The sequence below is a fragment of the Hypomesus nipponensis genome, chromosome 15 (genome assembly GCF_054491055.1).
Source record: "Hypomesus nipponensis isolate SF chromosome 15, ASM5449105v1, whole genome shotgun sequence".
Classification (NCBI taxonomy): domain Eukaryota; kingdom Metazoa; phylum Chordata; class Actinopteri; order Osmeriformes; family Osmeridae; genus Hypomesus; species Hypomesus nipponensis.
The window spans coordinates 6,753,695-6,870,214 of record NC_140375.1 but is presented as its reverse complement, the minus strand read 5'-3'; the positions used below and the strand labels follow the sequence as shown (position 1 = coordinate 6,870,214).

The following is a 116,520-nucleotide window of genomic DNA, read 5'->3' as shown; positions in this document are numbered from 1 at the left end:
GCGGAGACCAGAGCTGCTGCTGAAGCTGCCAGGTGGGCAGGGGGAGGGGGAGGGAGAGCCAGAGGGACAGTAGCTGCCTGCTGGACACAAGCCCCCACTCACTCCATCTACTGGAGTCTGGGAGAGGGGGCCAGCACACACACACACACACACACACACACACATGGGCATATACATACAGACATAGTCACACACACATACATAAACAAACACACACACATATACACACATAAACACAGAGACAGCTACACACATAGCACATAACATTCCGACTAATGTTGCTATTCTTTTAGAGGGAGCCAGCACAAACTTGCTTTTGAATACTTCCAAATGATGACAAATGGCCTATAAACACTCATATAAAAATGTGCTTCCTTGTGTCTGGATTCTCATTTATCAAAAGTTTTCTCACTATGTAGAATAGTTCACTGGTACATTCAGTGAGAAGCAACCCCACTAATACAGGGTACATAGTTAAGACATTAAGATGGGTAGCCTAATTATCAGATTAAGATTAATATAACGATGAGGATGATCTCCAAATTGAGCATTTATCATAGTAGCAACAGCGAACCACCCTCTTACAGCTGATGTGGCACTCTCTCTGCAGTAGAAGCCCTCTGCACAGTCCCCAGTGGGTGCAGTCAGGCCTACCCCACTGCAGTACCGACCTCCCCCACAGGGGGTACACTCTGACACATCTCTGAGGGCAGGGCGGGGGCTGTAGGTGCCCTCCACACACGGCTCTGGAGCAGAACTGCCCTCGGGGCAGTAGAAGCCCTGACATGGAGAAGGGGCACAAGAGAGAAAAGAGAGAGAGAGAGAGAGAGACAGAGAGAATGAATACAAGAAAAATGGGAGCCATAAAGTAAGAGACAGCGAAATAGAGAGAGAGAGAGAGAGAGAGAGAGAGAGAGAGAGAGAGAGAGAGAGAGAGAGAGAGAGAGAGAGAGAGAGAGAGAGAGAGAGAGAGAGAGAGAGAGAGAGAGAGAGAGAGAGAGAGAGAGAGAGAGAGAGAGAGAGAGAGAGAGAGAGAGAGAGAGAATAATGAGTAATGAGGGTGTATAGTGAAAGGGATTTTACCCCCCAAAACATATTAACAGTTATGTTTAAATAAAAGAAATACAAAGACCTGAGCCTACCTCTGGGCAGACGGTGGCTGTGTGTGTTCCAGGCCTGTCACAGTAGTGTCCAGCAGGGCAGGGCTCACACACCTCTCCACTGTGGCCATGGGAGGTGCTCCTGTAGAGACCAGACTGGCATGGGAACATGACAGGGTGCCCAGTGCCGAGGGGGCAGTAGTGGCCATCAGGGCAGTCACCTGTCTGGAGAAACACACACATAGACACATGGGAACATCTACAGCGTAGGGCGGAAGTATATAAATTATATATACATACAATGTACGTTAATGTGGTATACGAATAAGTATTTCTTCCCAGGTAAACTATGGGCAGCAGAGAGCTTACAGGCTGTGTGATTGGTTCCTCCAGGGGCTGCTGGGAGTAGCAGTACTTCCCCTCAGGGCAGGGGGCGCACTCTGACACATCACGCAGACCAGGCTGCCTGCCATAGGTCCCGTTTGGACAAGGGACAGGGTTGGGGTCCTGGAACAACACTGGTGAGATCAACACCGCGCTAATCTAACCACACCAAAACGACAACTTTAACCAATGCATCGTGTTTTGTGATACGGCCTTTCATTTGTTGACCCAGGCGTGCCACTTACGACGCCCCCCCCAGGACAGTAGAACCCTCTGGGACAGAGAGTGGCGGAGCGTTGTGGGTCCCTGGCCAGGCCCTGGGAGCAGAGCAGGCCCGGGGGGCACACCATGACCCTCAGCATGGCCTCCTCGCTGGTGGTCTCGTTACTGCAGTAGTGGCCCTGGCGACACGCGGAACACTCCACCGAGCGCTCGTCCTGGAGAAGGGAAGAACACAGGAGAACTTACAGTGGTAGGAAGAGAACGTAGGAGGTTAGGGGGATTGGTAACGGGCAGCGATCTACTAAAGCGTTGTTTTTGAAGATTGCATTTGGTGTACGAATAGTGGTGGTGTAGGCGAGCCTAGCACTTCCGCTGTTGATTTGGCCAAATAAGACATGACTGACAGTTACCCCGCCTTCTCAAAGTCTCTGGGTCTGCAGAGATACACTCCAGCTATCCCATACTGGTCTGTCACATGACCACCGTTGAAAATGTATGGGGCAACATTTCGGCAGGTGAATTTCTCTTAGAAACGCTGTCCGTGGATCACGGCCTTGAGATGGTAATTTATAAATGCAGGGTGGAGATTATATGTTGGTATGAGGAGAATGAACATCGGCAAGAGGGGAACTTACAAGGTTAGGAGGAGAATGTATAGTAATGGCAACAAAACATATATGGGAAGAAGAAAAACCTTCAGTGATGTTGACCTCGATTGGAAAATAGGCCAATCAGAGGGCCACATGAGAGGAGGTTGATAACACATCCAGTCTTCCATTAGTCTGTCCGTCTACCAGTCACATAGTCACTTACTGAGTAGCTGCCAGCTCCACACACACGGGGGTTGATGGTGGCTGGGAGGGGACAAAAATAACCAGCAGGGCAGGCAGAGCAGTCCTCCAGCCTCTGGCCTCCTTTCTGCTCGCGGAATGTGGATCTGAGGAGACAGGAAGGGGGAGACGGAGGACACAAGGAGAAAGCCAGCAGAGAAGAGGGTAGATAGGGGACACAGAATAGATTAGATTACGTCCTTGTTGCTCCTCCTACAGCTCCACATCACCCACCACTAACCCACCTCCCCCTCCAACACCTCTCACCCCCCCTCTCCCCTCTTACGGTGGGCAGGGTGTGGGCTTCGAGGTACCCTCCCTGCAGTAGGACCCCTGAGGACAGGGCTGGCAGTCCTCTCTCCGCCCGTTGCCCATCCTGGTGCTGTAGGAGCCTGCCTGGCAGGGGAACTGGGATCCATATATGGTCCCTAGTGGGAATAGATTCGGGAGGCAAAACCAATTAAAATAAAGCTTGTGCAAAAACACCTTCATGTTTTCATGCATTAGTAATGAACACAAATCTAAGGTCTTATTTGATATTCTATAATGTATTCATTTATTAAACAGTATTCACACAAATACTTATATGATATGTACATATATATGTGAACAATTTTATATACGTATATCAAGTAAATGTGCTTCTATACCTTGGGGGCAGTAGTGCCCAGAGCTGCACTTCCCTGTGGGGGCTCCTGCCCCAGCCAGGCAGTACCATCCTGGGGGGCACGGCTGGCACTCTGCCTCCTCCTCCAGGCCACTGCGCCCGCTCCAGCTGCCTGCCGGGCACTTGTGCTGAGTGGGGAACATGGTGCCGGGGGGGCAGTAGTGCCCAGGGAAGCAGGAGAGTGGTGGTCTCTGGAGCCCCCCAGTGCCTGGGGACGACCAACACTACGTCAGGTTCTCTCTGGGTTATGAAAGTCATCACCATTATCACTGTCGTTGTTATCATCATCATAATCGTCATTACTTACTCCTCGCCATTCATTAGCTTGAGACAAGAATGTGTTATGAAAATGAAAATGATCTGGCCATTGTCCAGAAGACTGACATTTTGTCCAGTTATAGTGTCAAATGAATGGCCAGTGTCCAGAAGGCTGACATTTTGTCTGGACATTATTATATCATGTGGGCCTACCCCGTAGGCAAGCGTATCGCGGCGGGCAGCGTTGGCACTGCGAGCGATCAGTCAGGTCAGTGCGGTCGCTCAGCGTCCCTGGAGGACAGGCGTTGGCCGGAGCGTTGGGTGTGGAGGAGCCAGGAGGACACACAAATCTAACCAGATGGAAACAGGAAGTGAACCTTAGGTGCTAAATATGGTTTCCCTGTGAGTCCAGTGTTTGGTGTCGGGTGTAGCGGACGTACCCTTGCATGCAGTCCTGGTCCGGGGCTCGGAGCCCCACCTGTGTGCAGGCTCTGCCAGGGTGGCACTCTCTGCAGTCGCCCAGCTCGTCCTGCCCCTCCAGGGGGTTAAAGGTGCCCGGAGGGCAGGGCACGGGGTCACTGGTGCCCTTGGGGCAGTAGAACCCCCCTGGACACTTCAGACAGTCTTTCACACCTGTGGGGGGGCAGGGGAGGGGGCAGGAGAGGGGATTGTTGGTGGGGCTCTACACTTTAATATTAAGATGAATCATCATGGTGGTCACTACAATACTTCTATATTATAATCGTGTACTGTACTGTGATCATGAGCAGAGGCGTTTTTAGACATCAAACTCTACTGGGGCACAGGCCCCCAATTCATATCCCTTTTGTTCTTTCAAGCTTGCTGCGCACAATGCATTACTGGGCTATAAAAACTCCCCTTGCTTAACCATACATACAACAGATCAGGGACGAAATTTGATATCAGCTTTGGCAGGGACTTCAATAGTTAATGCGAGCATGCACATTTTTTTCACTTTCATTTGAGCGCAAATATTTTTTGGAGCTTCATGTAATATTGTTTTTTATGTTTTAGTCAAAATAATATTATCGGTAGGCCTATCATTTAAACTATCTTTAGTTTTATAATGTTTTTCTTAGCCTACCTAAATTCTGACTGCCGAGTCCGACACCTAGGGGGTATTCCAGAAAGCAGGTTAAGTTAACTCCCCAGATGACACATTTCCAGTAGGTTGCTGCAACATTGTGAATCAGCTGGTGGGTTAACATACCCGGTTATGTTGCATAACCTGCTTTCTGGAATTACCCCCCTGGACTTCTATGTCTGTGCTGCAGTGGCTATTTGGCAAGCTCAGAAGAGCGCGCTGACATGGAATTCTGCATGCATAGAGGTTTGTGTTTTCGGCTAAACAGTTTTACAAGCGTTTATTGGGATACTGTGTAACTTTTTCCGGGATTATCAATCTAAATTAATGCACTGACTATTAAAGTAAATTGTTAAAACTCAAACTTTAGATTTTACTGGGGCACAGCAGATTTATACTGGGGCACGTGCCCCAGTAAAAAAGGGTCTAACGACGGCCCTAATCATGAGTGCATTGAATCAACAGAAAACTTGATTTCATTGTTGAGAATCAGCACACTAACTAGCCTGTTCTAAATCTTAAACCCCCTAACCATGAACAGTACTCTGGAGAGGTCCCTTACTGATAGCCCCCTGGTGAGGGGTGAAGGTTCCTTGAGGACATGTGACTTCCTCCAGAATGCCAGCTGGACAGAACCTCCCTCTGGCACAGGCCAGGCCTGGACCTGCCGAGCCTGATATACACTCACATACATGAGCACACACACACATACACACATACATACACACACATACACACATACATACACACACAAGCACACATACACACACACAAGCACACATGCATATGTGAGAAACCCACACGTACAGGACATACATGCACACACAGGCGACGTGTCATTGAAAAGAAGATCTTTCAAAAAACAAGTGAACGAATCTCTTTCTCCTATCATCTCTCAGTCGCTCCCACTTGACTTGCTCCATATGCAGTGAGCACACATCTGAAGTGATGCCACGTCCAGGTATCACGGCCTCAGCACTCCTCCTCCGTCCTCACCTTCAGGACAGAAGCGTCCCTCTGCACACCTCCTGCAGGCTGTCCTACTTGTCTGGCCCAGTTGTTCCCCCGCTGTGCCGGGAGGGCAAGGTGACCCGTGGGGGGTGGCAGTGCCCTCCTCACAGTAGTACCCCAGGGGGCACAGGAAGTGAGAGCCAGGCCTGCTCTCACTGCCTTCCAGACAGTAGAACCCTGGGGAAGGGGAATATATGCTTACATTTGATTTCAGTTTGCTGTTTAGTGTTACTCGTTTCTATTTGACTGTAATAGGCAGTTAAGTGTTTTTTTCGTACACAAATCAAAATGAAAAGTACAAGAAAACAAACATATATATTTTTTTGTGTATCGATCTGAATACTTAGAAGACAAATGCGAGTTCAAATGCAAATCGATTTTTCCCCCACCCTGAGTATTCATAGAACACTTTTTAAATGATGTTTAAAATAGCTATTTGCAACAAATAAATAACAAAAGAAAGTTCCACGCAGCATCTTAAAAAGTTGAAAATGCTTTGACAAAACTTTACAAAAAATATATATAATCAATACCATTGGAAAACTTGAGATCTCTATGAGACCTTATTATGAGTTTAGGTGTCACAATTAATCTCCAGTACAGCATGCTGTTTTGTGTTCTGGTATAGCTCCAGTGAGGCTAGGAGGTTACGGTGTGGAGGTCTTGACTTACCAGCAGGACATGGGGGGCAGTCTCCCAGCCTCTGAAGCCCCTCTTTGGGACCATAGGAGCCTGCTGGACACCAAACTGCTGACCCTCCAACACAGTAGTGTCCTGGTGAGGACATGATGGAGTCAGTCCAGACACACACACACACACACAGTCCACACACACACAGGCACAAATGTACACACACACACAGACCTAAGGGGCAGACCAGGCAGGCAGGCCCCTCCTCAGTGTTCTTGTAGGTTCCAGGAGGGCAGGTGATTGGCTTATCCGACAGCTCAGGCTGCTGTTGTCCTGTAGGATTCCATTGACGCGCCACACTGCCTCCGCATGGCAAGGAGGTGTTTTTACAGGAGTAGCAGTGTGTCTGGCCTGGCAGAGAGGAATGTCGAGGAGGACAGGACAGAGGCTGAGACATTCCTCTGTTCGGGCAGTAACGTCCTATGGACACAGGAAGTACACTGGTGAGTCTCAAAGGAAAGGAAACAAGGTAATGTCACTCAGACAAATACAGCCCTGTGTTATTCTGCATTGTGATAATACTTTAACATCTCTCCCGTTCAAGAGAGAGAGAGAGTCAGTATCTTGCCTGCTGGACATGGGAGACATTGGGCACTGCACACCGTGGAGTAGAGGCCCGGTGGACAGGAAATACACTCTGTCTGGTTCCTGTTGGGTTCCTGGCCTGGCCCACACTGCCAAGGAACACACACAGCTGGATCAGGGGTGACAGAGCTGGGCCAGAACAACGGTGAGCAGAAAAGGGAGCAATGACTTTGACACCATCCCCTCAAACCAGACCTGCTTGTGTAGCGCAAAGCATCATTTTTCTTAGTCTTGGCAGGAGGGGGATTCCTCCTCTTTGGTAGATGTTACAATGCGAAGGGTCTGCGATTTAAATCGCTTCTGTTTCACCTACCTTCTGAGGGTATCCGGTGGAGCAGATGGACCCCAGGGGGCAGGGCAGGCAGTGGAGCACCCCCTGAGGAGAGTGTTGTCCTGTGGGACAGACGGACAGGAGGACCCCCTGGTCTGGATCACAGGAGAACCCAGCTGGACACAGCCTGCAGTCCACCCTGTCCTCAGCACTGACCAAGCCTGGTGGACAGGCCTGAGCACCGGACACAGTATCAGACACATTAATACAGCGAGGCATTCATACAGTAACTACTGCATAGGAGCTGTACGTACTTCAAATTCAATGGAACTTTGTATTTGAAGTGAACTCTCATTGTATGTGTTTCTATATGCAGTACAGTCCCATGTCAAAGACACACATCTCAAGGATTCAATTCAGGCATTGATGGAAAGCAGGTTCATCCAACTAAACCCACTCTAGAATGAACCTCCAGACCTCCAGGCTCTCTTCGTCCCTCACCTTGCAGTCATCCTCGCTCCCTCGGCCAGGGTAGAGGTTGTAGGTTCCTGCAGGGCATCTTCTTGGAGCCCACACACCACCCAGACAGCTGAGAGCAGGGAGAGGCAAACATAGTCTTCATCTCTAGAGCCCTCCATGTATAATGTCTCAGTGTGGCTGAAATTATGTTCAGGAAATTATTTGTTGTTGTAATTCAAATGTTTGTATGTGGCTTACAAGTGTCCTGAGGGACATTCCATGCAGAGTTGATAGGAGAAGAAGGTTCCTGCAGGACACAGGTCCTGGCCAGCCTCAGCCGCTTCCTCAGCCTCCCCTCCACTGGACTCTCCTCCAGCCTCTCCTCTAGCCTCTTCACTGGCCTCTCCTCCAGCCTCACCTCCTGACTCCCCCCGAGATTCTCCTCTAGGCTTTTCACTGGACTCTGCTCCAGACTCTTCTGCAGCCTCTCCCCTAGCCTCTCCTTTAGCCTTTTCACTGGACTCTGCTCCAGACTCTTCTGCAGCCTCTCCCCTAGCCTCTCCTTTAGCCTTTTCACTGGACTCTGCTCCAGACTCTTCTGCAGCCTCTCCCCTAGCCTCTCCTTTAGCCTTTTCACTGGACTCTGCTCCAGACTCTTCTGCAGCCTCTCCCCTAGCCTCTCCTTTAGCCTTTTCACTGGACTCTCCTCCAGACTCTTCTGCAGCCTCTCCCCTAGCCTCTCCTTTAGCCTTTTCACTGGACTCTCCTCCAGACTGTTCTGCAGCCTCTTCGCCAGTCTCTACTCCAGCCTTTTCCTCAGACTCACTTCCAGCCTCTTCCCCAGTCTCACCTCCAGCCTCTTCCCCTGCCTCTCCTCCTGCGTCTTCATTGGCCTCTCCTCTGTGCTCTTTTCCAACCTCTCCCCCAGCATTTCCCCCTGTCTCTCCCTCAGTTTCTCCTCCAGCTTTAGCAGCCTCCATGCCATCCTCTCTTCCAAGGACAAAGTCTGAAATCTGCCCCAGGACACCTACATAGGGTGAGCAAAAAAAAAAAACTATAAATAATAATATTTAGATACAGACAGAGGTATTGGTTATCAATGATTGCCTCGTCCCTCAAAAAATAAAATATAATCACATACAGATGTTTTAAGGGCTCAGTCTACGCCAGGTTTCCCTAGTAGACATGAATATGATAATGTCATGTACCACGTACTGCAGGCAGAGTACATACCAGAGAGCAGGGTTGGCTGTCCGAGCAGAGGACTGATCCGGCAGGCCAATAGACAGAGTACAAACACAACACACCTCACATGCATTCTTGGTGATGTTCACTCCAGTCCTGTCTCCGTCAGGGTCTGATACGTGTAAGCCCAGTGCAGCCCACCTCTAGAGATTGACTGTGTCTGCGTTCTTGTCCCTGGGATGAGAAAGTGGAGAGCAAGGCGAAAGTAAAGCGTCACCTGAGCTCAGTGTTGTCAGCTGAGAGAACATAATCGTATTCAACATGGTCTCCTGTTACCTGCTGTGGTTCTTTCATAATGGATGAATCTAGAGAGCTAGCCTGACACTGCACACTCTAGTCCCTTGTCTAGAACTTTCTTTACTTCTGTTCAATGTGGGTGTGTGTGTGTGTATATACGTGTGTATATGTGTGTATATGTGTGTATACTGTATGTGTGTATGTGTGTGTGTGTCCTATGACAACCATTGTGTCTTAATCCAGGGCAAAATAAATACATTTAACAAAGCAGACACCAGATGTGAATGAGCAGATATGGTGCTGCGTGAGACAGTTCTCTGTTAGACTCAGAAGGTTCTGACTGTTCTGAGCATTGGAGGAAGCATCCTGTTGTGTCTCACACATCCAGGTGTGGGTGAGCATTGTGGCTGTGTGCGTCCTTGGCTTTCTTGTAAATGGTGTACCTCAGTCAACCAAATGTGAAATGTCACAAACCATAAATGAAACATTTTACATTTTAAAAGTGGCAAAATGAAGGTGAAGCCATGATTTTTATATCATGTTCGTTTGGTAAACAATAGAATCTGAAAGTGATATTGAGTGTTCCGGAGTGACTATACTTGATCAGACACAAGGGGGAATATTTAGAAGGATGTTTTCACATAACAGGAATAGGTGGAGGTTGTTTTCCCTTCATCCCTTCATCAAACAGTATGTAGCCCGGTGGCCTTGTTTGCCTTGTCAAAGTTGTCGTTAGAACTGGTATTTTTTTCCAAAAGCAACACTCTGCTCGTGGAAAGTTGCACGTTCTTCACCAGCATGGCATCCTGTTGAAAGCCACTTCCTTTCTTCTAGCTCTGGGGTGCACACAGCACCACTCCCTACCCACCCCACTACACCTACGTCTGCCTGGTTCAGACCCAGACATCCATCACTGCTGCCACTGCTCAGTCAACTCATCTGAAAGGTCTGAAAAAGTTCCCCGAATATCTAGATATGATGCTGCTAGTCTCCTTCAGCTTGTCATTGCTTCTGATTCCAGGTAAATATTATATATATTATATGATATTACCAAAAAATTATAGTCTGTTCATATAGCAAACGCTTTTATCCAAAGCAGCATGTGGTGGATTTGATTCTGCAACCTTTGGATTTGTAGTCTAGTGCTGCAGCACTGAGCTGAACCTAATCCTTTCTGATCCACCTCACATGCGTCCTCCCGGGCTGGTATAATGGTGCTGATGCGTTCTTTATCACGAATGTTATGACTATACAGTTGCTGACTTCACTTGTACAATCATTCTCTTTTCACCCTTCATGCACTGAAGATTACGTGTCATGTTCTCATCACTCACTGCATCCTTATTTGTGGGTTTGAATAGTTCTGCATCAGTCCCTTTTTCTGTTCTCGTCAGTCTGCTCAGTGACTGCATCGTGTGCCTTTCTCAATTCAGATCCAGTGTCACGTGTGAGTGCACAGACATGGCCTGAGACGGTGCGCGTGGTCTTGGGTCAGGATCTGGTCCTGAACTGCACCTACAACTGCTCCTCCGGCTTCATCAAGGGCTGCTGGGTCCAGGGGGGCCTGACACAGGGCCCATTGGAGGGCCACCAAGACGCGCATTGTCTCTCCATCACCAAGGACAACATCCAGGGTGACCTCTGCACTCTGTCCCGGACGTTGTCTAGCATGACGGTTAACGACACGAGGTACAACTACACCTGTGTCACTGAGGACAAGGGGCAGGAGAGCCTGCCACGCAGGAAGGAGAGGGTGGTGCAGCTGCAACTACCTCAAGGTAGGGGTGAGGGGAGAAGCTGGGGGACATGCTGAATGAGAAGTGAAGGAAGAGGCTAGGGGAGATGCTGGATGCTGTCTAAGACAGACAGTAGTGCCCTATAAACAGTACAACAACCTTGTCTATTTGACTCAACATGATTCCCTTGCATGCAGAGGAGCTGCTTTCAGGGTTTACCACTCCTGTCTTTTAAAGAAAATCAATTTTATATATAAAATAGTTTAGAATACATACGTTATAAATAGTATATATCACATTTCTAATAGATTAGAGATATTATTACAAAATGTGTTTTGTTTTCAGATGGGTGTTTTGGGGAGCTGGAGGTCTCTTGTGTTTTAATTCTGTCAGGTTTCACATACCTGCTCTTTTATGCTGTTTTATCTCTGCTGTGCATAGCTGGCATCAGACATCCAAGTAAATCATTGTTCCCCCCAGATACTTCAAATCTCTCAGGCCAGATGGTCTCTTCACCAGCTGAGACCACAGCTGCCTCAGGTGAGGTTGTTATTAATACACCCTCAATTCAAATTATAATATTCATCCCTATCATTCACAAACATGATTAAATTGTAATTTGTTCAGCAGAAGTACTGTTAAGACCAGTGTTTCTTTCTTGAGGGAGCATGTATTAAAAGATCAACAGAGCACATTGGATTCATAGGGAGCAATGATGAATCAAAATGCTGAATATTATCGTGAATGTAACAGACGGTTGGTTGACCTACTTGCTACTACCCCCTGTGTTCCAGATGTTTCTAAGACCACCATGGTGAAAACGGAGCCGGATGAGGATCAGGGTAGGAAAACACACACACCACGACTATTACTATTTCATGTATTCTTTTCTATATTACATTTTCAAAAAATTATTTGCCGTGCACACAACACAAGGCCCTAAGCAGTCACACGTATATATGTTTGTACATAAAATAAACAACACCAGAAATCAAACTAAATTGATTCAATGCAAATGTATTTTGAAATCACTGTTGGCCTACAGAACCAACAACTCTTGTGCCTGTTGTTTGTTCCAACTGCCTACTCATGTTGATTGTAGAGTCTACAGGTGTCAAGGTGTTAGCAACAGTCTCCGTTGTGGTTGCCGTGGTGTTGACTGTACTAGCGGCACATCTGTGCTTGAGTCGTGGTCGAGGCCTGAAAGGTGAATATATCCCACAAAAGGTTTGATGTTATCCGTCAAACCAGTGTCAGAAGGATGGAAAAGTAATGCTGTCTTTCATATGCAGATAGTAATGCCTGTAAAATTCCTGTGTGCGTTTCAGGAAATCCTGCTTTTACATCTCTCAAGTAAGAAATCTGATTACATATTTTTATTAATAATGTAATCATTTAATATTATATTTTTTTTAAATTAATTTTCAAAACAACTTAACTAGTTTTGCTGTGTGATATATTCTGTATTTACTAAGCCATAAACCCTGATTCCAAGATAACGTGATGGCAGTGAGCAAGACTCATTTTCTCTTTTGCAGGACTTCTTCAGAAAATATTAGGGTTGTTCGACCCACAGCGACAGGTAAACATTTGAGGTATCCTGAGGTATATTTGAGAAAACCTCCAAGCAGCCATTCTCCTGATATGTTTTATAGATAACGTTTGATATCTTCCAGGCCCAAGCTCAGTAGTACCAGAGAGAGTGGCCCTGAAAATTACACCTCCCGGTAAGCTGTCAGATGTACATCCATTATCTATAGATCTATACACTACAGTGTAGCTCTCCTGCCCTATCTGTCAGTACTGAGCTGCCCCTGTCAAACTGAATGTGTGTTTGTGTATGTGGGAAGGGGAGGGGGGTGCGTGTGTGGGTGAGTGTGGGAATATGTGTGTGTGTGTGATGGCCTCCTCTTCCTTCCCCTAAGATGACCAGAGTGATCACGAGGTTCCTTACGCTGACATCATGATCTCTGTCCGAGGATCCAGCACACCAGAGCTCACCACGGCCTCCTACCTGACCTCAGGGGACCACAGAGACGTGGGTAACACTCTGGATCACCACGTCAAAACACATCACACCCACACGCTGCACCAGACTCACAAGTTGGCGTCACTGCCCACAACTGGTGCTGTACACCATAATCAGCATAAACACGTTTGAACAAAACACAGCTTTTCAGCTAGATTTGAAAAACGGCAACTTGTACTGTGTTTTGGAAAACAAATCTCAAGTTTCACACGTTCAAACGTCAACATTGAGTCATTGTTCATCTGGTGAGGCTGGTTGTGCTGTGTGTCTCCTGCAGCGCTGGAGAGAGGAGGCTGGGCCGGGCCTCCACCCCCGTGCTAATCTCCAGGCCTGCAGGTCTGCTGACAGGCTGCATCCCTACCCCAGGGAGGTGAACCGCAAGATGAGCACCAGCTCTGAGTACGCTGTCATCACTTACTCTTAAATGAGGTGAATGTGGAGGGAGGCCGGGTGGGGTGGTGGGGGGCTGCCTAGGAGGGATGGAGGCGGGGATAGTCATGGAGAGAAGGTGGGGATGGAAAAAAGCGGGGTTGAAGGAGGGAAAAACAATTTAGAGAAAACAAAAATAAGCATATAGCTATTTACGAACACCATTTCCCCTACCCCACGCACACTCACATAGTATATTATTATTTTCTTCCTGTAATTTTTTTTTTTTTATCTATATGTTCTTAGACTGATAAGATGGGTGTGATGTGACAAAATATAACTGTTTCATGAATGGATTAGACTCTTCGTGGTCTGTTTTTTGTGTTTGTTTTGTCAATTAAAGCTAAATAAAAACACGAGCCGAACGTTTTTACATTTGCCTCATTTACTTGAGCCTTTTCGGTGTCCGTACCTCCACGCGTTGCCTAGCAACAAGCATTAACAACAACATTCGTACTGGCAGTTGTTCATTCAGGACAGTTTAAGGCAGTTAAAATTTGTATGCAATACTGCTACTAACTGCATAAAAGGTAAGTTTGCACAGGCCTACAACGTGTATAGAGTGTAGTTAGTGTCTGTCTCGATAGCGACAGGTTTTTTGATGTTTTGATCCGAAATGAAATACACCAACTGAAGGTCCTGGTTTAATTACTACAGTACTGTACAGGGTGTAGAGTACTGACTGTAAGTCAAGTGATGATGGCCTAGCTTGACAACATGGGAGTACAGAACAACTTTTTAGCACATTAACTTTATTAAATAGTTAAAGTACTATTTGTACTGAATGCACATTTTGAAACTTGGTCGCCTTTATCTATTCAGTTTACTAGCGTGTGCTAGAGACAGTGGTGAGCCTCACGTACTAAAGTACAGTAGCCAGAAGTAGTGGAACGATGTCTGTTCCATTCTCAAACACCCACTTGCGGGTTCCCCGCGGGTTTGGAAGCATTCTGGAACTTCTGGCTAAAGAGGTTCTGCGAGACCAGCCACAAGACATCCCAACCTTCGCTGCCGTGTACTTCGAAGCTCTTCTCAAAAAAAGAGAAGGTAAGTCCCGCCTACTGGTTATTTATCAACGGTCTTGCTAATGATCATGTTTTATTCAGAAATTATGATATCACTCGAATTCTGTTGGGTTTTAATTGTTGATGCAGAGAGTGGCATGGACCCTGCAGAGTGGGCTGCCAAACTTGAAGACAGATTCTACAACAACCATTCATTCAAGGTATTTTTCATGTTGTTTTTCTTTGTCCCATTACCCTGCAGTAATGTACTGTATATCAGTATAAAAATTGTATTAATTATTAACTAATTATTCATATGCATTGCCAATAGATTTCAATGTGTCATGAAACTCAAATATAATACTGTAACATACTGAAGGCCTGCCATCAGTAATCCGTTTCTTGTCCTCCACAGTCTTCAAGGGGCCTCAGTCCAACCAAAGTCCCAGCCGCTGCCTCCCTGAACAGTGTCAGCTCAGAGTGAGTGTCCCGGCTGTGCTGAAGTGAGCCAGCCTTGTGAGTTCACTGTGCTGAAGCCACACTGGAGCTGAGAGGCAGCAGGCGACTGAGCGATAGAATAGGAATGAGCTTAGAGAACTGGATAAATATTTAATAAATGTTTTAATGTTTTAAATGTTTGTCCTGCCGATCAATGTTGCTACCTGAGAGAGCTAAGCCACCTTAGATATTGCATATTGGTAATCAGCCACAGATGATCAAGGACTGTACTGTTGGTTGAAAGAAAGTGAGATCAGACAAACAGAAGAATGTGACAGATTACCTGGACCTTAGGATGAGAGCCAGACACCAGGGGGGCAATTGTGGGATCCTGAGGAAGGCGATGAGGAAGACTATGGTCAGGACAAGGCAGGGAATTACCACAGGTAGACTATAATATGGAATTAAGCCATGTAGTGAATTACAGTGAATTGAATAAAACATTTGTTATATTAACATATTGTACTGTGTATTCACACCTTTGCAGGGAGAAGATAGAGTCATCTGAAGCCAAGAACAGTTGGGGTGTGGTTGGGGAGAGTTCCAAGCTGTCGGAGAGTGAAGGTTCAGACGAGAAGGAGGACGGCACAAACAATGACATCATCCCCGCCAGTCCGGCTCTCTCCCAAGATGGAGCAGGCCGAGGCCTGCCGGACGCAGGCGACTTCTCTGACGAGGGAAGAAGGTGGACGGAGGAAGGAGAGGAGGAATCAGCGGACACTGACCAAGGACGTGCCCCTGACGGAGATGGAGGCCAGTCTGAGCCTGAACCCTACGAGTCGGCCTCCTTCGGCAGGGCTGCAGACGAGGACGAGGGCTCTGGAGGACTGAGGACGATGGAAGAGGGAGGAGAAGAACCCGAGTTAGGATGGCAGGAGGCCATGTCTGAGGAGGAGGAGGAGGAAGAGTGGGCGGAGCTTCACGGGCAGGCCTCGCTCCCTGGGCTGGCTGGGGTGGACGTCTGTGCTGAGGAGCTTGGAGAGGAAGCAAGACAACCAGCAGGAGGCGCTGGTGAGAGTGGCTTCAGTCAAGACCTGAAGGATGAAGAAGAGATCTTTGCGGCCCAAGACAGCTCAGAACCTCTGACGGAGGAAGGCCACGGGCCGTTTTCACCTGGTCAACCTTCCTCCCCTGAAGCCAGCCTACAGGAAGTGATGCGCCTCTCAGAGAAAGTGCTGGAAGAGGAACTAGGAGAAACCAAAACAAACTCACAGGAAACACTTGAAACAGCACCCACTGCTGGTGATATTCATCAGCACCCACCTGAAGCTGCAGTCAAAGATGCAAAGAGATCGGCCCAGAACAGTCCAGAGGAGGGCTCTGAGGTCTGTGACGAGAACCAGACCCTGGAGGAAGGTCTGGGGGAGGTCCAGGTTCCAGAGGATGTCACTGAGGAGGACACCACTGGACCTCATCAGCCGGCAGCACCAAACCAGGGTGACGGGCACCTCCAGAGCCAGGATGAGGCGATGGAGCCCAGCGCTGAGACAGAGCCTGCAGAGGAGCACCCTGTCCAAGCTGGGGCTGTAGAGACGGCCAGTCCTCACGATGCTGCCCACACAGACACCGAGAAAGACATGGACGATGACACGGATCGCCGCGACGACGAGGGGGAGGGCGATGGGATGACGGCGGATGAGAGCGCGCATCGTCAGTATAGCAATGAGCCTGCAGGGGAGGAAGAGGGTGGGGCCGAGGAGCACGACGAAGGGAGATCAGAGAGTATCAGGGAGCCTGGTGGAAGCCCGGTGGAAGCCCACCACGCACCCACAGCAGCAGCAGGGACAGAGAGGAGACCGGAGGGAGACTGGGAAGACGCACCCACGGGCGGGGAGGATGTGGAGAGGAGGGGGACAGATGTGTCCTATCCTTTAGATGTCTCAGAGAAGGAGGAGGAAACTACCGACGATGCAGAAGGCGAGGTGGAGGAGGAGAAGGCGTGTGAGGATGGGGACGAGGAGGAAATGGCTGCACAGGAAACAACTGGATTGGACCTGAGCGGGACTGAGGATGAAGCAGGGGGTGAAAGGGAGGGGGAAGGGGCGGGGGAGGACAGGCTGCCAGGAGAGGAGGAGGGACGAGAGGAGGAGGGAAGAGAGGAAGAGGGGAATGAGGAGGAGACAAGCCTGGAGAAGAAGAGAGAGGAGGAGGAGAAAGAAGAGGACCCAATGGAACAGCAGGCCTCAGACACACCAGTTCAGGTGCCCACGGAGGATGGGAAAATGGAACCTGAAGAGCAGGACCATCTGCGCACGGTTGGTGATGAGGTCACAGTCCCATCCTCGCAGAGTACAGGCCCGGCTGAAGAGGAGCACCAAGAGCCAAGGCTTCTGGGAGACGCAGTCCTGAAGGAGTATGTGGAGGCAGAGGCTGGTGAGAAGGTAGAGCTCTCCACAACAGCATGGCTGTATGAGGTGTTTGTTTGTCCACACGACACTATGAGCCTGTTTTGCGGTGGTCAAATCTCTCACACACTAGAGAAAGAAAGCCTTTGTAAAGGCTTGACTCAAAAGGCCTTGGTTTCTTGACAGGAAGATCTCAAACTATACCCAACACTGCCTCACAGTTAAGACTGTTCACCTGTCTTAGACCCCAGTCCCGTTGGGTTTAGAACACAGTCCCACCTGATTAAATCACCTAGTTTAGACCTACCTGGTTTAGAACACAGCCACCTGGTGTAGACCCCACACCCACCTGGCGTAGACCCCACACCCACCTGGTTTAGACCCCACAGCCACCTGGCGTAGACCCCACAGCCACCTGGTGTAGACCCCACACCCACCTGCTGTAGACCCCACAGCCACCTGGTGTAGACCCCACAGCCACCTGCTGTAGACCCCACAGCCACCTGCTGTAGACCCCACAGCCACCTGGCGTAGACCCCACACCCACCTGCTGTAGACCCCACAGCCACTCTGGGGTGAGTGGTCCTCTGCCAGGCTGGCTGCAGACTGCTGTTCACTTTCCTGTGTCAGGGCTGCACCACACCCTAGCCTACATAGAGCCTTCAAGGACGCCTCTGATCATCACTGTGGTCCTCTGCAGCAGCTCCGGCTGGCTCTCCAGAGCCTGGGTGATTGAACACAGACCCAAAATAGGCTGGCGTTCAGATGACGTACTGAATGTGCCGGGTACACTCTGAATGTCACTCTGAAGAAGGCTTAAGCACATTACCAAACACATCTTCAACTAGGCACATTTCTCATAGCTGTTGGTATCAGTTGTGTGTGTGTGTGTGTGTGCGTGTGTTTTTGTGAGTGGTGGTTTTTGTAAGTGTGTACTTGCGTGTGTCTGTATGTGTCTGTCCTTTAATGGCTGTGATTGATGTCTTTGTTTTCTCATTGAGTTATAGTGAGTTTAGCTACTGTCACACCCTGCCCTTCTCACTAAGTCTCTCTAGGTTTCAACTGGGAGTTAGGGAGATGGGGTTACCATGGAAACCCTCTCCCATCCTAAATCCTTCTAACCCTGTGCGTTTTGTCAGGGACTAGATGAACGATGGAGATGTGGATAGTTAGCATGTACTTTGATATTGCGCAGTACCCGTAAACACCAGAACCTTCCTTCCTTCCTTTCTGCTCTTGTGCTGTGTCTCACTCTTCTGCCAAAATTACTCTTCTGATATTCTGAGTCATTTGAAGTACCCCACCACCCTTCTTTCTTTTGCTGCCTCCTTTTTCTCTTCCTCACAACCCCTACCTTCCTCTCTGCCCCCTTGCTTCCCTCCCTCCCTCTCCCTCACATGTAGGTCATCTGCTATGACCTGGATCAGGTGTCTTGTCCAGTGATGTTTTCCTGTTCTGGAACAGTACACCCCTGTATTCCCAGGGACATTCCCACATCTCCATCTGTTGGAAGCACCATGGATTCACCCTGCACTCCTCAGCACACCCATCTTTAACTTGAAGGAGGCTAATTGCCACTGTTGCACAGCACATCGATACATTACGTATGCCTTTTTCATATGGATATTAATGGCTGACATTACCTCGTCAACACAGTGCCCGTGAACGGACGATTAAATCATTTGATTTATGCCTCAAGTCAGGTCTTTGAAACCAAGCATGACCCATTTGTCGTAAGATAAACACCATCTTGTCCAAAGAGCTGGCACAGAAGTGACAGGCATGTCATAGATTAAGTTAGACCAATGTGTGAACATGTGCGCTTGAGTGTGTGTGTGCCTGTGTGTGTGTGTGTGTGTGCTGTTTTTCCTTCCATGCCTCGTTGAGGGCAGGAGAAGTGTGGGCGGCCATGCCAGCTGGGATGAGCTGAGGGATGCAGAAGGTTGTTAGTTAGAGCTCATTCTCTCTGTCGCTCGCTCACTCACTCTCTCTCTAATCAATTTATCACACCTCTTGGTAAACCATGAGATGTCTTCACAGTTTTCTCTGAAGAAAATTAGAATGACAGAATGAAAGTGCACAGTGTTGGGCCATCTGTCCTGTGATGTGTGTATGCTGTGAAGCAGGTGGATTTGGTGTGACAGCTGCCCTCTCCAGGCAGCAGAGACCCAGTTGAAAGTAGGGAGAGGGCAGCCATTGTTAACTTAACAATGACTAAGAGGAACCATAACTTGCTTTCTCTCTCTCTTTCTCTCTCTCTCTCTCTCTCTCTCTCTCTCTCTCTCTCTCTCTCTCTCTCTCTCTCTCTCTCTCTCTCTCTCTCTCTCTCTCTCTGCCTCTCAATTCAATTTCAATTAAAAATGAAAAAAAAATTATCTTTCTGTCTCTCTCTGAGCCAGTTTGAGTTCAACCCTCCATAACACATCCCTACCCAGCTCAAAGATAGGTTTCTTATTCACTGGTGAACTCCCGATTGGTCCGTCTCACCACGCTACGCTCTCCTTAGCTGGTGCTGATCACAGCTTGCTGCCAAACCTTAATGAGCGAAACACACCACCACGGTTGCTTTGTTTGTGGGAGGTCTCTCTTTCCCTCCCACCCTGTTCTTCTCCTTTCCCCCTCCATCTTATCTTTCTTTCTATTCCTCTCTCCCTCCCTTTTCTCTCTCCCTCCCTCTCTCTTTCTCAGTGGAGCAAGGCATCTGTAGTTTAGACTCAAGAGAGAGAGAGTGAGAGGAATAGAGAGAGCGGAAAAGAGAGAGAGAGAGAGGAATAGAGAAAGAGAGAGAGTTGGAGAGTTATCTCAGTGAGCCCAGAGTACAGTAGACAGAAAGCATATTGGGTCAGCTCAACTATAGACTGCTATCTCTGATCTGTCTGGTCACCATGGATTGCCATAATGTGAGTAGCATTCTATCATATCTTTTACACAGCAATACCAGGTACCCAAGAAAGGCATATTACTACATGCAGGTTTTCAGGCACGTGTTTTCATAGATAGGCAGTATTTCAGTTTTGCGTATAGCATTTTTGGGTTCCATTCACGGAGCTGTTGCATGGTTTTGCGGTTGTGTTGTGCTTGACGAAGGTGGAGGATGGTCAGAAGTTGCAGGTCTGTACGGGCTAGCGCTGTGTCAGCTTATGCTAGAAGTACAAGTTCACCTGGAAGCTCTGATCCAGGTGTTCAAACTCTGCTGACCTCCGCTGGAAGCTCACACGCGACAGTTACGGGGAACGCAGCTACCTTGTCAGATAAACAGCGTAACTTACCACTGTAGAAGTCTCGTCTGACCACGTCAGTAAACAGGAAGGAAAAGGAAACTTATATGAGCTATTTTTCTGTTTTCCAAATCAACGTGTTATAGATGCCAAGTTCACCCCCCCCCCCCCCCCCCCCCCCCCCATGCCTGCTGTGTGAGACAGCCAGGACAGAGAGCAGAGAGCTGGCATATGTCTGGGACTCTTTTAGAGGAGGGTGTGTGTGGGGGGTTGTACTTTAGAAATGCAGGGTACAGGTGGGTGGTCACACGCCTACACAGAGCTCTCCTCAGAGCAGCCTAACTGGGTGACAGACAGGCAGCTTTGTCTGCGAGAGAGAGGTGGTGATGGTGGTGGTGGTGCTGGTGGTGGTGGTGGTGATGGTGATGGTGATGGTGGTGGTGGTGGTGATGGTGATGGTGATGGTGATGGTGGTGGTGCTGGTGGTGGTGGTGGTGGTGGTGGTGGTGGTGGTGATGCTGCTGGTGGTGGTGGTGGTGGTGGTGGTGATGCTGCTGGTGGTGGTGGTGGTGTGGGGGGGGGGGGGGGGCTGAGGAGGAGGTGCAGCCCAGGGGAGCAGGCTTGTCAATCTGGCAAGCTGGGCTTCACTGTCGCGATGAGGTGGAGAAGAAGAGAACCTTCCATCTTCCCTCCTCCTACCTCCTTCTCCCTTTCCTACCTCCTACCCCTCACCACCACCCCCCCCCCCCCTCCCTACCCTCTTCCCTAAGGCCAACCTCAGAAATAAGATTGTGTTCTGGACTGTCATGCAGGGGGTAATACAAATCTATAAAATGGGATTTATTATAACATTTAGAGACGTGTATTTATTTTATAAACCTGTTACTTACATAATAACTGAATGCACATTTGAAGTGAGTTTGATTTGTGGCACTGTTGGCTTTTATGGAACTAATCCATTCAGCTCACTGCACCACGTAAGATTAATCAAATGCACTCAAGTATTTGACAGGTTTTTCAGCCAGGCTTGGACAGCAGAGTATGAGGTTATGGATGAGGCTACTTAGCTGAGGCTGAGTAGTTGATGCTGCAGGAGAGACTGGAGACGAGGCTAGGGAGGAGAGGTAGTTGGAATGAGAGACCAGAAGTGACGGACTCCTGAGCAGGGACTTCTGTCCACAGCAGGATTTAATGACTTGGTTAGTTTGGTTTGAGAAGGCTTACAGCCCCCTGGTGTCCAGAGCCATGGAGATCACTACAGTATCCATAGGCTGTGTGTGTGATGTACTGTGTGTTAGCCCTTATGTTTCTCCTGGGATGCACTTCAGATGAGGGTTGTGTTGACTTTGGTGTATGTGTGTGTACCTGTCTGTGTGTTTGCACGTGTGTGATTGTGTGTGTTTCGGCATGTGTGTGTGTGTGGGCCAGGAGCCATGCAGCGCACCCCAGGAGGAGGAGGATATCATGGACATCCCCCTGGACGACCCTGAGGCCAATAAAGCTGCCGCCAAGATCCAAGCCGGCTTCCGCGGTCACATGACCAGGAAGAAGATGAAGCCGGAGGATGAGAAGGCGGGCGAGGAGGTGAGCAGCTCTGGGGAGGCGCTCAACGGCAGCCAGGGGGACACAGGTCAGTGATCCAGTACTGACCCTAACAACTCAGCCAGGGGGACACAGGTCAGTGATTCAGTACTGACCACAACAACTCAGCTAGGGGGACACAGGTCAGTGATTCAGTACTGACCACAACAACTCAGCCAGGGGGACACAGGTCAGTGATTCAGTACTGACCCTAACAACTCAGCCAGGGGGACACAGGTCAGTGATTCAGTACTGACCACAACAACTCAGCCAGGGGGACACAGGTCAGTGATTCAGTACTGAATCTAGCAACTCAGCTAGGGGGACACAGGTCGGACTGTCATTAACTTGAGATTTGAGAATGAGAGGTGAAAAGGCACTGACTGCCACCATGTCCCATATCCAGGGGTCAGATGTCACACAGTGGATTAGAGAGACAATGACTGTTTAATCCAAAGAACACTAAGGATTTACTTTGTTGTCTGTTCTTCAGAAGAACGTTCTTGATGAGAATGGTCTTGCAAGATTGTGAGGATGGAGAAAGCAATGCAATGACTTCACATGGAAATCACATGCTTTCCCGCTGACTAAGTCACCAACCCATACATTTTCAATGAAAGCCCAGATCAAGAACATATCAGGGCATTTTTTTCCATTCTTGGTTGGTTGTGTTCTTTGGCTTGGAACAGTACTTGGTCATGAAAGATGACGTCAAACGGGTTCACGAGAACACAAGAATGGAAAAAAACACAGATGAATAAACAGCTCGTAAGTAATTTTTGGACGGGTTGCCAGGTTTGTCAAACATCCAGCAAATGTATACCCGGTGCCTGATCACCTTATTATCCTTGTTTAGCAGAGCTGAGTGATAATCTCCACCAGAGCCTGCCAATAACCTGCTGCCATGATGCAGACGCACACCTTTATCTCCCCCCAGACCCAGCATGGAGCCCATTTCAACGGCATCCATTATTAAATACTCCTATTAGCGCTCCCTAACGACCCAGTTCACTGTAAGCTCTGTGCTGCGCTCTGTTACATTCTCTAATTACTCCACAAAGGCCCCAGAGCCTGATGGAAACTTATCGTTAAACCTTTTATTCACTGGTTATTAATGAATACAACTGTGAAGTTTCAATAGGGAGTTGTCATGTTGATGGAGAGGAGGAGGGGAGGAAGAGATGGAGGGTAGGGACATATGGAGGGTTGGAAGAGATGCAGAGATAAAGTATAGGGAGAGATGGAGAGATTAATAGAGGGTGTAGATGTGTTTATCATACAGCAGTCTGGTTTCTGGCAACATTTATAAAGCAAATGACATCAACATTGCATAAAGGTCACATACAAATTAACAGTGATGTACAGTGCTTGTGTGCCTTTCCTTGTTGGCATTAAGCACCGTTGGCTGCTATATGGTTTGAATAGAAGCTACGGAGGCAGTTAAACCTGTGAGCTTCTGACATCTTTGACAAGCGTGGTGGGCGACTGGAGGAGGGAGGATGAATGTTTCTAGAAGGCTTCGAGGAAGGAGAATGGGTATGCGATACTGGAGCTGCACCAGCGGTACTGTCGTGATCTGCTCAGTACTGCAGATCCCAGGGTTCAGTCCTACTGTAGGTGGAACCACCGAGGTGTAACATCATGTTCTTGGTGGAGGGAAGAGTGTCCCTGAGTCCCTCCTTCTTGGATCCGGGTCAACTGGCCGACTAAGAGAAAGGCATGTATGCAGGCAGACAGACTGGCTGGTAGGTAAGCAGTTTCAACAGTTAAAGCAGTTTAAAGCCTAGGGAGCAGACAGACAAGCAGACAGACAGGCAAGAAGACAGACAGTCCTTGCAGACAGGCAGGCCGGCCAGGAGAAAGGCATCTTAGGTAGGGGTTTATTTTTAACTTCAGGTGCATTATCCCTGGGAGAGCAAGGAGAATTAATGGACCTGTCACAGCAGGATGGAGCATTAGCCCCTCCCACTGGAGGGTACCCCCTTTCTCTGGGGCAGGTTAATTCCATCATACACCTAAAGTAGGCTTACCATATCCAGTTTACAGTAAACTATTTTAGGTTTGACCACATGGTTAAACTGAAAGATTTTGTCTCCCTGTTGCAGCTTTCGGATTCGAAACCACAACGTTCCGTTCCTCTATCACATTTCGATTCTATACAAACCATTGTAATTCTAAACATCAGCATTTAGATTCCATACCACAACATTGTAATTCTATACCACAACATTCAGATTCTCTCTGAACATTCTGACGGTATATCAACATTCTGATCCTAAAACCTACTATTCTAAACCACAACATTCTTTCCAGTTCTTCTTTAAACTACAACATTCTGATCTAAACCTCCTAGTGTTAGTGTCTATCTTGCCTTCCCTATGTTTTTGTAACTTTTAGTAGATTTCTCCAGGTAATTGTTATTTAGATAGAACTGTGTTCATTTCAGAGGCTGTATAAGTGCACTGGCCATCTGCACCGCTAAAATGTTGCCTGCTCTACTTCCAGACCCCGGAGGATCAGGGGGCGTAGAGCTGGAAGACACATCTGTGCCAGAGCAGTGACGGCCCCGACCTGGATGAAGAGGAGGAGTGCGAAAGAGGAGAGGAAGAGGGGGAGGAGGTAGAGAAGCATGTTTGGATGGCTGGCTGGCTCCGGCATACCTTTATACCCGGGGAGCAACTTTCTATATACCACAAGAATCCAGTAGAGTGTGATCCGGTGTGTGGAGGGCCGCTGTGCGTCATCTGAGTGTGTGAACCCCAACACCCCGCCCGCTTCCAGAAGCCTCCTCAGTGTGGATGTGTCTGTCTTTGACCCAGATCTTGCAACTCACTGCATGTACTTGTGAAACTTCTGCTTGTGTGCTAGTTTAGATGAGGATGTGTGAATATGAAAATGAATGTCCTCCTTTAGCTAAACAGGGCATGTTTCACATGTCTGTGTTGGCTCACCAGACAGCTGGTATGCATCATTGTTAGACTTATCCTACAAACGGCTTGAATGATTGTTTTGTTTTCGTTATTGTTAGTGTTCGTGTGAAGCCTAATCCGTATTTATTTAGCAGTTACGCTGCACCTAACTGTATGATTCATAAATGATTATTACCATAATAAATACTGTATTATTATGTTTTTATTTAATTACCGGTTATAGGATCTAGATAATGATTTTGCAGTGATTTTGTCTTTCAAAGCACAAATATAATGTTGCCATTTCTTAGTTAACTTCAGAATTTTCTACAAATCTGATCTTCCAGCACAGTAAGCATGCAGTTGGTTTATTTCTCAGACTCTCGCATACAACCTATCCTTTGAGACGTGCCGTAGCCTTGGTTTCTGTTTTGATGGGTGTTCACGTGTGTTTTTGTATAAAATGTTGGACATTAATCAGGTGTATCAGATGTTTGGATTCCTGTGAGTGTACACTGTTGTCACGCTTTGTGTTGAATTAAATAAAGGCTCTGATTGTAATCGCTGTACTTGAATAAATATATTAAACATCTATCTATTTGGTTTCCCCTGTTGGTCATTGTAATGGAAAGTTCTTACAAGTATTAACTAGAACTGGCACTGAGCTTTCAATGTCAGATTTTCTTTGGAAATAGAATTCAGCTGAGGTCTAGCCTTTTGCTCTATGTTGCATCACTTCCTGCCTTGCTCAGCCAATGGTCATCCTCCTATAGTGCTATTAGCTGGATCTGTACACTCCCTGTTGCCTACAGTCACAACCTGGTTGTCAAGGCCACCACTCACCACTAAAGCTTCCTAAACAAACAAGAAGTAAACACAAGTGTCTAGGGTCACACAGTATTGTAAGACAATCTGAGAAAATGGGGGTTGTAATGTATCTATATGATTACATGTTTCATGACATGGTAAATGTTACATTGAGGCCAGCCCTAGGGCATGCTTACCCTGCAGTCTGCCCTTCTCTGTCTCCGTAAGTGGAAGCCAGGGACTGGGGGAAACCCACTGGGGGTTCTCACCAGCTAATGAGGACCATATAGAGACCATGAATAAAATATACACTGCTGTCTACCTGGAGCCATGGAGCCATAGTGTACGCATCATTAACCTCCTTAATCCTGGGAAACATTTCACTTTTTTAATCATCCCTAGAAGGTCAGGCTAGTTAGGTTGACTGGACAGCCCAGCACCGAGGTGCCCACGACTTTAGGACTCCTGGCATGTAATTGATAACCCAGTCGGTTGTCATTTATGAAATAACACCGGCAATGCTCAAAGATTTTAATGACTTTTGCTTGGTCGATGGAGTGGAACTCAAAAGTGCGTCACTGGATTGACTCGACCGGCTCAGACTAGAAGAATTGTGATCCTGAAGGGAGAGTGACTCTCCAGACAGCTGCACTTCTGTTCAGCCATGACGGCAGCTTCCTGTCCTCTGAACACGACTGCTAATTGGAGAGTGTAAACAACCAGGCTGCAGAGAAGCAGAGCCACATCGATGGATATGGCCTCCAGGGAAACTTCAGGAATAACTCGCATCCGATGACACACACACACACAAACACACATGCATACAAGTCAGCGTGGCTTGCTGTATTTTCTGTTTGCCTTGTTACTGTAAACCTTTGTGCTGTGTCACTGCGGAGGCTCAGGATCAAAGTGCTGCGATTAGTGTCAGGTGGTGTCTCCTCTGATGGCTAGGTTGTGTGTTTACAATGCTAACAGGTGCATGGTGGTCGACCCTCCCAGTACACCCGGGGAGAGGCTGGGGAAGAGGCCGGGAAAGAGGTTAAGAGAGAGGCTGGGAGGGAGACTGAGAGATGGGCTGAGTAGAGGGTGGGAGAGAGGCTGGAAGTGAGAAATGAGCAGGAGCATTATCAGACTCCCAGCTCTCCCACGCTCACACCCACACACATCTGAGCTCCAGCCCTGCACAACACAACACACACACACACACACACTCAGGCAGTCTGGTACAGACATACGCAGACCAACACAAACACACATAATGGACATGCTCAGGGTTCCATCACCAGCTGCAGCAGCAGGGAAGGCTTCATTTAACTAACAGACGTAAAACTGCTTTTCTCCATGGCAACACAAAGGCAAGACAGCTCTTCCTCATCCACATCTTCCCTCCTCCCACCCTTTCACCTCCCTTTTTTCTCACCCCTCCATCTACATACCTAACCCTTCTATTGCATCTCTCTGTCCCTCTTTTTTTGCAAAACTCCGTCTCTGATGGCTCCATATGAGCTTGTCAGCGCAGTTTAATTACTACTGGTAAAGAATCGATACGAAATACATCCACACACACACACACTAGACTCTCTCTCTCACACACACGCACACAGCCACAAATGCACACTGCCACACACAGCCACATGCACACACACACACACCTCTAAACATAGCATATCACCTCCAGGAAGCTGTAAATTAAAATTGAAAAATTGTTTGGAGGGTATTAGCAGGTGTCATGTTGAACACAATGAAACTTAGATTAGTTTTTGCTAGACAGACACCTGGTTTAGAAAACAACAAAACCACATTGGATTATTGACTATATCTCTATTGGAAAGAATCAAAACATCTTTGTGAACCATTGTTCCCTCCATTTCCTCCTCCTCCCTCCCTCCCTCCCACTTGTCCTTCTACCTGACTCCCTTGGCAAGAAGAAGTAGGATAATCATAAGAAACCAGTCTGAAGTTATATGGGATGAAAGTTTGACGGTGACATTTTCTGAGGGAATGTGAGGTAATGGCCATCATCACAACCCGGAAATGACAGCATGTCCCGTGTGTTGCTGTGGTGTTCAGGGTCCGTGTGTGATGACAGCCTGAGTCACACACAGTCACGCAGGCACACACAAGGTGTCATCACAGTGAACATACTGTACTCTCTTTCTTTCTCTCAATCTCTCACACAAATACATTATCTCTCTCTTTCTCTCTCACACACACACAGACACACAAGCACGCACATGTTCTCTCTCTCTATTCCCCTCTCTCACCCCATTGCCCTTTTCTCGTCCTCTCCATCGACGTGGAACGATTCTCTCTGATTTAGAGCCTTTAGAAGATGAGAGGCCAGAGGGTGGGCCACTGTTACCCAACATGCCCCTGGGCAGTGTGAGAGCATGGCCCCCCGCCTTTGATCTGAGGGAGTACAGAGGAAAGGGATGAGAGCAAAGCACTCTGGGAGATTTCCTCCAGCAGCTGCAGCCGACCTGAGTGACATTCGTCTAATTCTTGATCACAGCTCTCTTTGTAGCTCTCTCAGACTCCCTCCTCCCCCCCCCCTCTTCATTCTTCTACCCCTCCTCCTCTTCCACCTCCTTCCACCTCTTGTTTTATCTTCTCTTCTTCTTTCTGCTTCTCCTCTTCACCCTCCTGATGCTCCTCCTCCTCGTCTCCCTCCTCTTCCTCCTCCTCCATTTAGTGCAGATGATTGTGGGTGAGTTCCCTCTCATGTTCACGTGTGTCACCATCAATCCCACAGACGTGGCCTGCGGCCTCACTTTGCTACGACGAGACATAAAGTGACACTCGGGGTATTGCCTAAACTCTGACACATCCGAAACGAGCCGCGACACGAGCTACCCGCTCATCCTGCTGCAGTCAGACAGACAGATGGATATACTGCACGGGGCAGCACAGCCACATGAGCAGGAGAAGATCAGCCGTGACGAGATGTGGTGTGTCTGATCTCTGCCTTCCCAGAGCAGGTCCTCCTGGTCTGTTCAGAACTTGGATGTTTGCTGTTCTTACTGCGCCACCTAGAGGGCACTCTGGAAACAACACACGCCATATGTGAAGAAAACAGGAGTGTGCTTGTGTGGACTGTGTGTGTGAGGATACTTGTGTGTGCATTTGTGTGCGCACCCAAGTAAGTGTGTGTGTGTGTGTGCACGCACAAGGGCTGTTGCTTGGCAGTAGGAATTGAAAACAGGGCAATAAATCGAGGGCTTATTGTCAGTCTTTGGAGGGGGTCGGGGGGGTGGGGGTGGAGAGGGTGCTTAGAAGAGGCAAGGGAGGTGGTTGTTTTTTTCATTTCAGAGCTTCAAGTAGATTGTTTCCAGAGACGCTTTAGTTCAGTTGGAGTGCACCTCTGCAGGGATTCCAGGAAAGCAACTGAATCAATTTGTTTTGCCGTTTGCTATTGTTTGAATTCATTCCATGTATCTTCAATCAAACTATCTGAAGATTGATGCTTAGATAATTTGGGATATGGGTGATTTAGTCCAGAAACAGAGCAATGCATTTCAGCTGAAACAGGAAGTAAACATTAGTTAGACAGAAACAACTTGTGCTGCACTCTTAGGTCCGGAAGCTCGTGATGAGGTAGAACAGAAGTGCCCATCTACGTCTGTCACACACAGAGGCAACAAACACACACATAAAGGCAACACATACACACACACACACACAGGCAACACATACACACACAGGCAACACACACACACACACACACAGGGCTGTTGTTAGGAGGGTTGAGAGAGAGAACAGAGGAGAGCAGGGGAGGAGAGAGAGGGGCACTGAGCAGGCTGGCAGACCAGTAAAGCAGACAGTCCTCAGGCAGAACAGCCCGGAGGAGAGAGGAGGAGAGGAGCGGAGGAGAGAGAGAGAGAGAGAGAGAGACGTGTCTGGAGTAGCTAAACCATGTTTGGGCGGCGTGAGAGATACTCAGCAACCCCAAGATGAAGACTGAGGAGGAGAGCACCTCTGCAGACCCCCCCACACACAGCCCTTATCCATCTCATCTGTCTGGCCTTCGACTCCTCATTCTGATTCTGCTTCTCCCCTCAGGTAACTACTGCTCAAACTTTACAGCTCAGACACAACTTTGGACGAGAACAACACTTGAGGATTTGTTTGGTTTGTGTGTTTGCTCAGGAGACTACATTCACTTAGTGAAGTCTGTACAGTTGAGAGGTGTCTTATCATAGGCCTGCAGATGTACAGACACATTTGAAGGATGTTGTTTCATAGGATCAATAACAAAGCTGTTTCAATTCACAATGACCTTATTTGTTCTAAAGCTAAATAACTTGCAAATTAAAAATAATTTCTCCACAATACACACTTCTTGAGCACTGTGTCCGAGCTGATGTCATATTGTGAGTAAGTGATGTAGAATCCAGTACATCACAGTTGGTGTTGTTGGGCTTACTTTGTCCTGGCAGTGCCTCGCTGCTGGGTGGACGGGCTCCAAAAGGCAGCTCTATTCAGGCCTGCAGCTGGGCTGGACAGGGCCAGGCTGGGACGAGCTGTTGTCAGGCTGGGGGAAGGGAAAGGGGTTGGGCAGGGCCAGGGCCTAGGGCTGGGATTGGATTTGAGGCCAGGGCTGGGCTGGACGGTTGGGGCAGGGGCAGAAGAGGGGGATGTGTAGCTTAAGTATTATAGGTTGTCTGGAGATTTGTTGTTGTTATCTGAGGGGATAGGATGAGGCAGAGACCTTGAAGAACCTGGTTGGATCCAGCTTGTTCAAGCAGGCCTGGACGGCGGGTTGTGTTGCTGTGTGTTGGGTTGTGTCATGCTGCTGTTAACAGAATCACTAGACCCTGTGTCTTTGTCCCTGTCTGCTCAGTCACAAAGAGCATCTCTCTCTCTCTGTCTCTCTCTGTCTCTCTCCCTCTCTCTCTCCCTCTCTCTCTCTCTCTCTCTCTCTCTCTTCCTCTCTCACTCTCTTTAACACTCTCTCTCTTCCTCTCTCTCTCTGTCTCTCTCTCTCTCTCTCTCTGTCTCTCTCGCTTTCTCTCTCTCTCCTTTTCTTTTTCTGGGAGGAAACCAGTCCAACAATCCTCGTCTTTGTCCCATTGGCCCGGCAACCCCTGTCAGCCGGACAAATGGTTGCCAGGGGCAATGGGGCGATGCCGTGCAGACTCACAACAGGGAGCAGAGACAGCCCCCCATCGCGCCCCCCAAACACACACACATGCCCCCCCCAGTTACCCAACATGCCTTTCTCCAGCCATCACTTAGCCCTAAAGGCCGAGCAAAGTAACTCTCTTCCTTATATTACTCAGGGTCTCTCTCTCTCTCTCTTTCTCTCTCTGTGAAGGTAGTGGTGACATACGGCTGCTCCACTGTGAGCTGAATGACTTTGCTGGTTCCCAGGCTGGGTGGTAAAGCATGCTACGGGGGTACAGTCTAAACCTTCCCTCCATGTCTACCAGGGGGAAGACATTAGTGGAACACAAATCAACACAGTGTGACATCAGGGACACCATGACCTGAGAGGCTGTCAGAAAATGATGGATAAAACTTCCCCCATTGAAGCCATGTTGGATGTCAGTGTTTGGTGGGACTCCAAGGTGCATTATTCACTCAGAGCAGTCTATGGCTAGGGGACTGTTTGTCTGCCTGTTGGTCTGTCTGTCTGTCTGTCTGTCTGTCTGTCTGTTTGTCTGTCTGTCTGTCTGTTTTTCTGTACGTCTGTCTGTCTGTCTATACGTCTGTCTGTCCTTCTGTGCATCCATCTGACCCTGTGTCTGACTGTGTCCAACGCTGTGTCCCCCCCCCGCCAGGCAGCAGGGTGTTGGGGGTGAACGTGAGCTGCCCCAGCCCCCTGGTGCGGGGCACCCTGGGGGGGGAGGCCCTCCTGTCCGTCAGCTACACCAGCCGCAGCTCCGACTCCCCCGTCATCAAGTGGCAGCTGCGGCGGGAGCGGGAGAAGCCCGTCACCGTGGTCCAGTCCATCAGCACCAGCGTTATTGGCAACCTGCGCCCGGAGTACCGCGACCGGATCCTGATGTTCGACAACGGCTCCCTGCTGCTCCACAGCCTGCAGATGTCAGACGAGGGGGCGTATGAGGTGGAGATCTCCATCACCGACGATACCTTCACCGGGGAGAAGAACATCAATCTCACCGTCGATGGTGGGCATGCAATGATCATTTTGGCACCTGCAAGCATGGGTGTGGTGGTCGCTACGTCCAGATGGTCGTGGAGTAACACCCTCTTCTCTTCCCCCCCTCCCCAGTCCCAGTCACCAGACCCTACATCCAGATGTTGGCTTCGTCGGTCCTGGAGCTTAGCGAGCTCTTCCATCTTCATTGTTCCCATGAGAACGGCACCAAGCCCACGTACAGTTGGCAGAAGGGGGGCCAGGTTTTGGCCAATGACTCGCGGCTGCAGCTGTCACATGATCAGAAGGTGCTGACCATCTCGCGGGTGGTGATGTCGGACGATGACGTGTACAGCTGCGTCGTGGACAACCCCATCAGCAGCATGAGGAGCCTGCCTGTCAAACTCACCGTCTACAGTAGGTGGCACCAGAGTACAGACACACACACACCAGAGGGCTGGTTCATCTCACAGAGAACAGATTGGGGTTTAAATACATCACACTGCTTGATTACATTCTCTTTGTTTCCATGCTGGACTTCATCTGGGTTTGTTGGAGATACTGATCTCAGATCTTCAGATTAGACTTCCTGTCTTGGACGTAGGGAAGAGAGGGTTGTTGGGATTTAAAGAGAGGAGCCCAGTGTGTGGGAGCCTGCTGCCTGTAGCAGGGGACAGGAAGTCTTCAGAGAGGTACTGAAGGTCTTCCTGCGGGCATCACTAATCCTCCCTTCATTACTGCTCATCCATGACCATCCAGCTGCTGTTCTGACCAGCCAGTTCCAACCAACCAGCTCCCTCTCTCTCTCTCTTTCTCACTCTCTCGCCCTCTCTCTCTCTCTCTCTCTCTCTCTCTCTCTCTCTCTCTCTCTCTCTCTCTCTCTCTCTCTGTCTCTCTCTGTCTCTCTCTGTCTCTCTCTCTCTCCTCTCTCTGGCAGAGCGTAGCTCGCTGTACATCATCCTGTCCACCGGGGGCATATTCTTGCTGATCACCTTGGTGACTGTGTGTGCTTGCTGGAAGCCCTCCAAGTAAGAGCTCCATGGTCCTTGCTGCCGCACACAAACACACACACACTTTTACTCTTGGATATCTTCAGACCTCATTCCCTTCTCTGAGTGTAGGTAGACATAATGTTACTACAGTATGACTGATTTCTTTTGTAACATTTAGTAGCACGATAGCGCACGGTAACTGCTTGTTGTGTAAAATTGTGTAACACGGTGCCTCTGTTCCCCTCGTTGCAGAAAGAAGCGCCGGTCTGACGTCCAAAGATCCCCTGTCTATATGGAGCAGAGTGAGATCGGCCATGATGGTAAGATACCAGAGGAGAAGGACTCGAACACACAGCCTTCACCAACCAGCTGCGTCAGTCATAGGCTGCTGGGTCAGGCCGTATCAGAGTGTGCTTGTTCAGGAATCTAATCCTGGCTAACTGTTTTTGTGTTTTTTTGTGTTTTTTTCCTCCTAGTGGATGTGGTTCCTAAACCAATGGGTTATCCTGGGCGTAGGAGCCCTCTTGCTCTCTATGTGCTCAATGAAGACGTGAGTGACTCCTTTTAGCTACCAGGGTTGGTGTACCAGATGAAGATTAGACATTTAATCCCAGATTACTCACCGTTTTCAATGTTATATTAATACCTGGTAACGGAATCAAGGGGGACAATTGTATCAATGCCTAATCTATGTCTATTTAATATGCAAAGTAAGATAATTAATATTTTGTTTGCAGAGTTTCTCAAGTGTTTTAATTCACCTCTACTTCCTCTTTACATCTTCTTCCTGTTTTAATATACATACTTCCTGTTTCCCCTTCACAGGAACTTGATGAGAGCTGCTCGAGGAATCCTCACATCCAACCAGGGCTTAGTTACCCTACCAACTACGCCCACACACTTGAGGGCCATGCTCATTCCCTCCGCAGGTACCCTCGCAGTCCTGTCCCCTCCCCCCTGGCTCAACCCCATCGGCCCACCCCCCTGCGCCCCATCCTTCACCCATGTGCCCCACCCTCTGCACCATCACCACTCGCCACTGGCTCTGGGAGGAGACCCCGCCCACCTGTGAGCCTTCCAACCAACCGGCAGACACCAGAGCCGGTCATAACCACGGAGACCACAGAGGCCGAGTTCCCGCCCCTCTCCACTGCCGTTCCTTCATGACCCGAGGCTGGGACTGGAGGGCCTGAATGTCTGAGTAACCACCTAGCAGTGATCACTCCCAACACCCCTCACTATGCCGTCACTCTATATGTTTGATATTAGCTACCATGACAGGATAACATTCCTTTTTGTTTGTATGGATCTTTATGTGACAGACCGACCGACAGACAGACAGACAGACAGACAGACAGTCTAACCGACAGATAGACAGACAGACCTGACCACACAGTGTTACAATTCTGCTTATCAGAACGGATGTATTTAACTTTTTTCATTTTTGGTATTTCAAACATTATTTCAACCCTCTCTTCTTGTGTGTAAAGTACCAAGATCCAATGGTATGTAAATATGTTATTTGGGGATTTTTACACAGCAGACATTTTAACACCTCATATAAAACAGCTTCTTTATCGCACAAGATACATTTTTATAAATTTGAACTAAAATAAACAATGGATGAAGGTTCCTCATGTGTCCAGCAGATGTCGCTCTCCCTTTTCTCTGTTTACCTACGTCTGCAACCTGGTCATCAATCCATCCATATGTCCATCACATCCATACACGCATCCTTTCATCCATCCATCCAAAGGAGGTCTGGGAGTGTTGACTGTCCAGCCATGCGTGGGAGGTTAATGCATCTTCTTTCATCCTCTGACACAAAGCATGAAGGATACAGAGACACGAGGGGGACGGAGGAGAGAAAGAGAGGAAGAGAGAGAATGAGATAAAAGGAGTCTGAGGTGTCTTCAATGTCCCTGGGCTGTTCTTCAAAAAACAGAGAGAGAGAGAGAGAGAGAGAGAAAGAGAGAGAGAGAAAGCGAGAGAGAGAGAGAGAGAGAGAAAGCGAGAGAGAGAGAGAGAGAGAGAGAGAGAGAGAGAGAGAGAAAGTCACCCAGAAAAGGGACAAGAGAGATTGGCGGGGGGTAAGAAAATGACTGTGAAAGAGGGGAGAGAGTGAAAGACAAAAGCGAAAAGCGAGGCACTGTTGGAGCTCTCGTCAGTATTATCAGGCTAATGCCCAGTAAAAGAATAGCCTCCTCCAGCTGCTCATCTTTTATCATGAAAATAGATGTGATTTCATCCTGCCTGTTGCCTTACGGCTGCCTTTGTTGCCTTTGTCATGTCATCCAGCCAGAGATGACATGAGGTGGGATGATCTGCTCTGTCGAGGCAGCATGCATTACCTTCTCATTCACCTGAGGTCTATTGTCTCCTCTTAATGTTAAAGCTGGCAGAGCTCTTAAAACACACATCACTTGAGCACGCACAATCCAGGCCCACACCCACACCTAAACATGTATGCATATACACACATAGACTCACACACAAACACACACACACACCACAGACACAGACGCACAGAGATGCACCCACGTTCGCACAATACAAATGCACACAGTGTCAGCTTTATTTTGGAAACTGTCTTTGATCTTTGGTTCTATCTCTTGTGTGCTCTATTTCTCAAAGCCTGCCTCCTACGTGTAGATGGTGTCACAGAGGGAGAAATGTGTGTGTGTGGGTGTGTGTAAGTGTGTGTGCAAGTGTGTGTGTGCAAGTGTGTGTAGGTGCAAGGTAAGAAAAGATGAAGCTTTCCTCCCAGAGATTAATTAATTACCTCCGGCTGGTGTAACAGATTGAACAAAAGACAACTACAAACACAGAGAGAGAGATAGAGAGAGAGAGAGAGAGAGAGAGAGAGAGAGAGAGAGAGAGAGAGAGAGAGAGAGAGAGAGAGAGAGAGAGAGAGAGAGAGAGAGAGAGAGAGAGAGAGAGAGAGAGAGAGAGAGAGAGAAACCACACCAACAGAGCAGGGTCTCTGCTGTTTCTGTTCAAGCTGTTGATTGCCATCAGATTCACGCTGCACTGTCAGATCCAGGCTGTGGTTATAACAAACACCAGAGACAGCATCACCTTTAATAAGGCCGTATTATCTGTGCCCTGCTGACTTCACCTGGCACAGGAGGTGTTGTCCACATTACATCCATCAACCGTTTGACTCTTTGATCCACAATTCAAAAAGTTCACAATAAATCAGAGTGGTTTGTTGAGCAGTCACAGGGCTTTCTATTGAAGTCATGACTTTTGTGTTGTGATCTTCATTAGTGGCCCTGTTGTGTTTTGAAGGGTCTGAAGGTGGACTGACCTCCCTGCAGACTCCTCCTCAGCCCTCCTGACCAGGCCATCTGGCACAGACACTCTCAAGGACACACACACACTTACAGTATATAAAGGGTACACACACACACGCACGTATGCATACAGTAAACATGCAGTACACACACACAAATACACACGCATATACACACACAGACGCACTTGTGCATTTTTCCACACAAGCTCTTACACATACAGCACATGCACACACACACACTCACTCTTGACTTCAGTCATCCACCAGGCCCAGGCCTTCACCAGAGTGTAATAGACCGAGACAGTGAAACACATTACTGTAACATACAGATGTGCAGTGTCACACAGAGCTGGTACAGTACACAATGAATAACACACACTTTGATGAATCTCTCATTTAACCAGGCAGGTCAAAGACCAAAAGTGTCATTTCTGATGATGACCTGGCATAAACAGGAGGTAGTGTGAGCCGTGTATTCTTCCTGTGTGAGAGGACCTGGTCATCTGGGACATTGTGGGTCTGCTTAATCAGATGCTGACGATAAAACTAAATCCGATACTGGAGACAACTTGTACGATTGAACTCCTCTCTGTTGAAGCTCTCATGGACCTGAAAGATAGAAGCTCTCACAGGCTCTTCAAACGGTTTGAACAAGATACCTCGGCCTGTATTTACTCCCTCTAGTTACCCCTGGCAACCAATCAGAGTACCAATTATGTACAAGAGGACTGCAAAAACCCCCGGTGCCCCTACCTCTCTCTATCTCCCTCTCTCTTTTGCATTCTCTTTTTCTCTCCCTCTCTGTCTCTCTCTCGTTCTCTTGCCCCTTCTAATTTTCTCTAGTACTCTCTCTCTCAATTCCCTATCCTTCCCCACCTCTTGTTTCTCTCGATTCCCCCGCTCTCCCCACCCCTTGTCTCCTCCTCCCAGGCTCCTCCTCCGCCCAGCTTCGTGGAGCAGCATAAGCAGCAGTGTCTGGGAGAGCATCATCGCCCAGTCTGAGGAGAAGCTGTCTGTTCTGCTGTTTACAACACGCTCACTCTCAGGACCACATTGACCACATTGTGAGTACAGGGGGCCAACACGGACGGCTTTGTTTGTGTTTATTTGTTTGTTTGTTTGTTTGTTTGTTTGTTTGTTTGTTGTGTGTGTTTGTGTTGTTTTTTTTCTGTTTGTGTTTGTGTTGCTGGTTTGTTGATCTGTTGTGTTTTTGAATGACTATTTGCTTGATTTTTGTTTTGTTTGCTTATTTGAATTGTTGACGGATTGATTTCAGAGTGTCGATAGTGGACATTGATCTGATTTTTATTCAGTGTTGAGAGGATGCATGCTTTGTTGTTCACTTGCGTAGTGTGTTATGGTGAGTGATTGGTTGAGTGTGTGATAATGTGGTTTAGCTTTGCTAGTTTAACATGCATTATGGAGTGTGTGGGTCAGTGCTGTTTGTATATGTGTTTTGAAGTATCTTGATTTCTAGAACAATAATGAATTAGAGGGTTAGGATCATTCTGTCAGCTACGGATGGCTTAAGATGTGGATATCCACATGAACTTCTCTGTTCAGATGTGATTGCTTCCTCCTGTCATGTGCTGGACCCTGTTAGAACAGCACTGCTGCACTTCTGTGTCTGCAGCTTCTGATCCAGGGAGGCTTCGCTGGAGGATCAGGTCCCTGTAGGATGACTGTGTGACAGTGTGTCTGTGTGTCTGTCAGGAGGTCTTCAGGAGGGAGAGAGACACAGAGAGAGGGAGAGAGAGAGAGAGAGGGAGAGAGAGAGAGAGAGAGAGAGAGAGAGAGGGAGAGAGAGAGAGGGAGAGAGAGAGAGAGAAGAGTGAAAGAGAAAGAGCAGAGAAGACAGAGGCACAGAAAGAGAGGCAGGGAAAGAGAGAGTGCGTGTGGAAGAAAGGCAGAGAAGGAAACAGAGAGAGTGGTTGTGGAAGAGTCACCATGGGGTCCAGCTCGTCCTCCTACGCACCCAAGACCATCTACCTGGATGTGGAAGGGAAGGTGCAGAAGGTGGGTCCTCTCCCCGGCCCTGTTGTTCTGTCTGTCTGTCTGTCTGTCTGTCTGTCTGTCTGTCTGTCTGTCTGTCTGTCTGGGGCTTGTGCTCTGTGTGCCCTTTCAATTAGATCATTTATTTGGACTTTTGCATCTGCTCTTTTACCTAGCGAGCCACACAGGTGGTGTGTACATACATGCATGAGTGTGTGTGTATGTGAAAATGTGTGTCTCTGTCTTGGTAGAGAGCTTCTGGATATATGACATGTGTCTTGTAAAGCAGGTTAGAGGTCAGATGAAAGGGAGGAGGAGGTGGGAGGAGAAGGGGGTCGGGGGAGGAGAAGGAGGTCAGTGGAGGAGAAGGAGGAGGGAGGAGACGGAGGGAGGTGTGGAGGAGAGGGGGGATCAGAGAAGAAATGAGGAGGTCTCCGCCAAATTATGAGCCTGCTTCTCCCACAATGGAGTGGACACCATAAAGTAATATTGTTAAGTAACAATAAAGTAACCTCCATACTTTTTGCAGAAACCTTTGAACTTTTCCAGTAAGCTCTCATCCTTCTACAACAACCAGTCAACCTTGGTGAACCATCTCCTCCTAGGTTTCTGATCAGTGCGTCTGTGTGTCAGAAACATGACTTCTGGGAGTCAGTGAGAGTTCACCCCCCCTTCCTCAAGCTAAGAGCCTTATTAAGACTTGTGCTGGATGCCCTGGGGGCTGGGGGGCTATGGGGGCAAGAGGGAGTGGGGGGGGGGGGGGGCGGGAGAGCTGCAGCAGGTGACAAAGACCCAGGATGGCCTCTTGTGTGAGGAGGGGATTATATATAGACCCTGGGGGGGAGGGGGGAGGTGGCAGGGCACAGGTGCTGCTGGCAGTACTCAGACAGCACAGCCACCTGTTGCCAGCACACTCCATACAACCCTTTGTGATTGGCCCTGTGTTTCTCACAACTCCTTGTGACTGGTCCCACAGTCTACACAAATCCTTGTGATTGGTCCCCGCTCTACACAACTTATACAACTCCTTGGGATTCGGTCACAGGCTTAAACACTTCCACACTTGGGGCTGGGGCTGGGGTCAGGCTAGGGCTGAGGGCTGGGGCTGGGGGTGAGGATGGGGCTGAGGGCTGGGGGTGAAGCTAGGGCTGAGGGCTGGAGCTGGGGGTGAGGCTGTGGCTGAGGGCTGGGGCTGGGGGTGAGGCTGGGGCTGAGGGCTGGGGCTGGGGGTGAGGCTAGGGCTGAGGTCTGGGGCTGGGGGTGAGGCTAGGGCTGAGGTCTGGGGCTGGGGGTGAGGCTACGGCTGAGGGATGAGGCTGGGGCTGAGTGTTTGTCTGAAGCACATGTTATTCAGAATACCTTCAGGTGGGATGACAGCAGGTAGCAACAGTTCATCAGGGTCTTGGAAGTTAAGGAAGTTACAAATACGCTCAAAATAACCATAGTCAAGGTGTCAGGTGTCCTTCTGAGGGTGTTATACTGTCAGAACATCACGTTTCTACCTCGCTGCCTCAGTCCTGCCTGGCTCTCTGTTTCTCTGTTTCACTGTCTACCTAACACTTACTCAGCCTGCCTGCCTGCCTGCCTGCCTGCCTGCCTGCCTGTCTGCCTGCCTGTCTGTTTCTCTGGCTGCCTGACTGTCTACTCTCTGTCTCTCTCAGGTGGTGTTCAGTCGTTACTGCAGCCCATGTGACATCAAGGAGCTGTTGTGTTCTTCCTCTAACATCCCCAGGTCAGCAATTTGTTCTTCTACACCCTCCTCTCACCTCCTCTCTCTTCTTCTACACCTCCTCTCACCTCCTCTTTCCTGTTCTCTCCTTCTCCTTTTCATTTACTCTTTCCTTCTCCTCTCAACCCCCTCACCGCACTTCCTTTTCTTCGGAACTCCTCCTCTCTCCCTCTCCATCCTTTTCTTCCAAGCTGTGATTCCAAGCTAATCTCAGCCGTCCTCCTCCTGCAGGAACACTTCCATCATGATGGTGGACCCGGAAGGGGCTCTGGTCTCCATCGACCCCACGATGCCCACCAACTCCCCCAGGTAACACCATCCCTCACTCTGGTGTCACCATCTCTTTAGAATGACACACGGTCTCTGTCCCTCTCGTCAACTTGTTTCTATCTGTCCCCCAGCTCCCTGTACAAGGTGGTTGCCATGTCCACGGGTCAGCTAGGAGGTGATGTACACACACACATGCACACAAACACACAGAGAAAGAGAGAGGGAAGGCAGGAGAAAGAGAGAGAGACTGATGTGGGTTGTTTGCCTCCACAGACAAAGAGGACATGTTCCAGAATGTGTTGTCTCAGGTGGCAGAACAGTTTAGCAGGTAAGTAACAATGGGATGTTTGTGTGTGGTGTGTGTGTGTGTTGATTCACATGCCCCGGTCACTCTGCTTGGCATCTATCCTTCCAAACTAACCTCTCTCCTCACCTTTCTTCATCTCTCTTCTCTTCTCCACCTCTCCTCTCATATTATTTCCTCTCCTTACTCCACCACTACCCTACCCTACCCTCCTCTCTCCTCCTCTCCCCTCCTCTCCTCTGTTCTCCTCTGTTCTCTCCTCCTCTCGTCTGTCCTCCTCTCCTCCTCCTACCTCCCATCAGGGCGTTCCGTATCAACGAGCTGAAGACAGAGGTGACCAACAGACTGGCCATGCTGGAGAAGAGAGTTGAGCGTAGGTGTCATGTCCTGTGCTTACACTCCTCCCAGTACACTCAGACACGCTTCTCATCTCACAGGAGTGGAGCACTTGACTCCTAACCCACCCTTGTGTGTCGCTTTGGCTAACTGATATACGCGAATGTGAATAAACGTGTTCGTATTATGACGGAGTTCCCCCCACATCACACAGTATCTCCCTTCACAATGACTGGGCAGTGAGGGACAGTGGAGAACACACAAACACCAGGACAGGATTGAGCTGTTGTTGTTGATGGCTCGCTGTTGTGTTGCTGTTCCAGTGGAGGGCCTGAAGGTGGTGGAGATCGAGAAGTGCAAGAACGACCTGAGGAAGCTGAGAGATGAGATGACGTCCAGAGGAGGGGGCAGGTGAGACTCTGGGGGTTCCAAACCTGCTCAGACCGTGCTGCCACCCTGCCTCGCCACCGGGGGTGCTAGAGCAACGCACATCTTGTTTAGGGACTAGACAGATGTATACTATGTAGCAATTGCTGTAGAATTCGTGTAAGAGAGAAGGGTGGGTGTCAGGTTGAGTTTTTAGATGAGTGTGTTGTGTTGACTGCCCCCTACAGGGTGAACTGTCCCTGTAAATACAACTTCTGTGATGACGGGAAGAAGCTGACACCCAGGAGGGATGTGCCCAGCTATCCCAAGGTGTGTGGGTGTGTGTGTACGTGTGCAGATGCGCACTTGTATATGCATGTGTGTGTCCCGCTGATGATAGTGAGATCCTGTCTCTCTGCTCCTCCCTCTCCCTAACACACACACACACACAGTATACCCTGTCCCAGGAGACCATTGAGGCCCTCAAGAAGCCCACCTTTGACGTCTGGCATTGGGAGCACAACGAGGTGGGTGGACCTCACACTAGTATGAGTCACTGAGATCTGTTTTTTCACTCTATACCCATACAGTACATGTAATTGTGTGTGTGTGTGTGTGTCCAGATGCTGAGCTGTCTGGAATACATGTACCATGATTTGGGCTTGGTGAAGGAATTCAACATGAACCCCATCACTCTCAAACGCTGGCTGGTAAAAGTATAACATTAGCGGACTCAACGCACATATGTGTGTGCGTGAGCGTGTGTGTCTGTGTTCAAGTACAGTGCACTTCTGTTTGGGTGACATGTGGGACACACTTTATTTACACAGAGCCCAGTAGGTGGTCTCCAGATGTGCAGCCTTGCCAGAACACTGTCCAGGCTCAGTTTAAGATGATTTGTTGAGGACACACAGGCTGAACCGGTTAGACTAGTCCTATGACACAGGCTGACGCCCCAGCGCACACTGCTTATCTCTCTGTCTCCCCCAGCTGGGCATCCAGGAGAACTACCGCAGCAATCCGTTCCACAACTTCCGCCACTGCTTCTGTGTCAGCCAGATGATGTACGGCATGATCAACCTGTGCAACCTGCAGGTGAGGAGGAGAGGGGGGAGGGGAGGGAGGGGGAGGGGGGAGGGGGGAGCGGAGGAGGGGAGGAGGAGGGGAGGAGAGGAGGGGAGGAGGAGAGTGGAAATGAGGAGAGGAAAGGAGAGGAGCGGAGGATGTGAAGAGAGGAAGGGGGAAGATGATGAAGGGAGATTTGACCAGGGGAGGACAGACAGCTCCAGTAGATCTGATTATGGACAGGACATGGTGTCTCTGTTTGGCACACACAGTGTTACATTGCACTGTATTACATTGTGGTGTGTGTGTGTGTGTGTGCTCCTCAGGAGAAGCTAACCCTGACAGACATAGGTATTCTCATGACAGCTGCTGTGTGTCACGACCTGGACCACCCTGGATACAACAACACGTAAGACTCACACCCTCCCCCCTCCCTCCAGGGTGGGACTCAATCCTGTCAAGCAGACTCCTCTCTTCCTCACCTCGCCTGCTCTCCGCACTACACCAGCATCGGGACGAGAGCACGCTAGCATTCTAGCACCGACCTGTTCAGTTCAGTTTAACGTCTCAGCCACTAGCTCAGGACCAAGCAAAGGAGGAGTGGAGGAAGCCACCTTAGAGATTTGAGACGCAGCCGAAGAAGTGTCTCCCTTGCAGCCTTAGCTGGCTCGGTGAGGAACTGCTGACAGACACAGGAGCGCAGATGGCCGTTGGCTCACTCTGGCATGTTCTGGAACATCCACAACACTTGGCCCCTCCGCTCTGTGGAATCAGGCCAGCGAGGCCACATCTCTCAAGGTGTTTGGGGGAAGAAACAGAGGGGGGTTTGGAACGGCACAGACAGACAGACAGACAGACAGACAGACAGACAGACAGACAGTAAGATAAATACTATTGCAAGAAAACTAGAAGATTGTGCCGAGTTACTGTCAGTGCCAAGTCAGATGTGGGTGTTTCTTTCACAAATTCTTTGAAAAGAGGAAGACACACACTGAAATGCTGCCATATTCAGGTAGTGAAAGTGCTGAATGAGGTGTGTGTTTTATTGTGTGTGTCTGTGGGCACACATCTGTGCACATGTATGTATGTGTGTTTGTGTGTCACTCTACCAGGTACCAGATCAATGCGCGTACTGAGTTGGCGGTACGTTACAACGACATCTCTCCCTTGGAGAACCACCACTGTGCCGTGGCCTTCCAGATCCTCTGCCTTCCAGAATGCAACATCTTCGCCAATGTGGAAATTGAGGCCTACAAGCAAATCAGACAGGTGGGACACAGTGAGAAGCTGGCCTGTTCTAAGGTCTTGCTTTTAGAACCAGGAGTTGTTCACAAAGCCTAAACACGCTCTGTAGCATGTCCACTTCATCCCTAACATTAACCATAACCAACCCCTCTACTCTCTCCATCTTGTCCTCCTCTCCATTACTCTCCTCCTCCTCCATTCTCTCCTTCACCTCATCCACCGTGCTCCACCTTCTTTTTCTCAACCTCCTATTCCCATCCTTCCCTTCTCCTCCTTCCTGTCCTCCTCCTCCTTCAGGCTATTATTACTCTGATCCTGGCCACAGACATGGCCAGGCATGGGGAGATATTGGACTCCTTCAAGCAGAAGGTTGACAACTTTGACTTCACCAACGAGGAGCATGTCACATGCGTGAGTAACACACGTGAACACACACGTGTACACACACACACACACCTGGCTCAATATACATCTGTGCTTGACACATTGGGAAGGTGTTTAATTTAATTGACCATATTTGATGTGTGTATGTGCGTGTGTGTGTGTTCAGCTGAAAATGGTCCTGATCAAGTGCTGTGACATCTCCAACGAGGTGCGCCCCACCGAGGTAGCTGAGCCATGGGTGGACTGTCTGCTGGAGGAATACTTCATGCAGGTCAGGACTACATCACCCACAATGCAACACCAGTCTCTGTCTTCTGATTGTACTGTCTACTGTCATCCTCCATCTGTACTCATCGAATGATTGGTTGATTTATTGGTTGAAAGATTGATTGATTTATTGGTTGATTGGTTGACTGATTTGATTGATTGATTGGTTTCTTTATTGATTGATTGGTTGATTGATTGGTCCTGGTCCCTAGAGTGACAGGGAGAAGTCGGAGGGGCTGCCTGTGGCCCCGTTCATGGACAGAGACAAGGTCACCAAGCCCACTGCCCAGATCGGCTTCATCAAGTTCGTCCTTATCCCCATGTTTGAGAATGTCATGAAGGTAGAGGTCTCCATTACTTTTCTGTGTGTGTATTGACCTCCTGCTCTGCGATGTGTGTGTACTGACCTCCTGCTCCTGATGTGTGTGCGTGATGTGTGTGTGTGTCTCAGCTCTTTCCTCAGATAGAGGAGATCATGGTGCAGCCTCTCAGAGACTCTCGTGACCACTATGAGGAGCTGAAGCAGATTGATGATGCCATGACTGAGGTAGATCCTCTTATCTGTCTGTCTGTCTGTCTGTCTATCTATCTGTTTGTCTGTCTGTCTGTCTGTCTGTCTGTCTGTCTACTTCTCTGCCTGTACAGTCAGATGTACCAAGCCCTTTCCGGGCAGTGAGCCACCCTGAGGTGATTGGCTAGGGTAGTTCCCAGTGTCTCCGTGGGTCCAATCACGTGTTTGGTCTTCTGGTTCCACCAGTTCTCCCTCTCAGCTCCCCCACTGAGTCTGGGCGGGGCTGCGGTTCCGCACCTGTACAACCGCTTGCTAACATAAAGGTGTGTCTTTTGTTCAACGAGGACCAGAAGAAAAAAACTGAAAAGATGTCATTAGGAGGGAAGAAGAAGTGAGCGCAGCGACTGACTCTGCGTGTGAGTAACCAGGACTGGCTGGCCTTGGTAGTGTGCTAGTTCTGAGTGCCCTCTCTCTCGCCTGCCTCCCCGCCAAGCTGTAGGGCAGTAGAGAGCTGTGTGTGAGAGCTCCAGGCTTAATGATGGCACAGTACTTTCACCACACCGGGTTAAACTATCCCCAAAGAAACCAGAAGTACCAATTTGACAATGATTAATTCGAATCTGATGACTTAAAAATATGAGTGAAATTAAATGGATTTGGGAAAAAAACATTCTTGCTAAAATGAAGAAAGAAAAAAAAGGCTCTGAGTTTTGGAGCTGTCTCTCACAGATTGTGTCAGAGACTTGATACTCTCGCCTACCTCTCTTTTGATTGGCCCCTGGGAGCGGGGGCACTCACACAATCACAGAACACTACTTAGGCACCACCTGACTCAGCCCAGGGCAGTCATCCAATCAATGTGGTGAAAATACTGTGCTGTCAAACCTCCATCGGTGCGGGCCGCAGTGGTTCTTCCTCCTCTCCATTGTATCTGCTGTGCTGTTGATGAATCATCTCTCTCCTTGGTTGGCATTTGGATGTTGAGGTTATGGGTGTTCGTAAATATTGGTGAAGGTCCCAGCTTGAGCGGGGATCATTTTTTCTAGATTTTCTAGGGGACCCAGACACATCTGACCTAGGTTCTGCTTGTGTTCTAGGGGACCCGGACATGTGTGATCCGATTTCATGGAGCCAACAACAAACCGTCTATTTGAGGATTGGTCGACAACCGTTGTCCCGACCCAGTCCCTGATTGGTGAGCTGGAGGGTGGAGGCTGGACGGAGAGGTGACTGACCGACTCATCCGACCAAACCAAACTCCTCAGACTTCCTTGAGGCGCATTGCCACGGAAACATCGGCTCGGACTTTCTACGTTCGCTGTCGTTGTTTGTTTTTCGATGCTTCAGAGACATGACGTGTTCTGGGTGGTAGAGTTTTTGGTTGAAACGTAGAAAAAGTGATGATATACAACAAGTATCTATTTCTATATTGGGGTAGTGGCACATGTAGGACCACCTTTATACAATTTTCACAAGTTTGAGACTGTTGGGTTCAGTCAAGTTATTTTGTCAACTTACAAATGAAAGCACAAAAACCAGCCCTATATCGAATTACCTCCAGCCAGCATAAACGTAGTTTACTTTGATCGTTGATCATTACATAATACAGAAACTCCAAAGATAATTTGAGTGGGCTTCGATTAAAGGGAAACATATCATGTTAGAACACTAAAGCTGTACACTAGAAAGGCCACATGTCCTGTGATGATGTAAACACAACAATACCTAGACTCCACTCCTCTGTCTTCACTAGTATCTGTAAAAAACGGAATACACATGTATGTGTGTGTGTCTGTGTGTGTGCTTCTGTGTGTGTGGTTCTGTGTGTGTGCTTCTGTGTGTGTGCTTCTGTGTGGGTGTGTGTGCGTGCAGCAGGGATTTCCTGTTTATTGTCACCAGGCGGAGGTGTTTCAGGAGCCCTGCTATAGCTGTAGGCTGGGACATACGCAGTATATGTTGAAACATGATTTGTTTGCCTGAAGTGTACCACCCAAGGTACCACTCCACTCTCTCTTTCCCCCCCTCTCTGTTTCTCCCCCTCTTCTCTCTCTCTCTCTCTCTCTCTCTCTCTCTCTCTCTCTCTCTCTCTCTCTCTCTCTCTCTCTCTATCTCTCTCTCTCTCTCTCACCCCCTCTTTCTTTCTCTGTCTCTCTCCATTCCTTTCTTTCTTTCTCAAGTATACCTTCACAGTATGGGTGGTGGTTTTTCACAGATTGATTTATGACCTCTGTGTTTATTAAGCACATTTATTGCTATCGGTTTCTCTTCTCTCTCTCTCTCTCTCTCTCTCTCTCCTTCTCTCTCATGGCTGATAGACTCAGTCAGGTACACACACACAGACCCTCACACACACACACTGCAACTCATATAGACGCCTACCCTCATAATAGGTGACACTGCGCTACAAAAAGAAAAACATGTCATCCCGGTACCTTTAATGTGATGTCTCAAGCACTGCAGCCTAATGTTCATAGTATATTATCCTAATTCATTAGAGAGGACACTTAGCCAGCAGGGGTGTCGGTCTCTGCTGATTAGCTTCATTCTAACAGATCTTAGTGTTCCACAGCTGTGTGTGTGTGTGTGTCTGTGTCTGTGTCTGTGTCTGTGTGTGAGGGAGTGGGGGGTAGACAGATGATGAGAAATGGTGTTGGATGTGTCCATTTTAGTTGACTACTTAGCAACAGGATGCATCTCAATTGGGATCCATCTCAGCTTTACATTCATGAAACACTTTCATGTTGTGGGCCTTCACAGTGTCTTTAATCCACCATGAATGCACAGTATCAACTGTGTCTGCCTCTGAACAGGATCCTCTGCTTTCGTTTGTGTTTTCCACAAGAGGATGAAAGATCTGAGGAAGCACCAAGGTTTTTTTTCACAATGTTCACTGTAAGGAAGGCCCTTTAGTTCAACTCCTCGGTTCTCTGAATGAGAGATAATTACTCAGAAACCCCTCCTGCTATTGCGTGCCAGCCTCTGTATTTACTCTCACTGGAAGGAATGCTTCAATTAGACACCACATTCACACACACACACACATACACATACACACAGTTAACACATGCAAAGGCAATGCACAGAAAACACCACTCCCCACACAAAAAAGGTTAAAAAACACACACAGGCGACGCTTGCTTGCATGCAGACAAGAACACATGAACACACACAAAAGAGTCAATGTGCTACACGTTAATACTAAAAGAAGATAGATATCACTGTCTATGACTAGTTTGTTTACTTACCTGTAGGAGTGCAACCAGAGAACGTCTTTCTGTTATGTTATTGTTTGTAATGGTTCACGGGTTTTAATTGTTTAATTATAACTATTTAAAGTATTTCACTGTGTATGTCCATTATTATAAAGACAACCCTATTTCCAAGTAAAACTATCAAATGGTTTGAAATGTTTCACTTGCATCTATTAAATTGATGCCTCATTTGGGGTCGTCCACTGCTGTACATTAACATTTCGCAGACACTCTTACCCAGAGCGATTTACAGTAAGTACAGGGACATTCACCCGAGGCAAGTAGGGTGACGTGCCTTGCCCAAGGACACAGCGTCATTTGACACGGCCGGGAATTGAACTGGCAACATGTATATTACTAGCCCGACTCCCTAACCGCTCAGCCACCTGACTCCCAGGCTGTAATTTGTAACAGAACATCAGGCAGTCAGAGTTTCCACTGTGGCCGCGTGCTAGGCCTCGTGCCCCTGAACAACAACTCAAATTCAAGTAATTGATAACTAAGCAGAAGTCTGTCATCCCAGTCATTAGCTCAGCCCTGAGCACCAGACCTGTCCTGTCTCCCTGCCAGAGCGCTTCAAAGCCCTGTGTGTTGACACAGAGATGCTGCTGTATCTCTCACAAAGACACCTTGACAGACGCGGTTAAACAATTTTCTCTGAGGTCTCACATACTGACTTTCAAAGGGATTCCAGCACACTGGATTGTACACTTGCATAGGAAGGGAGGGGGAGAGAGATGGAGGAGAGGGAGAGAGAGCAGAAAAGGGGGGAAAGAGGGGGAGATGAAGAGAGTGGGGGACATGAAGAGAGAGTAGAGAGAGCGAGGGACGGAGAGACACCAGAGAGAGAACAGATAGGGAAACAAGCCAGGAGTTTAATCCGACTAATGTCTCTCAAGTCTCTTATCATGGCTGATCTGGTAAACGCTGGTCTTTCAGCTGCGTTTGTCAGGGAAAGTGTGCAGGAGATAAAGTTGACTTGGAATGTTGATTCCGGCAGATTACATCAGCAGTCTGAGAAGAGACTTCAGGACCTGTTATGGGACTTAAGGGGCTCTTGATTTGGTTCACCTACTGCCAGGATACAGAGGGAGCTGTACCGCATATATATTTGCAAGGTGTCATATCAAACATACCCTTTTAATCCTAAAGTGTTTCACTGCTTCTGGGGATGGTTCAGTGGTAGAGCATTTGACGGCAGGTTCCAGCCCCCCCCCCCCCCTCTCTCTCTTTCTCTCTGCATCACTTTATTTTTAATAAATAACAAATTATTTATTATTATGTTCCCAGAAATAAAAAAATCTGGGAAATGAAGAATGAATCAGAGTTATCAGTGGAGCTGAAAACTGAAAATGTTGACCCTCTCATCACCCTCTCCTCTCTTCCTATCCTTCATCATCCTCCTCCCCTCCTTCTTGTCTCTTCAGCTTCTCCTCCCTGTCTCTCCAGGCCTGAATGTACCTTGGAATCTTTTTCTCAAGGTCAAGGAAAAAGCGCTGTGTTTTATATGTGTGTGTTTGTGTGTGGGGGGACTGGATTGAGCATTCTATCAGCATATCAGCAGGTCTCCCTAGGCGAACTCTGAAGCTGGAGGCCTGGGTAAAACCTAGCACACACACCTACACGCACACACATTTAAATGCACAAGCACATAAATAATACTGTGCAGTCCAGCGTCAGTCTGTTTGCTGGGATTCAGACAAAGGGATGTTTATGAGACGGCAGCAACAGTTAAATCACTGATGCTCTCGCCCTGACTCCCACAGACACAAGAATGTCCAGTTTCTCTCAGTCTCTCTTTCAATCTCATTCTCTCTCGTTCTTTCTCCCTCTCTCTATTTCACTCTCACTCTCTCTCCCTCTCTCTTTTCTGTCAACCTTCTCTCTCCTACACTCTCATTCTCTCTCTTTTAGTCCCTTCTACTCTCCCTCCCTCTCTATTTTCTACATGTCCTTTCTGACTATCTCTCTCTGAATCCATCCTGACCTTGACGTAGAAGCTCATTCCACCCTGCCAGATGATAATAGGGAGTGTGTTTTGAGAGGGTGTAGCAGACTAGACACTGTCATCAAGCATTCTGGAAAATATTTGTGGTGTTTAGGATTTACCACAGAGAGAGAGCGAGAGCGAGAGCGAGAGCGAGAGCGAGAGCGAGAGCGAGAGCGAGAGCGAGAGAGAGAGAGAGAGAGAGAGAGAGAGAGAGAGAGAGAGAGAGAGAGAGAGAGAGAGAGAGAGAGAAAGAAAGAAAGAAAGAAAGAAAGAAAGAAAGAAAGAAAGAAAGAAAGAAAGAATAAAGCAAGATGGAGAGAGAAACAAAGAAATAGAGAGAGAGTTTTCTCTTGTGTTCCATGGTTTTATTGTACTAACTACAATGCGGTGACAAGGTGTGGTTTCAAGTTTTGTTCTTCCCCTCTAGGGGTTAAAGGTCACAGACGTGGGTGACTAAGTAGATTCTGGATCCGTTCTAGAGGCCTCTGGGCCATCATGGTTTTATGGCCAAAGCACACATAAACTTACTGAACAATTATAGATTTTACTTCACAGAACGAGCAAGAGGACCTCACACACACACACACACACACAAACATAAAAGCACACACACAAACACCTGTACCACATCCTGTAGATACAAAAGCTCATAAACATGAATGTCATGTAAGGACATGACTGAGGATCCACTAAGACTTGCTGGATGTCTACATCAAATCTAGACCTATCTAATCTGGAGACATTATAATAATACATTCATGTTGAAAACACTATCATACATAGACAGAAAGTACAGAGAGGGGGATTTGAAACTGTTAAAGCATGATCTGCAGTCAAATGCTCTCACCACTGAGATATACATTTCCCTGCGTCTCTCAACCTCGCATGAATTAGTTTTGTAACCAAATGTCATACCGGTTAAGTTTGTATGAGGGGCCAGTTTGTGCCTAAGCATCATAATCTCCCTTCTGTTCTAGGATCTCCAATCTCTGTTTGAGATAACCACAGACCGCTCTTATCTCAGACATATACAGTACATTGTTTTAATGACAACATTGATAGGAGAGTTGCTCTTCCTGGGAGCTTGTCTGGGGGAGCACTCATGAAGTAGCTCTTCTGTGCATACCAGCATAGACAGGACTGTGATTTGATTGGTGAGTATTGAGTTGGGGGTCACAGACAGACTCTGCTATTGGCTGGAGCATGGTGACTAGCAGGGTTAAGACTCTGGAGGGAGATTTTGTATCTGTTGCTTTCATGTAGTCTTCTCTGAAGTTTTTCCTGTCTTTTTCGCTTCGCTTTTCTTTTTTTCTCTTCATTTCCATTTTCTTCAAATGTTCTATTCTCTCTCTTCTCCACATGCTCAATACCCACAAAACAGTCTAAAAATAGCATCACCAACAACATCACTTTTAATAATCTTTTAACAAGGTCTTAACTCAGCCAGCAACATCAACAACAACAACAGCGACAGCCTCTACTGTCATTGCTCATCTAGTTCCCTACACCAGTCCCACCCTTGTTTAATTACTTCAGGCTAAAAACAGACCCCTTTACTAGCCACCCTGCACCACAGAACAGAGGAGTCAGTGACTTGTGGTATAATCCAGATTTGTGATTAATCTAGTTGAGTTTAGAGTGCTGCCACCGTCTAGTCCCAAACTGAGAAGACGAGGGGCGGGAACCACAGAGCAGGAGAGATCAGATCTAGGAGAGAGAGGAGAACAAGGAGGAGAACAAGGAGGCTAAGAAGGAGGAGGAGGATGAGGAAAAGAAGAAGAGGAAAAGAAAGAGAAAAAGGAGCAGGAGAAGGGAGAGAAGGAGAAAGAGCGGGAGCCTCCTGGCATGTCAGGTTTGTTTACCACAGCCTATCTTGGGCGGCCATCTTGATTGTGTGTTGGCAGGCCTTCAGCTGCCGAGATGTGGCCGAGCGACCGCACGCGGGGCCACACGGCAATTACCCAGACTGCCACGCTCTTATCTGGATGAATAGCAGGCCTGTTTGAGCGACAACATGCAGATTTGTCCGTCGCTCTCTCTCACAGAGGCCCTGACACGGGAGCCCTCTCTCTTTCTACCCTTCTCTTCCTTTCTCTCACTTTCTTTCTGTCTTCCTTTATCACTTACAATCTCTCCTTCCCCCTCTCTCTCATTCCTCACTCTTCTCATCCCCCCTTACTTTTACCCTAACTCCTTCTCTTTATCTGTCTCCCGCTCTCTTTCCCTCTCTGCTGCTCTTTTCCTTTCTCCTTCTGCCCCTCCCCCCCACATCTCTCTCCCTCTCTCCTTGTTATTTTATTCTGTCTTCCCCAACATTTCTTTGTCGTTAATTAGCAAAGGAAAAGTTGTTGTTGTGGGGTAAGGGTTAGGGTTAGGTCACATACTTGGTTGTTAAGTGGGCTGGCCTTCTTCTCTCCCAATCCCACCCTCTTGCACGTGACTGGCTCATGTGACTCCTCAGGCCTCAGACCTAATCATCAGCACCTGAGATGAGTCAGCTGCAGGGGGACATGTCTGCTTCTGTCACCTGGAAGACATATGGGCATTCCATTTTCTTTATACCGTATTCAGTAGAGATCAGATATTAAGAAAACATTACCTCCTCCACAACCTCCTGACACCTCCTCCTTCATCACCTCCTCTTTAGTCACCTCCTCCTCCATCACCTCATTTCCTGTCACCTTTGCCATCATCGTGGACCTTCTTTTTTGTTCACCTTCTGCTCCTCTTCCACCTTCTCTTCCCTCTCTCATTTCTCTCCACTTCCCCCTCCTTCTCTCCCCCTAATGTCTCACCCTGCTCTCCTCCTCCTCCTCCTTTTCTTCTGCCTTCCTCCTTCTCTCCCACCAAGGTTTGAGGTGCTAGCAGCCAGGCCTGGCTGTATTAGGGAAAGATTAATGACAGGGTCCCCAGGACAATGTTGTTTAAAGTGGAGCTGTCTTTCATCGGGCCCAGGGGCGTGCCAGAAATGTCTCTCTCTTCTCAGTCTCTCTCTGTCTTCCCTTAGCCCTCTCTCCCTCCCCCTCTTTGTCTTTCTCTCTCTTTCTCTCTCTTTCTCACCCTTTTACTATTTCTCTTCCTCTCCCTCCCGCTCCCTCTCTCTCTCTCTCTCTCTCTCTCTCTCTCTCTCTCTCTCTCTCTTGGTCCTCCTCTCTCATTCCCTCCCCCTCCCTCCCTCTTTCTCCTTCCCCCTCTCTCTCTCTGTGTGGTTTAATACTCATTCCAGTTAGCGGTGAGTCCACCCCCCTGCCTCTCACCTCCCTGTGAGGGAATTTCCATGGGCTTGTGTGAGGCAGGTCTGCAGGGCTGCACAATCGCTCCCCTTCTTTTTGTTTATTCATTCTCTTTGTTCTGTTCTGTTCACTCCTCTCCTCCCCCTCCTCTCCTTATCTCTCTTTTACTCTCCTCCATGTGAGCCTGGAGTCCAGTAGGTGAGCTGTTAACCCAGAGCCACATGTGTGTAAGAAGATCCCCCCCCCCCCAGTCTGACAGGGGGACTGTCAGGGGGCTCTCCCTTGTACACACACACACACACACACACACACACTCACACACACACACACACACAGGCGCAGTGAGAGAGAAGCACTCACAGAAGACTGGAAGGCAACTTCATCTCAGCTCTAAAATGCATATTGAGAACCCGCTTCGGACAGACAGGCACACACTGACACACACACACGTCCTGTACCCACACTTTCTCTCTCTCTTCCTCTTTCATTCTCTCCCCATCAGACACACACGCTGCCCCTCTTCACATCTGTCTGGAGGAGAGATTAGCCAAAGCTCTGGTCTCCCCCACTGTTTCTCCTGTGACAGAGAGACACCACAGACACAGAGAACTACTGCACTGCAGACTGGACATCTGGATATGTAGACTACAGTTAGGTAACCTGAAAGCCTTTAGTTATACATTCTTGGTGAGACACGTGTGGGCTGAGGGTGCTGGGAGCACACTTTACAGTAAGTCACGTGACTGCTTCCAAGGAAAAACCTTTGTCGGTGACATGGAAATTTTTGTGTTGGATACAATTGGATGAACCTTCACACACTCTCATACGCATTCTCTAGCTCTGTATTGCAGTCTCTCCCTCTCTTTTTCTCTTCCTCCTCCAGTCTCTTTTTGTCATTCTCCTCCAGCCTCTCTCTCTTCCCCCCTGTCTCTCAGCTTACTTTGTCCCTCCCTATCTCTGGAGAGCCTTACTGTAAGACGAGACACCTATTCATCCATCACTGGACAGTTTGGTCAATGATTAGCTGATATCCTGACTGAATGGTCAGCAGTTAATAGTTAACCCTGAGCACCTGTGGGCCACGTGGGAGGAAGGAGGCCGTGTTCCAGTCAGGCAAACAGACTCCCTGCTGCCCTGACCTTTGGACTGTGTGGGGGGATACACGGAGAGCAAGAAAGAGGGACATGCCAAGGCTGGATGACCAGAAGGGTGTGTGTGTGTGTGTGTGTGTGTGTGTGTGTGGGGGGGGGGGGGGGGGTTAGGGTTAGGGGTAGTGAGTGTGTGTCTGTGTGTGTGTGAGAGAGAGAGAGAGAGAGATAGAGAGAGACTTCTTATTAGACAATGTGAAGTCATTGTGAAACCTATTTTGATACACATATGCACTGTACACCACATACAGTCCCAGTCCATTCCCTAGAGACCACATTGCTACTGCCATGACAGTTCATCACAGCAAAACCTCCAATGAAATGAGTGAACTCAAGGGGTTTCATCTGATGTTACACCAAATCAGTGTCTTCTGCAAGACTTTGAGTGAAATGTCAACACACACACAGCAAACACACAGGCACACACAAATACACCCACATGTTTGAAGAGGTTTGGAGCATCACAAAAGCCAGTGTTTGCTTGTCCTTCTGCTCCCCTGTGTCTGACCTGGGCCTGGGTCCCACTGAGCTGCTGTCTGGGCTGCTGGAGGACCCAGCTGACAGTGTTGACTCTGCTTTATTGGCCCTCTGTTTGGCCCCCTCTTCACCAGAGCGTGCCCCCCCTCAATGCACACACACACACACACCCAATAGCACCACCGCTTCCAGCGAGTGTGTGTGTGTGCGGGGGGGGGGGGGGGGGGGCTGATCACCCTGAGGGAACGCATAATGGTTCTGAAGTTAAGTAAAACTCTGAGACATCTTGAACAAACAAAAAAGAGGATTTCATACAATTTACTACTTTTAATTCTTACAGTTCCGAGAACTTAAATTGATCTGTATTTGTGCTCGTGTGCGTTTTTTGTTTCTTTTATTCTGCTTTTTTTCACAGGGAAAGAGTGACTCAGCCACAGATTGTGATGCAACCTTGTAATTATCTCAACCATCTAATTTTAAACTACATCACAACCTATGATTTATTTTCTTATGGATGGAATAGATAGGATAGACTATATGCATACATAAGTAGACAAATGTATGTACATAAATCTTCAATTTATCTTATGTTTTATGTTCAAGACATTTCGTTCTTAATGATAGGTTGCCATTATGTAATCTCTCACGTAACCACCTAAAAAGTCCCGGTAAAAGTCTGTTAAATGTGCTATTAAATTTGGTTCAAGATATGTTTATGTTGTTGTTCTCCTGAATAATAATACTAGCCCACCTGTGTGTCACAAGTTGAGACAAGGGGGAAGGGCCGCCTTTTGGAGGGTGGTGTGTGACTTTAAGAGTTTACAACATCATTGAATACACACACGGCTCCGTCGCTGAAAGTTGAGGCCAAGCAAGTAGAAGACCGCTCTGTTGGTGAGTTTGGATACCGAAGGAAGTGACGAGAATGAGATAGAAACGGAGAAAAAACATACACGGTTAATAACAGAAGAAATACGAGGCAACGTGCAGCTTTACAAATCAACAGTGCGGGGAAAGTAGAATGCGCATGACCTGCATAAGCGCTGAAGTGGCGAAGCAAAGTTTCTCAATGGAAAGCAACTAGCTGGAGCTCAGTGAAGAGCCGAGATTATGGACTCGACGCTGATAAGACCCCTTTCCACGGGAATTGTCTTGGTTTTGATTGAATAAACCAGCATCTTTTGAGACGTGTGTCTACTTCGTGCAAGGCAGGAGAATGGAAGAATATTTGGAGTTTACCCTCGAAACGAACGGATTGCAAAACCTGCCTTTCTGTGATAACTGAAATCAAAACTACAAATGTTTAGCGGGTATTTCGAATAGCGACACTTATTTGACGCACATCTTTCTCGTTTTCTTTTGTGAAGTTCGGTTTTGTCTCATCTGGAATGTTTGCCAGTGGTGTTACATCGGTTTCAGTTCGGACACACACTTTACTGATCTGTTTCACTCTGGTGCTGATAACCTTTGGACGCGGGTCAGAATTGAGGGTTCGCGTTCGTTTAGCTGACGGACAAATAACGGAGGAAGTTTTGGAAGCGGACGTAGAGAAGGACTCGATAACGTTGGAGTTCAAGCAAGGAGATGGGACTCTCATTACGTTCGTGGCCGACTTCAAACAGGTGAGTGGGAAACCCGTTTAAAAGTAGAACAGCATTAAAGGTGCCATATGTCTACCGTGCTGTTTGGGGTAATTGCCCACCATTGGCAACGCTTCCAGGCCAATCTGCGGTAAACAAGATAACATCTCCAACTTTAAAACAGTTAATCTAACCTAGCAAAATGGTGGGGCTTTTCCACTGTTTCCATGGCTGACTGTAAACTCTCAGCATGGTGATAGGCAAATAAGTCTCCTGAACGAAGGGGTGAGGTGGCAAACATTCCATGAATACACTCACTTGTTTGGAAACACTAGAAATGTCATTACACCATTTGGGCAGTGTCTCGTGACCCATGTCTCTGTTATTCCACTGTAATACAGCTAAGTATTGTATCGAGTTATAAGTGTTTATGTGTAGTCTGGGCAGTTAGGCCTGCACGGGACCCTGACTCTGTATAGCAGGGTTAATATGATGTAGGGTGTGGGGGTTAGGGTTAGTGTGAGGTAGGGTGTGATGGTTAGGGTTAGTGTGAGGTAGGGTGTATGGGGTAGGGTTTATGTGAGGTAGAGTGTGATGGTGAGAGTTAGTGTGGGGGACAGAGGAACATTTGAGCTGGGGGTGTGGTAGGGGAGGCATAGACCGAAACCAAGAGTCAGAGGCAGTGATGAAAGCCAGGCAGAGAGGAGGAGCAGAGTGGTGGCAGAGAGGGGACAGAGGCAGACGCACAGGAGCTGACAGGCAGAGGAGGTGTGTGTGTGTGCCTGTGTGTGTGTGTGTGTGTGTGTGTGTGTGTGTGATTGCAGGCGGGAGGGAGGGAAGGGTTAGCAGGATTAAGTGTCTGACCTGTTTGATCTGCCTGCTGGATCGCTAAGCTAATCGGCTAATTTGGAGTTCAAAAGGGACGAGGCCGCGATCCGACCACCACCGACATTATGTCCGACGGGTCGCCTGGCTTTCCAACATCACACTGTGGTAAGGGATTGCCCTCCCCCTCTCCAGGCCTGACCTTTCAACCCAGATACAAGCCTCAGACAACTGCTCCTCTGAAAAAACAGCCTTTCACCAGTGCAGGTGGGCAGTACTTGGATGAGTTCAAAAGATCCATCTCAGTTACATAAGCCAGTTGGACAGTCCACCTGTCTATTGAAATGGCAACGTGGAACAGGCTTTGGAACCTGCTACTGTTCTAGGTTCTGTGTAACTCTGGTTGGAACAAGGCAGGGGAAGTTCTGATTGAGGCAGTAACAGTTCTGAATAGGGCATGATTAGTTCTGAATGAGTCTGGGATCATTCTGAATGAGGCAGGGGTAATTCTGTATCTCTGGATTTACCTTTCCGGTCTTTCATTGACCCGTTTTCCTTCCAGAGCTGTTTCCATGTGGCTCTCATTCTCTTTCTCTCTCTCTCTCTCTCTCTCTCTCTCTCTCTCGCTCTCGCTCTCGCTCTCGCTCTCTCGCTCTCTCGCTCTCTTGCTCTTTCTTACTCTCTCTATGTTTCTCTCTCTTCCGCTCTCTGGCTTTGTCTTGAGCTCTCTCGTATCTGGAAGATTTATAGGAAGTTGGAGCGACTGTGCCTCCCAGCTGCCATGCTGGAGCGACTGCCAGCAGAACTCATGTGGGAGGGAGAGCTCGTCACAGGAACGTCCACCGTGAGGGGAGCCAGAAGGAACCAGCTAGAGAGGTGGGGGAGGAGGGAGGGAGAGAGAGAGAGAGATATGGAGGTTGGGGGGGCAGAGAGAGAGAAAGAGAGAGAGGGGGGGAGGTGAGAGGAAGGGTAGAGAGAGCGAGAGAGAGACAGACAAACAGACGAGGCGGAAGGATAGATAGAGGAGACAGTATGGAGGGTAGATAGAGGAGACAGTATGGAGGGTAGATAGAGGAGACAGTATGGAGGGTAGATAGAGGAGACAGTATGGAGGGTAGATAGAGGAGACAGTATGGAGGGTAGATAGAGGAGACAGTATGGAGGGTAGAGAGAGGAGGAGGGAGGTATAGAGGAAGGATAGAAAGACAGCAAGAGTGAGACTCAAGGGGGGATGTTGAATGTGATGAAGGGATGGAGAACTAGATACATAGACTAGTCTCTACTAAAAATAAGACCTTGTGTTCAGTAATGGGAAGAGACTCGTGTAATTGATGAGATCATGATTGTGTCATTGTAAGACACGAGAGGCGATAGCTACAGGTATGGACTGGTTCTGCAGTACAGTATTCATCACATAACAATTACATAGTTGTGAATCGTTATTACGCAATTTCACATCAACATATTCATTCACCAGCTGAACCAGCATGCTTGGCATGGTGGCTGGTACATGGCTGTCTGTGCAGGCTGGAGAGTTGGCCTTGGGCCTGAATACTAGAATACTGGAGTCCTGGGGCCTGGGTGTTGAGGCATAGCTTCTAGGTTCTGGGACCTGGACCCTGGCCTGTGTCCCGGGTCTTGGATGAGGGGGATATCGCCAGCTAATCCAGGAGATGTGCTCTGAGTGACGGAGTGACGCTGGGATTAGAAGAACTTGGCGTCATTACCCCAGAACACGTGTGTTTGGAATGACCTGGACCCCCTTTCTGCTTCCTCAGCCTGGAAGGGTTGGATCAGCTTCTTGTTTAACGTGACCCAGCTGTTGTCTGGATCTGATGATGATGTGGATGAACGCAGAACGACCCGATAACGGAACTGGAGGCAGAACAGAGAACGGTTATATATGTTCCATGTGTTCTACAGACAACCATACAGACTGAGTTGGTGAGGGTGACACTTGTTTTGTGTGTGTGTGTGTGTGTGGGGGGGGGGGGGTGAGTGTGTGTGCTTCAAGGACATCTGATAGGAAAACAAAAAGTTTGATGATGCCCGGAACTGAAAAACAATCAATCCTAGGGTTTGGCTCACTATCTTCTCTTTCGCTCTCTCTTGTCTCTCTCTGTCTCTGTCTGTCTGAACATAATATAAATACAGCCTGTCTCTGTGGAAGGTGATTAGAAGGAGGTGGAGGTCTGCCATATGTGTGGGGGGAAAGAGAGACAGAGAGGGAGAGCCTGAGTGAGGGAGAGAGAGCTGGAGAGACAGGCAGAGGGAGAGAGATGTCTCTGTCAGAGGGGGGGAGAGAACAGGCCAGGATGTGTCCAGATGAGAGCACTCTGCAGGCTGAATGTTTATCTGTCCTGCTCTCTCTCTCTCAACAGCAGAGTTTCACATCACCAGAATAGCTGGTTTCCATCAGCAAAGGAATGTCAGCCAGAAACCTCACATTCTCCCCAGTGTTGCAGGGTAACCCCTCTCTCTGTGTGTGCCTTCTGGCTCGGCTCACTTTACCTCATCTGATCGGCCTGTCCTGACTCTGGCTGCAGGGTGTTGTGGGTAATTGAGTTTTATCTGTGAGTGTCATCTTGCCCACTGACAGTCAGGTGTGCAGCAACAGATGTTAGGAATTTGTCTGACACACACACACACACACACACACACACATATATATAGAGAGAGAGAGAGAGAGAGAGAGAGAGAGAGAGAGAGAGAGAGAGAGAGAGAGAGAGAGAGAGAGAGAGAGAGAGAGAGAGAGAGAGAGAGAGAGAGAGAGAGAGAGAGAGAGAGAGAGAGAGAGAGAGAGAGAGAGAGAGAGAGAGAGAGAGAGAGAGAGAGAGAGAGAGAGAGAGAGAGAGAGAGAGAGAGAGAGAGAGAGAGAGAGAGAGAGAGAGAGAGAGAGAGGCGTCTATGGTAGGGAGACACACACAGACACACAGAGAGGGATGGAGGGAGGAAGACTGGAATGGAGAAGGGAAGCAGACAGGATGGGGAAATGAGGAGATGGAGGGAACTATAGAGATGGAGGGGGCGGAGGAGAGAGAGAGAGAGAGGGATGGAGGGCTGCCCTCCCAGGTTCTCTCAAGATCTCCCAGGATCAGTCCAGGACCAGGTCCCTCTCAGCCCAGGACCTGTCAATCCACCCTGCCCTCCTCTGTGTCCCAGTGACCGGGCTGGGGGCAGCAGTGACCGGGCTGGGGGCAGCAGTGACCGGGCTGGGGGCAGCAGTGACCAGGCTGGGGGCAGCAGTGACCGGGCTGGGGGCAGCAGTGACCAGGCTGGGGGCAGCCCCCTCCAGGACCAGGACAGGCTGGACAGTGTGGGTGGGCTCACGACTGCTCTCCTTCCTCCTGCGGGGAAGTGTCAACGGCAGACGCTTCCTCGACTGCAGGAAGTCACTGTACTCTAATGTGGTGTACATCTGTGTACCCCCCCTCACCGCCCGACACCATCCCTGTTTGTCGCTTGCACTGACTTGCCTGGTTGAATTACGCTTCAGTGTCTTGTCACACTTTACCAGTGAAGCCATGTTGTGGAAATGCCATGCAGGTTGGAACACAGGGACACACACACACAGGCTCCTCCTACCTGGGGATGGGTGTATTTCAGGTCAGGATGACTCTTTGTGTGTGTGTGTGTGTGGGGGGGGGGGCAGAGCTTAGAACTGGAGAAGAATCTCAAGGCTTTAGGGAGGAGACCACTGCTGAAATGTACAATTCTCTCTCTCTCTCTCTTTCTCTCTCTCTCTCTCTCTCTCTCTCTCTCTCTCTCTCTCTCTCTCTCTCTGTCTCTGTCTCTGTCTCTGTCTCTGTCTCTGTCTCTCTCTCTCTCTCTCTCTCTGTCTCCCATTCTCCCCCTCACCTCCTCTAACCTAGCGTGGCTGATCCTTGTAGATCTTCTCCCCAGATTGCTCCACATGGGTTGGTGTTGCGCAACGCTGCAGATCCAGGAAAGCCCAGGAATCATGGAGCCTATTGAGCAAGCGATGGTATCTCCATGATGGATGGCTTGCATGTATAGCGGGGAAATTAAATGGACTGTGTAATCAGTAGGGACACATGGATTGTGCCTTCAGTTGTGGGTGTTGGTGCCTTCAAGTCAGTGGGGGGAGAGGGGCGAGAAGGGGAGGGTGTGAGAGAGTGGAGGATGGGGTTGGAGGGAAGAAGTGAGAAAACAGTTGCTCATCATAAGTGGTGCCCGAGTTCTCAAGAAGAGAAAGAATATCAGGATGGTTGTAGAAAGAGAGAGGAGGTTGGGTTAAGAACAGAGGGAGGGGACCTGTGTGGGATAGTCTCATTCATATCCTCCCTTGTCCAGGTCACCATGAACACTAGCCAGGCCGCACCAGTTCCCTGTGTGATTTATCAGGGTTCATGGGAAAGAGGAAGGATTTTGAGATTTTAAAACATGAGTCAGAAAATACTGGAAGCAAGCGAAACTATCTTTCTACGAAAAACATCCTGTTCTCTGTGTGTGGCTGTGTGTCAGTGTGTGTAATCCTTCATCCCTTCTGTTTGACTTTGGTCTAACTTTGTATTGTCTGTTGAAACCCCAAACCAGACACCTTTCAACAGCAGAGGGCTTAGTGCTTTCATTGGCCATTCTCCGGTGTTGTTTGCTAATTGGCTGGCTGCTGGGACAGCCAGGTGTGACCGAGACCAATGAGAGTCCACATTCCTGTGCCTCTGCGACCTCCTGTAATTAACCTCTGTTCCAACATTCTCACCTCAGATACTCTCTTCCAGCTGCCTTTTCTCTCTCTCTCTCTCTCTCTCTCTCTCTCTCTCTCTCTCTCTCTCTCTCTCTCTCTCTCTCTCTCTCTCTCTCTCTCTCTCTCTCTCTCTCTCTCTCTCTCTCTCTCTCTCTCTCTCTCTCTCTCTCTCTCTCTCTCTCTCTCTCTCTCTCTCTCTCTCTCTCTCTCTCTCTCTCTCTCTCTCTCTCTCTCTCTCTCTCTCTCTCTCTCTCTCTCTCTCTCTCTCTCTCTCTCTCTCTCTCTCTCTCATGAATAGAACTAAAGAAACGATGACTGAATCAGCAAATACATGCACATTGTTGGCATGTCCGCTGTCACCCTCTCGCTCTCTCTCTTTCTTAATCTCACCCTCTCACACACCAGACGCAGCCACCCCCCACACACTTTCTATATTGTTTTCTTTGTCTTTCTCTCACTCTCTTCATATATCCACTCTATGGAACGGAACATCTGAGTGTTTATAATAGTGTTTTTAGATTTTAAATGTATGTTTCTTATATAAATATCTTATCGAGTGACTTAATTTATTGTTAAGTAAACAGCACGTTCATTTAAGAAATCTTTTCAAGTGAAAATCACTGCACTGGCAGCTAAATGTACTTGTTTAAAGTATAAGAAAACTCATAACTAATATTTGTGCACTTATATTTGATAAGGAATTTTTTGCCATTTAAAAAGTCCTTTATTCCTCCTTTCTCAGATTCTAATCTCCCTCAGAGACTAACCCTGGCCGATCCCTCTGCCTCACTGCAGGGTATGTCTCCCTACCATAGACGCTTCTCCTCTCCGCTTCTCCTCTCTCTCTCTCTCTCTTTGTCTCTGTCTCTCTCCCTCTCTCTCTCTCTCTCTCTCTCTCTCTCTCTCTCTCTCTCTCTCTCTCTCTCTCTCTCTCTCTCTCTCTCTCTCTCTCTCTCTCTCTCTCTCTCTCTCTCTCTCTCTCTCTCTCTCTCTCTCTCTCTCTCTCTCTCTCTCTCTCTCTCTCTCTCTCTCTCTCTCTCTCTCTCTCTCTCTCTCTCCCCGTCTTTCCCTCTATTTCAGGCACCAGAGAGAGAGACATGTCTCTCTCACCCTCTATTGCTCTCTGGCACCAGAAGTACATCCTTGTCTCTCACAATCAGGAAGCAGAGTCGCGTCTCTCTCTCAGACAACAGAGACACCAGAGCAGAGCTGGAGTCTCTCTCTCAGACAGCAGTGCTGGAGTCTGAGTCAGTCAGCTGGCTGGTTAGAGGCCTGGCCCCCGCCTGTGCTGGCTTGGCCTTTTTAAGTGTTTGTTTGCGCTGCGTCGGGCGGCCCTGGCACACCTACAAGACTCTGATTGGGTAGGCGACTGTGAAACTGAATATTTATCACCCATTGGTTGTAACTGATTTGGAGTCAGTGTTGGTGGCTGTGTTTGTACTGTGTTTATTTAGCGAGAGAAGTTTGTTCGTCATCGCTTGGGATCCTTTGTTTTTCCTTTTGTGAAAATGTCATCCTCTCACTCACACACCCACACACACAGGGTCAAACCACAGATCCTAAATGACTCATCAAACTGAGTCTGACCAGTGGGCCTCCATCCAGCAGCCTTATCAACAGACAGGGTCTTAGGGGGATTGGGGAACAGGAAGGAGGGCCTCCAACACACACACACACGCTCCCTCCCCAGCCATAGCCTACATTGCCCTGAGGCTAGCCAGCCAGCCAGCCAGTGTTTGGCAGGGCCCTACTCCAGTGGAGTCCATTCTGGGACAGGGGTCCTAGTGACGAGCAGACAGGCCTCCATACAGTTTCAATGTGCTATCTCCTTAGGCAAGATTTACTGCTGTTTGTTGCTTGGCCTACAGATTTACTGCTGTTTGTCGCTGGGCCTACATCAAGACCAGTCTAATGCATGAGTTACTGCTGTCTCTGTATGTCACTGGGCCCCACATTCAGACCAGGCTAGTGCATGGAGGGCGTGTGGTTGTAGAAAACAGAGAACTGTGGAGAACACGGACGACCATGATGAAGCTGCTTGCCTGGGCCTCTTTCTGATGGCTGGCATTCGGACAGGGAAGCTCTCCCTTCTCTCCAGCGGATGAGATTCTTCACGGATTATTTTGAAAATGTAGCAATTTGAGTTTAATTGCATTGCCAGTTGGCTTTAATTGACATCTGGCTTGCTCGGTGTTTGAAGAGCTGTCAGATGCAGAGCGTGGGCCTAACGTATGCATCATCCTATCAGACTCACGTTCTTCCATGGTACAGGAAGTGGTCAGGTCTGCCAACAGGAAGTGGCTAACCATAAATACCTTTGATTGTCAGTGTGTGTGTGTGTGTGTGTCAGGCCAGTGTTTGTGGGTTGGCACCAGCTGTATGGCAGGAGGCAGTTAAGACTGCAACCAACACTCCTCCTCCTCCTGCTGGGTATTTATAGTACCCTGCATGGCATCATGTTTGTTTACACAAATCACACACATTGTCTGGAGGCACAGGAACCACATTACAGACACACAACCGTATGATGTTTTCCTCTGCCCTCCCTAGTCTCCAGAAGGACCAGTCCTCTCTTGTTTAATGGAAGGGATGAAAAGGGGCACGCAGAGGGCAAAAGGAAGGAGGGAGGGAGGGGGGGGGAATGTACACACACATACACCCACTCACTGCCCTGTTATAGAGAGCTACCTCCTGAGGTGCATGCTGGGAGCTTCCCTGTAATTACACAGTAGTGCCCTGAAGCAGTCTCTGGGACTGAGGGGGAGGAACCCCCCCAACACCTCCCACACACACACACACACACACACACACGTGCACACCAGACACACACACACGTACACACCACATACACATACACACACTACACACATTCTCTCATCCTCCCACCCAGAAACAAAGCACTGTGTTGGGGTGGCTTCTGTCTGGGAGGTCTTCTCACAGAGATGGGTGTGTGTTAGTGTGTGTGTGTGTGTGTGTGTGTGTGCGTGTGTGTGGGGCAGGGCTGGAGCCAGGAGACTGTCAGGGCCAGGGAGAGAGGGGGAAGATGGAGGACAGGTCGTTGGCCTTGTTCTCCCAGCTGGAGCTTCCCATCATGCTTTGCATGGCCTCTCTCAGAACCCGTCCTGTTCCCGGGGTCGCAGCCAGAGCTCTCGCTCCGTTGCCAATAGCAACAGAGCTGCAGAACTCTCCAGAATCGTCCTCTCCGTCGGGTTCTGTGTAAAAGCATGCAGTGTTGGGAGGAGGGGGTTAGCTAACCAGTATCTCTATGAAATATTATTTATTTTTTTTCTGTCAATGGTCGAGCGTATCCAGATGCCCCTGCTCTACCCCCTCCTCCCTGACCATCCTGGTCCCTGTGTGTGTCTGCAGGATGTGAAGATCTTCCGGGCGCTGGTCCTGGGGGAGCTGGAGCGAGGGCAGAGCCAGTACCAGACACTCTGCTTCATCTCACACCTGGGACACAACGAGATCATCCCCAGCGAGTCCATGGCCCGGCTCCGCCAGGTAGGAGAGGGGGAGGAGGAGGACAGGGGGAGGAGGAGGACAGGGGGAAGAAGAGGAGAGTGGAGAAGAAGAGGAGAGTGGAGAAGCTCGAATGATGGGAGGGAAGGAAGGAGGGAGGAAAAAAGGGAGGGACAGTGCACTGAAAGATCTCCTTGGAACCAGTGAGAAGGACACTGCTGCACGTACCGGAGCGTTGACTGAGTTTGACCTTCTGATTGGACAGAAAAACCCTCACGCCATACGGCTGGCGGAGGAGAGGCGTGGCCTGGAGCAGCTGGCGATGGGTGTGGCTGTGAACGTGAGCCGGGTGGCTCAGCTGAGTGGACACATCCACGACATGTGCAGCGAGGCGCGAGAGGCGCTGTATACCCGCGAGGCCGACGCACAACACTGGCAGGACAGAGGTGAGACCCTGGCTGGCTGCTGGCAGGCCGGTTGACTGGTTGGTTGGCTGGCTGACTGGCTGGCTGGCTGGCTGGTTGGTTGGTTGCCTCACTGTCAGCCTGTTTGTCCAACCCATCTTTCCTTACTTCCTTCCTTTTATCTTTATCTCTTTCTCTTTCATAGTTTTCTTGAGTCTCTGCCTCCCTTTCTCAACCACACACTCTCTCCATCTCTATCGGACTCGTCTGTATCTGTCTGACATTCTGTTTCCATCTCTGACACCCTCGCTCGTCTCTGTGGTGCAGTGGGATTTGATCTTATCCACTCAGGGCTACTGTAGAAGGCCCCCTTTTCCATTCCCTCTCCCCTCTGAAGCCTGTCTGGTCTGGCCTCTCTTCGGATAAGATAGAAACTTGCTCCACTTCTCAAACTAAATCCCTCTATCTATCCCTCTCTATTTCTTTTCACATACATATATCTCTTTCTTTCTGCCTTTCTTTCTCACTCTCTTACTCTCCCTCCCTTTTTTCTCCCTTTTGAACCTTTTTGTTTCTTCCTTACTCTCTCTTCATCTCCCATATATTTCTTTTTCTCCCCTTTTCTCACTCCCCCCTCACCCCCTTCTCTCTCTCCCTCTCAATCCTGCCAAGCCAACACAGTCCTACTTCAGTCCCACTCAGTTCTGAAACGTCAGAGATTATGTAACCTAACTTGAAGTCAAACATTCTCTGTACTTCCTCTAAGAGCCCCTTGTGTTTGAGTGCATGCTTGAGCTCGCCACTGGGTCATAAACACCACAGGGTCAGAAGTCAACAAAGAGATAATGTCCAGGAGATAGCGTCACAAAAATAGAGGTGATGGCATTATAGATGACAATAATAACGACGGAACCATGAGACAGTGGAAAGGAGAAGAACATGACAACAGCATACCTGTCAATAGGGGGACAGTTCTGTCATAGGAGACGCTTTCCTGTACGTGACAACATGTTATTACATGTTCATTGATGAATTGGTGGCTTCATTTATGTGGTGCATTCCTCCCTCAGGTGTGGAGGGCTCAGTGTTTGAGCTGCTGCCCCAGGGGTCGGAGGCCACGCCCCTGCCCCCCTGCCGCTCGACCAGTGACCCGTGGCAGGCCTGCACGTGCAGCTACAGCCTGCGTCTGGAGTGGTACCCCTGCCTGCTCAAGTACTGCCGCAGCCGGGACACGACGGGCCGGGCGAGCCCCTACAAGTGTGGCATCAAGAGCTGCAGCAAGGGCTACAGCTTCACCTACTACGTCCCCCACAAACAGCTCTGCCTCTGGGATGAGGAGACATAACCTGGGGCAGGGCCCAGGTCTGGGGCATGATGTCTGGGGTCTGACCATGCCCCTCCTCCCCTCTTCCCCCCAACCAACCGTGGTCTTTAATAAACCAGAGATGCCTGCTTGCTCCTGTGAGGACCTACACACAGCTGTCTCACAGCCTGCTGGCTCTCCTGCAGCTCAATGGCTTCCTGACATTCAGACCACAATGACCATTTCCTGCTAATCACTTGTGCCAATGTGGGAAAGTGAATGGCAAATGCTGACAACATCCTGTCCCGACCAGGAAGTGGAGGTGTATTGGACAGTGCAGCTTCCTGTACGTGTGTGGCCAGTATAGGAAGTGAACTGGCGATTAGAACAATGTCTCTGTTGCCTGCCAAAGCAAACCTGGGGAAGAGCTTGTCTGGGGTATGTGTAGCAACTCATACAGCTGCAAAACTGATCTGCTTCAATGCTGCCATTATTTATTATGTTGCAAAGTGAAATTATCAAAAAGCCTAGGTGTTGTGATATTCTTAGAACTTTAGCTCATGATGATGATGATGTTGTTGTTGTTGGTGTCCCTGACTAGTCAGTAAGAAAGCAACATGTCTACAATATCTTTTTTACTGGGCATTGTACACAGATAGTTACTGCTATGTGGGTACAGGCGTAGTGCTTGGACAGGGGAATGAGACATTGCTGTGTGGTGAACCAAGGATGTGAGGGAAAAAAAGGTGGACCAGTTGATGCCAGTGATCCAAGTGTTATTGCAGAGTGATTAATCAGGGTTTAACAGATTACCTATCAGTCATAGATTAAATGTACTTTTCTCATGTCGAGTAACCTAGTGAAGACCTTGATTAGGTTGTTGTTATGGATGTGAAAGTTCACACGTTGAAGAGTGGAAAAGGGCTCATTCTAAAAGGTTTGTGTGATGTGTGTGCACAAAACAATACTGCCACCCTCTGGTCACTAATGGGGTTTCATGCAAAACTATCAAACTGAACGAATGTGAACTACAGCAAACTTATTATTCGCAGTACATTTCTACATTTCACACCCTCGCCTCAGCACCACCTCAGTTTAGTCATAGGCTTGTAATATAGATGATTAGCAGTCTTGCTGACAAAGGACCAAATACAGACTCAGTCTGTTGTCTCTAAAGTGAGGATTCAACAATGAAATCTATATTTTTTACTAACCTTTTTTGTAACACAGTTGTTGAATTGATGTTTGTATTTTTATTTTATTTTTTATGCCATATTATTGTTTGGCCATTTCAATCTCCTATAATCAAGTGCCTTAACATTTCGTCTGTTGTTTTTGCTACAGTCCTAGAATAAAATATCATCCTATTTTTATATTAAAGAGTGTCGTATGTTTTGCAAAGTGTGTTATTCCAGAGTAAAAATGAAGAACTTATTTACAATCCAAAACGTTTATATTGTCTTAAGGGATTCAATAAAGTGTATCAATGCATACTTGTGGCTCTTTTGACTTTTAGATTGTAAAATTCGCCCCCACTTTCCATCTGCAACCCTGAATAGAGAACGCGAAGTAGCGTAGCTACCTTCCTCACCACCAGATGTCTCTAGCCTAGTCTAGGATTCCGAACCACCATCCTGACCAACAAACCGACCAACAGGATGGCTGGATCTCGATCAACATTAGCTATAGACTAGAGAGACCGACAACCTCCCATGCTAAATATGTATTTAGCCTTGGTAGCTGTCTTTAATTGCCTACTGCAACGTCAAAATCCCGTATTGGGAAATTAGCTGTTGCCAGCGTAGTCTGCTGCTTCTGTTGCATAGTTTTAGAAGGAGGAGGAAAGAAGGAGGGGGAGATGCTGTTTACGAGCCGGAGATAGCCGAGGGACACCATGAACACACAAACGAAGGCACTGTCACCAGACGATGCTTGCCGCTGCCAGGCACAAAAGGACTAAAGACAGCCTGAGGATCAAGACGTTCATGTGCATGCTTTGGATAAATAAGGTGATGATTTGGTTGTAAGCCGAGCATTTCGTTTATTTGTGTCGGTAGTAATTTCGTTGTTATTTGTCTCATTAGCATTAGCCATCTAGCTAGTATCCATATTAAAGAACAGATAGCATAGGGGGCAGCTAGCCATGGTGTGTCGTTGGCTATTACAAAGTACAAGACAGCTAGCATATTCTGTTATAAGCCACCATGACACCTGCCTCAATCACTTAATCAAGCAGCGAGTACAGTAATATGTACACCTCTTGTCTTCAACGTATTACTATTGTTATTGTTGATGTGAACACACTAGTTTAGCTAGCCAGTCCTTTCCTAGTCTTTGATGAATAGGGCACTGTATTCCATAGAACAGAACACAATTGTATAGGATATCACGCAATAATACTCCACACTGTGGGACTGGACTGTTGTCAGACACCTGAAGATAACAAACAAAATAAAAAAACGTGCAGAGTTGACAGAATATTTGCAGTGCAATCAAACAGACTCTGATCTAGTTTGGAAACTCCCTCCAGTGTGGAGGTCAAGATGTCTCCTAATGGGACGCTGTGGTCTGATAAAACGTCACCAGAGTGGAGGAGGGCAGCCTTCCCACTACGCAGACAAGCTCTCGTTGAGTCCAGGACACAGACAGAGCACCCAGCTACTCACTCACACACACTCACACTCGCTCAAACATACTGACAGACCTCTGTCAGGAACACTGGATCTGTACAGCTTCCTGGAAGGTAAAGCAGCTCCACAGTGTTTGAATTCTGTATTGTACAGCAGGAGAGGGTGTCTATCGTTTTACTTAACAGATTTTTGGCAAGTTTTTTTGGTTAGATTTAGATAACCTATGCAGACTGTTCTGAGCACAGTGGATGACAGAGGGAAGCTTAACTGAAATGTAATTATCTGTGTGTGTGTGTCTCTTCAGCCAAGGAATGGCGTTGATGGTTGTGGGTGTAGTCCTGTGCCTGTCAGGCTGGATCTCTTTGTACACGCTGCTGTGTAACATCAACGGTTCCCGTGGATACGAGTGGAACTGTCGCCTGGTAACCCTGGTCCATGGGATCATGGCGGTCTGCATCACAGCGTACATAGGCTACATAGACGGACCCTGGCCCTTCACTTACCCAGGTCAGCACACACACTGCTCTCATTGTATGGTAGTGTCGTTGATTCCAACAGAACGCTGTTACAAGCAGCTAGAGGCTGTTGTAGGTAGAATGTTCTTTGTTGCCTGGGAGCCATACAACTGCATTGTAGACAAAAGTTATCTGCGTAAATACAGTTACAACAGAGATATAGCGACAACAGACCAGCTAAACCAAAAGCATGAAATATGATCTGTATTCACCTCCAAGTATCCTTTCCTAAGAAGTTACTCCGGACACTGTATCTTCTGCTGTTCCAACATCTGAGACTCTCCCCCTTCACGTGTTGCAAACAGGCACCAAGAACACCCCCCTCCAGATCACCGCGTTGGCCCTGAGCCTGGGCTACTTCCTGTTCGACATGGGCTGGTGTGTGTACTTCCAGACGGAGGGCCCTGTGATGCTGGCCCACCACACCATCAGCATCCTGGGCATCATGCTGACCCTGGGCCTAGGCGAGTCTGGCATCGAGTCTTGCTCTGTCCTGTTCGGCAGCGAGGTGACCAACCCGCTCCTCCAGACGCGCTGGTTCCTGCGTCAGACTGGCCGCTACGACAGCGCCCTGGGCGACGCGGTGGACGTGGTCTTCGTGCTGCTGTTTGTGCTGATGCGGGTGGTGGTGGGCGGGTTCATGCTGTATTGTGAGCTAGCCTCGCCGAGGCCCATGTTTGTCATCAAGTGTGGGGGCGTGGCCATGTACGCAATGTCCTGGGTGTTCATGGTGGACATTGTGCGGTTCACGCTGAAGAAGAGCAGGAACTGGGGGCGGCGCCGCGGAGAGCAGCGTCCACCGGTCCTGGTCAACGGACATGATGGGAAGACGGACTGAGAGGAGAGGAGGCAGAGACATGCTAAAGGAAGATGGAATATGAGAGAGAAAGGAAAGACAGAGAGACGCAGTAGGAAGATGGAATGAGACCAGGGGACAGAGAGAAAGAGGTTGTAGGAGATTCAAGACTGATTGACCGGGGTATAGAAAAAGAAAGAAAGGTTGGTGAATACAGAGTGGATAGACTGGAGTCTCCTCTCCTATCCTCTCTCCTCCTAGTCTATCTCCTCTGCAGGTGGACAAGGCAGTCATAGTGCGACTTTCTTCATGTAACAGTGAATTATGGAAATTTACAGATTAGCAACGGACGTTTTTACTTTGTGTAACAAAGTCGATTGAACAGAGCTACTTACATACATTTGGCCTCAGCAACTGAAAGTTATCAGATAGTTGTGGGTGCCAAAGTGAGTCTTCGTACTGTCTAGAACTCTATCCTGTTAATCTCGATGTTGGGGATTTTTGGGGCATCTTTTGAGAGCATGAAACAACTGTGAATATAACAAATATAGACACTACATTTTTGTTTTAACAACTGATTATGTTGAAATATCTTGCCACACAAACAAGAAGAAAAAACAACAACCGTGGCATAGTTCATGTCTTTCAAACCAAAGATGTAGTGACTGCCAATATACAACGAACCAAGTGGTTTCGCAAGTGTATTTCTGTGACCTGTGACCTAATAGGGCTAATGTTCCTATGGAAACAGAATGTTAGGAGAAACATAGTTCTAGTGTCCAGAGATTTCCGTCCGACCATATGAAGTGTAAATCAGACGTTTTGCCGTATTTCGGTGAATCTGCAGCTCGCAAAGGGAGCTAAAAGAGTGTTTTGGTCTTGGATGATGTTGCATGGTATTATCTTTCAGTACATATTAACTTCACTATCTCACTACTTTGTATAATCCCCCTATCAGTTTCCAGTGCATTATATGAGTGGGTGTGGTGTCTGCCAATGCTTTCAGAGATAATGGCTTGCTTTCCATGTGGCATGTTGCAATTCTGATATTACAATACTGATGTCAGCTGGTGGCTCTCCAGTTTACACTACATCTCTCCTGGGTCAATGTATCTACAATTGCCTTTCTGTGATGTTTAGCATCACTGGATGGATCACCAAATACCATAGCACTAGTTGTTGCAAGAGGGCCTTATACCCTGGTGTGTTCATTAATATTTGTAATTTACTACTTTTGTATCAAGTGTTCATCTATTTTCAACCTGTGACTGTGAAACGGGAGTGTTTTAACCTGTGTGTGCCTTCGTGACTTGAATGTACCTCTTCCCGATGTTTGTTTTCTTATCTCAGTGTGTTCTACGTCCACCCTTGATAATGGATTTCCAATCTTGAACAAGTAAAACTTTCTGAAATTATTGTCGTGTACGCTGATCTGGCAAGACATTGTGTGTAATTGGCTCTTTGCGCGCCTGTGGTACTCTGACTATCCACCAGATGGCATACGGAAATCATCCACGCTTTCATGGACATCCGAGGACATCAACGAGCTATAGCTTCTTTATCATAAACACAAAGCCGGTTAATCCTTTTACAACAACTCTGTGTGTATACTGTCAATGGTGTATACAATACTATACAGTACACATCACTCAGTGCATTCGAGTGTTGTAATTATAGCCCTTTAAATATACATTATGTCGGGTCTATCACAGCCTGTCTACTTGTTTGAACTGCTAGTTAGTAGCTAGTGTATGTCAATGTAATCCCAGAGAATTGTGGATTTGTGGAGGAAGTAATGTTAATAGAGAATCTATCTGTTGTGGTTACATATTACGAAGTTAAAATAATACCATCATGATACTAATATCGTGAATAAACAAGATAATAGAGAATTGTATCATAAAAGAACAACTGCTGTATCAGTAGCATTAATATTGTTAATGTTATTTTATTATTATTATTTCGGTTGCAACGTTTTGTTTTTTTCCTCCCGGCGGAAGTACAGTAGTCGCCTGCAGTTTTGGAGCTGTGCTGTGTTGGCCTGCCGGGGCGTAGGGAAAATTTGGGAAATTGAAGAAAGTCGTTACTATCCATACTGTAATTGACTCCAACGTAGGAAAAGTGTTGGGTTTAATTGAGTGTTACCAGATTATTGGTAAATAATTATTTGAGAGTCCGTGTTTGCTGCTTTTTATCTGTTAGCACGTTGCTAAAACTGCATTCACGGGAATTCTGAACTCAAAACGACTGAATTCGGGAAACATGGAGTCAAGGAAAGCTGCGATCCGCTAGTCGAGTTTTGCAATCCTGAAGAGAGACTCAAAGGACACCGGGAACTAACTTTCATACCCTCCTGTACCGTACCTGGGATCGTACTGATTTTATTTTCATTGCGAAGATTGTTTTTGTAAACAGGAGTCGTATTTGCACCGGTGGGAGCGGGGCGCAGAGCAAAGTTTTCTATTGAAAGAGCTGGCTAGCTAGCTAGCCAGAGAGTTTGCTAGCTTGACCTAACCTCCGCACGGACATCAACATTTTGACTCTAACTGTAGCTGCGAAACAATTATTTATAAAAACCAATTCAGCACCGATAGCCAAAGAACACTTTATTATAGCTTTACTACTTCATCACTGTACTGCAAAGCTAACCACATTGCTGCCATTAGCTTTCGTTCGCTAATTTGTTACACGGGTTTCAACTGAGTTGCCAGTCTTAAAGAATTTCTCCGCTACGCTAGCTGGTCACGAGGGACTAGTCGGTACGGTCTGGAAGCTGGGAACACCAAACGGGACTGACGGAATTCTGAGCATCCCTGAAAATCGTTTTCATCGGGCTGGGAGTAGCTCGTTAGCTTATCGGTCTGAGTGTGTTTACACGTTCGGATTTGATTTCCAGTGTGATGCAAATCTTTTCGATCGACCTCAGAGGATTACATGGACACGGATGCAGGTGACAGTACCACCGCTAATATTTTGTTAAGGGAATAGATTAGGAGTCTATCCTCAGCATCTGCAAACGAGTGCATCTTCGCGACGAAAGGAGACGTGCCCATATTAATGCAAATAAATTGCTTTTGTTACGATAATCTAGGCAAGGTTCCGTATACAATGGTTTGGCATAGGTAACCAACAACACTCAATACTGTTGAAGGGATACCGTTCTTGCATTGGGAATCTTTTTGACGTGGCTGTCAAAACGTGCTGGTTTCTCACTGCAGACCCATCTTTCAACAACTCAGTCCAGCCCTTGTTCTGCCCTTTCAGCACTCACACAGACGAATGTTTCTGAAAGACACTTATAAGAGACTGTCTCGTCGCCTTATGGAAAATGTCAATCGGAAATAAATCGCAGCAAGTCTAAGAAACGGAAGCCCAATGAGCGACACACAGTCCAGTACCTCTGACAGGTAAATAGCGACCTTCAACACACCCAAATGTTAACACGCACACACACACACAGATAGGTACTCCGTGCACCGGGCCATTGTCATAGAAGACAACAAGCGCTTTTACCAGCTGTACCGGTAGTCTGTTCTCCAGTTTAGGCATCCCCATAGATAGACGTTTCACCATAACAGTCAGCGGGGACAAACATGTCATAAAGACAGTTAGATTAAAAAGCATATCCACCATAAACGCCACGTGCATTTTTGGTAGGGAGGCCTTCAGGCATGTAAACTTTTGAACTTTCCATAACCAGTATAGTTCCTAAAAACGAACAACACCTGAATGTGTGCATGTTTTCAGTGAGGATGAGTCAGCAGCATCCGGTACTAACGCCAGTCTCCTTGTTGCCAGCTAGATGACAAACAGTGAAAGAAAGAACAAGAGGCAAAGATAGAAAAAGAGTGAATGCAGTTGCGGAGTGTTTTCTCTGAGTTGATGAGACCTGACAGGAGGATTGATAGTTGATGCAGTCGCACCCTCAAGCCTTCTCACCTGAGAATCGCTTGTCCTGCTTTAAATGGAGTGCAACAGACTGGAAAGAGCCTAGAGCAGGTAGTGAGTAGACTTGGCTAGACATGCAGGCCGAGAGCAAGTTCCGTTCTCTCTCTCTCTCTCTCTCTCTCTCTCTCTCTCTCTCTCTCTCTCTCTCTCTCTCTCTCTCTCTTTCTCTCTCTCTCTCTCTCTCTCTCTCTCTCTCTCTCTCTCTCTCTCTCTCTCTCCTCCAGTAGTTTGTGTAGTGTGACAGCATGGTCAGGGATAGAGATTATAGAGAGAGCAGGAACAGAGTGCTATCAGGTCGGCCTGGCCATATTCAGATTAGATTCCGAGTGAGAGAGAGACATCAGTTAGAGCTTAGGGGACGGGAGAGAGAGAGACTACATAGACTAGAATAATATCAGTCGTGTAATGGGATGGGACAGAATGACCAGGAGAAAGAGTGCAGCACTAAGGGAGAGACCAGTGGGAATTATACTCAAGACAAGGAGAGACACATAGTAAAGACTCAGCTATGGGGACAGAAGAGAGTGGGGCTAGGGAAGGATGACGAGAGGGAGGGAGGGAGGGAGAGAGAGAGAGAGAGAGCAGCCTTAAGAGAACTGATGTTGTGTGTCTGCCAAAGTCACATGCAGGTATGAGGTAAGCCCTACTCAGCTCCTCATTCACACAACAGTGAGAGGCTAAGATGCCACCTGAGCCTCTAAAGCAATTTAGACCAGGCAGCTATTACTCAAGAGACACTCCAGAGACTTACAGTATGGAAAGAGAGATCGACAAGGGAGGCAGAGATACATACAGGCAGGCAGAGACAGACAAACAAAGGAAGCATGTTAGCAAGGGAGGGAATCCCTCCTGTTTAACATTAGACCTCCTCACTGTGATTAAAGCAACGCTGATTATCAGGCTGTGTCACTGCCGACCTCTCCACAGAGCAGAGAGAGAGAGGGGGGGGGGCAAGGAATGGGAGACGGTTAGGGGGAGCGTGTGAGAGATAGATAGAGATGGAGAGGAAGATGAACTGAAAGATGAGAGAGGAGGAGAGGGGGGGGGGTTAGCCCATGTTGGCCATGATTAGGAAAGCAGGGTGGGGCTGTAGCCTGGTTACATGGTAGAGGGGAGGTCTCTTCACCCCATCCCGTGATGCTGATGGGAGGAGACAGTCACTCCACAGTCTCCTGGTTTCAGAGAGGGCTGCAGGACAGAGCCCAGCTAGCATGGGAGGGCAGGGAGGAAGAGTGTCAGGTCTTCATTTGTTTACTTGTCTTCACTTGTCAATGTTAAGAGCTCTGGCCCTCTCACGCTGGCTCCTTACTGACTGGTGATGGGGAGGCTGTGTCTGGGGGAGGCTGTGTCTGGGGGAGGCTGTGTCTGGGGGAGGCTGTGTCTGGGGGAGGCTGTGTCTGGGGGAGGCTGTGTCCGGGGGAGGCTGTGTCCGGGGGAGGCTGTGTCCGGGGGAGGCTGTGTCCGGGGGAGGCTGTGTCCGGGGGAGGCTGTGTCCGGGGGAGGCTGTGTTTGATGTAACCTGTGTCTGGTGTTTAACCAACAGAGTGCTCTGATGTGACTGCTTGCTGTAGCTAAAGGACAGATATGTGGATATGGAACATAGATTAGCCCAGCTGCAAAGCTGCAGAGCTGCAGCCAGCAGTGTCTTATCAGCTTGGCTAGACACTTTTCTTTTCCAACAGGGCCTCTCACCTGGTGTGGTGTGCTATTATAACAGAAGCGTGAGTGCGTGAGTGCGTGCGTGCGTGCGTGCGTGCGTGCGTGCGTGCGAGAGAGAGAGAGAGAGAGAGAGAGAGAGAGAGAGAGAGAGAGAGAGAGAGAGAGAGAGAGAGAGAGAGAGAGAGAGAGAGAGAGAGAGAGAGAGAGAGAGAGAGAGAGAGAGAGAGAGAGAGAGAGAGAGAGAGAGAGAGAGAGAGAGAGAGAGAGAGAGAGAGAGAGAGAGAGAGAGAGAGAGAGAGAGAGAGAGAGAGAGAGAGAGAGAGAGAGAGAGAGAGAGAGAGAGAGAGAGAGAGAGAGCTTGTGTATGTGTGGAGTCATTGTGTGTGTTTGTCTGAAAGAGACAGCGTGTGTGAGACAGATAGAGGGCAAATGCAGCTTCTCTGCAGCCATTTAGATGTGATTTATGTGACCCTGCCCCCCCTGCCCCCGGCCGCCTCCCTGGTGGGGATGCTCTGATCTAATTGAATGCAGTCTGAGGGCCAGTAGGGAGTGTGCAGAGAACAGCTACCTGCTGCACTACAATTAATCACACACAAACACACAGATAGCTAGAATACAAACACACACACGCACTTATAGATAAGCGAGCTAGCGTACACGCACACACATACAAATATACCTACACTCAGAAAGGCTAGCTAGCACACACGCATACAAATACTCATGCACATACAGATAGACTACCAAGCACACATACACACACAGTGTAGACTAGCTGCAGACCACCCTGCTGGCTCAGTCCTGGCTGGACAGAGTTGAGCTGTGTCCCAGACACCACTCAGGTCTTTAGTGAGGTCCCCTCACCATGTTGTTACCCAACCACCTCTGCAACCCTGGACGGGTCTTAGAATAGTGCCCACCCAGTATAGCATGAAGACATGGATACTCACCAAGCCCTCTCTTCTCCTCTCCCCATCTCTGTTCATCTTTGCTCTCACCAGCTATCTCCTCTCCTCTCTCCCCAGCCCTCCTCTTTATATCTCCTCTCTCCCCATCTCTCCTCTCTCCAGCCCCCCTCTCCTCTCTCCCCATCTCTCCTCTCTCCAGCCCCCCTCTCCTCTCTCCCCATCTCTCCTCTCTCCAGCCCCTCTCTCCCCATCTCTCCTCTCTCCAGCCCTCCTCTCCTCTCTCCCCTTCTCTCCTCTCTCCAGCCCCCCTCTCCTCTCTCCCCAGCCCTCCTCCTCATATCTCCTCTCTCCCCAGCCCTCCTTTCCTATTCTCCTTTCTCCTCTCCTCTGTCAGATATCCTGATAGGGCTTACTGGGGCAGAAAGGGCACCATGTTCCCCTCAGGCTAAATCTGGCTGGGGAGCTTTCTCCCCTTTTGTATTCTCTCTTTCCCTGATTCCTGTGGTATTCTCTGTCTTAAATTTTTCTCTGTATCGATTTATCCCACTTAGTTCCATATGTTCTTCCGGAAACAGACACCCAAATACATGGATGAACTAATCAATAGAGGGTTAAGTCTCTGCGATTCGTACCCCATCCCCATCTCTCGTCTGCGTGATGAGGTCATCAGGAGGTGACAGTAGGGTCTAAGCCCCGACCCCTGACCCCTGACTGTGCCTTATTCAGGCCGTGATGATCCCTCTCTCCCCCTGTGACCTCACAGTGTTCTGGTTCAGCTGTCTGGCTCCATCTAACCTTTACCCCCCGTTCTGCCTGGGAAAGCCTGCTCTGTGGAGGTGACACTCTCTCCTGATGTATTCACACACCAGGGAGGAACCAGTGTTGCGTCGCTGGTTTGCTCAGTTCAGTGTTTTCCGTCTCTCGGCCTCCTCCCTCCCTTCCCCACCCCCTCCTGCGCCTCCTCCTGATGGAAGTCCCTCATTAACAGACTGGGCCCTGTGTTTCAGAGAGCCACTCTGTTTGGCCTGTCCCTCCCTGCTTAGTCCAGGCCCAGTCACAAGCAGCTCAGCCACAGTTTTCCATCAAAACACCAAACCTCAATGGAGCATTCAGGCCTGTTCCTGCCTCCCATAGCCCCTCCCACCCCTCCCCGCCTCTCTCTTCCCACCCCACCCTGCCTCTCTCTTTCCCCCCCGCTCTGCCTCTCTCGTTCTGCTTTCTGTCTCTGCCTCTGGTTTCATACTCTACCCGTCTCCCTCTTCTACTCCTGTACTGCCCCCCTCCTTCTCCCACCTCTCCTCTATCCTTCCCCTTCTCCGTCACCCTTGATCTCCCCACCCTTCACCACCTCCTCTTCACTACACCACACCCCTCTCCTCCTCGTCCTCCACCACCCCTCTCCTCCACCCTCCTCCATCACCCATCTCCTCCTCCACCACCCCTCTCCTCCTCCACCCTCCTCCTCCACCACCCCTCTCCTCCTCCACCCTCCTCCTCCACCCCTCTCCTCCTCCACCCATCTCCTCCTCCTCCACCACTCCTCTCCTCCTCCACCACCCCTCTCCTCCTCCACCCGTCTCCTCGTCCTCCACCCTCCTCCATCCTCCCCCTTCCTCCAGCACCCCTCTCCTCCTCCCCCGTGTCCCAGACAGGGCACCTCTAGCTGAGTGTGTGCTGAGGATTCTCCCCCTCACAGAGGGCTGAGAACCCTGGCAGCAGCTCCTTGCCACGTCCATCACAGGAAGCTTCACTATGCTGCGAGATGGCAACAACAGAACTCGCCCTCAAAATACTTTGTGCCCTTATCGTCTTCTTCATTCCCTGACACTGCTCCTGGTGAGGAATCACAACAACATCGATGTGCCCTTTCCCTAGTGTTTCTACCCCGGTGCGGCGACGTTTGCACGGAGAGTTCCGATTTCGAAGGTTTGTCCGACGCCCGTCTGTGTTATGGTGGGTGTGGTACAGGTCTTGTAGGTTGAGCTCGTCTCAAAGGAGCTTTTCATTCCTGTTCCTGCCTGGCATGTCCCGTTAGCCTAGCCTAGCCTGCATGTTTTTGCTTGTTCCTATGATTCAGCAGCACTAAGGACAACACACCAGACAAGCCTCCTGTTCCGCGCACCTCCCCCCCCCCCCCACCCCAGAAAGCTTGTTTGTTTGTGTGCGCTGGCTTTTCCGTGGCTCCCTGAAGGAGGGCGGGAGGTTTAGGGTGGAGGCCCTTAAGTCGGTTGCTGTTTCTGTTGCTGCTACCACTACGGTAGCTGGTCTCTCTGGAACTTATTACGGCCAGGGTTAGTCATAAACAGGCCATTCAGCTGCCTGACCTAGCCTGCTCTGAATAGGGCGCTCTGTCGCTTGGAGAGAGGGGGGGGGGGTGGAGGGAGAGGAGAGGGGGGGAAAGCAGTCTATCGTCTGAAGAGGTTAAGAGAGAGAGAGAGAGATATGGTGAGGGACAGGGGGTGTATTGTGTGCCAGGAGGTAGTTAGTGAGATGTGAGGTCTCACACTGATACTGATGACTTCTCTCAGCAGTCTCAAGGCCAGCCGGCAAGCTACCTCAACACTTCTCACTCAGCCAGCCAGCCACCTCAGTACAGCACTACACCCTCTCCCTCCCTCCCTCTCTCTTACGCTCTCCCTCCCTCCTTCTCTCTTTCGCTCTCCCGCCCTCTCTTTCGCTCTCCCTCTCTTTCCTTCCTGATCGTTCCCTCTCTTCCTGTTTCTCTCATATTCTCCCCGTCCTACTCTCCCCTCTCTCTCGTTCCCTTTACCCCCCCTCTCTATCTCCCACTCTGCCTCCCTCCTGCCTTTCTCCTACTCTTTCTATCTCTCCCTCTCTATCTACGGTGTACTTTGAGCTCTGAGGTCTTGTTGACATGATAGAGGAGCTCACCTTACTGAAAAAATTGATGACTCACTGATTCTGCTTTAATCAACATTTTGATGAGTTGCCTCAGCCTGGCTGTTAATCAATAAACCGATCGATCATTTCCTGGAAAACCAGGAAAGACTGTTGTAGACCACTTGACCTCTGACCTTCTGGCATCAGTCAGTGCAAGGTACGCCTCACAGGAAGAAGCTGTGTCTTATAAGCTACACCCTAACCTTTCTGCTAGTCCTGTCTGCTATGCAGGCACCTTGGCTAGACTTACAACAGTGGTGGCACTCATGATTGACAGGATGTCAAAGTCTGCCTGAGAGAGAGAGAGAATGAGAGAGAGAGAGAGAGAGAGAGAGAGAGAGAATGGAACTTGCTCTCCACGAGGTGGAAAGAGGGAGGATGAGAGCGAGTGGCAGAAGGTAGAAAGGAGGGGGAAAGAGGTCGAGAGGACAGGCCCAAATGAGAGGGAGGAGGGTAGAGAGAGGCACGTTGGAGGGCATAGAGAGAGAGAGAGGCGTGTTGAAGGGCATCATCCCTGCCTAATCTCTTAATCTGCAGATGTAGCTGTGTTTATACTGGAGTAGGAGACTGCTGCTGCTGTCTGGGGCGGATTAGGCTGTTTATTAGGACAGTCTATATTCTAGACAGGGACAACTAGAACCATGTTACCCTCATAGTCTAGAGAGGGGAGAACTAGAACCATGTTACCCTCATAGTCTAGAGAGGGGACAACTAGAACCATGTTACCCTCATAGTCTAGAGAGGGACAACTAGAACCATGTTACCCTCACAGTCTAGAGAGGGACAACTAGAACCATGTTACCCTCATAGTCTAGAGAGGGACAACTAGAACCATGTTACCCTCACAGTCTAGAGAGGGACAACTAGAACCATGTTACCCTCACAGTCTAGAGAGGGACAACTAGAACCATGTTACCCTCATAGTCTAGAGAGGGAGAACTAGAACCATGTTACCCTCATAGTCTAGAGAGGGGACAACTAGAACCATGTTACCCTCATAGTCTAGAGAGGGACAACTAGAACCATGTTACCCTCACAGTCTAGAGAGGGACAACTAGAACCCATGTGTGTAACATCCCCCATGGATTTCACAGTCTAGGCCTGGAAGATTTGGTTGCCAGACATCACGTTTGTTTGATTTCAAATGGATATGTTGCGCTGTGATGTGGGATATCAGGTCTGTTGATGGTCTATCTTCTTTTGCCTTACAGGTTTACCAAGAAAGCAAGCAGGTAAGTGTCAAATGCGAAACTAAGTTATATAAAGGTTGTGGCTAAGTTGCACGCACGCACACTTGGGACATATTAAGGAACTAAGGAAGCCTTTAGGAGGCCCCGGTGTGTGCTGCACAGAAGTCTTTAGAGTCTCGCGCGCATACACACACACTCATGTGCGCGCACACACACACGCAAACATACACAGTTTTGGGGACAAAGGGTTCCCTCTTCTGAGCTGGCCTGTCTCTGCCTTCCACAGAGAACAGAGGTCTCTCACACAACTCTCTCCCCAGCTTGGAGAACCGTACCCACACACACACACACACACACACACACACACACACACACACCCTGCTGTGAGGCCACTCAGCACAGCCTCTCCTCATCCCTCAGTCACATACTCTCTCCATGATTCATCGGGTCGTCTGCAGCCATGCAGGCTTTGGGTGCACAAGTGAAGCGCTTGTTGTCAGGGTATTTCCCCTTCTCTTGGTGTGACTGTACAGTACGGGTGGGGCGGGGGGGGTGGGGTGACACTGTCTTTGTATGTGGGCCGGTCGAGGATGGGAGTGTCAGGGGTGTCTGTGGAAGATGCTGACACTGTAGTTTGTGTGTGATGATTGGTGGTCTTGGTTTGTGGAGTGGTTGGAGTGTGGTGGTTTGTCGCTGGTACAGGCCTGATTAACCCAATGTGTTCTTTCCTCTCTCTGTGTCTCCAGATCCAGCAGTATTCTCAGCAGAGACCACCCCCCTGACAAGAAACCCAAAAGTGACAAACCGACGACCCCCTCGTCCAATGAGTTTGACCCGACAGGTAACCTCTCTCTCTTTCTCTCATTTTCCTCTCTCCATCTCTTCCCCCGCCCCTCTCCCCCTCCCTCTCCCTCCACTCTCTTTCTCTCTATTTCCCTTCCCTCTATTTATTTCCTTTTTCTCCCAGTCTTACACACACTCGCACAAATAAATTGTTTGGTGATGTAGCTCATTTTGGCACAGCATGCTGGGGCGACGCATGCATGGCGTGTGCTGCAGTTTTACTTGGCGCCCCCTGTGTTCAGCACGTGCATTGCGCCGCTCCCCCTGCTCCCAGCTGCCTCAGCACCAGGGCCAGTGTGAGGGGTCTGGACTGGGTCTTCAGGAAGACTGCTAAACCAGCAGAACCTGCACCAGTTCATCTGGGCCACGTCTAGCATAAGGACCATCTGGTCTTATGGACATGAACAGTTGCGTTATTAATGTGCCACGCTCTGAGCAGTTCCGTGGTCTTAATGAACAGCTGAGCGGCACTTCAACAAGACTGCTCGCACCATACACTTCTGCTCCTTGGTTATCTGCTGCACTTAGTATGCTTTTTGATACAAATCCACAAATGAGAAGTCTGCAAAACTCCTAAATGTAAATGGCCACAGTGACGATGACTCCGGCTGAGCTCCCGGCCTCGTGGCTGAACCCAGGCTGGACTCTGGTGTGCTGGTGACAGTGACCCAGACAGGGTCTCAGGGTCTCAAGGTTGGACTTCCTGCTTATCTCCCGGCGCCTCACGTGGACTCTTAAAGAGGCCGCTCCTGTCAGCAGGAGTTACGCAAGACATCCGCTCCCCCCCCCCCGCCTACTCCAAACACCTCAGGCTCCTTATCTGCTGCTCTGATGGAGTCAGACGGCGGGTGCGTCGACAAGCACAGGCCCCGGCGCTCCTCTGGGGGCTTTACTCATTTCGCCGAGTCAATGTTGACTGAAACATTGTCGTTTTTGAAACTGGTGTCGTTTTATCACCCGTACACATCCTGTTCATGCGTTTCGTTTCAAATGTTTTTGAAGCCACCTTGAGTGCTGGATATTCAGTGAGCAAAACCTAGAAACCCAGCCGGGAGCTCTGCTTGTCGATGGAGACCCTCTCCTGGACTCAGTTTTGACAGCCTCCATGTGCCTGGGGGCACCTCAGAGACTTGGACGCCATCTTTAGCCAGCGTAGCTGCTTGGTCCGCTCGCTAACAGGTGTGTGGGTGCGGCTCACCTGCCTTCACTGCCCTGCTTCTCTTCCTGGCCCTCACCTCTCTCTTGCAGGGCCTCTCCTTCCTCCTCGTCCCATTCCCGTCCTCATCCCGTCTTCCTCCTCATCCCCTCTGCTGTACTGATCATGGATGCTCCGCGGAGTGCCGTGCTTCAGTCTGCCTTAAGTCAGTGAAGCTTGGGTTCATCTCCAGCGATGGCATGAATCCGTGTTTTGCCGGCATGCTCGCTGCGGTGCACGACGAGCAGACATGTTTGATGCTGCGAATGGCTCCTAACGAAGCCTGTCTGTTACCGTGCCGACGGCTACCTGGCGTCCTGGGAGCCCCACTCTTGTCATCTTGTTTGTTGTCTGTGCTCATGCCGTGTTCTACCATTATTATTTCTCCCTCGTAATTCTGTCTTTCTCTCCCTGCCTCTCCCTGTCTCTCTCTTTGTGTCTCGCCTTCCTGGTTTGTGTGTCTTATCGTCTCTGTGCCCCTGTCTGCCGTCCTGTCTCGTGTCTCCACCCTGCCCCCTCGTCCCGCCCTCCTCTCTCCCCACCCCCTCCTCCTGGCTGTGTGGCGTGGTGTTGGGGCTGGGCTTGGCAGGAGCCCTGGTGCAGAGGACTGCTACTGAGCTGGAGGGCAAGTCCTGCGGTAAGACAAGATGGCTAGTGCTGCTGGTGGTGGTGCTGGTGGTGGAGGTGGGGGTGGGGGGGTATGGGTTTTGGTGTTGGAGAGGGTATGTTGCTGTTAGGGGTGTGGATGGGATGTGGGGGTAGTGGTGTTTCTGGGGGTGGGATGAGATGTGGGGGTTGGTGTTGGGGGTGGTGATGGGAGACAGGTGTGGTGTTGGGGGTGTGGATGGGATGTGGGGGTGGTGGCGTTGGGGGTATGGATGGTAGACAGGTGGGGTGGTGTTAGGGGGGTGGAGCTGGTGAGGGGAAGTGTTTGGCCTAGGTGTGGCTGCTGCTAAGTGCAGGTCCCAGGACCAACCGACTGGCTCTCAATCCACATGTGAGGCTGGTTGTGAGGACTGACCCAGAATCTGCACTTAAAGGCAGCAGCCCCCGAGGTCATGTCTCAGCCTTAGCTCCACCTTCCTGCTCTCCCCTCCCCCGACACCAGGCTCTCCCCTCCCCCAGCCCAAGGCTCTCCCCTGCTTGATTGCTTCCCTCTAGATCTGCTCCTCCCCCAATCCTCACCCTGCCACCTCCCTCCCCCACCTCTTCTGCTGTGTTTCCTCACAGTGCACCTACAAGGTCCTGACCCCACCCCTGGCTCTAACCCTACAAAATCCTCGTCCTGACCCCTGCCCTGGTCGTAACCCTGCAAAACCCTAATCCTATGTATAGGTCCTGTGTATAGGGTTAAGGCAGGGTATACCCAGATGCGGATCCCTAACCATGCAAAGCACTGGTCCTAACCCAAACCCTCAGGGCTCAGGGCCTCACTTTAACCTCACAATGTCCAGGTCTCAACCCTACAACGCCCTGGTTCTACCTGCAACTCCTCAGTGCCTTGTTCCTAGCCCTAAGCCTTTCTTGCCAACACAGCCAGGTACAGAGAGCCTATTTGTTTTGAAAAGTGAAAACGCAATAAAGAGAAACGGGAGAGAGAGAGAGACAGAGAGACAGAGACGAGAAACAGATCCAGAGGGGGGGGGGGGGGGGGTAACATGAGTCCCTCGCACCACTAGAGCTGGGTCATGTTTAAGCCCACGTCATCTCTGATGATCTCTAATCACATCTCTTTAATCACATCAACCATCGCCGCTCGTCCAGTATCTCTGCTGACTCCACCAGGACTGACCCGTCTCGTAGAGGCAGCAGGGGGGCCAGCTTCCTGGGGCTCCATGTCTGGGGGGGCCCTGGCTGGGGCCCATGGTTGGGGTGGCTGGGGTGACCATGATATGGGAACCAGTACACACACAGGCCTCTGTGTTCTGGTGCAACCTGTGGTGATTGATGAGAAGGGACTGGTTTACAGGGAGAACAGTGAGCCCTCCTCACCCCTCTCAGCACTGTCAGTTAGAAACACAGAGCAGGGTAGCTTGGACAGGGCCTACCGTGGCTTACTTACTGTCCCCAACACACAGCACTAATCTACACCGCTTGTGTCTGTCTCCTTCCCTCCCTTTTCTCTCTCTCGCTTTCTTTCTCTTGATTTTAATCTCTCCCTCTCCCCCCCCCTCAATCTCCTTCCTCACCAACCTTCTCTCTCTGTCTCTCTCTCACTATGTCCCCCTCTTCACTACCCCACTCCCTCCCTCCCTCCCTCCTTCCCTCCCTCCAGGTCTGGTCCAGAGATGTGTGATCATCCAGAAGGATGAGAACGGCTTCGGGCTGACCGTCAGCGGGGACAACCCCGTGTTTGTGCAGCTCGTCAAGGACGGTGAGAGGCTTGTTACTTCCCCCCGGTCTGAAGTGTTGGAGCTGGAGCTGAGCATGTACTTTGTCTGTGTGCACTCGGAGGAGGAGAGAGGGCAGAGGAGGAGGAGGAGGAGGAGGAAGGGGGCGATGGAGGATCAGGAGGAAGGAAGGATGAGGAGTAGGAGGAGAGAGGATGGGGACACCTAGAATAAAGAAGGAGGAAGGGAGGATGAGGAGAAGGAGCAACATGGTCAGAGGGAGAGGAGGAGAAAGAGAGGGAGGGGAAGGAGGAGGTGGAGGCGAGGTCCAAGTGTTTGACCTGAGTTTGACCGCCAGTTGCGCCTTCATAGCGGCAGCTAAAGAGCTCTTCCTCGTCATCTAGAAAATACTCCAGACTAGACAGGCGAGAGAGGAAGGAAAGGGGAAGAGGAGAAGACAAATCAGAGGGGAAGAAGTGGCGAGGAGGGAAAGGGAGGGGAGAGAGAGAGAAAAGAAGAGCGGAGTGATACTTGGCGAGACAAGAGGGAGAAAAGGAAGGAGAGAGTGCCAGGCAGCTAGCGAGGACGCTGCGCTCTGCAGAGCGCTGGGTCATGGTGAGAACAGTCTCTGTTCTCACGCAACAACCTCACACTGCCCAGCACAGCTGAGAAGAGATCCATCGCTAGTGAAAACTTAGTAGACTGCAAAACTGGGTTAGAGAACCACAATTGTTTTTCCACCGCAGTACTCTCACAATACAGCATGTATTAGTACTACTCCTGCTCCTGTTTGAGGTAGGGGAGATGAGGGGGATCCTGCAAGATAGACATAACTGCTTCTCCTCAGTGTTTCTATCCTGGCAGATATGTGCACCAGTGACTGCTGTCTGCTGACTCTGGATTACTGATCTAGGTTCTATCCCATAATAACCCCCTCTGCAGTGTTGCCGGGACGCAGCAGCAGTGAAACGGGCGCTCCCTGCTCTCTTAACAACTGTTATTGTCAAACAGTCTGACTCTGCACCGTCAGCAGCGCTCCTCGCAAACATCGGAACAAACATTTTTGGGGGGGTGTGTGGGGTGTGTGCGCGGAGAGAGTGTGTGTGTGTGCGTGTGTGTTTACCATCTTCAAGTCTCCATACACACATAGTGGCTCCTTCCTGCTCTGAGAGGTTGGGAAAATTGAGCAGGGAGCGTCTGACACTTCCAGATGCTTCCATAGTTCTCCTGGGGTGGTGTCACTGTGCGGAGTTTCAAACAAAGCCCGGATGTTGTCGTGTTGACAGCCACCTCACTTTCATGGGATCTGCTCTCCTGTCATCAGATTCATTGTCCGTGCTGATGCTGTAATAGTTGTTTTCTGTTTGGGCCGTCATTATTTCTCCCTCTTAACTCTCTCTCTGTCTCTCTCTCTATGTCTCTCTCTGTCTCTCTCTCTCTCTCTCTGTCTCTCTCTCTCTCTCTCTGTCTCTCTCTCTATGTCTCTCTCTCTCTCTCGTGTGTGTGTTTGTTTGCACTGTCCTCTCTGCTCCTCAGATGGGGCTGCCATGCGAGCAGGCGTGCAGACAGGAGACAGGATCATCAAGGTACAGTCCCCCCTGCAGACACCTGGGTCCACCACCTCACACCACTCCTGTTCACCCAAACACGCTGGGTGCGCTTGATTTGGGTGGCCTGGGATTTAGGGCAGCTTCACCCCTCTCAATGAGAGAGTCTCTATTTAAAAGTGTTGAACATCACTCACCTGGCCACTCGACACTGCCACCTGCTGGACAGATTATGCACCATACAGGATATGGAGAGGCTGGTCATGGAGATCCTAATATGTATTATGTTGTACAGGGGATAAACAAGCTGCACTCCTCTCCAGTCTGTAATGTGTGCAGTCATCAGTCAGGATGGCTGCAGTCATCTGACCTATCCAGCCAACAACTCTGTGCGACATGAGATCATGTGTATTTATAGGGAATCTGGTCAGTTTTCAACAAATGGTCTCATTGTGGCTGGTGTTTTCCCACTACAGGTTAACGGGACCCTGGTGACTCATTCTAACCACGTTGAAGTGGTGAAGCTCATCAAATGTAAGCTCTCAGCCACCCCACTCTGTTGACCACCTGGCCCATCCCGTACAGCTGATGAGTTGCCTCCAAACTGGACTTACTGAAGTAATACGTTTGCGAGTGGTTTCCTAACTGTTTTCTCGTCCCTCCAGCGGGCTCCTATGTGGCCCTCACGGTGCTGGGCCGGCCCCCAGGCCTCCCCCAGATCCCCCTACCGGAGGTGGACTGTGACCTGGGTCTGGGCCTGGGTCTCCTGGGGGGGCCCGGGGACCGGTCGTCCTTCTCCTCTCCTCACTCCCCAGGGCAGACGGCTCTGGAGAGGCCCTACAGCCCCCTGGACCGCATCACCCACCCTCTGCCTGCATGGGTGGGTCGCCCCTCTCCTCGTTTCCCCTGTCCTCTCTTCTCTTCTTCCCTTCTGTCACTTTTCCAGGTCATCCCCCCCCTATCCTCCTCTTCTCCTCCTTTCCTCCTGCTCCTTTAACCCTCCGCCTCCGTCTCCTCTGCAGCAAGAGAACAACAGCGTACACAACCAGAAGGTTGACATCCTGCAGAAGATGCTCTTTAAGGAACAGCAGGACCTGCTGGTCAGTACTGTACATTTGTGTTCAAAACAGTAGAGTACAGTAGAGTAGAGTTTAGTACAGTAGGGTATAGTATAGTATAGTATAGTACAGTAGGGCATAGTACAGTATAGTATAGAACAGTAGTCTATAGTACAGTAGAGTATAGTACAGTATAGTATAGAACAGTAGTCTATAGTACAGTACAGTAGGGCATAGTACAGTATAGTATAGAACAGTAGTCTATAGTACAGTACAGTAGAGTATAGTACAGTAGGGTATATTAAAGTACAGTAGAGTGTAGTAAACTGTCGGCTCTGTGTGCTTGGAAGCGTGTTTGCTGCTTGACATGATGTTGATATGAATGAGATGTGTGTGTGTGTGAGGATGTGTGTAAACCATGATGGAGAGCTCTCCATCCGGAGTCCAGCTGAACTGGAGAGTGAGTCCTGCTGATAAGGCTGAGGTCTGTCCTGTGGTTAAGAGGAACAGACGTTTAACGACAGCTTGCACTGAGAGAGAGAGACGAGAGAGATAGAAACACAGATGGAGAAAGAGAGAGAAACACGAATATGCAGGGAAAGAGGGACAGCATGTGTATGTGCGTGTGTGCTTTCTCTCTCCATATTGACCTGTGACCCCCCCCCCTCCTCTGGAGGCCATGAAGGAGGAGTACAGCAGGACCCCGTCCCCCAGGCTGCTGAAGGACATCCAGGAGGCCAAGAAGCACATTCCTCAGCTGCAGGGACAGCTCTGCAAGGCCATGGGGAGTGGGGCAGCACAGGTAACCACACACCTCAACGCAACCTCAATTCAACATTAACTTGACCTTCCCTCAACCTCAACTGAGGACAAAAACTGTTGCGTTAGAGACTGGATTGGTGTCAGGGGGGCGGAGAACCCCCTCTAAAGCAGGCGATGTAGATCCGGTTTAGATCCGATCTGGTTTAGATCAGGACTGAATGGTCTGCTCTGTCAGGTGGGGCTCCAGGACTCTGGGCTGGCGGGAGAGGGGGAGGACGGCAGCCCGCTGGACCCAGACAGGACTCCCTCGTCCAGGGGAGACCCCGTCATGGAACTCTCCTGGAGCAGTGCCAACATGTCTCCTGTAAGTGTCCACTGCCGGATGTGTGTGTGTTTCCGGAAGTGTTCGTGAGTGCAGTCCCTTAGTCTGCCAGTAAGACGCCCAGCTTGCACACCAGCCATAGTTTACCTACAGCCCAATAGTCCGAATAGGATTTCTCAGAAGTATCACGTCTCATATGGATGCAGAACAACCTCAGAAGACCTCCCTCCACAATATCCTCCATTGTCTTGGATCCATTAAAAGTGATCTGTGTTCCTTGGCTGGCAGGTTCCTCGTTTGTTTGGCCCAGGGCCTCCAGAGAGCCTGTACCAGAGGGACTCGTCGTGCCCCAGCCCCAGGACCACTCCCAGGGACAGCTTCACCTCCTGCCCCTCCCCAGATGTGGAGGACCACCCCGACCTGGTACGAGCTCTCCTCCATCTCACCCACACCACCCCAGACTAGACGCTAGACCTGGGTGCCTGTCAACAACGAACGTGACTCCTCCTCGCTTCACCTGACTCCTCGTCCTCAACTCTGCTCTCCCTGCCTCCCTGTCCTCCTTTGCTCCTCCTGCTCCTGCCCCTTCCTTCCTCCCCCTCCTCCTCTCCCGTCCCCTCCTCTTCCTTGTCCTTCTGCTCTCCCCTCTCCTCCTCCCCTCTCCTCCTCCCCTCCAGGACTCCCTGTCCCCCTCAAACGTCAGCACCCCTTCCTCCTCACGCCTCGTATCCCAGATCATTGGTGCAGAGGACGATTACTTCGACTCAGACCAGGAACAGGTGAGCTGTGCAGTGTACTTAGTGGTAGCTGCTGGTCAGCTCAGGTAAATGGGTTTAATGGATGATGTGCCGGGTTAATGTTAGTTAGCATGTGTCGTGCATGATGTGGCAGATGATATTCCAGTTTTCCTGATGCTTAGCATGTGTAGTGGAAGATGTCCCAGGTTCAAGGTAGTTAACAGGTGGATGATGTTGTGGATGATGTTCCAGGTGAACAGCCAGTGCAGCTGCTTCCAGAGCATCGAGCTGCTGAAGTCTCGCCCCGCCCACCTGGCCGCATTCCTGCATCACGTGATCTCCCAGTTTGACCCTGCGCCGCTGGTAAGGCTCCGCCCACCACCTGGTACTCTACTTCCTGTATGCAAAGTACGTTCAGGAAGCAATCCTAGCATTGTGAACATAGGCTCAGAAACATCAGGGGCTGCATGAGGACGATGCTGTTGATCGCTAACAGTGTGTGTGTGTGTGTGTGTGTGTGTGTGTGTGTGTTTGTGTGTGTGTGTGTGTGTTGCAGCTCTGCTACCTCTACACTGACCTGTACAAGCAGACCAACACCAAAGAGACCAGACGAGTCTTCATGGACCTCCACACCTTCTTCATCGAGCGCGGGGCTGTGAGTCTGGAGCGTCCACCACCTCACCTCCAATGATCCTGTGTGTTTGCCAGCGGTTTGTTTGAAAATTCATCTAAAACCTGTGCTGTTGTTTTTCTGTGTGCAGCACTTGAAGGTAGCTGTCCCGGAGCCCATGTCCTCAGACCTGGGTGAGTGTTTGGCTCGGTCTACCTCTCTCTCCCTCTCTCTCTCTACCTCCCTCTCCCTCTCGGTCTGCTGTAGGAGATCTCAACTCAGTAATCATGTTATCATGCAGTATGTCTATAGTGACCTATGTGATTCTATGTGTGTTGTGTGTGTGTGTGTGTGTATGTGCGCCTGCCAGACCGGCGGAGGACAGAGCTGATTCCAGAGGAGACTAACAGACAGTATGTCCAGACGCTGCAGGACTCCCTGCTGCCAGACGTGCTGAAGCTCCTGGATGACTTCAGGTATGTCAGGACCGCCCCCTCACCTGTCACCTGGGCTGGGAAGCACCATATCATGAAACGCTGGGTACTATGGCAACACAGTCATTATGGAACAACTTTTATATATCCCTACAACACGTGTATTGATGTATACTCTTTAATAATTGGAATATGTTTTAATCAGCTGTAGATCTAAGAAGTAATGGTGTTGCTAGCCGTGGTTAAGGTGTGACTGGTGTGTGCTGCTTGTGTGCAGGCAGAAGCGGGGTATGGGCCTGACCCTGGCCGAGGGCGAGCTGGCCAGACTGGACACAGAGAGGGTGAGGGACAGGGTCGCCCTGGAGAGAGAGCGCTCCTGCGCTGAAAACATCCTCACCAAGATAGACGAGGTCTTGTGAGTACCACACACGCTAACACTCGTGGATACACACACACACACACAGACACACACAGACAATCTCACCCACGCACATGCCACACACACGGTCACAGACAATTTTACACACTCACAATCCACACACACAGTCATACATGCAGACATTCCACTCACACATATACAGACAATCTCTCGTAACGCACACACACACACACTCACAAACTCACACATGCCACACACACACACACACAATTGCACACATGTATACACACCCAACCAGAGGTTGATAGAAATCCACAGTCACACCCTGATCCCTCTCTGTGATTGGCTCACACCCCTCCATGTGACACCTCTTTTCCCTTTTATTTCCAGGGTGACCACTCAGTCGACGGAGGAGGAGAGATGGTGAGTGTGGTCTCCAGGATGGGGGGGGATCACAGGAACAGCTACAGCACTCTACTAATAATGACAAAAAAGAGCCAAATGGATATTTATATACACACACACACTCTATGGTCCAGAAGCCACATTGAACATATCATTGGGGAAAGCCAAGCATTCTGTGACATCTCAAGAAGCTTTTTGGAACATTGTCATACAGTGTATATACAGTTGCCTTTTTTTGGTCCAGTATTTTGACGTCTTCCAGCTTCACCACAGCATGTGTTTGATAACAAAACAATCCCTCACTTCACTGGAAGGACAGAATGGGCTTCTCCTACGTACAGTATGTACGTTTATTGAGGTTGTACTGTCACACTGCTCTGTCTCTGTCTCTCTCTGTCTCCCCCCCCCCCCCCCCCACACTGAGGGCGCTCTATACACCGGGCGCCAGCCTCTTCATCTGAAGATCTGGGTCTTAGTACACGTGTCATCACCACTAGGCCTGTGTGTGCAGGGTGTGTGTGAAGTCGCCCCTGCATGGATCCATAGGGGAGAGGAGGGGAGTGGCAGTGGAGGGGGACAGGCAGGGCTGCGTGGGGCGCCATATGGCCCCTGTCGCAGCCCAGATGGCACAGGGAGGAAGACATCTTGGGAAGGAGGAAGCGGCCGTGGCATATGCTCTCAGCGGCATGTCACTCGTGGCTCGGCACACATTAATAGCGCAAGCTGCTCTGCGTTCGTTGATCCGAGGATGAGAACAATTGAACATGTCGGCCTTGTTGCTGCTTTTGTCGCTGTCGTCGTTGTCCAGGCAGCTTTGGTCCAGGCTTGTGCTTACAGGCATCGTGCAGGACACGGCTCCCACATCTGTTCCCTTCCCCCCTCGTCCACCTGTCCTGCTGCTCACAGTCCCCCTGGATAAACACTGGCTCGTCCTTGTTGTTGTGTTGCAGCACTACTGTACAGTACGTGGTTCTGACGTACATGAAGCACCTTGGGGTCAGGGTGAAGGAGCCCCGCGCTCTGGAGTCCAAACGGGTCCGCATCAACTTCCTGCCCAAGATCAAGGTAGGAGGACCTGCTCACGCGCCGTTCACCCTCACCCACTCAGGACTCCCCCCTCACCCACTCAGGACTCCCCCCTCACCCACTCAGGACTCCCCCTTCACCCACTCAGGACTCCCCCCTCACCCACTCAGGACTCCCCCCTCACCCACTCAGGACTCCCCCCTCACCCACTCAGGACTCCCCCCTCACCCACTCAGGACTCCCCCCTCACCCACTCAGGACTCCCCCCTCACCCACTCAGGACTCCCCCCTCACCCACTCAGGACTCAGGACTCCCCCCTCACCCACTCAGGACTCCCCCCTCACCCACTCAGGACTCCCCCCTCACCCACTCAGGACTCCCCCCTCACCCACTCAGGACTCCCCCCTCACCCACTCAGGACTCAGGACTCCCCCCTCACCCACTCAGGACTCCCCCCTCACCCACTCAGGACTCCCCCCTCACCCACTCAGGACTCCCCACTCAGGACTCCCCCCTCACCCACTCAGGACTCAGGACTCCCCCCTCACCCACTCAGGACTCCCCCCTCACCCACTCAGGACTCAGGACTCCCCCCTCACCCACTCAGGACTCAGGACTCCCCCCTCACCCACTCAGGACTCCCCCCTCACCCACTCAGGACTCCCCCCTCACCCACTCAGGACTCCCCCCTCACCCACTCAGGACTCCCCCCTCACCCACTCAGGACTCAGGACTCCCCCCCATTCTCGCCCTGTCAGCCTCTCATCCTCACCCTCGTATTATACCCCCCTCACCTCACCCCTCCCCCCCCCCTTGTAATGTGTCCATCCCTGTGGTCAGCAGAAGAGCATTAAGCCGGAGAGAGAGGGAGGGGAGGAGAAGGTGAAGAGGCCCAGGTTTCCCAGCATCCTCGGCCCTCAGCGCAGACCCAGCCGCATCGAGTCAGCAGTCGGTCAGTCTGGGTGGATCATCAGAATGATGATGATTGTTATTACTATTACTATCATTTATGTCCAGGCTGTGAACATCTCATTTTCTCAGGCAAACTCACTGTCCTGTGGGGAGAATCTGTAAGGATATTGATAGCTTCTTCCTGTCAATGTTTGTGCCTCTGTGTGTGTGTGTGTGTGTGTGTGTGTGTGTGCAGTAGGCAAGGCCCTGGACGGAGGTCGCCCACGGCCCCAGAAGCAGCTGTCCCAGCCCACCTTGGGGGGCTGCGACCCCCTGGAGTCCAGCCGTCTCCGTGGCAGCCAGTCCAGCGAGGGCTCGGAGCTCACCCACCTCTCCTCCCCCTGCACCTCCTCCCCCTGCACCTCCTCCCCCAGCAGCGCCTCCTATTGGGCTGGCTCTGACTGCAGCAGGGAGACAGAGCTGGGTGAGGCTTCCCTGTCTTGCTGGTTCCCAGTCTAACATGGGCTGGACTCACAGCTGTCAGTCCAGCAGCCCACTGGTGGAACCTTTCAGTGGAATGGATGTCATTTGTAGCTTCAGAAATAGCTTTCCTACACTTCTACATAGTGTGCATCATGTATAGTTTGTATAGATATACCTATTTGTTTCCTCCTAAGCCATCCTCATCCTCTTTTTCTCCTCCCTTATTTCTCCTTCTCTTCCCTTCCTCTTCCACCTTCTCCCTTCCTTCTTCTCCTCCTTCTCTTCCCCCTCCTCCTCTCCTCTTTTTCTTTCTTCTCCTCCTTCTCTTCCCCCTCCTCCTCTCCTCCTTGGCGGGACGCCCACCTCAGCTCCCTCCAGGCTCAGTGAGGGTCTGCAAGCTGCAGACCAGGAAGGCCTGCAGTACCCTGCCAACACGCACTTTGAGTACAGCCTCTCCCCCTACACCCTCGACCAATTACAAGAGGAGGACAGGGAGACGGACAGGTAGGGTCACCAGACACATACCAGCACAGCGGTTGGAGGCACCTTGTGTTTTACTAAGTAAGAGAAAGACTGGATCTTTGTGTGAGCATACTTTAGATTAGAGGGTGGTAAATGGAATCCTCGTGTGTTTGACAGAAGTATACAGTGTATTTGCCATGTAGAGGAACTTTAGAGTACTATAGACTCAGTGTAAACTTTCAAAGTCTGAATCCTTTGTGGTGGTATAGGTGCTATTAGTTGTGTAGTATTAGTTGTATTAGGTGTTTAGTTGTGTTCATGGCTGGTGTTCTCTGCAGGGTCCCAGAGGGAGGCACTCCCAAGGCCCTGAGGAGGTGAGATCTGCTGTGCTCACTGGGATCTTTACAATGGTCAAATGTCATGTTTAGGCTTGGTAAAAGTTTGTTTTTGTGTATTCTCCTGTTCTCCCATACCCTGCTCTCTCCAATCCTCCCGTGTCCTGTCCTCCCCAGGCTGGATGTTCTGGGTCTGGTGGAGATCCAGAGCGAGGACGACCAGGGGACGGACTCAGAACACGACCCTTTGACCTGGCAGCAGCTGGTGAGCCGGGAGGTCCTGGCTGGCCTCAGGTCCCACGAGATCAAAAGACAGGAAGTTATCAACGGTGAGGACAGGAGCGCTCAGCTATCTGTGAGGGCAGATTGATTTGTTCTGCCATACTGATGACGTGCGTTTCTACCCTTTTTCTCTGTGTGTGTGTGTGTGTGTGTGTGTGTCTGCTGCTGGTGTGTGTGTGTGTGTTTGCACAGAGCTATTCTACACTGAGCGGGCTCACGTCAGGATGCTGGGTGTTCTGGACCAAGTGTTCTACCAGAAGCTCTCCAGAGACTCCATTCTGCCCGCTGCTGACCTGAGGAACATCTTCACCAACCTGGACGACATCCGGCAGCTGCACGGTACACACACACATATGCATCACGTTACATTTACATGTAGTCATTTAGCAGACGCTCTTATCCAGAGCGACTTACAGTAAGTACAGGGACATTCCATGTCAGTCACATACCAGACACCTTTACCTAAAGTGACAAGTAGTGCATACAGAAAGAGCACCAGAGGATCAGTGAACATAATACACACACACACACAAACTTGAACACACACAGACAACTGCACATGAATGAATTCACAAATAGATATGCACACACATGCTCTAATTCTAAATGTCCCTTATGTGGTCCCCAGTCTCCATAAGTGAGCAGATGACAGCAATGCGTAAGAGGAACGAGACCTCAGTCATCGACCTGATAGGAGACGACCTGCTCTGCTGGGTGAGTACAGCTCTGGAGATCTCTGCCTCTCCCGATATCTGACTCTGATCTCTGCCTCTCCAGATATCTGACTCTGATCTCTGCCTCTCCAGATATCTGACTCTGATCTCTGCATTTCCAGATATCTGACTCTGATCTCTGCCTCTCCAGATATCTGACTCTGATCTCTGCCTCTCCAGATATCTGACTCTGATCTCTGCCTCTCCAGATATCTGACTCTGATCTCTGCCTCTCCAGATATCTGACTCTGATCTCTGCATTTCCAGATATCTGACTCTGATCTCTGCATTTCCAGATATCTGACTCTGATCTCTGCATTTCCAGATATCTGACTCTGATCTCTGCCTCTCCAGATATCTGACTCTGATCTCTGCCTCTCCAGATATCTGACTCTGATCTCTGCATTTCCAGATATCTGACTCTGATCTCTGCCTCTCCAGATATCTTACTCTGATCTCTGCCTCTCCAGATCTCTGACTCTGATCTCTGCCTCTCCAGATCTCTGATCTCTGCCTCTCCAGATCTCTGACTCTGATCTCTGCCTCTCCAGATCTCTGACTCTGATCTCTGCCTCTCCAGATCTCTGACTCTGATCTCTGCCTCTCCAGATCTCTGCTGCAGCCCCCAGTATCGCTCAGGACCCTAACTAGTGCAGGGTTGGGGTGGTATTGGGGTTGGGGTTAGCTTTGAGGCTAGGGGTGGTGTTGGGGTTGGGCTTTGAGAGACTGCTATGATGCAGTCTGGAACCGCTTCATTCACTGTGAGATGAACCAAGAAGTTTAGAAGCTTGTCATTTTACTCGCTCCACTGTGGCAAAGATCCCCCTTAGGGACCGCTACTGATTGGTCAGCCGGGTGGAAAGACTGTTACTGATTGGTTGACAGGCTCCACCATGGGGGGGCTATTGATTGGTCATCACGCTGGCTGGCTGGGGCGGTACTGACCCAGATGTGGTGGTGGTGGTGTGTTCCAGTTCAGTGGGCCGGAGGAGCACAAAATCCAGCAGGCTGTGGGGACGTTCTGCAGCAACCAGCCCTTCGCTCTGGAGATCATCAAGAACCGGCAGAAGAAAGACTCACGCTTCAACTCCTTCATTCAGGTGAGCCGTGTGTGTGTGTGTGTGTGCAGGTGTGTGTGACTGAGGACTACTGTGTAGTACACACCAGGGCCTCCTAAAGGCTGCCTCAGTTCCTTAATATGACCCAAAGTCTGTATGTATGTGTATGTGTGCACTTCAAAGTGAGGTGCAAAGGTTTAAAGATAAATTGACAGCATAACATAACAGGGATGATTTTAAGTATTGTCTAATGTGTGTGTGTGTGTGTGTGTGTGTGTGTGTGTGTGTGTGTGTGTGTGTGTGTGTGTGTGTGTGTGTGTGTGTGTGTGTGTGTGTGTGTGTGTGTGTGTGTGTGTGTGTGTGTGTGTGTGTGTGTGTGTGTGTGTGTGTGTGTGTGTGTGTGTGTGTGTGTGTGTGTGTGTAGGAGGCAGAGAGTAACAGACTGTGTCGGAGACTGCAGCTAAAGGATATAATTCCGGTGGAAATGCAGAGACTCACCAAATACCCTCTGCTGCTGGAGAATATTGCCAAGTACACAGGTACTGCACCCTAAATACTACACACTTTATACTGCATACAATGTACCACCCATTACTGCTGCAGAACATGGCCAAGTACACAGGGACACTCACACTAGACCAGGCTAGTCAGACATTGTAAAAAGCTGCAGCGCTCTTCCAATGCCATGCCCCAGGGCTGGCATCCTCTGTGTCCCAGTGACCCAGCTAGGCAGGGGGGGAGGGATCGTGAGCAGGGGGGGGAGGGGATGAAGGGGGACGAGGGAGCGGGATATGGACATGTGAGGACTGGGGAAGGGGGAGGATGGGGTAGTGTGAGTAGGGGGGAGAATGAGCAGCATTAAATGAGCGTAAATGAGCCCCGTAAAAATAAATTTAAGATAATTCCCTTTCATGTGCAAAGCTATCACATAAAAAAGGATGCATGATTGTAGTCTTTGTGCACCATCCCGAATCAACCAATCAAGACCAAGAGGTGTCGTGACTAAAAGCCATAATCTAAGCTTCACGACAACAACAACAGCTCGTGTGTGTGTGTGCACAGCGTGTCTGTAAAAACACAGATCAGTCTATAGAACCAGGAGTTTAATAGTGTGAGATTGGCTGACTGGCGGGCAGGCTGTCTGGCTGGCAATCTGGTTGGCTGGCTGACTGGCTGGACGCCAGACATCATAAGTTAGCACTGACCTCTCTGCTCCACTCCATAGACCCTCCCTGCAGCCTGGGGAGACAGTAACACACGCCTGGGAAGCGCCTCGCGTTATTGGGCCCATCAGCTTAATCTGGGGTTGGGGAGAGGAAGGTGGCGGGTGGAAGTGTGCGTTTATGTCTCAAACGGCAATAAAGATGAAGTATAGACGGCCATTAGAGCCTGTTAATGCGGCCGTGTTCTCCAGATCCAGCTTGATAATGGTGCAGTGTTAATGAGCGGAGGACTGGGCCATGAGCTGGATCTCACAAGCAGCAGAGAGAGGTCTGAAGAGGAAGGCTCACAGGGAGGAGAGGGCTCTGGTGGGGAGAGAGGAGGGTAAGCCCTCCTCAGGTCCGCTTCAGCCTCGACCTGGTCCGGTCTTCCTGCGGCGGGGAGCAGGACAGACCAGAGGCAGGGGGTGGGCTATGTGTGGGTGTGTCGAGTGCTCGTGTGTTGAGTACGGGTGCGTTTGTTTCCGTGTCGCAGACAACCCTGTGGAGAAGGAGAAGGTGAAGAAGGCGGGGGAATGCTGCCGGAGAATCCTCAACCACGTCAACCAGGCCGTCCAGGAGTCTGAGAACAAGCAGGTGCAAAAGAGTAGTGGCCAGGGGGAGTCTCCACCCTCGCTATGCTCACTCTCTTCTCTCCTCCACCTCCTCGTTCCTCCGTTACCCCGCTCACGTTCTGCCTATCCCCCCCTCCTCTCTGTAGAGACTGGAAGACTACCAGAGGAGGCTGGATCTGTCTTCCCTGAAGCAGACGGAGAACCCCATGATCCTGGAGCTCAAGGTGAGATGTTCTCCTCACCACCGACGCCTTCCTCAAGCTCACTCACTGGGGGTGGACACCGCGGGTTTGTTAACCCTGACAACTGCTAACTCGTCCCCGTGACCTCACTTCCTCCTTCCGTCCAATCAGAACCTGGACCTGACGAGGAGGAAGATGGCGCACGAGGGTCCGCTGTCGTGGAAGGTCAACAAGGACAAGACCATTGGTAGGGGCTGAGCTCATGGATCGTAGTGCGCAGGCGGGTTTAGGAACTTCAGACGTCAGGCTAAGAGAATATATAAACTTGCACTGTTTCAACTCGGTCTATCTCTCCTCCTCCATGCCTCTTTTCCTCCTTCTCCCCTCTCAATCCTCCCCTCTTCTTTTCTTCTTTTGTCCCTCCCTCCCTCTCTCCCTCCCTCCTCAGAGTTGTACACTCTGCTCCTGGAGGACATCCTGGTGCTGCTGCAGAAGCAGGATGAGCGTCTGGTCCTCAAGTGTCACAGTAAGAACCTGGCCGGCACCTCGGACACCAAGCACATCTTCAGCCCCGTCATCAACCTCACCACCGTGCTGGTCCGCTCCGTCGCCACAGGTCCGACACTGGGGGTTTTTGTGTGTGTGCGCCTGTGTGTGTGTGTGTGTGTGTGTTTTTGAGAGTTTGAAAGCATGTTGCTCTGCGCGTGTCCTGACTCACCATCTCACGCCTCTCTCTCTCTGTATGTCTCTCTTTCTCTCTGTCTTCCCTCTGCATTTTCTCTCCCCTCCCTGTCTTTCTCTCTCTCTTTACAGACAACAAGTCGTTCTTCGTCCTCTCCATGTCGGACAACGGAGCCCAGATCTACGAGCTGATGGCCCCCACTGTTTCAGACCAGAGAACGTGAGTCCCTCTCCCCATCTCTCCCTTCACCCTCTTACTATAGACTGAAGGCTGTTCTCTCACTGACGTGTTGTTCCACCCTTTCTCCGCCAGGTGGCAGCGTCTGATCACCCAGAGAGCGGATGCCATGAAAGTCAAACCCCACAGTGTGATCCCCTTACCTCAGCCCGAGTACGCTGGTTAACTCTCCCTCTGTCTTCATATCCAGATGACAACTTCAATCTGTTCCTGTACACAACTGAATCTCTCTTTATCCTTTTTATCCTTTTTTTTTTTTTTTGTCTCTCCCTCTCCCTTTTTGTTATTCTCTCCCTCTTTCTTCCTCTGTGTAGTGGAGAGAGAGATGGTGTGGAGATGATCACTGCAGGGATTTCCAGACTCACTAAGGACCAAGATCGCACCTCCACTGGAAGCACCACATCCACAGGTAACCCGACAACGTGTTAACCCACTTAACCCAACCAGTGAACCCACTGGATCTAACGAAGACGTGAACTCGACCACTCGAGGTGTAACTGACTGGATAGCTAAGTAGACAGCTCACCTCACTAACTAGCTGGTTCCATAGCTAGACACCTGATGTGATGCTTCCTCAGTCAGGCAGTGTGTGTGACAGATAGATCCAGCCCACCTGCCTGACCCTGTGTGGTGTTTCTGTACCCAGATAAAGAGGCCATCTCTGGCTCCAGCGCTGCCCTCCCCAGCCCTCTGCCAGACAGGGCCCAGTATGGAGGGGTGGGGGCCGAGGAGGAGGAGGAAGACTTTATAGACCCAGAGCAGTCTGACAGGCTGTCCTTCCTGGGCTGTGTGGAGGCTAGGGAGGCCGACAGCCCCGGCCCCTCACCCTCCATGGCCGATGAGGCTCTCAAGACCTGTAAGTCACCGTGCCCTGTGTGTGTGTTTGTGAATGCAAGAGATTGGTGTATAGACCGACAGCTATTTTGACGATAGCTCTGACTGTGTGTGTGTGTGTGTGCCTCAGTGTCGGCCCTGAAGCAGGTTCTGGTGACCCAGCTGATGTCCCAGGAGGCCAGCGAGCGTGTGCAGCGCTCCACCGGGGCCCGCCTGCTCCGGACCACCTCCCTCCGCACCCCGGTAGACAGCCGGGCCCGGGTGCCGGTCCACAACGGCTCGGACAAGGCCCGTGGGCCACCGGACGACCCGGCCCAGGACCTGGGGTCTGGGGACACGGGCTTCTTCGACTCCCCTGAGGACTATGGTGAGTTTGGAGCCAGGTGTTTGGTGGGGTGTTGTGGTAGTGTGTTGTGTGCATTCTAACTCCCCCCCCCCCCCCCCCCCCCCCCCCCAGCTGGCTACCTGGTCCTGGAGGGCTACGGGGGTCCGGGGGAGAGCTCCACCGAGGACGAGATCTCCGCCAAGCACCTGGGTGTCTCGCGGGGCTGCGCCGGGGATTCTGGGATCAGCCTGCGCTTCTCCTCGGCCTCCCAGGCAGGAAGCCTGTCATCCTTCAGCAGACTGGTGCTGTCTCACCTCCGGAACCTGCAGACCAACCTCAACCACCTCAAGGCAGGCTGCCGCACACAACATGAGCATGTTTAGGAAGTAGAGGCTTTTAGAATGGGGAATCTTTAGAATGGGGAATCTTTAGAATGGGGAATCTTTAGAATGGGGAATCTTTTAGAATGGGGAATCTTTAGAAGGGGTAATCTTTTAGGATGGGGAATCTTTAGAATGGGGAATCTTAGAATGGGGAATCTTTTAGAGGTAGAATGTTTTGCCGTAGGATTTTTGGGATGCAGAATCTTTAGAAAGTCTGATTGATCTCTAATGTAGAATCGTTAAGATTGTACAAGTGGATTCTAATCTTGCTGGGTTGAGCCTCTGTGATGCTGGTCAGAGGACCTACATGTTGTTCCTTTGTTCTAACAGTGTTCTGTGTGTGATGTTTCTCCCCCAGGAGGTGGAGGCCAGGTACCACACCCTGTTACGCCCGCGGCCAGAGAGGAGCTCACCAAACCCAGACCAGAACAAAGGTTGGGGGGGAAAGAGCTTCTATCCACCAGCTTTTCTCCATGATAGTCTCACCATGTCACATTGTCAAGCATCTCTCTGTCTAACTCTGTCTCTTTTCTCTGTGTCTTTCCCTTTATCTCTCTCTTTCTCTCTGTCCCTCTGCTCTCCCCAGATAAGAGATAGTTCGAGAGGTGGGAGTTCAGACAAAGGATTGAGTTGCTACTTCCTGTGTCGTTGACCCAGACTTCCTGTATAAGCTTGTCCTCTCACTGTTGAGCCCCTCCCTCCGCCAGCGTCGCCCATGGTTACCACAGAGCACGAGAGACTGAGCCCGAGAGAGACAGTTGGATGGAGGAGCCTCTCAGTAACCCCTCCTTCCTCATCAGCACATGGCAATCAGGGAAGAGGGATTGTCCCAAACCCCGCCCCTTACATCCTGTCCCCGCCCCCCTACCTCCCTGCATTTAAAGAACAATACCAAACTGTAAAAACTGTGTGTTTAGGATATATATATGAAACACAAGAAAAAAACAAAGGAACATTTTTAAAGATAATGTATTAAGATTGTTTTGTTTTTTTTTTATCTTAAGATGTATTTATTTTATCTCTTTTTTTGTCTGTTTTCATAAGCAAGTGTTTGCCCATGCTGCGTGCATGTTTCAGGTCATGTGATGTGGTAGCTAGATTGGCTGAACCTCCAAACCCCCAAGGGGGGGGTGAGAGAGCATGCTACCCCATGCTGAGTGCATCTGCAGCAGTCTGGACTGAGGTCAGACACAGAGGGAAGTGTTCTAGACGTTCATGGAGACCAGGCTAGTGTTCTAGACTGTGAGTTTCCTATCCTGTGATGGTGTTGAAGCTCTAATATCAATTCCAGGATGGAGTTGAAACTGGTATGAAGAATCAGAGGTTCTGATCTGGTCTTCAGTGAGTTTCTGCTCTATTTGTAGTTGACCCCCAACCACCACCACCCCTGATGCCCCGGTCCCCCCCCACCCCCCCCCCCCCCCAACCCTCCTACACACCACCCTTGACCCCCCTCCCTCCCACCACCCCTCCAACCCACCCTGCTCACCTCATCCCCCAGGCTCCAGTACAGATGCACCAGCTTCTACTGGTATGATCTGAAAAACCCTAACATCACAGAGTACATAACATTTCCTGTACAGATGATTGAGTTTGGAAGGCTATGCATACTGTATAACTTTAATAATAATAAGCAAAACTGAAATAAAACAGTGGCCTGACACGTTGAAAACATTGTTTCTACTGTTTGTCTTGAGTTTGTTGTAAATCTCTTTCTGATTGCAATGTGAATAAACCAATCAGAGAAGATAGTTTTCTTGTAACAGTCATGCATGGTATGTTTGTCTCAACCTAGAGTTTGACAACATGCACACAATCCTGACACTTACAACATTTGGAAAATATGCCCCCTATTGGTATTAACCAACAGGGGGCAAACTTCCCCTACCTTCCAGACAACTCCAGCCACCCTACACACACACACACACACACACACACACCCGAAGCTGCAGTGGGATCATTGTGTTGTTAAAGACACAGCATTCAGAGGGAATGTGAGGGCTCCTGTGACCAGGGGCAACGACTGCAGGGTTGCAGACCAAGAGGAGGGATTTATTAACAATCCTGTCCAATTCACTTAAACGCCTAATAAAGCATACCCAAAGTCAATTGAAAGCTGTTCTTAAACAATTTGGAGTACATGGCATGGTTGTGGTCTCTTTTGAAAGGTGACTCTCAAAAGTTCTTTCTTTTTTGACTAAGAGTAGCTTGAACACAATATATTTCTTCCTAAATTTGGTTTTGCATACAGATGCCTGCAGATGTCTTTAGGGGGTGGTATTATCTGGAAGAAACAATGGGGCCACAGCCTGAAGCCTAACCTAATCCAAGTCAAAGGTTGAATACAATTCCACAATACATGAATATTTTACACGTTTTTCTAAGGGTACATCCAGTCGTATGAAAGTGCACTTTAGAGACTCCCAAAGGACCATTGCTAAACCTGTACATTGTCTTCAGAATTTCATCGGCTATACAGTCAGCAAGTTCATTTTTGAAACAATCGAAGCCAAGTGACATGTTTTTAACCAAGACAGAGCTGATGGGGGTACACATTTTGGAAGCCACCTGGTAGGCTTTAGAAGGCTATATTCAGAACATGGAGGCTCCTACTGGGTCAAATGAGGTGTCAATCAAAGGTCAGAGTGCAGTGGCCATTTTGACACCAACATATTTGAAGCTGTAATGCAGTGGTCAAGTAACAGTGGTGATCAAGTAGTGTAGTAGTAATGTATTAATAGAGCAGGTATGTATTTGTACTATAACTAACGTAGCTCAAATAAAATCTAACTATATAGCAATAGTAAAGTATAAAGTATATTGCAGTCATAATTTTGACCCCTTCTGGAGAGAAGTGGAAACCGAGATGATCTCATAGTGTTATTTAAGGGCTCTTTTAATGAAGTTGGCTGTTAGACCAAGTCCTGCTTGATGTTACATTGCTGCTGGAGAGGAGCGCTGAACGACCTCCAGTCAACACTTCTTCTGCTCTTCTCCCTCATACTCCTCCCCTTCTCCTGCCGCTCTCTCTCTGTCTCTCTCTCTCTCTCTCTCTCTCTCTCTCTATCTCCACATCTAAAGATGTGTTTTCTTTGAGAGGAAGAGAAAAGATGAGAGTGAAAGGGACAGTAATTGATTGCCACGTTCTCCACACGCACCTGTCAGCCAGTTAATTGGAGTGTTGAAGACAAAGAGGAGCGAGGCCTCACTCTCATCACAGCCCTTGAGGAGGACAAGACGGCACTCTCCTATCCACCCTCACTCTCTCCTCCATCTCTACCGCCTTCTCTCCTTTATCTACCACCCATCCTCCCTTTCTCTCTCCTTAACCCCTTCCCTCGCTCTCTTCTCAACCTCTCCTACCTCCCTTCCTCACTCCCCCCATCCGAAGCAATTTAAGTTATGGTTCCAGACCCGTAGATGAAAATGGGCTCTCAATGATTTAAAGTTTAGCTCTCTCATTCAAACACTCTCCGTCTCTCTCAAGAGAACTGGCTGTTAAAGTTCTTGTGTTTGTGTTTCTGTAATCGGATGCTTAATTTCACAGAAAACAATGCCCATATTTGGTGAAAGCAGGTGATGTAGGTGTACTTGGCTGAGGGTGACTCTAGGTATGCTTGACTGACTGACTCACTCAGCCAAGCAGGCTGTTTTCCACTTATTTTCCTCTGGAGCACAATAATGTTTAGACTCCGAACAGCTGTGCAAATAATTGAGATTGATAGGCCTTACACACAAACGCAAAATGTTGTCCCCCAAGCAGAACAAGCTATCATATTTTTGGTGAAAGCATAACACAATAGTTTTTTTACAAGTTCACCTGGGACCGTAAGTATGGTTTGCTTCTGTTTGTATGTATCAATGGGAATCAGATCACAGACAATAAGCCCAGACAGCATATTGTCTCCAATGGAACAGATCTTTGTCTTCTGAACAGAAAGGTATTGATTGCTTTCTCTTGTGCCATTCTACAAAGACTTGTGCATGCCTGTGTGATTCCGAGTCCCATGCCCACTACAAAACGTATTCTCTGAAGAAAGAACTTTAATTGCCAATTTTTTTTTATTCTCTGGTCAGAAATGTGCGTCACGGAGCAGGAAGGAAAGGAGATTTTCTTTGATCTAATAAATCATTGTCTGCTGGTGCCGGAGTCATCAGGGAGTATTATAACCTGTCTAAGACATTAGTAATCACACACACACTGCAGGAGTTGAGAAGAGAGAACAGGAAAACAAATGGATTGCAAGAGTTAGATTTGAATGAATCATCTTGTTGGGTGATGATTAATGTTTTGTTTTTGTTGTTTAATGTTTTTCATTATATGTAAGATAGTGTTTTATGGCAATAGGGTTTCCAAGTAGGCCCTCTGTGACTGATTCAAAGGCACTTGGGAATGTAGCTCTTTTTGTTATTGTAATGATTTCTTTGTGCTGGTTGTGTTTGTATACGTGTATGGTTTTTATTTAGTTGAGTTATTGCAGGGCTCACCTCCAAGAGAAACCTGGTTCTCAATGTGATTCTCCTGGTAGAATATACGATCAAATGATCTCTCCTGGTAATATTATACGTTCAAATAAGCTCTCCTGGTAATATTATACGTTCAAATAAGCTGTCCTGGTAATATCATATGTTCAAATAAGCTCTCTTGGTGTATTATACATTGAAATAAGCTAGCTGTTATCTGACCTTCCTCCACACCAGTGTCGGTGAGGCTGCCTGGTGTCAACCCCCCTGTACAGGTGAAGCCCTGGGTGAATGGACCATAATGGAAGAATAATAGTGCCTAAGTGGACGATGGACCAACTCTGAGTGGACCACTCAGACCATTGACAGAAACAGCAGTTTTCAGCTAAGAGGAACATTGATACATTGTACGTCATGATTACAAGGTGTAGCTTTGACCTTCCCTGATCCCCATGAGCCCTGCTCTGTCAAACACCAACCAATATGTGATTGATCGGCATGATGATCAGTGCACTCACTGACTGATTAATCCCCACCCCTTCAGCAGTCGTGACTCCTAATTTGAAGTCATTAGGTGCGTTTGACTTCATGCAGCGCCGGCGTCGTCTGCAGCCGCCTGCAGCCCGGCTGACTTGAGGCAGCCAATGGCATTCTCAGATTCAAGTCAGCCGACTGTAGCCGGCGCTGCATAGAGTCGAACACACCTATTGTTTTCTGTTTGATTGACACCGCCTTCCTTCGATGTGGGCGTGGTCCGTCCGAAAGAGATACCAAGAGGTATTAACCATTCTGTTTGATTCTTCATCACCTGAGGTGAACCCTTGGGAGCTTTCTCTTTTCCTAGCTCTCTTCAGATCAACAGCTATAGGTGCAAACTTTGTCATGTGACCAGACCACAGTGTTGTCCTGCAGGGCTGAGGTTAGGTGTTAACTGCTAGGTGCTAAACAGAGCATAATGATGCCCACAGAGCTGAGGGGCCTGTGCCTAGACTGGGGCTGTGATGAGGTGTCACGTGGGTTGCCAGGTTTGGTCTGCAGAGGGAGAGAGAGGGAGCAGAGCAGACGTGACCTGCAGGTCCTGCAGATACTGACACAGCTCCTCTGTCCTCTGAGGCTGCACTCAAATCAATGCTGACCAGCCTCTGTGATTAGGACTGGCAACAGCAGGGAGGGGTTTTGTGTGTGTGTGTGTGTGTGTGTGAAAGAGAGAGAGAGAGAGAGAGAGAGAGAGAGAGAGAGAGAGAGAGAGAGAGAGAGAGAGAGAGAGAGAGAGAGAGAGAGAGAGAGAGAGAGAGAGAGTGAGAGAGAGAGATCTGGTTTGTAATTGAGCTGCTGGGCGTGTTGGTAGAGTCAGCTTCTCTGTGACGGTTCAGCTGACTGATGATGATTGATTAGTAGCTTATCAGCTGTGGTATTTAGCAGCTATGGAGGTCACCGTGACCATGCAGGAGTCCTGGATCGAGGAACTTACGGATGTTTACCTGCAGACGAGGGGGGAGGGAGGGGGGTAACCTCCATGTTTTTACCTTGGACAGGAACCAGAGGAAGAACTGACATCTCTATGCCACCCAGACTCCTCCCATCTCACCCAGGCTCCTCCCATTTCCTCCCAGACTCCTCCCATTTCCCCCCAGACTCCTCCTATTTCCTCCCAGACTCCTCCCATGTCCTCCAAGACTCCTCCCATTTACTCCCTTCCAAGACTGCAGGGCCACATTCAAATCCATTCAGACTCAGAGATAAGGAGCAGTAATGAGCCTGTCTGCCTGAATAGATGCAGAGACCAAGCTGTAGGTCAGGTGATTTAATCTACCTGAAGCCTTCCCTTGAGCGCTGATCAATAGCACTGTGATGCTAATGTTGCTCATGGAAGAATCAGACACGGACAGGAAGAGGAGGGTGAGCTGGAGGAAGATAGAGGAGGGTGGAGGTAAATGGGGAAGGAGGAAGAGGGGGAAGGGAGGAGGAGCAGGAGGGTGGGGGTAGGAACAGTGCCTGACTGGAATTAAAAAAAACTATTTTGTTTGACATCCTGTGTCTGTCTCCCTGGCGTGCTGGCTGGACTCTAAACTAGTCATTTGGAACATCCTGCTTCCTGAGTCATCTTGAGGATGTCCTGTCGTCCGCTTCAACCACACTGACAGGCACCTGCTGCTCTCTGATTGGTTTCCGTGCCTTAATAATCCTCCTGTTTCTATGGAGGTGAGAGATTGTGTCCGCTGGTCTCTCTCAGCTGGTACCTCTCAGACAGTCTCTCTCACAGCAGCCCTCATCGCTTCACCCAGGACTCCCAGGGAGGAGGACCCAGTCAAGGGCTGTGATAAGTGAACTTCACTGGCCCAGAAGTGCCTGTCTGTGAGATGGAGAGAGCACTCAAAGCTTTGTGGGCGAATATGGGTGCCTCTGGGCTCAACTTAGTGGGCGCACAGAAAAATGCGTTCAGACAAACGCACACACACACCAACGCACCCAGACATACACAGACAGACAGACAGACATCGACACACGCCAGCAGACACAGACACACACACAGTGACACATGCGCACACAGACATCAGCACGGACAGATGCACGCAGACACAAACATGCACACACACAAACTCCATGAACATTTTCTTACAGAGCCTTCCAGCAGCAGTTCCCGTCCACGATGTTATTATGCGTTGAGTGCGAGTTGTTCAGCCGCTTTGAGGAGTGTAGCAGGGTGTTCTGCACAGTTAAGCTGATCACACAATGATGCTTATTTCCGTTCATCTTCCGCCTCGCCGGCGTGCTCCGCTCCTTCCGCCGTCTTCCTCAGGTAGCGCCTGGATGGGGACGTCCTTTCATCTGGCTGTCTTAAAACGAGGAGACGCGATGACAGCCGCACTGCCTGGCGCGGAAATGCACCTCCTGATTACAAGAATTCTCCATCTCCTTGTCTCTTCCTCTCCCTCTTGCCCTTTCTCCTCCTCTCTCTCCTTCCCTCTCCCTCCTCCGCGTCTCCCGAGTCTGTCTACCTCTCTCTCCCGTTGACGGCCTCTTTCCCTACCTCTCTATCTCCTTCTCTTTTTTTTCATGCCCCTATCCTTTTCTCTTTCCTCCTCCTTTTTCTTTCCATCTCCCTCTCTCTTTCCCTCTCCCTTCTCCCCTTTCCTGCCCTCTGTTTCTCTCTCCCTCAATCCCCTTGAGTCTCAAATTGGTGGTTTGCGGCAGTTAACCTAATACTGCAAGTCTAATGATTGACACCTCTGCAGAGAGACCCCCGGGCCCCCGCAGAGAGCGTGTGTGTGTGTGTGTGTGTGGGAGTGGGGTTTCAAGGGGGAGACAGACTATGATACGCTCAGCACTCCCACTCTGAGCTATGTTGTAAATGTGAGTCTGGGTTTATATCAACTGATCCCAGACCAGTAAAAACACAAGGATAAATTCAGGAGATTTTCCACAGAGGCAGAATCACCAGCTCAACTGCAGTCTGTGTATTTCAGACACAAACAGACAACCCACTCCACCTAATTGTGTAATTTTTTTAAGGACTGTCACATATCATTTCGGTCTGGATGGCTTGGCAGTGACAACATCCAAGCTCTCAGTTTGCTCGTCCTAGAGATTATCCTCCGCCTACTCTCTCTCTCTCTCTCTCTCTCTCTCTCTCTCTCTCTCTCTCTCTCTCTCTCTCTCTCTCTCTCTCTCTCTCTCTCTCTCTCCTACTCTCCTCTCCCACCTGACCTCTCTCTCCCTCTCTTTCTCCTTATCTTTCGGTCCTCCATTCTCAGCTGTCTTCTCTTACCCGCACCCACTTTTTTTTCCCTTCCTCACTCATTCATTCACTAACTCACTCACTCACTCTCTCTCTCTCTCTCTATCTCTCCCTCTCCCTCTCCCTCTCTCTCTCTTCATATCCTTCCCTTCCTCCTTCCTTCCATCCAATTTCTCTCTCTCTCTTTCTCTAGCCATTGGATGGGATCCAGAACCATTAGCCAGCTGCCTGTCTAGAGGAGAACAGAGATCTTCAACACAAACTGCAGACAGGGGACACGCACGCACACACCTCTGCATGCACCAAAACATGCAGTCATGCACCCATACCCACACAGCGACGACTACACACACACACACACACACAGCCATACAAACAGACACACTGGCACTTATGCACGCGCAGACTTGAGCACACGCACACGATTGAATTTCCGTGCTGCAGCAATCTGATTCATAACCTCATCAATATGGAGCAGCTTCCTCCCCTGGTCTCACCTAGCCGTTCTGGTCCTGCCCGCTCCAGCATGACATCACTCCACGGCAGCATGCAGCTGTCAGGAGCATGCAGCGCTGGGACCGGGTGTGTGAAAGTGTCCTGTAGCATGTTCTCCATATATTTGAATAAGCCTACTGGATACTGACATGTAGCAGGATGTGTGTGAAAGAGAGCCAGCTACCTCCATGGAACTCTGTGCGTGCGTGTGCATGTGTGTGTGAGCTATGCCAAGAGGGCTGACAGCCTGTATGCTGATGGCCAGCATTGAGGTGCAGGTGTGCGTGCCTAGATCTGACTATCATCTCTGCACCTTCGGCTGCGTTCCTCCAATCAGCTGTGGGCAGAACGTTGAAGGCAGAACCCACCCACCCTCTGCTCCTCGAGCCGCCCAGGCAGATGGCATGCGGCTGTCCTTCTGTCACAGGGAGCCGTTAGTAGGTTACCTGAACGCGCCGTTCAGATGTGCTTGTGTTTGTATGTCTGGCAATAGAAATATTGTAGCGAAAGTGAAATACAGATAAAAACAGAACAAAAGTCCGTACCGGGTCTACGGATACTCGTGTGTTGGAATCCATATGAACCTTCCATGCATGTTCCTACACCACTCAGATATCACCACTAACAAGGATTCAGCCAATAGGGGGTCAATGGAATGGCCCGTCCATCTCTCTGCCAACCTAATTGTCAATAGAATATGCTCTGAATGCAAAGACGGTGTTTTGCTGACAATACGTGTTCTGGCACGCTAGTAAATTATATCTCCAATGCCCCATTCCCTTTGCCAAGTGCGCTCAATCAATACGTCAATGCGGACGCACCCGCCGTCTGACTTCAGCATAAACGTGTCACCTACTGAGAGTTGGTTCGTGCTCTCCACCAGTTCGCATCATTATCGCGAGGTGATTGTAGACCTGTCCCGCGATTCTACATCAGCGAGCTCTTATTTCTATTCCGACACCTTTCCCGCCCCTCAACGGATTTAAAACCTTGTCGATATGATATATTTCACTCTGCCAGTTTATGCGGTGTAGATGACAAACATAGAGATCTGAGATAGCGGCCGCTCTTTAACTTGAGCTGCAGGAGATATTACCCCCAGGCCTCCCTTGGGTTTTAATATCTTAGTTTACATGACAACCAGTCTGCACCCAGTCTGAACACAAATAGTCTTTATCGTTCTTCATCCAAACTACCTACATTCAAATTGTCTTTAGGGGTCCCAATCTGGAGGTGTGTGTGTGTTTGTATGGCGTGACCCCTCCATACCGTTACATTATCTGCATGGGACCACCCCTCCCCCCTCCCACCCTAGGGATCTTAAACCACCCAACCCACCCAGTCAATTTAAACACAGCTCCTCGCGTACATGGATCACTTCTATTCAGTCACAGCAAGCCGGACTGTTTGTCGCCGGGGCATATATATTAATAAGACCTCTATCATCAAACCTCAAACCACCTAGCTATATAGCCTAGCTTCCCATCAGTTTACTATAACAAGTTGTAAGATAGGAATCCAATAGGAACGATACGATTATACGTGATTGAATCCCGTTACTTAATAGAAAAAGTCCGATTTTGTGCGCATGAATAATTGATATAAATTGCGTTGAGTTCAGCTTGTAATATAACTAAATTGCATTTGTGGAGGTTATATTGAATAAGTATTTGCCTACTTTTGTTTGTGTGTTGTTGGACAGATTACAGTAGGGCTATGTATTATAGTGTCGAAAACACTCACACACATTCATATAGGCCCTATGAATGATGTGGTATCCACTTGAAAACGACATTGTTCCTCTGAACTAAATCAACAAAACAACAACATTGCTTATCACAGCTATGCAGATGACACCCAGATTTACATAGTTCTCTTGCTACAGCCCCATTGACTCATTATACCAATGCATGGAGGAAGTCAACAACGACATGAGCCAACATCTCCTCCAGCTAAACACAGAAAAAGGTTGTGCTTTTTGGCAAGAAAGAGGGAAAGTCTTGAGACAAATGCTTATCTTGACTCAATAAAAAAGTCAAGTCAGATCTTGGTGTTTTCTTATACTCAAATCTCAGCCTTAAGTGACATATCAAAGCAGTATCCAAATCATTATAATACCATCTCAGAAATGTTGCAAGAATAACTGGATTGCAATTCCAAAAAGATTTAGAGAAACTCATCCACCCATTTATTAGAAGGAGAGTGAGTTGTTACAAACGCCTTCCCAAAAGAGACAATGAGCAGTTGCAGTTCATCCAGAATGTGTCACTAATTCTTACTAAACTCACTAAAAACTGAGCACATTTTAAGTTCTCAGTCATACACTGGCTTCCAGTTCACTGCAAAATTGAGTTTAAAGTACTTCTTGTGTAGTAGCCTATACTCACTCAAGGGTTTAGGACCAAAATACGTTTCGACATGATTGTAGAATATAAACAAGATTGAGATCATCTAGTTGGGCCAACTAGTGCCGCTAATAGGTTTCAGCAGCATTTGACTGAGCCACCCTGCTGGAACCAGCCCCCAGAAGCAATCAGACACTTTAGCCATGTTCAACTCTAGAATGAAAACCCTCCTGTTTCCCTGTGCGACTAACAAAACACTGCTCTGTATGTCACCCTTGTTTTATCTTTTGATTTAGTTATATTCTTTATAGATTTATCTATGTATTTTTCCTTTAAATCGTTTTTCTTTTGCCTATGTAAAGCGTTGTGGATGAAATTTGCGGAAACCAACAAATAAACTTGTCTTGCATTGCCTAAATATAACAAGCTTCTGTCAAAACGGCTGTTGCTTTTTAATAGGTCTATCACTCCAGTCCTGAGAGGATTGCGTGGGTGTGTCCGTGTGTATGTATTGTGCGTGTGTGTCAATCCACAGTAATGACATGAGACCATGATTGGTGAGTGTGGAAGGGAAAGGCCAGGCAGTAACATTGACATTCTCTCCCGTCTCTCCTGTACAGGACTTCAAGCGCGTTGGACCTAAATGTCAGACCAACAAGTTGCAGCTCCCAGATACCCATCACGCACACACACGGATAAATCCGGATGTGGAGGTTTAGTCCGTGCTGGCTGACGTTTGACCTTGCATTCAAAGCTTAATGTCGGAGTTAAATGGGGACAGGAACAAACACCAAACCAGCATCAAGCGACTTGCAATAATCACATAGGCCTACTGATATACTAGGATCCATCAGCGAGCACATTTTTAGTCCCCCAATCCATCTCTTTAAACATTAAAAAGAATCAAACTATAACTGGCTAATTATATATAGCCTAGGCTGGTTATTATCGGAAACGATTCAATCTTAAATCAAGGCCTTCAAATGACATTTCATGGCCATTCTATGACACACAATCCCCTGCATTCATGGATAGTGATGCACCTGTAAGCGTATACAGCATCCAGTGTGTGTGTTTCTGTGCAGGGATCCACGCGCATCTCCGGGAGAGGGAGACTTCGCTGTACCACCGGCTGCGTCTCTGCCCAGGCATCGTGTCGGATGCCCACATTTGATGTCTATAGTCGTTTAATTTAAACAGAGCGAGGCCACCTTTCTTATTCGGTTTTTAGTCGTATTCACATTCTGGAGTCATCGCACTGGTTATTCGGTCACATTTGAAGGCTTCGCGTCCCGTATCTTCTCGAGAGCTGTGCTAAGCATTGTCGGCGGGGCTGGTAGCAAGAGAGACGAGACTCCGTTTTAGATTTGGAATGAGAGAATTAAATGAATTGATAGCTTGTTGCAGTTTAAAAATAAAAACAAAACGTTTTTAATTTCAAGGAAAATTCCAAAGGAAAATCAACTCGACAGTTTTATCAGAAAGGACCGATTCAAATCGGAGCATACTCAAGGGAAAGTAGAGGATCATTTCCAACTATTTGGATGCGGACATTTCACAGGAGAGCGCGCCAAAGCCCTATGTGACTGGCAGGCTTTTTATGAAGGATATCATCTTTCGCCAACAGAAAACCATGTCGTCCAGTGGGCTGTAATGGAACATCGTATGTAGTTATTTGATCTTTGTCATTGCTCCTTTTAATTGGCAGAGCAAGGGGCAAGTGACATTTTATTGCCAATCTTACAAAACGGTTGCCGTTTTTCTTCACGTTAAAGGCAACGGACAGAGGCATTGTCAGGCGATTTCTTTTACCGAAGTGTGACTCACACTAAGGACAGACACTGAAAACCGTCGACTTATGCTGAAGGTCCAGGTAAGATAATTAAACACAAATGAATGGACCACATTTTCAGAGGCTAATCACATAGGCTTGTGTGCATGGGTAGCATTGCCCCGTACAACAGTGGGGAACATGAGGAGAAATAACTGACTTGAATATTAAATGTTGTCTTGAAGAGGTGCATTATAGTTTTTGTTTTAATCCCAATAGCCTCTCTCCCATGCCTCTAGTTGTTGGCTAAGCTTTATATTGCGTCACTGCATAACCTTTTTCAAATTCTCTCTCATTCTGTATTTCACTGTCTCTCCCCCTCTCCTCTCTCTCTCTCTCTCTCTCTCTCTCTCTCTCTCTCTCTCTCTCTCTCTCTCTCTCACTACCTGTCTGTCTGTCTGTCTGTCTGTCTGTCTGTCTGTCTGTCTCTCTCTCTCTCTCTCTCTCTCTCTCTCTCTCTCTCTCTCTCTCTCTTTCACACACACACACTCACACACGCACGCACACACACACACACACAACCCACACAACAAATGACAAGTATACGAATGAGTTAATTGTGTTTAAGTAGGTAACGTCACAAAATTGAATTGTCCTAGGTTCCAATGATGCGGCCACAAAAAAAAGTTTTTTATTTCTCCACATTTTCATAGGTTTCACAGTTTGGTTCAATCTATAATATACTGTATATTGAACAGCGGTCAAGATGTTACAGTAATGCAGCCACAGTTTTAGTGGCGACGATGGGGCACTTTCCCCCTGCCTGTGATTGTTAGTGTGTGCGGACAGGTGTCACAAGCTCCAGCTCTGCTGTTGATCGATGATGAGGAGGTTCCAGAGGAGACCCCCTCCGGAGACTGATCGGCCCAATGAGCTTGTGCCAATGCCTGTTCCATTAAAGAGAACTGATAGAGATCCGTTGTGAATTCATGAAGTGATTGATTGATCATTTCAGTTAGGATACAGTGGTTAAGTGCCTGAGAGATCACTGTAGTCCCTCATGCTCATTCATGGGCCCTGCACTGGCCACCACTCGAGAGAGAGAGAGAGAGAGAGAGAGAGAGAGAGAGAGAGAGAGAGAGAAAGAGAGAGAGAGAGAGAGAGAGAGAGAGAGAGAGTGAGTGAGTGAGAGAGAAAGAGAGAGAGAGAGAGGGAGAGAGGGAAAGGGAGAGAGAGAGAGAGAGAGAGGGAGAGTGAGTGAGAGAGAAAGAGAGATAGAGAGAGGGAGAGAGGGAAAGGGAGAGAGAGAGAGAGAGAGGGAGAGAGAGAGAGAGAGAGAGAGAGAGAGAGAGGGAGGGAGAGTGAGAGAGAGGAAGAGAGAGGGAGGGAGTGAGAGAGAGTGTGTGTGTGTTGAAAGATAGAAAAGGGGCTATGTATCTGTGTATCCGTTATCTGTTTGTGCGGGTATTTGTGTGTGTGAGCATCTGTGTGTGTGCGGAGAGATGTAGTCGTCTAATCTGGTTGGTTATTGTAGCATTAGTTGTATACTACAGTAGCCTCCGGTTCTCTGTCAGGGGAGAGAGGGAGACACTCTGAAGCTGTCCTAGAAAACGTGCTGTTTCCTCAGCCATAGTGGAGAACACCCTGGGTTTCCTACGTAAGGTCTGTGTTTCACCCAGGTTACTGTGGATAGGTGTTGTTCCATGCTATGTGACCTCCATGCGGTGTGTTTGTGTGTGTTTGTGTGTGTACGCCCGTGTGTGTTTCTGTGATTGTGTGTGTCTATAAGGATCTGGGGGACAATGACAGGGCCCCCAGGGTGGAGCTGATGGTGTTGAAGGTTAATTATGGTCCGGCTGAGTTTTCTGTGCTGAGTGACACCCAGAGAGCCTGTCAGGATCCTCTAAATGAGTCCTGCTTCCTGTGAAGAGGGCGGGGCCTGTGAAGGGGACAGGGCCTGGAGCCAGCGTGCTCTGCATCTGCTCTGCTTCATTTAGTCCCACCACAGG

At 49.2% G+C, this 116,520-nt stretch overlaps 8 protein-coding genes and 1 long non-coding RNA gene across 19 annotated transcripts; 8 read left to right on the top strand and 1 right to left on the bottom strand.

Moving 5' to 3' along the window:
• Positions 1–10,039: 10,039 nt before the first annotated feature.
• LOC146257218 (uncharacterized) lies at positions 10,040–13,287 on the top strand. Its single transcript, XM_084675119.1, has 10 exons — positions 10,040–10,085; positions 10,498–10,842; positions 11,281–11,340; positions 11,595–11,642; positions 11,903–12,007; positions 12,129–12,153; positions 12,339–12,382; positions 12,477–12,527; positions 12,726–12,838; positions 13,107–13,287. Exons 1-10 carry the CDS (start codon positions 10,040–10,042, stop codon positions 13,251–13,253), a joined length of 984 nt encoding a protein of 327 aa, XP_084531245.1. The 3' UTR covers positions 13,254–13,287.
• A 368-nt stretch (positions 13,288–13,655) lies between these two features.
• Positions 13,656–15,584, top strand: LOC146257217 (sperm surface protein Sp17-like). Its single transcript, XM_084674344.1, has 6 exons — positions 13,656–13,788; positions 14,081–14,305; positions 14,413–14,483; positions 14,678–14,742; positions 15,055–15,146; positions 15,248–15,584. Exons 2-6 carry the CDS (start codon positions 14,152–14,154, stop codon positions 15,256–15,258), a joined length of 393 nt encoding a protein of 130 aa, XP_084530470.1. The 5' UTR covers positions 13,656–13,788; positions 14,081–14,151; the 3' UTR covers positions 15,259–15,584.
• A 1,389-nt stretch (positions 15,585–16,973) lies between these two features.
• On the top strand, positions 16,974–25,399 carry nrgnb (neurogranin (protein kinase C substrate, RC3) b). Its single transcript, XM_084674345.1, has 3 exons — positions 16,974–17,133; positions 21,752–21,953; positions 24,410–25,399. The coding sequence occupies exons 1-3, from the start codon at positions 17,116–17,118 to the stop codon at positions 24,463–24,465; spliced, it is 276 nt and encodes a 91-aa protein (XP_084530471.1). The 5' UTR covers positions 16,974–17,115; the 3' UTR covers positions 24,466–25,399.
• A 4,001-nt stretch (positions 25,400–29,400) lies between these two features.
• Positions 29,401–34,347, top strand: hepacama (hepatic and glial cell adhesion molecule a). 2 transcript variants are annotated; one of them, XM_084674342.1, is made up of 7 exons: positions 29,420–29,679; positions 31,401–31,751; positions 31,856–32,137; positions 32,658–32,748; positions 32,965–33,032; positions 33,189–33,262; positions 33,538–34,347. In XM_084674342.1, exons 1-7 carry the CDS (start codon positions 29,571–29,573, stop codon positions 33,877–33,879), a joined length of 1,317 nt encoding a protein of 438 aa, XP_084530468.1. In that variant the 5' UTR covers positions 29,420–29,570; the 3' UTR covers positions 33,880–34,347. The 2 variants fall into 2 exon arrangements, with proteins under 2 accessions (XP_084530469.1, XP_084530468.1); XM_084674343.1 differs by lacking the exon at positions 32,658–32,748 and having other exon boundaries at positions 29,401–29,679.
• Positions 34,348–37,957: 3,610 nt separating this feature from the next.
• Positions 37,958–46,421, top strand: pde9ac (phosphodiesterase 9ac). The gene is made up of 18 exons (XM_084674428.1): positions 37,958–38,026; positions 39,664–39,734; positions 39,963–40,040; positions 40,133–40,176; positions 40,275–40,329; positions 40,608–40,678; positions 40,965–41,052; positions 41,256–41,337; positions 41,460–41,534; positions 41,631–41,717; positions 41,998–42,102; positions 42,399–42,481; positions 43,185–43,341; positions 43,615–43,728; positions 43,868–43,972; positions 44,181–44,309; positions 44,420–44,515; positions 45,577–46,421. Exons 1-18 carry the CDS (start codon positions 37,958–37,960, stop codon positions 45,631–45,633), a joined length of 1,566 nt encoding a protein of 521 aa, XP_084530554.1. The 3' UTR covers positions 45,634–46,421.
• Positions 43,178–52,486, bottom strand: LOC146257213 (uncharacterized). The gene is made up of 3 exons (XR_014729951.1): positions 52,402–52,486; positions 52,105–52,247; positions 43,178–43,322 (listed from the first exon to the last, which is right to left on the bottom strand). It is a non-coding gene; the product is annotated as an uncharacterized LOC146257213 (long non-coding RNA).
• Positions 52,487–55,398: 2,912 nt separating this feature from the next.
• Positions 55,399–68,353, top strand: oafa (OAF homolog a (Drosophila)). The gene is made up of 4 exons (XM_084675198.1): positions 55,399–56,200; positions 65,061–65,195; positions 65,419–65,599; positions 66,628–68,353. Exons 1-4 carry the CDS (start codon positions 55,967–55,969, stop codon positions 66,900–66,902), a joined length of 825 nt encoding a protein of 274 aa, XP_084531324.1. The 5' UTR covers positions 55,399–55,966; the 3' UTR covers positions 66,903–68,353.
• A 70-nt stretch (positions 68,354–68,423) lies between these two features.
• On the top strand, positions 68,424–72,216 carry tlcd5a (TLC domain containing 5a). 2 transcript variants are annotated; one of them, XM_084673376.1, is made up of 3 exons: positions 68,424–68,869; positions 69,795–69,997; positions 70,311–72,216. In XM_084673376.1, the coding sequence occupies exons 2-3, from the start codon at positions 69,802–69,804 to the stop codon at positions 70,841–70,843; spliced, it is 729 nt and encodes a 242-aa protein (XP_084529502.1). In that variant the 5' UTR covers positions 68,424–68,869; positions 69,795–69,801; the 3' UTR covers positions 70,844–72,216. The 2 variants fall into 2 exon arrangements, with proteins under 2 accessions (XP_084529502.1, XP_084529503.1); XM_084673377.1 differs by lacking the exon at positions 68,424–68,869 and adding an exon at positions 68,880–69,603.
• Positions 72,217–72,819: 603 nt separating this feature from the next.
• arhgef12a (Rho guanine nucleotide exchange factor (GEF) 12a) lies at positions 72,820–103,100 on the top strand. Of its 9 annotated transcripts, XM_084674312.1 has the most exons (42): positions 72,820–73,751; positions 74,066–74,208; positions 81,429–81,449; positions 82,154–82,248; positions 84,035–84,082; positions 85,721–85,819; positions 87,312–87,361; positions 87,799–87,856; positions 87,988–88,202; positions 88,345–88,422; positions 89,057–89,182; positions 89,378–89,506; positions 89,753–89,887; positions 90,142–90,243; positions 90,454–90,564; positions 90,758–90,856; positions 90,963–91,005; positions 91,182–91,287; positions 91,523–91,660; positions 92,015–92,047; positions 92,980–93,094; positions 93,897–94,008; positions 94,204–94,431; positions 94,799–94,934; positions 95,231–95,266; positions 95,405–95,556; positions 95,702–95,848; positions 96,138–96,223; positions 97,197–97,322; positions 97,705–97,819; positions 98,976–99,076; positions 99,201–99,278; positions 99,408–99,483; positions 99,685–99,852; positions 100,050–100,137; positions 100,231–100,308; positions 100,470–100,564; positions 100,802–101,011; positions 101,120–101,356; positions 101,447–101,664; positions 102,056–102,131; positions 102,284–103,100. In XM_084674312.1, the coding sequence occupies exons 2-42, from the start codon at positions 74,177–74,179 to the stop codon at positions 102,292–102,294; spliced, it is 4,407 nt and encodes a 1,468-aa protein (XP_084530438.1). In that variant the 5' UTR covers positions 72,820–73,751; positions 74,066–74,176; the 3' UTR covers positions 102,295–103,100. The 9 variants fall into 9 exon arrangements, with proteins under 9 accessions (XP_084530438.1, XP_084530442.1, XP_084530439.1 ...); XM_084674316.1 differs by having other exon boundaries at positions 72,820–74,208; positions 93,900–94,008; positions 94,207–94,431; XM_084674313.1 differs by having other exon boundaries at positions 72,820–74,208; positions 93,900–94,008.
• The last annotated feature ends 13,420 nt before the right edge of the window (positions 103,101–116,520 follow it).

Coding starts and splice junctions, on each gene's coding strand:
- oafa (XM_084675198.1), top strand. CDS start 55,967: ATGTTTGCCAGTGGTGTTACATCGGTTTCAGTTCGGACACACACTTTA. Junction 56,201..65,060: donor TCGTGGCCGACTTCAAACAG/GTGAGTGGGAAA, acceptor GTGTGTCTGCAG/GATGTGAAGATCTTCCGGGC. Junction 65,196..65,418: donor CCATGGCCCGGCTCCGCCAG/GTAGGAGAGGGG, acceptor CTGATTGGACAG/AAAAACCCTCACGCCATACG.
- tlcd5a (XM_084673376.1), top strand. CDS start 69,802: ATGGCGTTGATGGTTGTGGGTGTAGTCCTGTGCCTGTCAGGCTGGATC. Junction 69,998..70,310: donor CTGGCCCTTCACTTACCCAG/GTCAGCACACAC, acceptor TGTTGCAAACAG/GCACCAAGAACACCCCCCTC.
- nrgnb (XM_084674345.1), top strand. Junction 21,954..24,409: donor CGGCAGCCAGGGGGACACAG/GTCAGTGATCCA, acceptor CTCTACTTCCAG/ACCCCGGAGGATCAGGGGGC.
- pde9ac (XM_084674428.1), top strand. CDS start 37,958: ATGGGGTCCAGCTCGTCCTCCTACGCACCCAAGACCATCTACCTGGAT. Junction 42,482..43,184: donor CACCCTGGATACAACAACAC/GTAAGACTCACA, acceptor TCACTCTACCAG/GTACCAGATCAATGCGCGTA. Junction 44,310..44,419: donor TGTTTGAGAATGTCATGAAG/GTAGAGGTCTCC, acceptor TGTGTGTCTCAG/CTCTTTCCTCAGATAGAGGA.
- hepacama (XM_084674342.1), top strand. CDS start 29,571: ATGAAGACTGAGGAGGAGAGCACCTCTGCAGACCCCCCCACACACAGC. Junction 32,749..32,964: donor GCTTGCTGGAAGCCCTCCAA/GTAAGAGCTCCA, acceptor CCCTCGTTGCAG/AAAGAAGCGCCGGTCTGACG. Junction 33,263..33,537: donor TCTATGTGCTCAATGAAGAC/GTGAGTGACTCC, acceptor TCCCCTTCACAG/GAACTTGATGAGAGCTGCTC.
- LOC146257217 (XM_084674344.1), top strand. CDS start 14,152: ATGTCTGTTCCATTCTCAAACACCCACTTGCGGGTTCCCCGCGGGTTT. Junction 14,306..14,412: donor TCTTCTCAAAAAAAGAGAAG/GTAAGTCCCGCC, acceptor TTGTTGATGCAG/AGAGTGGCATGGACCCTGCA. Junction 14,743..15,054: donor CTGAACAGTGTCAGCTCAGA/GTGAGTGTCCCG, acceptor CCTGGACCTTAG/GATGAGAGCCAGACACCAGG.
- arhgef12a (XM_084674312.1), top strand. CDS start 74,177: ATGAGCGACACACAGTCCAGTACCTCTGACAG. Junction 87,362..87,798: donor CAGGAGACAGGATCATCAAG/GTACAGTCCCCC, acceptor TTCCCACTACAG/GTTAACGGGACCCTGGTGAC. Junction 91,661..92,014: donor ACCAAGATAGACGAGGTCTT/GTGAGTACCACA, acceptor TTTTATTTCCAG/GGTGACCACTCAGTCGACGG.
- LOC146257218 (XM_084675119.1), top strand. CDS start 10,040: ATGATGCTGCTAGTCTCCTTCAGCTTGTCATTGCTTCTGATTCCAG. Junction 10,843..11,280: donor GCAGCTGCAACTACCTCAAG/GTAGGGGTGAGG, acceptor TGTTCCCCCCAG/ATACTTCAAATCTCTCAGGC. Junction 12,383..12,476: donor TGTTCGACCCACAGCGACAG/GTAAACATTTGA, acceptor GATATCTTCCAG/GCCCAAGCTCAGTAGTACCA.